Below are 144,179 nucleotides of genomic sequence, written 5' to 3' on the forward strand. Positions count from 1 at the left end.
TCCATGGGATTCTACAGCCAAGAACACTGGAGTGGGTTGCCATTGCTTTCTCCAGGGCATCTTTCTGACCCAGAGATTGAATCCGGGTCTCCCGCAGTGCAGGCTGACTCTTTACCGTCTGAGCCACCAGGGAAGGTTTTTAAAGAAAGTGTTAGTTGCTCAGTCATGTCCGACTCTGTGCAATCCCAGGGACTGTATTTTGCCAGGCTCCTCTGTCCGTGGGATTTCCCAGGCAAGAATACTGCTGTTTCCTTCTCCAGGGGATCTTCCTGATCCAGGGATCGAACCCAGGTCTCCTGCACTGTGGGCAGATTCTTTACTGTCTGAGCCACCAGAGTGAGCATGGGTGTTGGGGGCCCTTACCCTACACCTTGGCACCTAGCGGTGCAAAGAAATGGGGTCAGTCTTGATGGGAAAACAAGTTTCCAACAAAGACAGACAGGGTGTTTTAGGTCTTCCCAGAAGCTGAGATGAATGGTTAACAAGAAAAGAAAAGAGCCATGTTTCTCCCTAAAATTGGACAGTCAAAGGTTTTCATGCAAAGGAGCCATTAAGTGTGAGCTATGAGTATTTGATGAAAACTAATATCACAAGCCCCATGCTTTTCACATTGTCTGGGTGCCTGCAGCGCACACAGCCCTCCCCCAAAGACTGGCTCAGGGCTCAGGGCTCATTGAAAGAGCTCACAGGGCAGACCTGAGCTCCTGCAGCTCTTTCACTGCAACTAACATAGTTTTCTTTTATTTGGGATAAAAAAAAAAATCTGCTAAAAAATAAAGTGGAATAGAAAGATTACCAAATAACTAAAGATCCCCAACCTGAGTCTTTAAATCCTGGTGAAAAACTAACTCTTCCAACATAAGAATAACACTAAGAACATGTGACATAAACCTCTCTCTGCTCCCCAACCTTCTTTGTAGAAGATGATGTGCAAACTCTGTGTGTGTGTGTGTGTGTGTGTGTCTGTGTGTGTGTGTGTGTCTGTGTACATGGGCATGTGTTCATGCTGAGTCATGCCCGACTCTGCAGCCCCATGGACTGTAGCCCCCTTAAGCTCCTCTGTCCTTGGGATTTTCCAGGCAAGAACACTGGAGTGGGTAGCCATTTCCTTCTCCATGCACGTGGGCACTTGTCATGACTTCTTTTAGTTTGTTGGACTCTGCCTTCATTTCAAATTGCTATAAAATGCACTTAATGAAATATAAGCCTATTCTGTTCAGTGTAGTGAGTGTGTGTGTGTAGCCACCCACCAGCACACCAACCAAGTTTTCACACTCATAAGTCCTGGTCTTTCTCACAGCAGGAAGGAAGCAGAGCTTTCTAGTTCAGTTTATATTTTAAGGAGGGAAACCAAGCCCCTAAGAGTTTACTAACCTGTCCAGGGTCATGCGTGGAGCATTGCTAACCCCTCATCCCGTACCATGGCTCCATGCATCAGCCTCTGCTCAAAGAGTGGTTCAAACCTGGGAATTGGGCCCAGTGAGCTGCCTATGGAGCCAGACAGGCTTTCGAACAGCTGTCTCAAATGCTACACCATTTTAGTCAAGACACTTGAAACAGTGATTGTACCCTTTAGACTTATTTTCTAGAAATCAGATATCTCCTTGAGATGGCATTTGTTACAAAGGGGTTGTTTTCACTCTATAGCCTACTCATAATTGTTTCATAGACTTCCGCTAATTTTTACATGAGGCTTTCCAGGTGACACAGGGGTGAAGAAGGTGGCAGTGGTAAGGAACCTGCCTGCCAATGCAGGGTTCAATCCTTGGGTCAACAGATCCCCTGGAGTAGGAAAAGGCAACCCACTCCAGTATTCTAGCCTAGGAAATCCCATGCACAGAAGAGCCTGGCAGGCCTGAGTCCATGGGGTCGCAAACAGTTGGACACAGCTCAGCACGCACACACACAATTTTAAATAACGATATTCTCTTCGTCATTTCCAACTAGAGTCCTGCTTCGAGTCTTCCACACCCTATCAACATAGTATAACCTTTCTGTCATTATTTCCTTAAAATAAGAAAACCAATAAGCTGTTTGTGATTCCTCTAATCAAGACCACATGCCTATAGTGTAGAAATTCAGCATTTTTCAGAAACAGTAAATCTATTCTGTCAGATATGATGATGTGGGAATTGTTAGGAAAAAGATAATGATTTTATTACAGGCATACACATTCCTGTACACAGACACACACACACACAGACACAGCAGTTAAAACTGACGTTTCCAGAAAGAAGACACTCAGTGTGTTCTATGGCTGTTGCGGGCACCTGCTGGAGGCTGTGGGCAGCTCAACATTGATGCTGAGCTTGTATTGCTGAGTGTGAGTTAATCTGCACAGGAAGGCTGACCTAGTGGCCTTGGATGTGGCAGGAAGAGGACTGAGTTAGTAGTCAGGAAACCACACAGGCCTGGTTCCTACCTTGCAATCACAATCATCAGTGTGACCACGTGTGTGGGCACACCAGGTGGCCCCCACATGTGTATTTCCAAGAGCACCAACAGCTCCAATTTCATCAGAAGCAAATCTAAGCTCAGAGGAGGGGTCCAAGGTTCCCCAGCTGGATCAGCTGGGTTCCAGGCCCGTCCCCACCCCTTGCCACCCTCGATGTTCATAGGCCTTCAGGAAATCTTCCAGCATCTCTGACCCCTGGCTCCTCCGTGTATAAAATGGGAGGGGTGGACAATATCGGCATTAGAAGTCTTTTCCAGCTAAGAAAGGTGATGTGTGTTTCAGATCACAGCATCACCACCTGAAATGATCCCATTGCGATTGCTCTGAACTCTAGTGCACCTCTGTGGGCAGGGTCTGGGAAAGCTCGGCTCACAGGACCCCACAGGCTGTGCTGGGCTGTCGTCGATGGAGCACAAAAATGGCCCCGATGACTGCCTTCCCCGTATCCATGACCTTTGCCTTGTGACTTCGCAATTCCTTCTGGTGGGACCCCGGCAGAAGGAAGTGTGTCTTAGCTCCTAGTGAAGGCCTTGAAAGGTCCTGACTGCTTTGGCTTTTACAGGGAATGCTGCCAGGTCAGCATTTTACAGGTGTTTTACAGAACACCTGCCTGGGATAGCTGGCTGGAGAAGAGAGAGGACGCATGGAGGAGAGTTTGCCCCACCCCACACAGTCTCCTCTAATTATATATTAGCATGCAACCAACCATCCCAAGTTTTGCAGCCTAAAACAGCAATTTGTTACTGCCTCTGTCAGGCCCATGTGTTTCCCATAAGCTTATAAACAGAAGACAGCTGGGCTTGAAATCATCTGAAGGCTCAACTGGGTTGACTGTCCACCATGGCTTCTCTATTTTTGGCTGAGCCTTTTTGACTTTTTAGGCAAATTGAAGAATTGATGCTTTTGAACCATGGGCCTGGAGAAGACTCCTGAGAGTCCCTTGGACAGCAAGGAGAGAAAACCAGTCAATCTTAAAAAAATTAAACCCTGAATACTCATTGGAAGGGCTGGTGATGATGCTGAAGCTCCAATACTTTGGCCACCTGATTCGAAGAGCTGACTCATTGCAAAAGACCCTGATGCTGGGCAAGATTGAGGGCAGAAGGAGAAGAGGGCAACAGAGGATAAGATGATTGGATGGCATCACCGACTCCATGGACATGAACTTGGGCACACTCTGGAAGATGGTGAGGGACAGAGAAGCCTGGTGTGCTGCTGTCCATGGGGTCACAAAGAGTCAGACACGACTTGGGGACTGAACAACCACGAAGTGCTGGGTCTTCATTGCTGCAGAATGTTTTATCTCATTGTGGCAAGCAGGGGCTGCCCTCTCACTGTGGAGCACAGGCTTGTCTCTGCAGCGGCTTCTCTTGCTGCTGCATGCAGGCTCTAGGTGCACGGGCTGCAGCAGTTGCAGTTCCAGGGCTCTAGAGCACAGGCTCAGTAGTTATGGCACCTGGGCTTAGCTGCTCCACAGCACGTGGGATCTTCCCAGATCAGGGACCAAACTCACATCCCCTGCTTTGGCAGGCAGATTCTTTACCACTGAGCCACCAGGGAAGCCCCCACCGTGGCTTCTTGGTTTGTGTGTCTGGAGTGTCACCAGGATGGCTTGAACAGCTAGGGACTGGTTAGACATCTCTGTCTTCTTTCTCCCTCTCCCTCTCTGTTTTCCATCTTCCTCCTCTCCATGTGGCCAGCTCAGGATTCCTCACAGCATGTTTTATCTCCTAGAATAAGGACGGTGGCTCCTTCACCTCTGTCTGCCCCACCCGAGCCCAGCTCAGGCCAGATGCTGCATATCTACCAGGCTATCACGTGGCTCTGACTTTGGGCTTTGCTTCCAGACTAGCCTCAGTGGTGCTCCTTGGATCCTTCCTCTGGCCTCTGGGGTGACTCACAAGAGGGAGAAGATGATTTGGGCTTCATCTGAAGAGCTCCTCAAACTGTCCTTACACAGAGGACCTGCAGTCTCATCACCAGGCTGGCTTCTCACTGCCCTCCTGGAGGTCTAGCGACTTCTAAAATGAGGCACCTGGAGCTGAGTGCACCTCTCAGGAGACGTCAGACTTAACTCATTACTGCCCTCATTCAAACAATCATGCTTCTGTTCATCAGACTTAACCCATCGCCTTCCTCACTCATAGAATCATACCTCTGTTCATGCAGCAAAACTGCATTGGTGCAAAAGCTGCCTTGTCCTTCTGGACCTCTATACCAGTCAACAGTATTCCGCATTCAACACCACCAGGGTCCAAGAAAATGCTGCTTATTGTACTTCTGCCCTTCCCTTATCTTTCCCCCCCCCCCAAGAAGTCTTTTATTCCTAGACCTGATATCAGAAACTTGCCTCCATCCTTGTTAAAGAGACAATAGCAGCATTTCACAGGATAAGCACCAACTCAGAAGGGTGTCAAGGTTCCTCAGTGCCTGTGCTGCAAAGGATGGGAGGGTACCTTCTTATCCCCACTGAGCCTCTATCTTACAATCTAGAAAGTAAGGTCAACTGTGCCCACTCTCGTAGCAGGTCCAGGGAAGCTTTTAGTGCCTTGCACAGTGTCTGACACACAGGGCTCTGAATGAACTGAAGATGCTATTACCAGTTATGAAAATGATACCAATTCCATCACAGCATAGCTCATGGTCTCAGAATTCAGATGAATGGGGACCCATTAGATGCTCATCACACCAGCCAATGTATTTGTAACCCAGCTTCTCATCCTTCACAGATGTGGTAACACTGTCGATGTTTTTAACTGGCTTATTAAGGGAACCTTGGAATCAGACAGGGAAGATGATGAAGCTGTCAGGCCTCTATTGCTTCTACTAACCAGCATCTGTCATGAATAGTTTTTTAAATCATTTTTTTTTAAATCTCCCTAATGTTACCATCACCGTGCCCATATTTCTCTATCACGGCTGCATAATTAAAAATCAAAGTAAAATATTTTGCTCTTAAATTCTTTTAAGGCTGTCATTTTATTTTCTTCTCCCTCTATCCCTGGAGCATCCTTCATCTTCGTTTCCAGCTCCCCCACCAGCAACTTCAAAAGCGTGCAATCTTTCCATTACCTCCTCCTCCCCAAATCGCAACTTGACACCCTCTGCCTGGCCTGCCCTCTGTGTTGGAATATGTTCAAGTCCCATGGTCTAGAAGATAGGGTATTTTTTAAAAAGTTGCTTTGTTAATAATAAGCCTCAGTTTAAAAAGTTTGCTCAGCAGCGTGTGTCTCTTAATATGTGTCAACTTCTGTTTGGATCAGTTGACGTGGGATGCTATATTAATTATTCATTTTTACAGAATGGAAATTAATTATTGTGCATGAGATTCTAAACACATATGGCAACAGTGCCAGCTGGACTGGCCCCCCTGCCAGGATTTCGGAGACTCAGATTCAGAGGTAATATGTTGTTTTGTAAAGCCAAGACCTCCTAAGGGTTCCAAGATAGAAGAATTGAAAAGCTGACATGTTTCTGTATGTGGGCCAACTCCTGGTCCTCCTTGAATGCCCCCTTGACTTCTCTGCTATCTTTTCCAGAAACCGTGCTGGTAAGGGGGTCTATCTGAGTCTATCACTTCGGCTGCAACCACCTAAAACCTTGAGCCTTTGTCCTCGTCTCCAAATCTGTCTTTCTGCAGCAGGTGGTACCACTAACCTCCCTCCCCAAATCCTTCAGAAGGAGTCCTCCTGGAGGGAGTGACAGGTCTGGAGTGCTCCCTTGGCACTCCATCTTACCTTTGTCCTCTTGTTTATCACGTTGTGTGAGATCATTTGTCTGTGCAACCATCACAGCCACAATTTGGTGTGTTTTTATGGGTAAAAACAACGTCTCATACTTTCCCATATCCCTTCACTCCCACTGAAGATGGATGGCTTGTTAAACTGAGTTGACCTGTTAGTTTCTTGGAGAGAAGTAGCTCACAGAAGTGTCTATTCCCTTTGAAGAACATGAAAAAGGAAGTCAATTGTTGGTAGAAGAGAAGGCGTGGTACACATCTTTATTTAGAAAGAAGTTACTGGGCATTCTGAATTCCCAGGAGACATGGGTCCAGACCTTTGGCATTGAAGGGGCGAACTATTTCAAGAAAAGCAATGTAGCCAATGTCTAATATCCCAGCTCTTTTATCTTCATCTTCTCACTTTTTTTTTTCGCTTTTTTTATTTTTAATTGAACTATAGATGATTTACAATGTTATATTAGAGAGGTTCATAACAGCAATTCAGTATTTTTCCAGACTATACTCCATTAAAAATTATTACCAGATAATGGCTCTAATTTCCTGTGCTATACAATATATCTTTTTTTATTTTTTAATTGGAGTATAATTGCTTTACAATGTTGTTGGTTTCTGCTGTACAACAACACGGATCAGCTATATGTATACATATATCCCCTCCCTCTTGGAAATCCCTCCCACCCACCCCTCATTCCACCCCTCTGGGTCATCCCAGAGCATGGAGCTGAGCTCCCTATGCCACACAGCAGCTTCCCACTAGCAATCTGTCTTACACATGGGAGTGTATATGTGTCAGTCCTAATCTCTCAATTTGCTCCACCCTCTCCTTCCCCTGCTGTGTCTAGAAGTCCATCCTCTACATCTGCATCTCTGTTCCTTCCTGTCTCCTCATCCCTCATTAGATGTAGCCGAATGCTCAGCTGAAAATAGCAGCTCAATAAACACTTGCTAAATGAATCAAGACTTGAAAGAATGAACAAAATTAGGATGGTTTTGATTGCAAGTGGCCACAAAACTTTTAAATAAAATAAAATAAAATAAAAACCACCCTAAATAGCCAATGCTGAAAAGAAACACCTTGGTCCCTGTCATTGAAGAGCACAGGTGGATGGCTGATATAAATGCAGGTACTAAGTGACATCACTAGGAACCAGATTCACCCCTCAATCCTGCTTCCCATAAATTAGACCTATTCTCAGGAAGAATCTCACCTCTCAGTAGAAAGTTGGCTCCAGCAGCTCCATAGTTTACTTCTTCTCAAGTTCAGGTTTACACAGGAAAGAAAGAGAACCAACTGCTCTTTTCATGATTAGAACTGAGCTGATTAGACTAGGCACAAAAAAGATGGGGGCAACCTAGAGACAGCAGGAGGTGAAGCACCTTAGTCAGTATTAGTCACTCAGTCCTGTCTGACTCTTTGCGATCACAGGGACTGTAGCCTGCCAGGCTTCTCTGTCCATGGAATTCTCCAGGCAAGAATACCTGGAGTGGATAGTCATCCCCTTCTTCAGGTTATCTTCCCAACCCAGGGAACCCAAGTCTCCTGCATTGCAGGCAGATTTTTTACTGTCTGAGCCACCAGGGAAGCCTGGTAGACATCTCATAAATAAATCTGCAACAAGTATAAATCTACTCAGGGCTCAGGGCTCTTCCCTCTCCTACAAAAAATGTCCTACATCTCCCCATGGATCCCAGACATCTTCCTGTCTCCTGTTCCCCGACTTCACCCTTCAGGATCCTGAGATGACCAGTCTAACCTGGTCTTCTAGTCCTTACAGGTATTTTTCTAAACAGGTATTTTCTTAATACCTTAAAGGTATTTCCACAAAAGCCACCTTTCCATCCTTCTCAATGCCCCTTGTCATTTCTTCATTTTCCTAAAATTTCCGCAGTAACACAGGGTAAAATGATATCTTTCCATCTGAAGAGATACATGCATCCATGTTGCTGCAAATGGCATTATTTCATTCTTCAAAAGGTGTTTTTAAATGAGTTCTTTTATTTTGGACTACTTTTATTTATTTTTTTTTTTAATTTTAATTAATTTTATTTTATTTTCAAACTCCACATAATTGTATTAGCTTTGCCAAACATCAAAATGAATCCACCACAGGTATACATGGACTACTTTTAAACATATAGCAATTTTTCAAAGATAGTACAGAGAATCCCCATGTACACGTCACCCAGTTTCTGCCATTATGAACATCTTGCCCTGTCTTGGTATATATGTCAAAACTAAGAAACCAACATCAGTATGTTAATAGTTACTAAGCTCCACACTTTACCTGGATTTCACCAGTTTTTCCATTAAATTTCTCCGAGGAATTCAAGGGGCTTGCATTGCATTGACTTTCCCTCTGCCCCAGTCTCCTCTGGGCTGCTACAGTTTCTCAGTTTTTCCCTGTTTTGATGACCCTGACATTCTTGAAGAGTAATAACCAGGCACCCTGTAGAATGTTCCCTAATCTGGCTTTGCCTAGTGTTTTTCTCATGATTGGATTAGGATGTTGGGCTTTTGGAAATAATGCCACAGAACTAGAGTGACTGGCTTTCTTATCATGTCTTATCAGGGGCTCACAATACCCGTATGAAATGATGTTATTACAAAAGCAGAGACAGTTTATCATTTATTTTATGCTTTTAGTTTTTAAATGAATGTCCAATGGCCTATGGAAGTTGATGTATTTTTTAAAATTATAAAAACATGGATTTAAGGATCAATGCCTAGCAGCTTATCATGGTACCATTACTAACAGTAAGGCCTTTTTACTAAAGTTTAAGGGCACTCTTTGTCCAGAAAACTAAATCTCTGGGTTTTAGCTCATTTAGAGTCTGCTTTTTAGGATGTTATGCATGCTTATTTTTGTTGATGATAAGATTGGGTGTATGTAGACTTCTGTTGCAGTACTTGACTGTATCAGCCTACAACCAGGATTGAAGGTGAAATTCCTAAACATACAGGTTGTCCTCTTATTGTTGTATAAAGTAAAAGCTGAAGAATCCCCAAAGTTGTTGATTACATTGTCACTGAAGCTAATGAAACACCTTAGGCCAAGGAAGTTGAGTATCTCTGAAAGCACTGTGACTCGTAGCTTTAGAATTTCATTTATTAATGGTTGCTCTACTGTTCCTAAAGATAGAAGATGAAGTTTTTGTTAGTAAAGGCTAAACTTTTGCAAACTTTGTTAATAAGAAATATATGCCCTGTTACTGGAGAGATAGGTTAGATCTCTCCTTACCAGAAACAAACAAGCAAAAACAAAAATTATCCACTACCATGACAGCCTACCTTTCCAGCTGCAAAAAGGCTTCAATTGCATCTTGAGAATAAGCAAAAAATGACCAACAGTTACTTACTGCCAGATTCTTGGGGAAAAGAAGGTTGGAGGTATTTAAAGTTCTCAGGCTTGATTTCTGTCCCTGTCCCATCTTTACACAATTGTGTTGTTGGCAAGTAACAGAAACATCCTTGAAAATACTCTCAAAATTACCCAGCCAAAAATGATTCACTACCATGATCAATTTAGGTATATCATTGTGGGTAAAACAATGAAGCTTTTTTTCTAAACTCCAGAAGATCCTTTTGTGTGACCAGATGACAGCTTTATGAACATCACAATTATCTTCAAGCCGTGTCCATTTTGACCTGTCTTGATGTTTCTTCTCTAAATCAAAGACTTATTTTGGCAATCATTGATAGCCTGTTTGAATCTATGTGGGCTTCCCTGGTAGCTCAGTTGTTAAAGAATTCGCCTGCAATGCAGGAGACCCCATTCGATTCCTGGGCTGGCAAGATCTGCTGGAGAAGGGATAGGCTACCCACTCCAATATTCTTGGCTTCCCTGATAGTTCAGCTGGTAAAGAATTCACCTGCAATACGGGAGACCTGGATTCAATCCCTGGGTTGAGGAGATTCCCTGGAGAAGGAAAAGGCTACCCACTCCAGTATTCTGGCCTGGAGAATTCCATGGACTGTACAGTTCATGGAGTCACAAAGAGTCGGACACAACTGAGTGACTTTCCCTTTCTCTTTTGAATCTCTCCAAGGCATTTCCTCTTTGAGTGGTGTGAGAAAACAATTTATGCTTTTATTAAATGCAAGTTTCTCTTTAAATAATCAAAATTCACTTTTTGCTTTATTTCTGTTTTATCAGATGTGTCCCAAAATTGAATCTGATCAATCTTTGACAGCCAACTAATAATCCTTCAGACTTTCTCTTATTAATTCTATTAAACCACAACACCCTCATCCAATCTTTTTGTCCCTATTTGGGGGATTTGCTCTGTTCATTTTTAATATATACAGAAATGTATCTCTGGTTAGTTAATTTTCACCTTGTTGAGTCCACCAGAATGCTCTAGTTTATATCTTTCTGGATTTCATCAGCTAGCATTTTAATATTCTCACCAAGCCCAGTACCCTACCCGAATTATGCCCTGTTCTTATTCACATAGGTGAGAAGTTACTGTACAAGGCAAAGATGAGGGCTGAGTCCCAGACTCACATCTTTGATCTTCGACTGCAGCACACCAGGCCTCCCTGTCCAGCATCAACTCCTGGAGTTTACTCAAACTCATATCCATTGAGTAGGTGATGTTATCTAACCATCTCATCCTCTGCTGTTCCCATCTCCTCCTGCCCTCAATCTTTCCCAGCGTCAGGGACTTTTCCAATGAGTCAGTTCTTTGCATCAGGTGGCCAAAGTATTAGAGCTTCAGCTTCACCAGCAGTCCTTCCAATGAATTTTCAGTTATGAAGTAAAATATAGAGAAAAAGGGTTGCATTGAGCCTGGCATTGACTTGTATCCTGAGTGTTACAGTGTCATTGGTCGGAGTGTGGAATGATTCCATTGGGGAATCACTGAGAAAATGTTAAGTTCCTGGAAATAGGTATGTCTTGACAGGTTTAGAGCAATGGGCTTGCAGAGCTTAAAGACCATGGTCAAGGCTATTAGTCAGTTGACTGGACTCAGAGGTTCTCACTGGGGAGAGGTGGAGAGAAAGACAGTGGAGGGAAACACAAGGGATTCTGACAGTATCACCTGGGGGAAATTTTTTCAAATGCTGGCAAACATAACTTTTTGAAAGGAAGATGATGGATATACAGAAGATTAATAATAGCTGTGATTGATATAGAGGGGCTTCAGCCTGCTGACATTGAGCTCACTGTTTCGGAGACATTCTCTCCTCTCTCCATAAAAACATTATACGCTATTTTCCCTCATTTAAAGATGCAAGGACAGAAACTTAGAGAGATTAAATAACTTTCCCAAGGTCACACAGTTAATAAACAGTGTTAAAATTACAATTGGATACAAGCCTATGAAATTTCTGCTGACCATTGTGAGTTAGCCAGCTACCCACCCCCCGCCAAGTGATATGAAAAGTGTCCTGGTTCACAGGAAACATGTGTACACACACACTTTAAACTTCCAAGATGTTTATGATTGAAAATGTAGTAATACCATCAAAATTATTTCTTAAAAATAAGGGTGAGAGCTTACCACCAAGGTACCAAAGAAATTTATAAGTGTGTGCCTGCCCAGTCACGTCCAATTCTTTGCTACCCTATGGACCAGGGTCCTCTGTCCATGGGATTTCCCAGTCAAGAATACTGGAGTGAGTTGCCATGACCTCCTCCAGGGGATCTTTCTGACCCCGGGATTGAACCTGCATCTCCTGTGTGTCCTGCATTTGCAGGCAGATTCTTTACCACTGAGCCACCTGGGAAGCCAGAAGAAATGTACACGTGAGGTACCTAACTGGGAGGGAGAAGAGGCAGCAGCAAGGTCCAAGATGCAAGAAGGCATAGGGAACAAGACTGAGAAACAGAAAGACAACTCTAATGAAACATCGATTGCTTTCAACCCAATAATGAGGCTAATTTATATAACTAAAAATACAGGACTAAATTCCTGGGAAACAGCAGAGTAGAGTAGCCCTTCCTCATGTGACAATGTTACCTTCCCGAATAGCCTCCTGGTAGACTCAAAGTTGAGATTTTGAAGATTTTATAGGAAATCAACAGTCAGCAGGCTCAAAAACCAGCCATGAGCTGTGGAAAACCATATATGTAATTTTATGTGTCCTGAAATAAAATGCATTTTACAAGTGATGAAGACAATACATCCAATAGAGGAAATAGCAATGAATTTTTCATCACTGAAAGTGGTAACAATTAATACTTTCTTTGTCATTTTGATACCATGGTGCCCATGAAGGCAGCAGGGAGTTGGTCTTGTCCACACCTGTGTTCCAGATCCTGTGTCCAAAGTCAGTGCTGAAGACATATTTGTGAATTAATTGGAAGGATTGATAATGAAACTGAAACTTCAATAGTTTAGCCATCTGATGTGAAGAGCAGATTCATTGGAAAAGACTCTGATGCTGGAAAGATTGAGAGCAGGAGGAGAAGGGGGTGATAGAGGATGAAATGGTTAAATAGCATCACTGACTCAATGGACATGAATTTGAGCAAACTCTGGAAGACAGCGGAGGATGGGGGATCCTGGCGTGCTGCAGTCCATGGGGTTGCAAAGAGTCAGACATGACTGAGCAATTGAACGACAATAATACATATAGTATGTATTAACTTCAAATTCTCCCAAGGAGACACATGGATGTCCTAGAGCTAGTGAATGTGTGGGCACCGGCATTGACTCACTAACTCAAATAAATTAGTAATTCCATTTAAATTGATTCATCGGGCAAGAAAAGTCATTCAGGTGCCAAGGCAGGAGCTGACTCATATAGTTCCTCCATTGAAGAACAGAAGAATATTTCTGTGTTTTCTGTCTGACACACACTGAAGAGCCATCCATCTTTCTTCTGCTGCTTTTTTCTACATGAATACCTGTTGACGTCTGGGCGATCAGAACAGTGTCCACATGCAAAACAGAAAGGCCTGAGGACCAGCCGGGTGGATGCTTTAATCTGTGAATCTGTCTCAACGCATTGCCTGATGCTTTCACCAAACATGCCCTGGCCGTCCTGCCCAGGACACTGGGTACCTCCAATGGGGCAGGTCAGGAGCAGCTTCATAGGGCTGTGTGTCACACGTGAGGCTAAACCGGGCCCTGTGCTTAAAAGGGATTAAGGGCCCTCCATGCTTGATTAACCTTCTTACTTTCTGAACAAGAGGTCCCAGATTTTCATATAGGGCTGAGCCTTGCAAATCGTGGGTCAGGCCATGTGCCCATCACTGTCCTTAAGGTTATTTCCGAAAAGATAGAGCAAGCACAGTGTCTTCCCTCCAAGACCACACAGTCCAGTTGACAGTTCAGACGGGTGAAGAACGAGTGCAGAGGCTAGCATAAATCTCTCACCTCCTCTGTTCCCTTCCATCCGTCCTGCAGAAACCCTACTTCTTGGGGTCTGCATTCAGCCCCTCCTGCGGCCACCACCTCAGGTCAAACCCTCCCCATGGCCAGAAGGCCTTGCTTCGCTTTCTAAGCTGGTGATCTCCTATCCTCACAGCCCAGCCCACCCGTTTACAGTTTCTCCCATCATGCCCATAGTCCTGTCTTTCCTGGCCTCATACATGCTGTGCCTTCTGCTCAGATTAACCTTCCACCCCCTATAGTCACACACTCTCACTCTCTCCAACCAGCTGCCCTTTTAGACCTTTAGGAGCTACTTCAAGGGCCACCTCTTCCAGGATATCTTCCCTGACTCCCACAGTCAGGCGAAACCATCCTTTTCTGTTCTCCCAACATCCCTCTGTGTTGCAGCCCCATCACGTCCGGCACTCAAGCTCAGCACACATGCCTGTTTTTCCTAATGGATTCTGAACTCTTTGCTTCCAGCAACTGTGGCTTTTCTTGTTTGAACCGTAGCGTGTGATAGGAGCACTGGCATAAGGCATATGGTGAGAGCATTGGTTGTGGGTTAAGGAGTGAGCCAGACTCTTTGGCAGGACTGACATATGTGCCCCAACAGGAGAAACAACCACCCAGGGATGCACTCTGCTTTGATGCCCAAGTTGAGATCTGGTCCCGAGCTGCCCTCTACTTGCCCCAGAAGGGAAGCCATCTTCGCACCTCCTGCGTCCCCAGCACCGGTGACTTCCCGGCCAGGACCCCATTCTGGATTCCCGCGTCTCACCACCCTTCCCACTTCTGGATACAAGCCCCAACTCCTCACAGCCATCTCGGCCACACACAGGCTCTTTTGCCTTGTTTTTCCCCAAGAGAAAGCTGACTCCCAAAACAGGGATCTCCTCTATCTTCCGTCTAACCCAATGTACACTTTGAAAGCTCTCAGAAATGCCATTAATTATAATAATAGTGACACTTTGTACTTTTATAGCCTCTTTCATCAGAAGATCTCTGAGTACTTAAAAAATATTATCTCATTAATCCTCACAACACCCTCGTGAGACAGCTGGCAGGTAAACCTATCCCAGTTTATCAGGAGAGGGAATAAGGGCAGAGCGATGACGTCTAGAGAGGGCCCTGTGTGCGCGTGCATGCTAAGTCACTTCAGTCGTGTCCAACTCTTTGTGACCCCATGGACTGTGGCTTACCAGGGTCCTCTGTCCATAGGGATTCTCCAGACGAGAATACTGGAGTGGGTTGCCATGCCCTCCTCCAGATGATCTTCCTGACCCGGGGATAAAAGCCTCTTAATGTCTTCTGCATTGGCAGGTGGTCTTTACCACTAGCACCACCTGGAAGCAAACAGAGAGATGGAAGGACTCTGTATCAAGATTCTGAGCCAGCAGGTTGGGAAGACCAATCAGTGGACAAGTCCCAAGCATATATTCTATTAAAACAATTCTGTTTCAGATTCGTCACCCATGTAGGCTATTAGAGGATATTGAGTAGAATTCCCTGTACTCTACAATAGGTCCTTGTTGGTTTTCTATTTTATGTATAGTAGTGTATATAGCTCCTAATTTATTAATGTGTATAACTGACTCACTTTGCTGTACATCTGAAACTAACACAACACTATAAACCAACTATACACCAGTAAGAAAAATTAAAAACTAAATTAAATAAATTTAGGTGTCTTAAAAGGTTAAAACCTGTAGTTCCTAATTTTTTAAACCTCAGTTTTGCAAGCCTTAAATAAGGTTCCCTCCCTCTCCCCAAAAAAACCTATCTGGACCTCATAGGTGAATGAATAATAGATATGCGTGATATTTAATTGGTGTTTAGAAAATGATACCAAATCATTGACCTTTCCGAAGAGTCACCTTCTTATTTTTCGGCAAATACTTTCTGAGCATCTGCTCATGACCTGCTCTCACTGATGACACAGCTGAACTCAGCTTATCAATAAATGCTGGTGAATCCTCCCCACCCCCCAGCCCCAAGAGCTAACGAAGCTTCCAACAAAGAGGAAAGAGTATAATCATTTATGAATCCCAAGGCCCTTTCAACATCAGTAACACAAAACAGCACCTGAGAAAAAGTATTAATTATGTCTTTTACCGAGGCATTGGCACTCTCATCTCCCTGAGCCATGGTTGACATTCCTAACATGGAGCAGAGCAGGATTTTGAAAGTGTCTGGTTCCACATCTCATTTTGCCAATGGAGAGAAGTAGCCCCGCAGAGAGACTGGGGTGGGGGGTGGGGTCTCTATAGGGTCGAAGGATGTGCGGAGGCTGGGGGAACGTATATGGGCTTTGCTTGGCTCCGGTTTTTCCAGAGCAATCATCTTTCTTAACACCGAACACCTGAATCATATGTTTGGGAACATTAGAGAAAGTTCTGGTAAACACCAGCCCTTTCATTTTTACTTCCAAAGAGAGCTGTGGGTGTTGGATGGGGGAGGCGTGGGTGGGGAGCAGGGCAGGAGGGCAGGGGAGGAGGCTTCATGTCAGGACAAGCCCTAGGGCTCAGCGAGGGGTGGCAGCCTTGCACCCAGACGGGCTCCCCCGCTGGAGTGAAACAAGCCCTTGAGCCTCTAATGTGTGCAGGATAGAAAATAGATACCTGTCTGATATAATTAATTGTATTTTTCCTAAATTTAACATTGCCCGAAGGGGAAAATCATTTTGCTTCGTAAAATCCCTCCTGCCACACAGCGTCTACCAGCCGGCCAGATTTAATTGCTGCGATGAAAACCACAAGAAAGACCAGGTTCCCACTCAATCTATAACCACATCTACTGAAGAATAGCTTTAATCACCTTTGAAAGGGTGACCACAGGATAATTAAAGAGGAAGGGCGCTCATTGGGAATTATCCAGAAATATCAAATCTCAGCTTATCATGGAGTCCGACTTAAAATGTCTTGGCACTGGCTCCACTCCGACAGCCCCCGCTCCATTTGAAGCTAAGCCCTCGGATTTCCATTACCTCGAGATAGAGAAAACAGGCCTGTTTCACAAGTCAGCATCCACCCGTGGGTTGAGAGGTTGAAGGGGACAGTTGTAGTTGACACGAGAAAAACATAGGGTCGGATCAGACTCGAATCCTCTCTCCTCTATCACCTGCCTGTGACCTTGGCAGGTGACCTAACCTCTCTGAGTCCTCCTGCCCACAGTGAGGGTTAAGAGAGTCACTATGCAGGATTATTCAGGCCAAAGGCTCCATTCACCTGCCTTTCTTTCCTTCTGCAGAGCACCCACCCCTTTCCAGAAAGCAGACAAAAATGAATCAGGGCTTGAGATTCGTGGAGGGGACTTGGAGTCACCAGGAAGGAGCGGAGATTCAGAGTTGGAGGCCAGGCTGTGACCGCGGAGGGTGGGGGCTGTCTCGAGCTTGTTTATTTTCTCCCTTTATTGATACTCTTCCACTTTGCCCAGGGCAGGGCGCTGAGGGGCAGCGGGGAACCAGTGGAGCGACATTCTTGGCAGCCTGTTCGCACCCAAAGCAGGCAGGCTTTGTTCCAGACCCACATTCCCAGGCCTCTTGCTGTCTGGCCTCCACTCTCTGGGGAGGTTGCCTAGGATGTGACTGTCTCCCTGCTCCCTCCCCTCCATCCAGAGACCTCTCCCACCAGCTCCAAGCACAGGCTCAGGGTCCTTTTCGAAGACCCAAGGAACAGAAGCATCACCAACCCCTCAAATCCTAGGCTCTCCTCACTGAGAGGTGGAGAGGGGAACAGGGGCCAGCTTGCACATCCTCGCAGCCGGAAAGAAGGATGAGTCTGGAGGGATTCATTCATTTCTCCATCCATCATAACTAGGTGTCCACTGGGCGTCTCCCCCAACACCTTCACTTAAAGTCCTGGTGGTCAAACTTGACCCAGGCTTTCAACAGCCACAGCCCCGGACCTGTGACCTCTTCTTGCTTCTGCGTCTCACTCCCTGCCTCCCTCTGGCTCTGAGCTCTGACATCCAAGCACCATACCTCACCTCTGCCCTCACCCTCAGACCCAACAGCCAGAGGAGAAGTCCAGCTGCCCCCTAACCCTCAAATAATCCACTCATATCTCCTGTGGCAGGCTGAATAATGTCCTTCCTGAAGATAATCCATATCTTAACCCCTAGAACCTGGGTACATCACCTTATGTGCAAAAGAGATTTTTGGAGATATGGTCAAAGGTCATGCAATTCAGAGGTGATCCTGATTTATCTGGTTGGACTCAATGTCATCATAAAGGTCCTTGTATGTTGTGTGTGGGAGGAATCAGTCTTACTGTAGGAGGTGGGATCACAAGACAGGAGGAGGGGGCAATGTGAGGTGGAGGGGAATGCAGGCAGTTTCTAGAAGGTGGAAAAAACAAGGGAAAGCTTTCTCCCCTGAAGCCTCCAGAAAGGATTTGCCCTGCAGACATCTTGATGTTAGACCTGTTCCCTGAACTGTGAGACAAGAGTTGTGTCTAAGCCACTAAGTCCATGGTAATTTGTTATTATGGCACTGGGACACTAACTCACGTCCAGATCTCGGGAGCTATATGAAGTGCCACATCCTGGTGTACGTGACCTTCTACAAACAGCTCAACAGGATTTTTCCCAAGGGCATGACTCAAAAGTGTTTTCAGTGGCAGGTAATGCAGTATCAGACAGGTGATACCTTGTCTTGCCCAGAGTGTGGCGGTCAGTGCATTGTGGAATTCTTGACTCTTCCTTCAAGGTGCCAGGAAGGCTGCTTTGACTCTACAAATCGTAGTCACATCCACTCCTAGAAGAAGGGATGGATGTGATGCCAGATGAGTTAGTGCTTTTATCATAAAGTGAGCTTTTTTCCCAGAAGCCGCCAAAGCTGTCTTACCTTTTGGTCTCATTGTCCAGAACATGGGGGTCCCATGACCACCTTTCATCTTCCCAGGAGGCTGAAAACCAATGGGACAGGATTGCAGGAGTTCACTTAACCCAAATATGATCCATTGCCTTGACACCCTGCTGTTGCAAACAAAACCAGGCTACATTAACCAGGAGCAAAAGGGTTGGATGGGCTAGTGCCCCTGTAGAAGCCACTCTGTCCTCAGCAACCATCAGCCTAAGTTCTACCCATCAGAACTCGTACTCCTTTGCCCGAGGAGGGAGAGGAGCTGGAGGAACTTGGACTACCACCCATCCCCCACAGTACTCCACCAATGATGGATGAAAGATGGTGGGAAACCCCCCAGCTTCTTCATCCCCCAGATGAGAAAACCCTGTGAGTGCTGGACACTGTCTCCCATAGCCGCCTCTGCAGTTAGGCTCCAATTGCAGTGTTAATCTGCTCAGTAGTGAGCTCTGTGTTGGCCATCTCCACAGCCTGCTTCATCTCCCTGCTCCTCCAGCATATCTGCCTGGATCACTTTCCGAATAATTCACTTGCACACAATTCCCTGTCTCAGGGTCTGCTTCCGAGGCAACCCAGATGACAACAGCCAGGGAAAGGAATGTCGTCTCCCGTTGCATTTTCATTCAGGAACAGGAAGCATCAGTGCCCACTCCAAAATGTCCTTTCCAAAGCACTCCTGCTAAGTCGCTTCAGTCATGTCCGACCCTTTGCAACCCCATGGACTGTAACCATCCAGGCTCCTCTGTCCATGGGATTCTCCAGGCAAGGATACTGAAGTGATTGCCATTTCCTCCTTCAAGGGATCTTCCTGACCCAGGAATTGAACCCAGGTCTCCTGCACTGCAGACAGATTCTTTACCATCTGAGCCGCAACTTCTCAGCAAAAGCTGAATGTTGTTCCTCGGACTCTTCCACGAAGTGCTTGAAAGTTGGAGCTTTCTCTGGACCATCACACGTGCATCCATTTATCCAGGAACTGCTGAAGCTGGACTCTGGCTTGTCTGCTGGGTTTCCTAAGGTGAATTAGAATCACCAATCAGCAATCCCTGACTACCAGGAGCAGCCAAAGCAGAAGGAGGAGAGATGAAAAGGCCAGGCAGCCCAAGAAAGGAAGGCGTCAATCTTACCAGGAGGGAGATCTCACATGGGAACTGATCTGAAAAGATGAGAAGAAAGGGTTATTTAAGCCAGGGGTGCAGCACAAGAAGAAGGAACAGAGTTATAGCAGAGAGACCGCATCTGGGGGCTCGTGGGTCCCGTGTAAGGCTGGGTGGTGGGGAGGGATGTTTGGGGAAACAGAAGATGAGCTGGAGAAGTAGGCAGAACTGGAGAAAGAATGCCTGTTTGGAGACATAGCACCCACCTCTTAGGTGTCTTCTCTGCTGAGTTCTCAGTCCTAGTGTTTGTGAAACCGGCCCACCTCTCCCTCCAAGGTGGCTATTACTAAACTCTTTCCTTTACACAACCATTCACGAGGTGTTGTAACATAGATTCACATTAAATCTTCACCACAAATGTTTCCTCCCATTTCTCAATTAGAAGGTCAGTTTCTACACGATATAGGGTCTTTTCTAAAGCCACACAGATAACAGGGGGAACATCCAAGATTTGAATTGAAGTCATCCTCTTCCATAGGGATTCTAACCACCCTCTTTTCAACTAAGAAAATAGACAAGGAGTCCATTTGCCTAATACACCTGGTTTCATTAATGGAAAGGCGCCATCATTATGAAAAATTATCTTCTTGTCAGATGCATCAAATTCTGCTGTCTGATAAAAATATAAGGCAAGCCTTTCACATTTCCTAATATCTAATATTTCCATTTAAATTTTCTAGTATCACACTTTTAAAAGATTCAAAGGAAGCAAGTACAATTAATGTTAATGACATAATTTATCTAACCCAGTACATCCCAAATATTATCCTGTCAACATGTAATCAACGTTTAAAAATCACTCATTATTATGAGACATTTACATTCTTTGGTTTGTACCAAGTCTTCACAATGTGGGTATACTTATGCTTACAGCACATACAGTTTGAATCAGCCACGTTTCAAGCGCTCAAAAGTCTCATACAGTAGTAACATCACACTGTCCAGGACAGCTGTAAATTTACATGGCACAGGGCTTAGAGCCCTGACTTGGAGTAGTCCTGGATTTTTCTCTCCATCTCCATTTCAAGTTGCATTGCCAGCCTTTACCAATTCTGATCAGTGGGGGAAAAAAGGGGACCATTGAGCAAAGCCGAGCCATGTGAACTCATGAACCGACCGGTAGGCAAGAAGCCAGGGGTGTGGCACAAGTGTCGGCAACCGCAAGCCTCTCACAGGCCAAAATCAGCCCCAGTGGGTTTTAATGTAGCAGGTGAACTATGAATGGTCTTTCCATTTGCAAAGTGTGGTGTAAATAAATAAGCAAACAAATAAATAAGAATATGAAACAGCAGTGCTACATGGCTAGAACAGCCTAAAATATTTACTATCTGACCCTTCACAGAAAACATACTGACCTCTGGTCTAGTTAGTTCTATATGTATTTTTTTCTTTACATCAATAGGATTTATAGCATTTAAATTCTATTCTGTCACCATAATTCTGTACTTTTTTTCCTATTAATTCAATATTTCTCTAATTTCAATAGTCAACAATTTTTTTCCGTAGTATTTTCATTCTTAAGTTCTTCATTTGACTCAGTGCTTAATTAGCTGAATTTGCAGTCAACGATTTATTTTGTTTTCAAGAAAATCACTTCTATGGTCTGTTATCTGGGATGCTACTATTTGACCAATGGTCCAGGTTTTGTTTGGTCGTGTCCTTATACTTAAGGAGGAAAATTCAGCTCAGCCCCTGCCCTTATGGGAGTCGTATTCCTTTCCCTGGACTTTATATGTCACCACTTTGTCTTTGGACATTGGAGGCTGCACAAGTGTTCTCACCATCATCTTCCACTCATCTTTTGATCAGCTCGACCTTGAAACAGAGGGCCATTTTTCATCAAGGTTTCCCAGAACTACACTGCCTAACTTCTTTCATATTTCAGAACACAAGGCTATTGCATTTATACCTGAAATACAATTTTCCTGGGTGTAAGATTCTTGATTCATACCTCATATCATTTAGAATGCCATAACCATGGCTCCTTCTTGGAGTGAAAAATCTAAAGCTTGATTCTTCTTTGTTCCAGGAGACTTGTATTTTCTGCTCGTATGTCTGAAGAAGTCCATTTACCTTTGATGGTCAGTAAATTAAACAGGATATGTCTTGGTATCAGATATTCTTTATCTACTTATTTTCTAAAACGCAGTGTGGCCTTTTAACTTGAATAAGCTTCCTCTTTCTTTGGCGGGAAATTTTCCTTCAGTTATGTCAATGGTTTGCTGGCTTTGGTGTTTCAGGCCACAGATTAATCTCATCAGATACTATCTATCAGACTGCACACTAATACCTTTCCTCTAATTGATGTAATCTCTTTACTTCCTCCTCTGCATTCATCTCAAGCACTTCCTTAATATCAGTAATTCAGCACTGCAACCGTATCACCCTGTTCTTTGTTTTGTGATTTATGTAGTGATTCAGGCATGCCGTTGCTTCAGTTTTCAGGTTGTTTACTTAAGCCCATAACATCGCTTGTCTTCTTATCACATGATTTTCATCTCTAAGTTTCTCTTTTGCTAAACTCATGGCCATATTATATTCTTCTATGAAAGTGAAAGTGCTAGACACTCAGTTATGCCTGATTCTTTGTGACGCCGTGGACTGTAGCCTTCCAGGCTCCTCTGTCCATAGAATTCTCTAGGCAAGAATACTGGAGTGTGTTGCCATTCCCTTCTCCAGGGGTTCTTCCCAATCCAGGGACTGAACCTGTGTCTCCAGCAATCACAGGCAAATTCTTTATCATCTGAGCCACCAGGGAAGCCCATATTCTTCTGTAGCACAAAGCAGTTGCTAGGAATCCTCTTTAGTTCCTTGGGTTATATTTTCTCCAGGACTAGGTTCTTCATTTGTGCTTTATACACAGTGTTCTTTGTTATTTTTTTACACTTAGCCTTTGACATATTTGCATAGTGGCCAAATTATATCTTTTCATCCAACTCATCTTAAACAAGGGCATTTCTGTCCAGACCTTCTATTTTCTCTGATTAAGAAGAAAAAAACCTTTCTGTAAAAATTGGAATCAGATCCCTCCTCCTGGACAAATGTCCTGGACCACTGGTCACTCCCCCTGCAGCAGCTGCTTTCCTTTCCAGGAGCAAGGCCATCAGGCAACCACATGTCTTATAACTCCATAAAGAAATAACTTCTGCTCCAACCCTATCCTGTTTCTATCTTGACTGATTAAGGCTGATGCTGTATAAGGATGACTCAGTGAATTTTCCTTGGCTTTTCCCAAGGGTTCCTATTCATCCCCTTGGTCTGCCTTTTTCAAAATTAGGAAAGGGGACTATTGACCAAAAAAATATATTTGAGAATTTGGTCAACTCACTCTCTCATTCCTGTAGTAGTTGGGAGTATGGCCTTCCCTGGTGGCTCAGTGGTAAAGAACCCACCTGCCAATGCAGGAGATGCAGGTTCCCTCCATGGGTTGGGAAGACCCCCTGGAGAAGAAAATGACAACCCACTCCAATATTCTTGCCTGGAGAAGTCCGTGTACGGAGAAGCTTGGAGAGCTGTAGTCCATGGGGTCACCAAAGAGTCGGACGTGACTGAGAGTCTATAAACAACAATTACTTGGGAGTATTAAGATGATAGCAATGGCACCCACTCCAGCACTCTTGCCTGGAAAAATCCATGGACAGAGGAGCCTGGTAGGCTGCAGTCCATGGGGTTGCTAGGAGTCGGACACAACTGAACGACTTCACTTTCACTTTTCTCTTTCATGCATTGGAGAAGGAAATGGCAACCCACTCCAGTGTTCTTGCCTGGAGAATCCCAGGGATGGGGGAGCCTTGTGGGCTGCCGTCTAAGGGGTTGCACAGAGTCGGACATGACTGAAGCGACTTAGCATTAGCATTCAGATGATATGCAAACAGTCATTTCAGAATCTTTTATTTCTCCTTTTAATGCTCCTACAATTGCATGTGAATAGCATGAGATGGTGTTTTATTCATTACTTTACTGAATCTTTTTATTGTTGACTTGTTCTTATCTATTTTTATCCATTTTATTAGGTGTTACAGAAGGAAGATTCTGTGGACCATCTTTATCTCAACACATGTGTTCAGAAGTCCCCTCCCTTTCGTAATCCCAAACTTCAGTAAACTGGCATCTAAGCCTTCCTCCTCTCTACGCATTTTCCCATGGAAGTCCTCTTGTCAGCAATCCCCTTCCTCCTTATTTTCAAACACCCAAGTCCTAATCATCCTTTAACACCCAGATCAAATGACACTCCTCCGTGAAGTCTTCCTTATCCACTCCTCGAAACATGACCTCTTCATTCCCTTGACCCTCCCACTCACCTTTCCATTCTCACGCTGTCCACCACTTCCCACTTGGCTCTAAATCTTCTTGTGACCGTGGCGGTCCCTCTGGCTGCGTGGTGGTGTCCATGATGGAAAGGTCTGTATGCCCTTTATGCCTGTGTCCTTTATATGTAGTGAGATAAAGAACCGAGTACAAGCTCAGTTAACATTTCAGTTAACTGTCGAGCCTGTACTCTTAACACCTAGGAGCTACAACTCCTGAAGTTCGTGAGCCCTAGAGCCTATGTTCCAGAACAAGGGGAGCCAGCACAGCAAGAATACCAAGCACGGGAACTAGAGAGTGGCCCTGTTTGCCGAAACTAGAGAAAAAGTCCGCACAGCAGTGACGACTCAGCACAGCCAAAAATAAATAGACAAAATTATTTTTTTAAGCATTATTTACAATCCTTTTAATGCATACATAGAATCATGTCTCTTTTCTTGTCTGGTTCTCAAAGTGCCTTTCCACCCGGTTCAGAGTCATGGCCAAGATTCTTGAACCGTAGCGCGTACCATCGCGAGGGCAGAACCGCTACTGCTGCCCTGACACACCCGCCCCCAGCTCCCTGTGCCTTCTTTGCACCACGGGGCCCATGCCAGACTCCTCGCTTTGCCTTGGACTCTCCAAATATCTCAGGTCTCTGCTCTTACCTTTCCACCCTCCTGGAATGCCCTCCCCTGAGATGCTCGGGAGACGAGCTTCCTGGGGCCCAGCTCCTGCATCCGTTCATAGCGGGCCTGAATATTGAATGAGGAAAGATAAGAGTGGCAAGGTGCCTGGCACTTGGCTCTGCCTAGGACTGCTGCTGTCATAAGGATCATTAAGCCATGGGACGTGAGGAACGGTGAGGGGCTGGTGGTCCCAACCTCTTCCTTCTTTCCCTCTGGAGCAATGGAAGACTTAGAGTTTGGGGTGTGATATGCTGGCAAGAGGTCAGGGGAGAACAAAGTCAGCATCTGAACCCCTTTTGTGCTGCTTGGAGCCCACCAGCCCTTCCTCACTTGTAGCCTCATAAAAAGATAGCCTTCTGGGTAGATTTCCTTTATTCTGCATTGGCTGTCCCATCTCCTCCACTTCTATAGGGTTTTCTTTTCTTCTCTCTATTTGACCATTCCTAACTTCTCAAAAAGATGTTTGTGGCCAGGCCCCCCTGTCCCATCAAGATGTGAACTTCTATGGCTGAGATCCCATCTTTACCTTCTGAACTGTGGTACCCCGTACAGGACCTGGCACGAAAGAGACAGAGAAAGTAAGTGTTTGCTAATGCATGCCTGAATGACTGCATGAATGAACAAGGCAGTGTTTATTCTTCCAGCAGAGTGGTGCTATGGCTTGAAAGAGCAGATATATTTCCCCAGATTCTCAAACTAAGATCTGAAAGAGTAGAAACATTTCCCCAGATTGTTAAACTGAGGCCAAGGAAGCAGATTCCTTTTCTGTTAAAAATCGAGATTCATCCCAGCCCTGTGGACACCATCCCTCTTATTCCTTTATTGCCCTTTCCCTCTCCAAGACTCCCACTCTTTATTCTTAAACCCTCTCCCAACCCCTCCCTCAGTTACCCCTTCCCACGGGTGTCTCAGGAAGCCTAACAGCTTCTCTGCAACTCAGTTTCATAAATTCTTCTTCTCTGTCCCGTGTCCCAAGCAATGCAGCTCACTCAGGGTCTCCTGCTGACCTGGGTGTCCTAATGGCTGGATCCACATATTCATAGCATTTTTAGAAAAGTCATGCACATCTAATTACGTGGAGACACTAGCACATTCATTTCCTGGTTTTCACTCACACAGATGGTAGGAAAAAATTTGAGAAATTTAACCCTAAAAGACTATACAACACATTGCCCACATCTGGAGCTGGATCAGATATGGGACCAGCGGAAAGGAAAAATGTTTCTTTTTTTTCCTTTAATTCCTCTGGGGCCAAGGAAGACCACACTCCTTCTCCTTGACTTCACAATGATTCTGGACTCCTCATGGAAATTTCTGTTCAAATTCCACCACTAGGAGGGCCAAGGAGTATCAGAAATCCCTCATATTTCTCAGAATTGTGTCTGTTTTGGAATTTGCTTACAGAAACTGGACAAAGTCATTTACAAAATTGAGCTTTGAACTTGGGGACATGTTTTTCTAACAAATGAGTTATAAATGCCTACTGTGCGCTAGGCACAGAGTAGGTATTTGGGAAAGGAGAACTTAGGAAAACATGATGCCTGCCATTAGCTCCCCCACCAGACTTCCTATGAACTAAAAGAGGAAGAGAGAGCTTCTTCTAAGTAGATGTGGCCTTGCACCAGGACACACCGCTTGGTAAGAGGAGCATGGGCTGGATTTCCCTTCTCACTCGGCCTCTTACCCGGGTGCTCTAGTGTAGTCAGCAGCCAATGTACATACCCAATGTACAGAGCAGCCCTGCCTGTCACCAATGAGCCCTGGTAGGTATCGATTACAGAGCATCTCAGATGTCGCAGGACAGGCAGACAGACTTGATCTGCTGTTGGCTCTGCTGTGGCTCAGATGGTCAAGAATCTGCCTGCCAATGCGGAGACCCAGGTTCAAGCCCTGGCTTGGGAAGATCCCCTAGAGAAGGAAATGGCACCCTACTCCAGTATTCTTGCCTGGGAAACCCCATGGACAGAGGAGCCTGGTGGGCTACCATCAGTGGGGTTGCAAAGAGTTGAACACAACTGAGCGACTAACAGACACACTTGGCTGTGCTGCTCACAAACTGTGTGAGCTGGGATTAGGTTCTCAGCATCTCTACTCCTCGTTTTCCTCATCTGTAACTTTGGACGAAGACTGACTTCCCCAGATTGTCCTGAGGATGAGATGGCAGGGGAAGTATGATAACCAAGGAATGATTGTAAATATGGTCATCAATCCATAGTACTGTTATCACCTGTGTTATCATGGAGATCATGTTATGAACAAATGGCTATCTGGTGCAGCTAGAAGTCTGTCACTTAAAGCACTTCACTTTGACATCATTCATCACAACAGGATCCATTGTGGATCTTAAATCTTCTATTTGAGCTCTACTTCACATCCCTTTATGCTTGCTCTGTATACACATCTACATAAGGCAAGTTACAGGTGGATTCTTTACCACTGAGCTACCAGTTTTTACACTTAAAAACTGTCTTAAAGGGCTATTTTGACGGCTGTGTTGCTAATAAACTTGGGACAGGGAAGTAAGAATGAGGCAGTAGCAGAGAACAGCTAGAGGTATTGGCAAAGTAGCAGTATCACCATGCAGAGCAGAGTAGGTAACCTTAGAGCAGGACGATGTTATATTAATAACAGCCCCTGCTTAGCCCCATGCTGGATGTCCTGCCTGGGTCTCCATCTTCTGCAGCATGGTCTCATTTTGAGTCATGTGTGTTGACTGAATAAATGAATCACTACTCACATATTTCTAGGCCTAACTGGGAGACCAGCAAGGCAACAACTGAGATGCTGTGAGGCAGGTATTACAGTAAAGAGTTACATCCCGTGTCCCAGAGGAAAGGGAAGCTGACTTTTTCTGGTGCAGTAAGTGGGATGTGAGGAAAGTCCTCACAAGAGCAGTGATGTTGAAATGGGCATTAAAGGGTACAGAGTTTTCCAGTCATATGGGGAGAACAGAAACACACAATGGAAAGGTCGACATTAACAAGTGCTCAGAGATAACAAGTATGTAGAATGTTCATAAACCCACGGGAATGTCTGCACCTGGAACATAGTAGGTGTTCAGTAAATCTTCGCTGCATGAATGAATGATTGCTGTAGGAGTGGTTGAATCCAAGTCTGGGGTTCAAGTGGGCTTTTCCAGTGAGGAGGTACTGAAGTAGTTACTGGTGTGAATATTCTGTGACCTTTAAATAAATCCCTGGAGAATAAGAATTGTGTGATTATCATCTCTGAATTCAAAATGCAGAGCCAGGGCTTGAGACCAAGTAAGATATATTGACTAATAACTGTACTTTTCTATACCAGCCTCTCTCCCTGAGTCCAGGCTCCTTTATTCTAGTTCACTGACACCCTTGAACACTTAGGATCTAGCGTGTATAAGACAAAACTTGACACCTCCTGTCCCAGCCATGCTTCTCCGCATGCAGCAGTGGACACTGTTAGGATTCACGTCTATCTTGTCCACCTCCCTTTCTTATTACCCAGTTTGTCTCCCCTTTTCAGGCCTATGCAGTGAGGCAGGTCTACACTGAGGGCAGAAGCGTTGTGTACACTTCTTGCTTGGGACCTCTGAACCCTGCCTTGCTCTGATCAGGAGACCACAAGCTTCACAAGGTACAGCTATAAGTGGCTTTGTGCCCATCTGCACTGGATACCTATCATGAACAAAAATAAACTTTAACATACTGAGATTTGGTATGTGGGTGGTATTTGTTACCAAGCATAACTCATCTCACACTGACTAATACACCCAATCTCTCCAATCTTAATAATACTGCTCATTTACCCAGGACAAAAACACACAACATCTTTCTTTTTCTCACACCCTGATAACATCTAACCCACTTCTAAGTCCTGTCAGATCCACATCTAAAATATTTCTGCAATTGATGGTTTATTACCATTTCCATTCTGTCCACTCTGTTTTAAATTTCCCTGGGAGGTTGTAGCAGCTGTCTAATTGATCTCTCTAGTTCCATTCTTGTCTTCTCCCCACAGAAGTGAGAGGGACAATTTAAAACATTTTCCATTTCTATTATTTCGTTGCTTACATAGACCCGCTGTCTAGAGATTAAGTCCAAATTCCATGTTGTGGTTTACAAAGTCCTGAGGGATTGGCTTCATGTTATTTCTCCAGACTCTTCTGAGACAGTCAATTCCACCCTTCTCCAGTTCTACCCCAGGAACCCTGGATTCCCAAAGGGCCCCCACCCCAGAGCCTTTGCACAAGATGCTCTTGTTATCTGCAGTGATCTTTCCCCCCTGCTCTTCCCAAATGTGGCAATTACTCATTATCGTTTCTCAGATAATCCGTCACCTCCTCAAAGAAGCCTTCCCTGATTCCCCTCTTTTAAGCCAACCCTCCTCTCTTCAGTGACCCTATATCACATCGCTTCATTTTGCTACCGTCACAAAACTTAACTCCAAATTAAAGTCTTTTTGTGTGTTTGCTTATTTTTTTAGCTATCTTTTCCCACCAGAATGTTGTGTCCATTGGATTTCTAACATCTAGAAAAAGTCTCAGCATGGAGTAATCCTTCCATATACGGTCATGACTGACTGAATGGATGAATGAGTCACCAGCATCATTGTTACCCTTGATAGAATCAAATGAGATCACAGCCCACAACTTTGAGGATGATGACGTCTTGGGCCCAGCAGTGTGTTACAATTCTTTCTTAATCCAAAATAAAGAAGGAAAAGGAAATTGCAAAAGGAGACAGAACAGGAGAGACTGGAAAAGCATTGTTCACTACCCAGCTCAGGGGGCCTCTCATGCCTGACAAATAATGAATTAGAGAGAGATCAGAACATCCAAGACCAAAATAGTCATTAACCGCCACTCTCCCCAGACCCCCTCCCTCAACACGCCGGCTGCCAGAAGCCAGCCCAGACAGTCCAGTCAGGAAACAAAAAGATGGAACAGAAAGGCCCCTTTGAGCAGCCCGGTTATTAAGAGCTCTAGACGGTGGGGGGAGAGAGTGTGCACAGCTTAACTCAAACATTCGTGCAGAAATGTAAAAAACAATTATGACATTCAATTATTCCATTAAGTGAAATTAACCATTCTTCTCGTTCTTTGAAAAGACCAAAGAAAGCAGAGATCTGAATAATTAGGTCAGTGAAGAATTGTGAAGAAAGGATGTCTAGACTTTTATTTTCATTAAAAGTAGGAGGGGGTTTTGCATTTGCTGTGCTCTGTGTGCGTGTGTGTGTGTGTGTGTGTGTGTGTCCGCTTGCTCTAAGAGCGCCTTTGAATTCCCGGGGTGGTCACATCCGAGGCTCTGCCCTGGCAGGTACGGCCAAGTCCGGATCAAGGAGTGGCATTCCCACTTTGATGTTGGCTGTCATGCTCTGTTGCTTGACGATCTCTTTGGCTGCCTGCAAGTCTGTTGTCCTGGGCGACCAGGTAAACCCAGCCAGGAGCACAGACCCTGTCTCCCATCCTCCCTGGCACCACGAGCAGAGGAGAAAGGGAGAGATGTGCAGGTAGAGATGTCCCCCAGCACTCCTTGAGTTCCCAGGAGGGGTTTGGCTCTTGATCATCATCTACTGAAGCTGTTACCTGGTGATGGCTCAGTGGACGACACACGTGCATATACCTGCATGATTACACGTGTGAATAAACACACTCACCCACACGGCTCAACTGTGACATAAGAGAGAGAAGGGGAAGTGGAAAAACAGGGTCACTCCCTGAGCCCTTGGGTGTATTGTTTATTCTCTCACGCCCATGTGTGTCGCTACAAATGAGAATAAAGACAAGAAAAGACCCTGATGCTGGGAAAGATTCAAGGCAAAAGGAGAAGGGGGTGGCAGAGGATGAGATGGTTAGTTAGCATCACCGACTCAATGGACATGAATTGGCTCGAAATCTGGGAGATAATGGAGAACAGGGGAGCCTGGCATGCGGCAGTTCACGATGTCACAAACTCTCAGACATGACTTAGTGACTGGCCAGCAACAACTGCTACCACCTGAGCAGGAAGCTGTTGGTAGCAAGCACGCTGCCGTGTCTCAGCATCTCAACTCAGTGTCGGACTTCCCTTGTCCAACATGACACAATTTTGCCAACAAACTATTCCTGTATGTGATTCAGTAGTCTGAAAATATGGAGTATCAATACTACCTGGGTTTTTGTTGTTGTTTTGGTTTTTTGTTTTGCTTTATATATTTTTTTTTAATTATGTGTCAAGTGGTCCGTTTCTCCAAGGATGCTTGGAACATCAAACATGCTTCTTTGTGATAAGGGTCTCTGTTGTTTAAAAGTTTATCCCATGACAAGTCCAAAAGCATGTAACATTAAACTACGGCCTGGACATTGCTTTAAAATGGCTTTCTAAATTTTGTAAACTTTTAAACTTGATGAAATACATATAACATAATATTCACGTCTTAACCATTTTTAAGTGTACAGTTTGTTGGCATTAAATGCATTCACCCTGTTTGGCAACCACCACCATCCAGGTACACAGGACTGTTTTCATCCTGCAAAACTAAAACTCTGCCCCTGTTAAATACTAACTCCACAGTCCCCCCTCCACTCCACCCCTGGAAGTCATCATGCAACTGTCTGTCTCTATAAATTTGGCTCCTCCAAATACCTCATAAAAGCAGAATCATACAGTAGTAGGTCTTTTGGGGTCTAGTTTATTTCTCTTAGCATAAATATCCTCAAGGTTCATTCATGTTGCATGTGCCAGAATTGCCATCCTTTTTACGTGACAGAGTAATATTCCATTGTATGTATAGACTACAGTTTGTTTTCCCATTGATCCTTTAATGGATAACTGGGTTGCTTCCACCTTGGGACTATTGTAAATTATGCTGCTATGAAAATGGGTGTACAAATGTCCCTCCTAGTTACTGCTTTCAATTCTTTTGGGTTTTAAGGTTAAGTATTAAAGGAGAAAAAATAAAATATCATTTTCTATTCCTGGAAAGGGAGATTCTGTTCTATGTATAGAGTTATCATAACATTATAGAAAGTATACAATACATTCTTGGCATTCAAGTAGAATTAAAATTTTGGTTGTAACACTTAAAAGCATCATCAATTTTTAAAAGTAAAAAATTTAAAGAGCATAGTCAATTTAGATAAACTAACTTCTCCAAGATTCACTTTATTGACAAGCAAAAAAAAAAAAAATAGTTCTTTCCAATCTAGAAAGGTGACTGTGAGAATTGAATTGATGAAGATCAGTCCCAGGAAGGCAGGGAAGAAATCAGCCTCACTCACACCACGTCCCAAAGTCTTCTATGATGCCTGGCCCAGAGAGCGCTTAGCAAAAAGCAGTCCATGGGTCAAGTGTAAATGACTATGTACGGTTCACCTTACACATTGTGGGGTACATAGGAGGCACCTGGTAACTGGGGAGTGGTGTTACTCTCACGGTCATCTTGGTGATCTCAACATATTCAGTTGGAATCACCACTGTTCAGAGGCTTGGCCCCTCCCTTAACAAGGAAGACTGGTAAGCACGGTATGGAAGGAACTTGGCAAGGTCAAGCAGATTAGAGCAGAATCAGAGTTAAACTCTGCCTCCTAAGTCCCAGTCTAGGGCTCCATCTCATCCATTTCTTGTTCCAACAAAATAGATTAGTCAAAGCTCAACAAAAGCCTGATACACAGTCTCCCATATGTCACCAGGAACATTCCTTTACAAACCTCCATCTCCTGGGTGTGTCACATTCTAGCAGTCATCTCAACTCAGAGCTCTGGACTACTTTCCAAAAGCTGCTGCAACAAATCAGAGGCTGCCTGCAGTCCTTGGCTCATGACCCCATCCATACATCATTCCAGCCTTGTGCTTCAGTCATCACCTCTCCTCCTCCTTCCTCTATGGCCAAATCTCCTTGTCCCCCTCTGTAAGGACACTCCTGATTATATTTGTGGTCCACACAGACAATCCAGGATCATCTCTTCATCTCAAGGGTCTTGACTTAATCACATCATCAGCAAAGTATGATTTGCCATGTAAGGTAACATTCACAGGTTTAGGGAAGTAAGACTTGGATACCTTTGAAGGGTCATTATTTATCCACCACATACCTCCAAGGGGATGCAAGACTGATGATATATTCTCAATCTAGTCTCACCTATGTTCTCAATAAGTGAGTCCAAGAAATACGAAAAGTAATGACAGCTGAAGAGCTGATAGCATCTTGATCAAGGATCTGCTTCCAGCTTGCCTCGTTCTTCTTTCTTCTCCTGCAGCCTGGCACTGACCCCACCTTCACAAGGTATACTCATGGGACCTCTCTTTCTCCTCCTACACCTGCTCCAGGCCAAGCTCTCACACTCCTCTGCAATCAATATTCTTCTTACCTTCCATCTCAGCAGCCAGGAGCTAAAGGCCCACTGGGGTATCCACTCCAACTTGGGATAATCCCAATCACTGTCCAAAGTCCTTTTAGTTGATCAGAACCCTGAGTGCCTGTAGCTTCTACCCATTTGTGATCCGAAGCTCTACATCTTGAGGTCCCAGAGATGAAGTCCATTGTCCCTCCAGTGTAGACAAAGAACCAAAGGAGAGGGACTGGGGAGGTCCTTAGAGGGTAAATGGTCAGAATCCAAAGCTAGCGAAGGAGTGTCTGCAAGGACCTTCTAAGTTTGATGAGGAAATAGAATCTGAGTCCCTGTGTGTTGATTGGGCAGGATTAAAGCAAAGAAGAAATTGGTAGGAAGCAGAAGAAGCACAAGCTGGAATCAAGATTGCCAGGAGAAATATCAATAACCTCAGATATGCAGATGACACCACCCTTATGGCAGAAAGTGAAGAGGAACTAAAAAGCCTCTTGATGAAAGTGAAAGTGGAGAGTGAAAAAGTTGGCTTAAAGCTCAACATTCAGAAAACGAAGATCATGGCATCTGGTCCCATCACTTCATGGGAAATAGATGGGGAAACAGTGTCAGACTTTATTTTTCTGGGCCTCAAAATCACTGCAGATGGTGACTGCAGCCATGAAATTAAAAGACGCTTACTCCTTGGAAGAAAAGTTATGACCAACCTAGATAGTATATTCAAAAGCAGAGACATTACTTTGCCAACAAAGGTCCGTCTAGTCAAGGCTATGGTTTTTCCAATGGTCATGTATGGATGTGAGAGTTGGACTGTGAAGAAAGCTGAGTGCTGAAGAATTGATGCTTTTGAACTGTGGTGTTGGAGAAGACTCTTGAGAGTCCCTTGGACTGCAAGGAGATCCAACCAGTCCATTCTGAAGGAGATCAACCCTGGGATTTCTTTGGAAGGAATGATGCTAAAGCTGAAACTCCAGTACTTTGGCCACCTCATGCGAAGAGTTGACTCATTGGAAAAGACTCTGATGCTGGGAGGGATTGGGGGCAGGAGGAGAAGGGGATGACAGAGGATGAGATGGCTGGATGGCATCACTGACTCGATGGATGTGAGTCTGGGTGAGCTCCGGGAGTTGGTGATGGACAGGGAGGCCTGGCATGCTGTGATTCATGGGGTCGCAAAGAGTCAGACACGACTGAGCAACTGAACTGAACTGAACTGATTGTGTTCTCTATTTAATATTTAACTGTGACTCAGCTGAGTGTCCAGACTATTAGAGAAAATGTCCCAAATACTCAACACAGAGAAGATATACACCCAGGTAATCAGAAGAGACATAGGCTATAGGGCTGAAGCAAGGTGCCAGAGATACCCTGGAGGGCTAGCCCCTGACCGTTTGTTACCTAGATGGTAGGTCCCAGGGAGGAAGCTGAGATGGACCAGACAGCACTCAGGAACCTCAGAGAGAGGCTGTTTACCAATTTGTTTTATTGAGAAGTACTTTTGTATTTCAGCATCCAGTAAAGAGGTGGCTTTGCCCAAGCAGCAAGTATCAGCTCTATTTTTATGGGATAGGTGTCAGGTGTATCCTTGGGTGACAATGGTGAAAAAGCAGTGAAATCCTCTGAGACCTTCTGCTTCCTCCCTTATGGGGATTGCCTTGACCAGATAATTGGGGGCATCCCCATAATTCAGGGTCAGCAGTAAACCAAGGTAGCCTCAGAGCCTTCACTTGGCCCCCAAACCCAACCAGGCTCTAAGCTAGCCCAGAAGCTTCCAGGAAGCCCCATGTTGAGCTTCTGGAGCCCAGCTGTCCTTGTGGCATCAAATCTTGAAGTTCAAAACTATAGGGAGGTAGCCCAAGCCAGCACAGTCTAGCAGGCTCTGAGATGGAAAGGCAACATCAGTCCACTTCCTGGGCCAGAGTCCATCCAGGGAAAAGTCAGTAGATGTCAGAGGATCCCCAAGGACTGCACAGCCATAAACGATCTCTTAGTATGCAGCATTGTGATGACTAGAGCATAGATGAATCAGACACATACCACCCACACCTCCCCTAGAAGACGCATGAGCACAAGCAGACACACACACGCGCGCACACACACACACATTCGTTCATACACACTCCACACATATCCTCACACTCACACATACTCGCTCACTCACATATAGGTGATTTTCCCCCCATTGCTGTTGTAACAAATTGCCACAAACTTGGTGACTTAAACCAGCACAGATTTATTTTCTGGAAGTTCTGGAGGACAGAAGTCCCCAGGCGTCTCACTAGGCCAGCATCACATCTGGAAACTTTGTGGAAACTCCTCCTTTGTGGAAACTTTGTGGAAACTCCAGAAGACTCTTTTCTTGTCTTTTTCAGCTTCTGGAGGTGCCCACGGTCCTTCTTCTATCTTCACACCTGCAATGGCAGGACAGGGGCTTCCTCATCACAGCACCCTGCCCTCCGCCCCCGCCGCCTGCTCTTACTGGTGAGGACCCTCGGGATGACATCGGGCCACCAGGGGAACCTCTGATGGCAAGGTCAGCTCTTAAAAACCTCTACCCCACCTGCAGTCCTAAATCCTGCTCACCACATAACATTTAACATATTTGCGAGTTCTGGGGATTAGGACATGGACATCTTTGAGGGGCCGTTATTCAGCCTACGACATACACACACACACACACTTTCTCTTTTTATTTTGCTTTGTCTTTTTTTTAATCAAAACATACATATTTTATTGGAGGACAGTTGCTTCACAATGTTGTGTTAGTTTCTGTTGCACAACAAAGTGAATCAGCTATATGCATACATATATCCCCTCTTTTGGGGATTTCCTTCCCACTTAGGTCACCACAGAGTATTGAGTAGAGTTCCTTGTGCTAAACAGTAGGTTCTCATTAGCTATCTATTTTGTACACAGTAGTGCATATATGGGAGAAGGCAATGGCACCCCACTCCAGTACTCTTGCCTGCAAAATCCCATGGACAGAGGAGCCTGGTAGGCTGCAGTCCGTGGGGTCGCTAGAGTTGGACACCACTGAGTGACTTCACTTTCACTTTTCACTTTCATGTATTGGAGAAGAAAATGGCAGCCCACTCCAGTGTTCTTGCCTGGAGAACCCCAGGGACTGGGGAGCCTGGTGGGCTGCCGTCTATGGTTGCACAGAGTCGGACATGACTGAAGTGACTCAGCAGCAGCAGCAGTGCATATATCGGCTTCCCTGATAGTTCAGTTGGTAAAGAATCCACCTGCAATGCAGGAGAGCCCGGTTTGATTCCTGGCTCAGGAAGATCTGCTGGAGAAGGGATAGGCTACCCATTCGAGTATTCTTGGGCTTCCGCTGTGGCTTAGCTGGTAAAGAATCCACCTGCAATGCAGGAGGCTTGGGTTCGATCCCTGGGTTGGGAAGATCCCCTGGAGAAGGGAAAGGCTACCCACTCCAGTGTTCTGTACAGTCCACGGGATTGCAAAGAGTTGGACAAGACTGAGCAACTTTCACTTTCAGTGCATATGTGTCATGTTGCTGCAAATGGCATTATTTCATTCTTTTTTATGGCTGAGTATTATTCCATTGTTTTAATATCTATATACCACACCTTCATTATCCATTCATCTGTCAATGAATATCTAGGCTGTTTCCATTCTCAGCTATTGTAAATAGTGTTGCAATGAACACTGGGGTGCAGACACTGCCCTTTCTCTTCTTCAACAGAGCCACCGCTCCAGATACTGCCCGGGATTCCGAGTTAGCTAAGCCGCACCCATCCCTCCCATCATGCCTGTTCTCATCCCCATCAGTTCACTCACCACACCATATTAGAGGCAGACATTTCCTCATCAGGACCATCTACAAAAACAAGAGTTTCTTAAGGTTGGGACTCCATGGCACTTATGCAGTAGGCTCAGCACCACATGTTCTCTGGAATGCAGGATATTCACTTATGATTTGTGAGCACATAAATGAATGGATGAGAGTGAATGCATGTATTACTCTAGCAATCAGTTCAGTTCAGTCGCTCAGTCGTGTCTGACTCTTTGCAATCCCGTGAATCGCAGCACGCCAGGCCTCCCTTTCCATCACCAACTCTCGGAGTTCACCCAGACTCACGTCCATCGAGTTGGTGACGCCATCCAGCCATCTCATCCTCTGTCGTCCCCTTCTCCTCCTGCCCCCAATCCCTCCCAGCATCAGAGTCCTTTCCAATGAGTCAACTCTTCGCATGAGGTGGCCAAAGTACTGGAGTTTCAGCTTTAGCATCATTCCTTCCAAAGAAATCCCAGGGCTGATCCCCTTCAGAATGGACTGGTTGGATCTCCTTGCAGTCAAGGGACTCTCAAGAGTCTTCTCCAACACCACAGTTCAAAAGCATCAATTCTTCAGCACTCAGCTTTCTTCACAGTCCAACTCTCACATCCATACATGACCACAGGAAAAACCATAGCCTTGACTAGACGAACCTTTGTTGGCAAAGTAATGTCTCTACTTTTGAATATGCTATCTAGGTTGGTCATAACTTTCCTTCCAAAGAGTAAGTGTCTTTTAATTTCATGGCTGCAGTCACCATCTGCAGTGATTTTGGAGCCCAAAAAAATAAAGTCTGACACTGTTTCCACTGTTTCCCCATCTATTTCCCATGAAGTGATGGGACCAGATGCCATGATCTTCGTTTTCTGAATGTTGAGCTTTAAGCCAACTTTTTCACTCTCCTCTTTCACCTTCATCAAGAGGCTTTTTAGTTCCTCTTCACTTTCTGCCATAAGGGTGGTGTCATCTGCATATCTGAGGTTATTGATATTTCTCCCAGCAATCTTGATTCCAGCTTGTGTTTCTTCCAGTCCAGCATTTCTCATCATGTACTCTGCATAGAAGTTCAATAAGCAGGGTGACAATATACAGCCTTGACGTACTCCTTTTCCTATTTGGAACCAGTGCGTTGTTCCATGTCCAGTTCTAACTGTTGCTTCCTGACCTGTATACAGATTTCTCAATAGGCAGATCAGGTGTTCTGGTATTCCCATCTCCTTCAGAATTTTCCAGTTTATTGTGATCCACACAGTCAAAGGCTTTGGCATAGTCAATAAAGCAGAAATAGATGTTTTTCTGGAACTCTCTTGCTTTTTCCATGATACAGCGGATGTTGGCAATTTGATCTCTGGTTCCTCTGCCTTTTCTAAAACCAGCTTGAACATCTGGAAGTTCACGGTTCACATATTGCTGAAGCCTGGCTTGGAGAATTTTGAGCATTACTTTACTAGCATGTGAGATGAGTGCCATTGTGCAGTAGTTTGAGCATTCTTTGGCATTGCCTTTCTTTGGGATTGGAATGAAAACTGACCTTTTCCAGTCCTGTGGCCACTGCTGAGTTTTCCAAATTTGCTGGCATATTGAGTGCAGCACTTTCACAGCATCATCTTTCAGGATTTGGAACAACTCAACTGGAATTCTATCACCTCCACTAGCTTTGTTCGTAGTGATGCTTTCTAAGGCCCACTTGACTTCACATTCCAGGATGTCTGGCTCTAGGTGAGTGATCACACCATCGTGATTATCTGGGTTGTGAAGATCTTTTTTGTACAGTTCTTCTGTGTATTCTTGCCATCTCTTCTTAATATCTTCTGCTTCTGTTAGGTCCATGCATTTCTGTCCTTTATCGAGCCCATCTTTGCATGAAATATTCCCTTGGTATCTCTAATTTTCTTGACGAGATCTCTAGTCTTTCCCAGTCTGTTGTTTTCCTCTATTTCTTTGCATTGATCGCTGAAGAAGGCTTTCTTATCTCTTCTTGCTATTCTTTGGAACTGTGCATTCAGATGCTTATATCTTTCCTTTGCTCCTTTGCTTTTCGCTTCTCTTCTTTTCACATTTTTTTTGTAAGGCCTCCCCAGACAGCCATTTTGCTTTTTTGCATTTCTTTTCCAGGGGGATGGTCTTGATCCCTGTCTCCTGTACAATGTCTCATTGGAAAGCAGGATGCAGTGCTCTGGGCTTCACATCTATCTGGCCATTTAGCTCTCAGGACAATTCAATGAGAGGAGCTCTGCTGTTATTGTCCATTTACAAAAGAAAATAGAAAAGATGATATATCAAGAAAGTTAATCAGCTCACTCACTCAAAGATGGAGTCACAATTTGAATGGATTAAAGGAATCATGAGTGCCGACTCACTGGTCCTGCTTTATTCTCCAGCTTTGATTCTGAGTTTTAGAGACACCATGTGCCCCAAGCCCTGAGCTCCCCATGTGGGGCTCCCACAAGAAATTACCTTTTTTTTTTAATTCAATCCAAAATGGTGCTTAAGAATGTGAGTTTGGAGTGACACAGATCTAAACGATCAACCTGGTCCTTCCACTTGCTGGGGAAAATCAGCCTTTTGAGGAGTCAGTCTCCTCCTCTGTCAAATGGTGATGAGTGTGGATTAGAAGCCAATACACACACAAAGCCCTTAGCACATGGACATAGGCAACACGTGGTCAAGTTAACCATCAGCGGACATGGGCTCGGGGCTCTCAGGAGCTTGTGCATTGGCCGGTCATTCCCACGAGTCGAATCAAGAAGACAGGGCCAACAGAGACATGTGGTGGGAAGGAGAGGACCGAGATCAGGCAGGAGGACTGATCCCCAATGGTTTTCGAGCCTGGGATGCAAGACACAAGAATCCAGTTCCAAGGTTTGGTGTAGACAGGGCTGGAGAGAAAGTCAGATGGGAGAGCCTGAGCAGAGAAGACACCATGGATTCCAGAGACAAGAGGTCATGCCCAAGGCTGGGCTTTTTCCTTTTCTTTCTTTTGCTATTTCTTTTTCTTTTCTGAGCTCCAACACATGAGTGCATGGGTGGGCTGGTCCCACTTAGAGAGGCCTGTGACAGAAAGGACCATTTTCCCACAGCTGGAGACTCTTGGCATGCTGGAATTCAATCCTGCCTTGAATGGGTGGTCTGCCGGGCCCTCTACCCCCTCCCCACCTCTCTCCCTATTCTGGAATATGTCTTTGCAACTCTGGATCTAGCCAACACACAACATTTTCCTTGCTGCTTAAATTAGCACATGAGAAATAACTCAAGATAGAAATCACAGTTCACTTAACACTAATTATTTCCCTGGAAATGAAGATTAATATTGAACTTGTTACTTGCAGGGAGAAGAGTAAACACACACAGGCACACACCCTCCAAGTAAATGTGCAGATCTAATCCTTCAATTACTTCAGATCCACACACCAAGCAGCCCTGGTGGCCAAGTGTTTCCTACTTGGTTGCTATGATCAAATCCAGGAATTGGGGAAAGTTCATAGCTGGCCCAAGGGGTAGAAACACACCACAGAGCAGATAGGAGTTTCAGGGTAACTGGGCAAGTTCTGGGGTTCTAATGCTCCCCAAAGAGATGACAGGTGTCCAGCCTTGCCTGCCCTGTGTCCCCAGCAACTGCATAAGAGGCTCTGGTTATAGATGTTCAGAACACAGAGCAGTGAGTGGATGGGTGAATGGGTGAGTGACCTCATGGGTAATGAGTGTCAATGAAGCAGCTTACCCAGGATGAAGAGTCAGAGATCCTGATGCCTAATCCAAATCTTGGTCCATCCCTTTGTGAACAGCAGCAACCCAGGCAGGCGTCACAGAGGAAGCAGCCTTGGAAACTAAGCAGCAGGCTTCCCCGGCAGCTCAGCAGTAAAGAACCCGCCTGAAAATGCAGGCGACACCAGTTCGATCCCTTGTCCAAGAAGACCCCACATGCCGTGGAGCAACTAAGCCCGTGTGTCACAGCTACTAAGGCCGGTGCTCCCCAAAGCCTGTGCTCCCCAACAAGAGAAACCATGACGATGAGAAGACCATGCAGCGCAACTAGAGTGGGCCGCCACGCTCTGCAACCAGGGAAAAACCCACACAGGAATGAGATCCAGCACAGCCAAAATCAAATAATTAAAAAAAAAAAAAGAAAGCTAAGTAGCATTTAAGGAGTGAATGTTATTCCAGGAGAAGAGTCGGTAGGAACCAAAATCTGAAACCAGGAAAGCTGGAGGCGTAAAGGTGAAACAATGAGAGGTGTATGTGTGTATGTGCGTGTGTGTGTGTGTGTGTGTATTTTCTCTCTGGTGTGTGTATGTGTGTATTTTCTCTCTGGCAGGAGCAAAAAGGACTGATAAGTATAATACTAACCACATTTGTGTGGTAAGCTCAGGTTTACAAAGCACTTTATAGTCATCGTGGGGAGTTCTCATGGCGGTTCTATGTGGTGGGTATTTGCCCCATCAAGGAATCTGACAAGCAGGAGGTGATATAAATTGCCCAGAGCCACAGAGATGGAGAGTCACCAAGCAGGAATGTGAACTTCAGCCTCCTGGGTCCAAACCGAGAGCTCTCCCTACGCCCAGGTGCCTTAGAGAGGGGAGAGGCTTTAAGCGCCTGTCCAAGAAGTGAGCAGTCCAGACTGGCAGCCTCTCCATCATCAGCAAGTCCCATCAAGACCCCAGGGATAACAAGGAAAACTCAGCTGCTGGGCACTGCTCAGCTTGCAGAAACATCTCCAGCCATTCAGCGTCCAGGGTAGGAAGACAGGAGACAGAGACCGGATGTTTAATCATCAATTGCACATTTAGCATCTCAACCTCAGAGCAGCCGTGCCATGCTTCCCAAACTTTGTACATCTGTGTGCCCCAAAGTTATTATTCCCAACTGCCAAACTATGGTGTCCCTGGGACACTGATTCAAGTCTAGGTGCAGACTGAAGGTGGTCAGCCACCTTACCTTTCTTCCCCTGCCCAACGAAGCCACTGCAGCCCCAAACGTACTCCTCCTAACTCCTCCCTGCCCCGTGACTTGGGTTGGTCTCCTGACGTTACTGATCCAAGAAAAGTTGAAGAAAAAATAAGGCTACTCCTCATCACCTCCATGTGAGCCCAGTGGGGTGTATGCAGAAAATTTGGAGCAAGGGACTCACTTCTGCTAGTTCAGTCCTGCCAGCCCAGAGATGACAGGACAGAATTCAGAGCTACACAGCGGCGGGTTTAAATCTCAGCTCCACCGGGACGCACTGGGGTGGCTCTGGACCAATTCCTTAACCTGTCAGCCTCAGCCATTTCATCTGTCATAGGGTGGTCATTCCATCAAGCAGAGGTGTCTTGAGGATGGGTAAGTCACTTGTAAAATGTCTGGACGCTGCACATCCCTGGTAAACATAAATTTCCTCTTTGGTGTGTGTATGTGTGCTCGTGTTAAGCGTTTTCAGTTGTGTCCGACTCTGCAATTCTGTGGACTATAGTCTGCCAGGCTCCTTTGTCCATGGGATTCTCCAGGCAAGAGTACTAGAGTGGGTTGCCATGCCCTCCTCCAGGGGATCTTCCCAACACAGGAATCGAGCCTGAGTCTCCTATATTGCAAGCGGATGCTTTACCATCTGAGCCACCAGGCAAGCCCCTCCTTCTCTGGTGGTGGTGGTTTAATTCCTAAGTTGTCTCTGACTCTTGACAACTCCATGGACTATAGCCAGTCTGGCCTCTCTGTCCAGGGGAGTTTCCAGGCAAGAATACTGGAGTGGGTTGCCATGCCCTTCTCTAGGGGACCTTCCCCACCCAGGGACTGAACCTGGGTCTCCTGCATTGTAGGTAGATTCTTTATCATCTGAGCCACCAGGGAATACTTCCTTATTTGGAGAGACTGTTTACTAGTCTTAGAGGCACTGAGTAACTTAGGTAGGGCTTCCACTTGGTAGGAATGCAACTTACATAAGTGCTTCTGGTTTGGAGGACTGGGTTCAACGTGCCCTGTTCTAAAGGATGGCCATCTATAAATTACATTGGGGGACTTTCATTTCTTTCCAGGCTCTGCCTGTGGCATCCTTGGCATATAGGAGAATGAATGTGATTTCCTCCTTGGGGAGGTGGGGCAAGACTGCAAGCGTGCAGCCTCAGTGCGAGTTTCTCGAGGAGGGGATGGTGGCTAAGGCTTCATGAGCCCCGAGGAACGCAGTGGCCAGCAGGGCACAGACCAAGACCTGCCCCAACCCTCCATCTGCTCCTAGAGGTACCTTGATGTTCCTGTCCAGGAGTCACGTATCCTCCATGTACACACTCGGTTGTTAAGTTCTCCCTGTCCTTCAGGGGGTCCAATCCACCCTTGGACAGTGGTTATTAGAAAGCTGGCACTTAGTTAGGAAAAACAGGAGTAAATGCTTGAGACTGAATGGTAAGCAAATAAAAATGGTCCATTAAAAGTAATGTTCATTAGTATACATATAGCATACATACACAGCAAAGTGACTACAATGATATACTAAAATGGTAAGCTTTTAATCAATGGGTGGCAGGATGAGAGGTGATTGTAAGCTTCTCAATCTTTGCCGTATTTTCCATAATGAATATCTATTTACTCTTCTAATCAAGAAAAAATTAGGCATTAATCAAAGGAAGTGATTCCTTACATCAAGCATATATATATATACATACATACATATATATATAAATCCAGGTTTCTTGATTGCCAGCCCCACATCTTACCAATAAAAGGAATAATGCAGATGGAAATATTTGTGAGCTACTTATGTTCTACTAGGATGACTCATAATGTAATTAGCAAGTAAGCTCCAGCACATAATGGAAGGGTGACCCTTTGCAAAATAAAGGGATTCTTTACTTTGGATAAGGAATTGCTAGAGGTACTTTAAGCTGACACTCGCACGCAATTAGTCACAGATCGACTGTAAGAGAGACCTAGGGCTCAGTGGCCCTGGAACAGTGTTAACGTGGGTGGGATTCATGGCCGGTCACTTCATAGATCTTTCAGGGCCTCAGTTACCCTGGGTAAAGACAAGTTGGACTAGACTATTTTTACAGGAACTACGAACTCTTCAGGAGTGATCAGAGAAAACAAACCAATTTAATTAGCAACCGGACATTGAAACAGTGAAAGCTGTTGATGATTGGAACCCAAGTCCTAAAAATCTCCATCTCTAGAGATTCAAAAGAAGGCTTCCCTGGTGGTTCAGAGGTAAAGAAGCTGCTTGCCAGAAAAGGAGACGTGGGTTCGATCCCTGGGTCAGGAAAATCCCTGGAGAAGGAAATGGCAACCCACTCCAGTGTTCTTGTCGGGGAAATCCCATGGACAGAGGAGCCTGGCGGGCTGCATACAATCCATGGGGTTGCAAAAGAGTCTGACAGGACTTAGCGACTAAACAACAAAGAGACTCAAAAGATCCTGGCTCCATATAACTGAAACAAACAAAAAAACTAATAGAGGTGAAAATTGAAACTCGTAAACATAATACCAGCATTTAAGAACCATTGCCCCTAGAAGATCAGATAAGAATAAAGACAAAACAGCTCTGAGATGCTAATATGAGCCAGCAGAAAAGCAGACTTTAGCTGTAAAAACCACACACACACACATGCACTCAGATATGACACAGGAAGCTTCACCTATTGATGCAAACCATCTAATTATTTTTAAATAGAGAATCATAGAAGGGTCTTCAGAGATTATCCAGCCACCGCTTTTCTGTGTTTCTTTTAATCCACAAAAATCTTTCTTCAGATGAAATCTTACATGGAACAGGTACAAGCAGAGCCGCTCTGATTGAAGGTGTGCAGAGATACCTGCAGACACAGAGGACACCCACATCCCGCCACAGGATTCTGGGGGCTCACCAGAGCACAGGTGAAAAGCCACTGGTCTCATGGGGGCCCAGAGAGGACACGTGACTTGCTGAATGTCACACAGCAAGCTGGTATCAGATTGAAAGTGAAAGTGTTAGTCACTCAGGCATGTCAGATTGAGGACTGGCCAAGCTTCTCTAATAGCTCAGTTGGTAAAGAATGAGCCAGGAGACCCTGGTTCAATCCCTGGGTCGGGAAGGGAAGTTCAGCTGGAGAAGGGATAGGCTACTCACTCCGGTATTCTTGGGCTTCCCATGGGGCTCAGCTGGTAAAGAATCCGCCTGAAATATGGGGGACCTGGGTTTGATCCCTGGGTTGGGAGGAGCCCCTGGAGAAGGGAAAGGCTACCCACTCCAGGATTCTGGCCTATACAGTCCATGGGGTCGCAAAGAGTCGGACATGGCTGAGCAATTTTCACTTTCAATCTAGTATCAAACTGAAGACTGGCCAAGGATCCGGCATCACTGTCTCCAAACCCAGGGGCAGGCAACCAGCTCACCAGCCTGTTCCACATCAAACACCCTGCTTATCTCTCACCCTAGCAGAGATGTCCCTGGACCAGGTACGCTTGGACATCATCCTGTTCCCTGCTCTCTCCCCTATACCTCACGTCTCATTGTTCAACTTGTCCTTCTGATTCTACCTCCTTAATATTATCTCTACAGTGAAGCCAAGATTTAAGCTCAGACCTCAAGACTGCTCAGCTTCTGGTCTGTCTACCCCCAGGGCTGATCCAAGATCACCTCATAAAAAGCATCAGAGACTCTTGGTGGCCTTCAAAAGACCCAGCCATGTGACCGCCCATGAGTTTCGGCAAGCACAGATCCTTCTCCAAAATCCTCAGCAGAGTCGGTTCCTCTGTGAAGTACTCACAGTGGCCATAACTTGCTTGAAAATAACGTCATTTCTCTTTTAATACTTTTTTTTAAAAAATTGTCATGATGTTTTGTTTTTTGTTAAAGGATGAACGATAGCTCTTGGTGAAACTGGTAACCCCGGGACTTGTCTCCGTATCTTAGCAATCTGTTCCAAAGTCCATCAAAGAGATGGTGAGGCAGTAATGATGCTTTTATTAGCAACCTTTACACTTCGTCAAAATTAAAATGAAAATGCAACATTCATATGTAAATCCAGTTACCTTCGAGGTTCCCTGTATCCTTTATCCCTTTCATGAAATTACAGATTATTAAGAAATGTTTGAAGAGTGGGGAGACAGGCTTCAGGGGAGTGTGAAAGAGGCAGAGAGAGACAAAGGGGTAGCGAGCACGAGGTGCTTTGACCTTGACCTTCTCTTTCATACTCACAAGCATTTTGGTCTGTAGTTTCAGAGCTCATCCATTGTCCAAGACAGACTACCCCGCTGCCAAGCCTGACTTACACATCCAGTTTCATAGAGACCCAAAATCTGAGAAAGGAGAATAGGAAGGCTTGGCAGGGTCAGGAACCCCTGTTTACAAATATATCTCCTTGATAATGAACTATTTATGGCAGATAACCACAAACACTGATTGACAAAGGACTTTATTTAAAATTGTGCAGACAAATGTGAGATATGAGAATTGGAAGAAAAAAAAAAGTAATCCAAAGGGGGAAAACTCTCCAAACTGTTTCCAAGTGTCTTCTTCAGATGCGAGCTGAGACCGGACAATTCCCAATGCTTTGTGAAACCCGGAAGGTTCACATTGTCATGTGAAACACATTGCCATGGAAACCTGGAAGAGTGGACAGCTAGGCCTTCCCAGGATCATCTGGGAAGGCTTCAGGGAGGAGGTGACTTTTTAGCAGGATTGTAGCAAACAGACTCTTAAAGTGGCCCATACAGTGCCTACCTACTGCTGCCCACACACTGTATATGATCTCCTCCCCTGGGTGTTTCTGGGACCATGGCTGCTTCTGGTCAATAGAATATGGCAAAGCTTATGAGAAGTAAGGATGCTGTGATTTCCTGATTAAGTTATGTAAGACTACAGCAGTCTCTTTGCTGGAGTCTCTCTCCCTCTCCGGCTGACTGTAAGGAAGCAAACAGCCATGCTGGGAAACCCCATGGACAAAGAACTACAGGCAGACTCTGAAAACCAAAGACAGACTTCATCGGATGCTCAGCAAGGAACTGAAGCTCCCAGTCCCCCAGTGGTGAGGAACTAGGTGCTGCATTAACACAGGAATGGAAAAACATCCTCCCCAGTTCAGCCTGCAGATAAGCCCCCAGCCCTGAGTGACATCTTGATAGAAGCCTTCGGGGACCCTCAGCAGATGACCAGCTAAGCCATACCCAGTCCCTTGACTCACAAAACCAGTACAGTGTCTTGTAACCAGCTGCATATCTCCAGCTGTTTTTTCTTTCAGAGTGATAGAAAACTCATACAGGTAAGCTGAGGAAAGAGTAAGAATTTGCAAACTGTAGGATGTAAAGGAAATTCCAGACCAAGGGAACAGCAGGTACAAAAGCATAGTAACAAGAAAGTGTCTATCTTGCTCCAAGAAAGGTATGAATTTAAACATCCCTAGGGTAAGAAAGTGGGTAGGAGGTAGAAGATAAAAGATGAACTCAAAAGAGTTAAAAGATTAACCTCAAGGCCAGCGTCTCTTTGACGTGGCCTCACTTCTGATCCTCCTGGAGAACTTTGTGTTCATCCAAGGCCCTGCTGCCACCCACAGAGATTCTTCTCCACAGTGCGTGGACTGGGGCTGAGAAATGACGGGTCTAGTAAATGCCCCCAGGTAATCCTGAAGCCGCCAGTCCGGAGAACAGGATCGGGGCCCATGTCTGCACCAAAAGGCATCCAGCGAGAGACATCTCTCAATACTGGAGAGACATAAAATGTTAACTTTCAGGAGGTATAACCCAGAAGTAGTCCGGAGGATGGTCTGGTGGGGAAGACGGGCTGGAGACTATGGTCCAGGGTCCCCTAGGAGGTCACAGCAACAATGGCAATCTGAACCAGGGAATGGCCAGGCATTGGAGAGAACTGGGCACAAGGAGAGGTATGGATGGCCCTCGGCAGGATCTGGTATGTAGTCAGATGTAAGCAGTTGAGAAAACAGAGATGTGGGGGAAATCTGACAGAGAAAGACGGGAGGAGGAGAGGTGGAGGAGGTCTGGGTGGATGATGAGGAGCTCTGTTTTCACGAGCTGCATCTTGCAGGCTCCGTATTCACTGACCCACGGACCTGCTAACTGGGCCTCAGGAGCTTTTGCATGTTGATTTTGGCTCTGTCTCTACTGGAATCGTCCAGACTCCAAATTTCCAGGCAGTGCAATCCTCTCCACACGGAGGCCATTTACACAGAAAACTGCTAAACCCCGATAATCCCTGCTGGTGGGACAGTGGCTGTTTGGCCATTTCATTCCTGTAATTGCCTCCAAGTTCAACTGCAGAGGTGGTGGAGCCAGGAATGCTTCAAGGAATGCTGCATGGGGTGGCCCTACTCCCGTGAGCCCTGAGTCTAAATGACTAATTCCTGGACCCAGCCTCAGTGGGCTGATGTCACTGCAAAGCTTGGAGTTCAGAAGTGTGTTCATTCGGTCAGCATTTGCTGAGAGTGCCCAACACGGCTCCAGGCTTGGGGGGAACTGTCCTGAACAAGACAGGGGTGCCCGCACTTGATGGCACACCCTACCTTTTTCCTCCTGTGAGAACCCTCAGGGATCACAAGGTTTAGAGTCTCCAGGGGCAGCAGAGGCTCTAGGAGGTGGCACCTTCCTCATCCTCACACATGAATACTCATCCTCACCTCAAGAATCCTCGGTTCTTCCCACGCTGACTTTCCTGCCAGGGCTGTGTTTTGCTGGGGGTTCTGTGGAACCCTGTTTCTCGGGGGCAGTATGGATAAACATTAGCCTTCAGGAAGAAGGTTCGGTGACAATAGATAACATATATGTAGCCTTCACTGCCTGCCAAGCATGTTCTAAGCACGTTGTGATATTAACTCACAGGATCCCACCAACCAGCAAGATTCTTGTTTTGTTTTGTTTTTCTTCTGGGGAGGCTGAAGCATGGAGGGTTAAGTTGCTGTTAAAGCTCACAGGGCTTTCAGTGATGGAGCTGTTACTCACACCCAGGGATCAAGACCAAGAATCTGAGCCTTCACCCTACACAACACCAGTGATGTAATGGTTAAACAAGCCAGGAATACCCTGGTTTTAAGAAATAAAGAGTCACATATATCCCTGATAAACTTTTTTTATGAGCTTTTGGCCATTCAATAACTTTTCGTGAAATACTGGTTCAAGTATTTTGGACATTTTATTGAGTTATTTGTCTTTTTCTTATTGATTTCTGGAGGATCTTTATATAGGGTGGCAACCAGTTCTTTGCAGATATTATATTAATATGTTTTCCAAGTATTTTTTCCCAGTTGGCAGCTTGCCTGTTCATTTTCTTGACAAGCAGAGGTGTTTCATTTTGAGGAAGATTAGTTTGTCAGTGTTTCCTTTTATATTTAACTTTTGGGCTATGTCCTGTTAAAAAATATGTTTCCCTGACCCAAGATCATATCTTTGACATTTAATCCTATCTTGAGTTAATTTCCCAAATGGTGTAAGGTGAGGGTCAAGCAACTTTGTTTTCCATGCGGATATCCAGTTGCTTCCACGCCTTTTTTGAAAGGACTTTTCTCTGTTGACTTGTTTTGTCATCCATGGCACATCAATTGACCATGTAAGTGTTCATCTATGTCTAGGTTCCCTATTCTGTTCCAACAGTGTAGGTGTCTATCTTTACACCAACATTGCTTTGACTACAGTGGCTTTTATTATGCATCAAGGAAATGAAAATGAAAATTATAATGAGATACAAACATGGAAGGGCTGAAGTTAAAGGACTGACAGGAACAAAAGCTAGAAAGGATTTCAAGTAACCAAAACTCGTATTTGTTGCTGGTGGGAATGTAAAATGGCCCAACCACTTTGGAAAACCATTTGGCAGTTTCCTCTGAGATTGAAGCTACAGTCACACCATGGTTCTGAAATGCTGCTCTTAGATGTAGAAATTAAAATGTCAGTTTGCATATAAACACTCACATGTGAATGGTCATAGCTGCTTTACTTGTAATAGTCAAATCTGGAGACAATCCAAGTGTCCCTGAACAGGTGAATGGATAAACAAACTCTGGGATGTCCATACAACAGAAATCCAGCAACAAAAAAGAGCAAACTGGATAAATGCAACAACATGTAAAATGCAAAGACATTACACTCGGTGAAAATAACAGGCTCAAAAGCATACTTACTACATAATTCCAATCAGAAGAAGTTTTGGAATGGGCCAAGGTAATCTACAATAAAGGAAACTTTACCAGCTCTGGTTGTTTCCTAGGAGAAATGACTGGGAGGAGACACAAAGATCTCTATGAGACGATGAAATTTCTCCATCTTTGTGAAATATGGATCATGCAGGTTTTTGCATACCTGTAAAAAAAATTACCACACTCTGCATTTAATCTCAGTAAAAAAATTAGAATTAAATGAAAAATAATTTAAATGTAAGGGAAAATGTATAAAACAGGCTTCTTCCTACATGGCATTTAGGTAAGCTAAAAGAAGCTGGAAATCTCTAAAAGAGGACTAAAGTTTGCAGGGACTTTTTTTTTAATTGATGGATAATTGCTTTACAATGTTGTGTTGGTTTCTGCCATACAAAAATGCAAATCAACCATAACTATATAAATATATATGTAATATATAGTATATATGTATATATTACATATATATATGTATACACCTACCTACCCTCTTGAGACTCCCACCCCTCTGGGTCATTACAGAGCACCAGGATGGGCTCCCTGTGTTATATAGCAACTTCCCATTAGCTATTTCACACATGGTCGTGTATATATGTCAATGTCCCTGTCTCAGTTCATCCCACCCTCCCGTTCCCCTACTATGGCCACAAGTCCATTCTCTATGTCTGTCTCTAGTCCTGCCCTAGAAACAGGTTCATCAGCACCATTTTTCTAGATTCTGCATATATGCATTCATACACAATATTTGCTTTTCTCTTTCTGACTTACTTCACTCTGTATAAGAAGCTCTAGGTACATTCACCTCACTACAACTGATTCATATTCATTCCTTGTTAGGGCTGTGTAGCATTCCATCGTATGTACGTGCCACAACTTCTCTATCCATTCCTCTGTTCATGGACATCTAGATTGCTTAGTTTTATTTTGATCATTGAGAAGGGTTGAATTGTGTTATATATTGAAATTGTAACCCCCTAGAACCTCAAAATGTGACCTTGTATGAAAATAAGTGAAAGTGAAGTCGTTCAGTCGTGACTGACTCTTTGCGACCCCATGGACTGTAGCCTACCAGGATCCTCAGTCCATGGGATTTTCCAGGCAAGAATACTGGAGTGGATTGTCATTTCCTTCTCCAGGGGATCTTCCTGACCCAGGGATTGAAACCGGATGTCCTGCATCTTAGGCAGATGCTTTACCATCTGAGCCACCAGCGAAGCCTGTATGAAAATAAGGTCATTGCAAATGTAATCAGTTAAGATGAGGTTGTCCTAGAGTAGAATGAACCCCTTCTCCAATGTGACTGATGTTCTTATAACAGGGGAAATTCGGACACAGACTCAAGCATGGGAGAAGGCCATGCAAAGAGAGGAGTTATGTCACCACAAGCCAAGAACCTGGCAGAAGCTGGGAGAGGCCTTAAGCAGGTCCTTGCTGAGAACCTTCAGAGGGAACACAGCCCTGCCAACAGTGTGATCTCAGGTTCTGGCCTCCAGACTGTGAGGCAATAAATTTCTGTTGTTTAAGCTACTTCAGTTCAGTTCAATTCTGTTCAGTTGCTCAGTCATGTCCGACTCTCTGCAACTCCATGAACTGCAGCACGCCAGGCCTCCCTGTCTATCACCAACTCCCAGAGTTCACTCAAACTCACGTCCATCAAGACGGTGATGCCATCCAGCCATCTCATCCTCTGTCACCCCCTTCTCCTCCTGCCCCCAATCCCTCCCAGCATCAGAGCCTTTTCCAATGAGTCAACTCTGCACATGAGGTGGCCAAAGTACTGGAGTTTCAGCTTTAGTGACATTCGTTTCAAAGAACACCCAGGACTGACCTCCTTTATAATGGACTGGTTGGATCTTCTTGCACTCCAAGGGACTCTCAAGAGTCTTCTCCAACACCACAGTTCAAAAGCATAAATTCTTTGGCACTCAGCCTTCTTCACAGTCCAACTCTCACATCCATACATGACTACTGGAAAAACCATAGCCTTGACTAGATGGACCTTTGTTGGCAAAGTAATGTCTCTGCTTTTCAACGTGCTATCTAGGTTGGTCATAACTTTCCTTCCAAGGAGTAAGTGTCTTTTAATTTCATGGCTGCAGTCACCATCTGCAGTGATTTGGGAGCCCCCCCCCAAAAAACAGTCTGACACTGTTTCCACTGTTTCCCCATCTATTTGCCATGAAGTGATGGGACCAGATGCCATGATCTTAGTTTTCTGAATGTTGAGCTTTAAGCCAACTTTTTCACTCTCCTCTTTCACTTTCATCAAGAGGCTTTTTAGTTCCTCTTCACTTTCTGCCATAAGGGTGGTGTCATCTGCATATCTGAGGTTATTGATATTTCTCCCAGCAATTTTGATTCCAGCTTGTGTTTTTCCAGCCCAGCGTTTCTCATGATGTACTCTGCATAGAAGTTAAATAAGCAGGGTGACAATATACAGCCTTGACCTACTCCTTTTCCTATTTGGAACCAGTCTGTTGTTCCATGTCCAGTTCTAACTGTTGCTTCCTGACCTGCATATAGGTTTCTCAAGAGGCAGATCAGATGGTCTGGTATTCCCATCTCTTTCAGAATTTTCCACAGTTTATTGTGATCCACACAGTCAAAGGCTTTGGCATAGTCAATAAAGCAGAAATAGATGTTTTTCTGGAATTCTTTTCAGCCCAAGCCAAATATACAGCCATAGATTCCTTTGTTTGTTTTTTTTTTTTTTTTGCCCCTTGGTGTGTCTTTGTTAACAGACTCTAGATAATGTCCCTTGTTCTAAGAAGTAGCTCACTTACTTAAGTTTTCTGTTTTCCCCAAAGAAATAAGAGCATCTATTGTGACCAGGGCTATTGCATCCACATAAATGAAGAATTTTTAAAAATAATAATGTCCAATGACCCATCTTCATCATTTGCAAACCGTGTTCCAAAGAGCTTTCTCATTTTGTCTCCAAAGTCTAGAAGGAGAAATCATTGCTTCCATTTTGCAGATGAGGTGAATAAGGTTCCCATCAGACAGCAGTTTGTTGTTTGGTGTCTCTCGGTCATGTCCAACTCTTTAAGACCCTATGGACTTAAAGACACCAGGCTTCCCTGTCCTTCACTGTCTCCATTGAGTCAGTAATGCCATCCAACCATCCTCTGTCACCCCCTTCTCTTTTCTGCCTTCAGTCTTTCCCAGCATCAAGATCTTTTCCAATGAGTCAGCTTTTCACATCAGGTGGCCAAAGTATTGAAGCTTCTGCTTCAGCACTGGTCCTTCCAATGAGTACTTAAAGTTGATTTCCTTTAGGATTGGCTGGTTTGATCTCCTTGCTCCCCACTCAAGAGTCTTCTCCAGCACCACAGTTCAGAAGCATTTGTGGCGCTAGTGGTAAACAATCTGTCTGCCTGCCAGACAGCAGTTACTCTGAACAAAAGCAGCTTTTGCTCCATACCCAGATGTTAGAGCATCTCCCTCTAGGTTTCCCCAAGGCCACTGCTGGCTGCAAGGTGGGCTTCCTCTAGACGGGAAGGAGCAAGGATGGAGAGCATCCTGAGCACCTGGCTGGCCCCCTTCCCTGTTCCAGGAGCCAGCAGGAGGCAGGCACCACATGGGAATTCTACTCACTATCACTGGCGACCACAGACACATCTCCTCTCCCTGACCCTCCATTTCTTTCCCTGCAAATCAACATATGCTAGTAGCTACTAGCTCCAGTAAAGCCCAGGTAACAAGACCTTCCGTTGTGGCTTGGGACAAACTATAGCAGCTGCTCTTCACTCTTTACAACAGCCTGGACATAGAAACAACCTATATATCCAATGACAGATGAGTGGATACAGAAGATGTAATACACACATACAATGAAATAGCACACAGCCACCGAAAGGAACAAAATAAGATCATTTATAGAGACGTGGATGGACCTAAAGTCTGTCATCACACAGAATGAAGTAAGTCAGAAAGCAAAAAAGTAAATGTTGTCTATTAACGCATCTATGTGGGATCTAGGAAAGTGGTACGGATGAACCTGTTTCCAGAGCAGGAATCGAGATGCAGATGAAGAGAAGGAACATGTGGACATGGTAGGGGGTGCAGAGGAGGACGGGACCAGCTGGGAGAACAGGACTGACGTATATGCACGACCACATGGCAAATAGATAGCTGGCAGGATGCTGCTGCCGAGCACCGGGAGTTCAGCTTGGTGCTGCGTAATGACGTGGATGGGTGGGATGGGAGGTGGGTAGGAGGGAGGTCCAAGAGGAAGGGGATATATGTGTACATATAGGGATTCACTTTGTACAGCAGAAGCTGACACAGCATTGTAAAGTAATTATACTCCAATTTTTAAAAAGCAAATATGGCTGCTACTGCTTCAGTTCTGGCTCCTGAAGTCTCCCCCCAACACCCTGTCCAGTCTCCCCACAGGTTCACCCAGCTGATCATACTGGGGTGGCCTGGAGCCGGATTTGGAAAATGAAAGTCCATTTCATAATCTTTTCCAAAATGGGTTAAACAGGAGGATCTCTCCTTGCCCACTGATGGAAATGGGAAACACAGAATAATGGGCAATGACTAGTTTCAGCCATTTCTGATGTTTTGTATGGCTCCTTTTTAACCGAAATAATAACAGAGAAGTACGCCTTCGTGAGGTTTAGTAAAGCTGCCCAGATTGATACCATAGCGAGATGACTTTTGAAGCAGAGCTTCTATTCAAGTCGCTGCCAAAAGTCACTTTATCTTCCCTCCGATGCATCTCAGATTTTATCTACCCTTTTATTCTTTTTGTCCTTAATTTTAAATCCTTTTTATTATTATCTTTTCCCATGTAAGCACCAAGGGGGTTGTTTGGTACTCATTCTTTTGGAAGCAATTATCCACAAGAGAGGCGTTCACTTCATTTGGGTTGCATTTTATATCCAAACCAGGATAAAAATGCACAAAATTGACTTTGCCTATGCAGCTCAGACCCCGAAAAGTTCTTCCGTGTGGATTTGAATTCAGCTGCCTGTGGACCGAGCCCTCTTTGGAAGACCAGGTGAGTGGTGATCATTTCTTGTAGCCCCAACATTATCTCCTTGTTGCCTAATCGGGCAAATAAAAAATTTCATTTAATTGACCACTACACTAATTCAGACCCTTTAGACCCCAAGCTTTCTGTGAATTTGGAAAGACAGTATTCTCACTTGATCTAAAAAAGAATGTCTCTCACCTAGATGGTTGCAAAATCCTCTTAATTCGAAGTCTTTATGGTTTTTCATAAATGAATTCCTTGTATCTAGGAAACAAGTGGGGCAGGGGTGGTTTGGTGCCCAGCCCCACATAATCCATTACAAGCATAAAATTTCTGTGTGAAGTCTCACAGATCTTAAAATGTTGCATGAATATTGCATTCTACTCTGTAACATGTCTGCATTTCATTTTAATATACTAACGATGTTTTAAATTAATTACTATCAGTAACCAAAAAAATAATAAGTTTCCTATCTGTCTTATAGTTATTAAGCAAGAGACAATTGACTCAATGTTCATCAGTTTTACAAAACATGGCTGACCAAAAGGGAATTTACATCAAACAGAGCATCACTACTGGCATGGAGGCCACTTCTCTTTTCTCTGCTTCCATCTCACAATTGTTAAAAGCCACGACCATGCACAGAGGTGAACAGAACACCATCACCTCTTTTTCTGCTTCATGAACTCTTTCCAGGCACTGGTCAAGGGGCATGAAAGGAATATGTCCCCAAAGTGGCAGGGCTCATTCTGCAGGTGATGTAGTGATGGTCATGCTAGTTTCATGCCGGCTAGTTAAGGTACCCGTATCCAATCCCCTGATCCACCAAGCAAAATGTTTACTGCCGCACAAAGACGTTTGCTGAGTGCTCAGTCCTTCAGTCAGGTCCGCCTCTTTGGAAACCCACGGACTATAGCTCGCCAGGCTCCTTCCTCCCAGGAAGTCCATGGGATTTCCCAAGCAAGAATACTGAAGCAGGTTAACATTTGCTCCTCCAGGGGATCTTCCCAACCCAGGAAAGGAACCCAGGTCTCCCGCATCTCCTGCATTGGCAGACGTATTCTTTACCATTGCACCACCTGTCCCCAACCCCCCGCCCCCGCCACTGCCGCCACCAGGAAACCCCAAACACCTCTGATTTATTTTCCCATTCCTGCTATAATTTCATCCCACGTAAATGAGCTCATCTGGGCAACTCAACTGCACCCCTTCCTCTCTCTCCACTGGCCCTGGAATGTCAGCTGTGAGACCCTTTCAATGTGAAAGGAAATGGATCCTCATGATGAGGGCTAAGAATCTTCAGACAGGGTGAAAAGCTAGCTTCTAAACAAATGAACTCCTCTGGCTTTATCTGCCACTGGTGGAAACAACTCCTTGCTCACTTTATTTGAGTTTTACCTTTTGCCCTGTAGGCTTTGCTTTTTTCGTGCTCCAGGAATTAAAAATCATCATGCATCCCCCTGACCACACCTTCTGTACTGGAAGGCAGCCGGAACTGGGGGAGGCAGCAAGTCTGGGGAGGTGTTTTCCATCTTATCCTAAGCAGAAAAATGAATACTCAGGGGGGACTTCCCTGGTGGTTCAGTGTCTCTGCACTTCCACTACAGAGGGCACTGGTTCAATCCCTGGTCAGGGAACTAAAACCCTGAATGGAATAGAGTGTGGCCAAATAAACAAATAAAAAGTTTTTAAAAAGAAAAGAAAAATAGGTACTCAGGTCTCCATGGTTCACTAAAGAGTATTGTGCCTACCTCCATGGCTGCCTCTTCGGGGGGTGACTGTGAAGGGGTCTTGGCCTCTAGAGAGGAATGGGTAGAGACCGATGCCCTGGACTTCATGCCAGGCTGGAATCTGACCCCTCTGCCTTCTAAACTGACATTGCTTGGGGACCTCCACCCTGTTTCTCCCTTCCTCCAGAATACCCTTCAACCCCCACCCCTACTGAGCCAAAAGTATCCGCCCACTAGGCCAAAAAAGAGCCAATCAGTCCATCCTAAAGGAGATCAGTCCTGATTATTCATTGGAAGGACTGATGTTGAAGCTGAAACTCCAAAACTATGACCACCTGATGTGAAGAACTGACTCATTTGAAAAGACCCTGATGCTGGAAAAGATTGAAGGCAGGAGGAGAAGGGGACAACAGAGGATGAGATGGTTGGATGGTGTCAGCGACTCGATGGACATGAGTTTGAGCAAGCTCTGGGAGTTGGTGATGGATGGGATGCCTGGCATGCTGCGGTCCATGGGGTCACAAAGAGTCGGACACGACTGAGCGACTGAACTGAACTGAGGCCAAAAAGTGGGGAGGGGGGTCCTGATCCCCTCCCACCTTAAATCATCTTAAATTACCACCAATAGACAGTGACCCCCATGAGGCCAGGCTTGTGACCTTATGTTCTGTGCAAGTGGGTGTGTGTACATGCATGCCTGTGGGCTCACCCTCAGCCCAAGTCTGGCTTATGCCCATCAAATGGAGAGGTGGACAGAGGCACAGGTGTTCAACCACCAGTTATTCCACTGCAGTCCTGGACTCATCTCTGGGCACTAGCATTTCCACTTTTACACAGCCTGTGCCTTTCTTCTCTGTGAAGAATCATGCTACTTGAACACGTGGCTGGATTTCTAAACCTTTGCTAAATAAGCTCCACCCTTGACCTAAACCCAGGGCCTCCTCAGTGCATCCCTAGGGCATGTCGGGGGGTTCCCACTATATCCCAGTGTTGGTCAGTTGTTCCTATTTATTTCCTTGCATCACGCTACTCCATCTGGGGAGGCAGGGCTAGGATGCTGTCCTGGGTCCCCTGCCTGCTTCTCAGCTAAGGAAAAGGGTGCATGTAATTGTCAGACCCTCTGATAATTCCCTAGTAGCTCAGCTGGTAAAGAAATCACCTGCAATGTGGGAGACCTGGGTTTGATCCCTGGGTTGGGAAGAGTCCCTGGAGAAGGGAACAGCTACCCACTACAATATTCTGGCCTGGAGAATTTCATAGACAGTGTAGTTGATGGGGTCAACTATACTGTCAGACAGGACTGAGTGACTTTTCACTGATAACACACACAGCAGTGTCTTCCCTCTAGAAGCCAGCAGGCTGGCACCCAAAGAAACTGGAGATTAGTGACAAATTTCCTGGACAAGAGGGTGAGGCAAAGCCTCAGAGTCATGGGCATTTGAGCTGTGTTTACAATTCCGACCTTCCCTCACTGTTGAGAGGAAGTTGCCTTCTCCTCTATCCATACAACCTTCCCATCAAAAACAAGATCATCTCTCGCTGTGAAATATTGCAGGTGAACAGATGCTGTTTCCTTAAATCAGGACATGTGTCAAAGAGCTTTGACAAGTCCTTGTCAATAAAGACAAAAAACTCAAAGTGTGTGGCCATCCTGTGTTAGGGGGGGAAAAAGTGACATGTGTTGTTCTTTCCACTCAACATTTCGCCCTTGAAGTGAAATATTTTTTCCTTAATACTCAAAATGTATGTGGTTCCCCAGTGTTTAATCTTCTGTTTCAACCTTGATCTAGAACCAAGCTTCCTTTAAGCAATATACCCAAGTCAGAAAGGATCCAAAGCAAAAGCACAAACCATTAGATTCCTTTTTAAAAAAATATTTGCTTATTTATCTGGTTGTGCTGGGCCTTAGTCAAGGCAAGCAGGATCTTCGTTGTCATTGCAGCAAGCGGGATCTTTTGGTGTGACATGTGGGGGTCTATTTCCCTAACCAGGGATCGAACCTGGCCCCCTGCCTTGGGAGCATGGAGTTTTAGCCATTGACCCACCAGGGAAGTCCCAAAACGTTGCATTCTTAATGTGGTGGAAAAGCTTTGCTGCCAGATGTCACTGGTTTCCAAACCCAGGTCCATCGTTTACTACTGGATGGACCACGCTGGGCAATCAGTGTAAGCCTCAGTTTCCTTATCTGTAAAGCGGGAGTGAGAAGAGCATTTGTATTACCGGGAATATTGTGAAGATTCAATGTGGTGATGCTTAACCATCATTATTCATCATCCCTGCCTCCAAGGCACTGAATAAACTGCCATTAATTGAGTGAATGCTGCATATCAGGAGCTTTGTATATAATGTGTGAATGCTCAGTGGCTCAGTCATGTCTGACTCTCTATGACCTCATGGACTGTATCCTGCCGGGCTCCTCTGTCCATGGAATTTTCCAGGCAAGAATATTGGAGTGGGTTGCCATTTCCTTCTTCAGGGGATCCTCCTGACCCAGAGATCACCCCACGTCTCTTTCATCTTCTGTTTTGGCAGGCAGATTATTTAGTGCTGTGCCATCCTGGAAGCCCTTTGTATATATTTCTGTGCTTTATAAGGACTTCAAAAGCATGTGTAATCCCCATTGTATGGATGAGCAAACTGAGGTTCAGAGAAATAATGTCACTTTTCAAAGTTTCTGAAGCTGGCGAGCTTTTCCAGGACCACTGGCTTCCTGCGCAACTGAAAGTCGCATCAGTTACTGTGAGGTTCCCAGGGATGCACCACCTATGTGCCCCAGGAGTCGGAGGTATGGCTTCCCACAGCCAGGTAGGGCCTGGAGGGGTGGATCCCAGGTTGGTCACCGATGTGCCATGAAACGGTTAACACAATCATTTTCTCCATGTGTGAAGACATTTTAACGATTGGAAAGCATGGAGTCTCAGAGCTGAGAAAATCCCAAAAGGTGAAACGGGGCTGAATTATTTAGAGGCTCCAGCTCATTGAGTCATCAACATCCTTCCCCTCTCCTCCCAGCTCATCGGCGGCTTCTTGGAGACCATCCCCCACCCAGCCTCACCTTTTCAAAGAAGCAAAGGTCCAGGCAACCCATGCCTGTTTGCCCGGCGACCTGCTTCCTCGGAGATTAGAGTACTCATATCTCAACTTGGGAAATGAAAGAGACCAGGCGAAGGGAGAAGGTTATCCGGGTGGGAGAAGGCGAAAAAATTTCAATATCACTGTCTCGTTCCTTATTCGGGAAAAATGAAAAGTCCTCATTATTAAATCACAAAGCAATTAAAAAATTAAAAATTTCATAAGACCCTACATAAAAGAAATACAAGTGTTTAATGATGGTTTAGAAAGTGAAAGTAGGGGGAGAGAAAAAGTAAAAGCCCGCTGGTCTCAGGGGTTTCCCTCTCCACCGCGGCAAGAGTGGTTTCTGCCCGCGCCCTCCTGCCAGCCGCAAGAACTAATAAATTCCGGGCTCCCCTGCCTAGAAGCCAAGGCCGATTAATATCTGCCTACCTTGTTACCTAATTCATTATGGAATAGCAGTTAATTTGATTTGATATTATTTTAATAAAATTCTGTAATATATTAGATTGTTTCAGGCTATCAAAATAATTTTCCAATTATTACGGTTACTCAAGCAAGTCTTTTTTTTTTCCCCCTTCACGAGCGGCAGTTGGTCTGACTCAGAATATATTAGCTCCTACAGCTTCATCCTGGCCAGGGGAACAGGGGAGCCATGCATGGTTACCCAGAAGGGCTCCTGCCAAGAACAGGTGCCCGCGATTCACAGCACAATGGTCCCGGCCACAGTCCAATGCGGGGTTCCGGCCACGAGTTCCCAGCCCCATGACTCTCTGACCACAAGGCTGGCCCCTCTACAACCACTGCTAAGTTTTAAGAAATAAAATTTCTATTCAGTAAAGACCCACGGACACACAGTGACTGGAAGCGTGCATGCTAAGTCACTTCAGTTTTGTCTGACTCTTTGTAACCCCATGGACTGCAGCCTGCCAAGCTCCTCTGTCCATGGGATTCTCCAGGCAAGAATACTGGAGTGGGTGGCTCTGCCCTCCTCCAGGAGATCTTCCAGAACCAGGGATCAAACCCATATCTCCTGTGTCTCCTGCATTGGCAGGCAGGCTCTTTATCACTATAGACACCTGGGAAGCCCTGGGTGGAAGATTGATAATTCCTGGTAGAGACAGCATGTGTTTTAAAAGTTCAAGTTCAAGTGCTCTCTCTATTGGCACCTGACCTCCCTGAACCTCCAGCTCTTGGGGGACAGAACAAAGACTCACCTGATTGGAAGCACGGCATGAGATTTCAAAGGTGATCACTTTTGCAAGAGTGGTGAATACCAATGTATAACTGACATCAAGAAATCTATTTCACTTTGGACAGTGATGAATATTAACTAGGCTTGTGGTGATCATTTCAAAATATATACAGATAAAGACTCAGTGTGCTGTACACCCAAAACCAATAGAATTCATCTCAATTACATCTCAAAAAAAATAAATAAAAATAAATCAATTCCCAAAAATAAATAAAAAGAAATCAATTCCCTCTCTCCCTTGTCAATCCCCTTGGGAGGTGAGGGTGGAAGCAGACCAAAACTTTGGGGGAAGATGTGGGGGAAAGATGCTGGGCTTGGGGCAAGAAACCTGGTTTGGGTTCTTGAAGTGTGTAGCTCCCTGAGTGATGGTAGGTGATACCAGCCTGCAGTGTCTGGACCAGAATTGGAGACTCGGGTCTCCATCAGTGGGCCTCTGATGGGGCCTCCCCAGCATACTGAGACAGTTGAGGAGCTCAGTCATTCATTTAGTCATTCAGCAAACATTTACTGAGCTCCGAGGGTGTGCCTGGCACTATGGTGAGCAAGGCCAGCAGAGTCCTCGCCCACATGAGCTTGCAGGGCCCCTCTGTGCAGCCTCTGCAGCCAGCATCGTCACCAGCACTGAGTAGGCATCCAATAAACGTGGATGGATATTCAGTTGGTCATGGGGGCACCAGATGCTAACCCAATAATCACGGAAGCAAATTACCAGCAAAAAAAAAAAAAAAAAAATTCCAAGGACTTTAATTAGGATCTACAAAGGACAAGCACAGAGGACTGTGAGAGCTGAATACAAGGGGACTTTCATATTTAGGGACCCAGCGGGTAAGTGGAGATTCGCCATGAGAAGGGGAAGGGAAGGGTGCTCCCAGCAGGGCAGACGGCATAAGCAAAGGCCCAGAGGCAGGATTGGCTATGGGTTTCCAGAGACAGAAAGAAGGCCATCCTCAGGGAGTGGAGGGTGGGTGGTGGGTGGAGGCTGTATCGCAGACACTGGAGGCCCATGGACACGATAAGGCAGATGGTCTTGCCCTGTGGATGGGAAGCAGTGAGCTCATAGGCCAGCGAGCAGCGTGCTCAGGTCTTATGATTGTCCAAGCTTGCTCCATGCAGTGTGGAGAATGGCCGTGAAGAGGAAGTGGCAGGTGCCCCAGGAAAGGTGACATCGGCCTGGAACTGGGCTGGTCTCAGAGTCAGACCCTGCAAGCCCCAGGGGTCACTCACATGGTGTGTCAGGCTGCAAGCGATTCTCCAAATGAGACCGCTCAATCTGAAGACCAGCCGCCTAGTGTCATGGCCATGCCCAGCCCTCCTCCACTTCACCCTGGAATGGTGGGCATGTGCAGCCCTTGGCTTCTGGCCCTGTGGATAACTCTGCATGCCAGGCTGCCCTCCACCCTGCCCATCACTCAGTTCGCAGCTGGCCAGCCCTAGTCTGAGCTGATGCTGCACCATCAAGACCCAGACGCCACCTTGCAGTTACTAACTCTGTTCTACCCAGCCAGGCACAGGAGAAATTCCAACTTCCCTCCCAAGGACCCCACTGTGTATGGGCTCAGGGGCTGTGTCTCCAGCTGCCTCACTGTCTGTCCATCTCCATCTCTCTGCCTTTGAGTATGGCTCCCAATTACGATGAAAGAATTATAACCAAGTCTCAATGGTCCATTATGGGAAATTAGGGTGACTTTTGGAGGTGGAAAGAGGGATGCTAAAAGGGGAAGTTGGTGAATAGACCCAGTCACCAAGGATTGGGGATGGGAGTGGGGGTGGGGATGAGGAAGGCCGAAGCCCACATGGAACAGCCTGGCAGGTGGGTGGGCTTCACGACCCTTGGGATCCTGCCTTTCAGTCCAGATCTGAGACATGGCCAAGACTGGAATCACCAGGGTACCACTGTTCATTAGGCAGGGCAGGGGGCAGGGAGGGGGAGGTGCAGGGAGCCAGAAATATACAGAGACTCTGAGGGGCTGCAGGCTGCAGTGTCCCTGAGACCCTGTGCAAACGTCCATCCACTTTCCTCCAGCCTTTGTAAATCCATCTGGAAACCGAGGAGCTGTGCTGAAGATCAGATGGGTGTCCTTGGCTACATCTGGGCCTGAGTGTTGGGGGAACCTGAAGAGGAATGGGGATCTGCAGGTTCAGCCCTGTTCCAGGGTCCACAAGGAGGCTCTTGTATTCACCGAGTGAACACTAGCTGGACAACTGCTATGCACCAAGTCCCGGCCACAAGAGGGGCTGGAATGAGCCACATAAGACCTCAGATCACAGGAGGCTCACTCCTGGCTTTCTGGGAGTGGAGCAGCCTGTTATCCAAAAGGGGTTGCCGTGGGGTCTGGCAGGACCCCAAGAAAGCTTCCCAGGAGACGGGTCTGAATGGTAGATACCAAAGGATGGGGACACTGCAGCTCTGAAGGGGCAGCTCCAAGTTCAGCTGGGAGGTGATGGGGTGGGGATGGAGCCACGGGGAACAGAAGTAGGGACACAGCAACAGACAGGATGTGGAAAGATCACAGGCACTCCTAGAGAGACTAGATCACAGGGAATTACAGGACGGGTCAGAGAGGGAGGCTGGAACCATGGGGACTTTCAGGGAAAGCCTGGCCCAGGGCCCTGATATGTGGCTAAGCAGAAGCACATTAGAAGCCAAGCGAGGAGTCTGGTGAGCCAGGCACCGTGAGCAATACAGATGGGCTGGAAGCTCTGGGATTCTGGATGAAGGAAAGGGTACCACCCAACCCCATCTGATGGAGACCAAGGGAGGACCAAGATCGGAAAGCCATGAGGAGGTCTGGAGCATTCATCAAGTGAACACTCGCTGGACAACTGCTGTGCACCAAGTCCCAGCCACAAGAGGGGCTGGAATGAGCCCCTGCCCAGTGGGACCCGGGCAGGGGTAACCAGGTTGCTTTAAATATGTGAGCAACTCGTTGGAAAAGACTGATGCTGGAGAAGATTGAAGGCAAAAGGAGAAGGGCACAGCAGAGGGTGAGATGGTGGGATGGCATCACCAACTCAGTGGACATGAGTTTGAGCAAACTCCAGGAAACAGTGAAGGACAGGGAAGCCTGACGTGCTGCAGTCCCCAGGGTCACAAAGAGTCTGAGAGACTGAACAACAACAAGAATGTGTCACCTTCAGAAAAGCAGCTGTGCCATTTTTTGTAAGCACTAGGTTTGGAGAGCCTCACGTGTGCCCAACACGGCAACCGTGCCAAACAGGCTGCTCCCTCATGGACCTGCAGGAACAAGAGGGTGACAGGCTCCGGATTTCCAACCCCACCTCTGTCCTGCATCCCGGAATCCTGGGGTCCCCCAACCCCAGGTTGCTAGCCCATGAGCTTCAGTTGCCTGGCTTCTTCAAGAAACCCCAGCAGAGACCAAGATGGCTCAGAACATATGTCTTCAGTCTCAGAGCCACGAGCCAGGCTTGATTTCCACGCTGGTGCCTTGCTTTGTTCTTTTCTCCACTCGACTGGGAATCGGGTAAAGGTCTGAGAGCCCCAGAGAGCCAGGCTGCTCCTGTTCCAAGGTGATGAGAAGAAGGAAAGAAAGTGCTTTCAGAGCAACAAGATGCTATCAAACTCTGGAGGAGGGGGCAATTTTGTCTGGGCATTAATATAACTTTTGTTAAATTCCCACCCTGGTGGGCGTCCTGCCTAACAGAAAGCTCTGCAGTGAGACAAACAAAAAGCAAGATGAGTGCCTCCTGCCAGCATGTGTCCCCTCAAAGTAACATAACAGGTCGGCTCAGAAGGCCAGCCTGCAGAGGGAAGCCACCTAAGCTCATGACCAAAGAGAGGTCTCCACCTTCACCTTCCACAGGCACCTAGTGTAGTGGTGGAATGCTGGCTCCTCGGGAGATGTGTCCACAGGGAACCTGTGAACGTGGTCTAATTTGAACGAAGAGACTTTTGCAATGATGTGAAATTAAGGATCTTGATATCCATCAGACATCCTTGATTATATGGAGTCAATTCACTGACAAGTGTCTTTAAAGGAGGAAGGCAGAGGGCTCCTTGAGATGCTATGAAAATGGAGACAGATCAGAGTTGTGCTGCCACAAGCCAAGGAACACCTGGAGCTCCCCAAAACTGGGAGAAGCCAGGAACTGAGGCTCCCTGAGAGCCTTCGGTGGGACCACAACCCTGTACCTTGACATTGGACTTCTGGCCTCTAAACTGCAAAGGAGCAAAGTTCCGTTGATACAAGCTTCTTAGTTTGTTGTCATATGTGTGGCAGCCTAGGAACTAACCCACCTGGGTGGTATGAAATGTCATTTTTAGATCAGAGAGCAGAACAAAATGAGGGTGTTTTTGTTTGTTTGTTTGTTTTTGCTTTTAACACAAAACATATTTTGTATTGGGGTAGAGCCGGTTAACAATGCTGTGATAGGTTCAGGTGGATGGTGAGGGACTCATTCTGGATGGGAAGGGGGTGGGGGAGAATGGATATATGTATATGTATGGCTGAGTCCCTTCAAAATGAGGGTTTTTAATAAAATTATCCAAGCTCAACATCAACCTCACCAAGGCTCTGCAGTTCATCAATTTTTAATGCAGTTCACACTAACATTAAAACTATTATTCAAAAACCAGAACTTGTGACTCTTATTGGTAGATGTGATATTCTCACAAAGAACAGATTTAGAGAGAGATTTCTGGGAAATTGGCAATGACCATGTGATTTTTAATAATCTTGAATGTTATCAGATAACACTATTTCCTTACCCTCAAGACAAATAAAACCATGCAAATGCAAAAAAACAAAAGCAAAGAAACCTAAATAGACCCATTCCCAGGAGAAAAGCTTGAGCATTATATACAACTGATATGTGATGACTTTATTGAACAATATTAAATGAAGCTAACATTAACAAAATTCCTCTGTCCATAGAATTCTCCAGGCAAGAGTAATGGAGTAGCCATTCCCTTCTCCAGGGGATCTTCCCAAGCCAGGGACTGAACCCAGGTCTACTAAATTACAGACAGGTTCTCTACCATCTGAGCCACCAGGGAAGCTGAATGCTAACAAAAAATCTGAGTCAGCCTATGTAATGGAGTTATGACATCCAGCCACTACTTAGAACAATGTTGTCCACTTTTAACCTGTGGAAGCTGATTCCCAGAAAGTCACATTGACGTTTCTAAACCCCATAGCTCAGGAGCAGCAAATTCACAGTCGAATCCCAAACCTTCAACAGCTTCGGACCATGGTATCAGAGCATCTCCCCATCAGCATGATTTTACAGTGGTTGTAAATAGCTTACATTTCTATTCTGAATTTCTAAAAGATATTGTGTCTGAGAGAAGGAATGTCTATTCTAAGGAATTTGATCTAGTCAACCAATGTAAACGTGCCCCACTCCTGAGAAAATCCAGTTTCCAAGCCCAGTCTTGAAACCCAGAAGCTCTGCGGTCGCCTTTCTGTCTTGTCCATATGAGACCAAAGGTTAGCGCTTCTTTCCAAGATTTCATTCTTGCAGAATCAGCTAAAATGACGGCAGAGCTTCAGAATTGCTCCAAGATGGTTCTGAAGGTTCTGGGTGGACAACTTTTCCATTCCGTGGTGAAACTGGAAGGCTTTATCACTCTTTTATAACTTTCCATATAATTTTTTTGAAACCAAGCAGCCGGCATCAAAGCCTGTGGGCTGAAACCGTGCCTGTGATCGCAACCAAGGGGCAGAATCCAGTCCTGAGGATGGGATGGCTCACATCTGGCTTGTTCATGGCCTCTCCAGATGACCTGGCCAGAGAACACAGCCCAGGCACAGGCAGACGCAGCAGGAGGTTCAGACTTAACGATCACACTCGCTTACCGCACACAGCCATGAAGACGGAGCAACTGAGATGGGCACTCTGCGTTCTTGCTCACTTCACAGCTGTGGACCAGGAGGTATCATGTGAGAGAAACAAAACCTGGAGACAGATCGACACCAAGCATCACCCAGGAGATCGACACCAAGCATCACCCGGGAGGTCCACCACCTCATTGAGCAGCTACAGGTGCTGAGTCCCTGATGGACTCCCAGTGCTCTGTACATACTACCTCAAGATTGCAGGAAAGAGTGCAATATGAAGATGGATCAGGCAAGGTCCAAACCCACCCTTGGCCTCTTATCAGCTGTGGGACCATGGGTGAGACATTTCCCCTTTTCAGCTTCAGTGACCAACTGCACAAGGGTGAAGTTACCACCACCATACAGGGTTGACTCTAAGGTTAGGAAAGAGGTGTGTCAATTACCAGATACCATAAATGGTGGCTATTATTATTGGGAACATGAAATTAGGGGAAATACCTGTTTGTTTGATAAGTAAAGAACATGGGTTTTGAGGTCAGAGTCATTGGATTGAGTTCTGGCTCTATCACTGTTAAGTCGAGGACAATTTATTTTGCTTTTCTCAGTCTCAGGCAACTCATCTGCCAAGTGGAGTCTCAGGCAACTCATCTGCCAAGTGGGAGTGTGTATCAGTACTTACCTATAGTGAGCTGAACAGCACCTTGTTCCCAGAAGATAGTCTGTGAGTTGAACTTATTGGGAGAAAATATCTTTGCAGATGCTCTCAAGTGAAGGATCTCGAAATGAGATCCTCCTGGCTTATCTGGGGTGGGTCGGCGTGGGACAAGTCCAGTGACAAGCATCCTTGTCGGAGAAAAGGTAGAGGGGGTTACACACCAACACAGAGGGCCATCCCGTGTGCAGATGGGGCAGAACCCGGAGCAGTGAGTCTGCCATCCAAGGAACAAGGGTGGTCCGCAGCCATAAGAAGCTGGAAAGCAGGCATGGACCAGACCCACAGCACTGACCTTTCTGCACCCCTTCTTGTCCCTGGGAGGGTGCAGGCAGCCTCTCCTGTCTCTGTAATAACCCAGCAGGAGAGGCGAGCACCGCATTGCCCCACACAGAGCTCATCATCTATGGGAATGAGAGCTGAGAGTGAGACCCAGGCGGCCTGGGGTGCCCATGGCTGGCTGGGTAAAGTGGGCTTGTCACTATCATCCCAGCCATTGTGGTTAAGATGCCACGCACCTCCAGGGCATCTGGTCCCTTCTGCTGTGCACCGTGGGGAGCTTTGGCCCAGCAACTCTGGGCACCAGGTAGGTTCTGATCCAAGGCCCCCTGTGCCACTCCTCTTTCTCATTTGCTGAATGATGAAGATAAGGACCCTGGGCTGGCCTCCTCTGTCCTTCTTACCCCACCGCCACCTGTCATTCCCATCAGGAATCTGGCGGAGCATCCTGGCCTGCCTGCTGTGTGATTTTTAGCCCAGACCCAACCCCCGGCTGAGTTTCCTGATCCACCAAGCTTTCATTTCTTTCATCCTCTTCCAGAAAGTTCCTTCCTCCTCCACCTTCTCCTCCCAAACACCACCTCCTCCCCTCCCTGGAGGGGATTTGGGACCAGTTATTGCACAATGAATCCCTGCAAAGAAAGGCAGAGCCCAGTCCGCTCTGGGGGCCAGTGCCTGCCGCTGTGGGAGCAGGTACCACCCATAAAGGCCGGAGGGCTGAAGACCAGCAAGTTTTCCAGGAAAACATGGAAGCCCAGGGGCGCCCAAGCAGAGCAATGAGGATGTCAAACCATGGCACATCCGCTTACCACACCTGTTTTGGTGACCGCTGGCCTCCTGTGCCCTGAAGACCCATCTGGGTGCCCGCAGGCCTGGGCAGGCTCAACCCAGCAGTGTGTCAGGTGTGCAGCAACACACACCAATGGGTACCCCCCATCCACCTGCCCCCAGCTCCTCCCGCCTTGCCCAGAGTCTCCATGGGATGTCCCTGCTGGCTCACACAGGACTCGCAGAGGGAGAATGTCCTTCCTTGGTCTCAAAAGCACTTCGCTCCGGCTGCTTTATAAACTTCTGGTGTCCCAGCCCCTGGCTCTTTCACTTCTGTACTCTCTTAGTCACCTCTGACTGCTTTAACAAAATAGCATCGCCTGAGTGCTTACACTACAGGCATTTAGTTCTCATGGTTCTGGAGACTGGCAGTCCAAGATCCAAGTACCAGCAGCTCGAGTCTAGCAAGCTCTCCTCCTGGTTTGCAGACAGCAGTCTGAGTAGTAAGGAAAAGGGGAAAGCTCTCAGCTCTCTCCTGATTGCAGCACTAATCCCCTCATGAGGACTCCACCCGGTGACCTCATCTAATCCTAGTTACCTCCCAAAGGCCCAGCTCCACACATCCCCACACTGGGGATTAGGGTTCAACCTAGGACCTTTGCAAGGATGCAAGCGTTCACCTCCATAGAACTCACTCACCTTGACTGTGTCCTGCCTCTGCCTGGGTACTTTCGCTCTTTGCCCCTTTGGTGGTGGTGGTGGTGGGTTAGTCACTCAGTCATATCTGACTCTTTGCTACCCCATGGACTACAGCCCACCAGGCTCCTCTGTCCGTGGAATTTCCCAGGCAAAAATATTGGAGTGGGTTGCCCTTTCCTTCTCCAGGGGATCTTCCAGACCCAGGGATCAAACCCAGGTCTCTTCCATTGCAGGTGGACTCTTTACCACTGAGCCTTTGTCCCTTTACTTCAGCCTTTTTTAAAGAACCATCTTGCATATTGTCACCAGGAAAGACATATGTCCTCTAAGAGTCTCTTGTTGGAAGAAATTCCAGACACCATGTTATCCAGGGTTAGAGGGAACCAGTGAAAGCAGACAGAAATCACAACAAGACCTCACTGGGTTTATGTCTCAGCGATTATTTTCTCCTCCTCAAACACTGCCCGAGGGCTGAGCGGGTTCAAGGCCCTGTGTGGGTCCCCAGGACCCAGAGGTGAACAAGGTGAATGAGACCCAGGCCTTGACCACAGGGAGCTCAGATGTGGTGGGACAAACCCAGCAACCAAGCACAATGGCCCAGGGTGAGAGATGGTGGGATGGAAACTTGGCCAGGTATCCCCTAGGCCTGGGCAGCAGGCCCTGCTCCAGGAGTACACCTGATCTAGTCTTTGATGGTGGAGGATGTTTACCCACGAGACACAGCATTTCAATCAGACCCAGACGGCAGATATACTGCATTCTGCCCAGAGTGTAAAAATTTTCAGATGTCATAGAAGGCAAACTTAAGGTTACCAAGCGTGGGAGACATAAGGTAGGACTTTGGGATTAACAAATGCTGCTGCTGCTGCTGCTAAGTCACTACAGTTGTGTCCAACTCTGTGCAACCCCATAGACGGCAGCCCACCAGGCTCCTCTGTCCACAGGATTCTCTAGGCAAGAATCCTGGAGTGGGTTGCCATTTCCTTCTCCCCAGCAAATACTACTATAAAAATAGATAAATAACAAGGACCTACTGTATAGCTGTTATTGTTCACTCATTCAGTCGTGTTAGACTCTTTGCAGCCACATGAACTGTAGCCCACCAGGCTCCTCTTTCCATGGGATTTCCCAGGCAAGAATACTGGAGAGGGTTGCCAGTCCCTTCTCCAGGGGATCTTTCTGACCCAGGAATCAAACCCACATCTCCTCTTTGGCAGGCATATTCTTTACTGCTGAGCCAGGAAACAATATTCAGTGTCTTGTAATAACCTATAATGGAAAAGAATCTGAAAAAGAATGCACACACACACACATGTATAACTGAATCACTTTACTGTGCACCTAAAACTATTCCAACATTGTAAATCAACTATACTTGAAAAAAATTCAGATGTCATTTGAGAAAAATCAGATTTCACGTAAGATCTGACAGCATAGGATCTTCCGAACTGCATATCCTCAATCAACTGGAACTAAACACTAGCCACTCCACTTAGACAGGACATGTTCCCTCCAATTTGGCAGGGTCCCCACCCCACCCTATCCAGTTAGCTTATTCCTCTCTCCTGGATCCTGCAGACATTTGAGTTGGCAGCCTCTGGAATCACAGATTTCAGTTACACCACTAACCAACTTCTGTTTGTTTTATTAACCATGTTGCTATGTGAGTGTTCGGCAGGAAATCACCCCAGAAACCCCAGAACCCACTCTCCTGATACAGAAGGAAACACAGAGATTGGGCCTGCTTTCCATGTTCACTTCGCATTTTACTGGACAGCACAGCAATTCATCAAAGCAGAGGCTTGTCTCAGGTCACAACAGTCAAAGGCACAGTTTGGAGGATTCAGAAGACTTGCCCAAGGTCATCAGCCCGTAGAAGTTGGAGCTTGGACAGGACCCAGGAGTTCTGATGCCCATGATCCAAGGATGTCCCGAACTATGGAAGGCCCGATGTCACCCAGCTGTCCCCAGCAGAGCAGTTAGCTAATGTTCAGATGATTTTCATCTGTGCCACAAATATATCCCTGAAAATCCAAAAGTTTAAAGTACAGGATGTAACAGAAACTTCTCTCTTTCGCATAACACACACACACACACATACACACACAATTTGCTTGTTAAAATACACTCAAGCATCACCAGCCCCTCCTGCCCAGAGATGGCCCGACAAGCATCAGCACCAGGCTGCCAAAGGGACTTTTGTTTCATATTAAGCCAATTTGGTCTAGATCAGCGATAAGACTGGGATAATGTCTCCAAATGAAAAAGCACAATCTTTGACTAGAATCTCCTAATCAACAGTCATCAGGGGCCAGGGCCTGGGGGTCTGAGGTCAAGGCATGTACAGGCATCCTGTCACAGCAGGAAGAAGAGATGTCAGAGGGGGAAATGATGACCCTTTGTGATGACTTCACATTTGGAGAACATTTCTCTTTTCCAGGAGACCAGGGTTCAATCCCTGGGTCAGGAAGATCCCCTGGAGAAGGGAATGGTTACCGACTCCAGTATTCTTGCCTGAGAGAATTTCATGGACAAAGGGGCCTGGCGTGCTGCAATCCGTGGGCTCACAAAAAATCGGACATGACTGAGTGACAAACTCTTTCACTTTCACTTTCTCTTCTCCAGAACAATCACAGAATAGGTGATTTTTTTTCAGAGTTCTTAATTTTTTATTGCTTACTATAACTTTTTTAAAATTTATTTTAATTGGAAGCTAATTACTTTACAATATTGTAGTGGTTTTTGCCATACACTGACATGAATCAAATAGGAAAAGGAGTACGTCAAGGCTGTATATTGTCACCCTGTTTATTTAACTTATATGCAGAGTAGATCATGAGAAATGCTGGGCTGGAAGAAGCATGACTTGAATCAAGATTACTGGGAAGAATATCAATAACCTCAGATATGCAGATGACACCATCCTTATGGCAGAAAGTGAAGAGGAACTAAAGAGCCTCTTGATGAAAGTGAAAGAGGAGAGTGAAAAAGTTAGCTTAAAGCTCAACATTCAGAAAACTAAGATTATGACATACAGTCCCATCACTTCATGGCAAATAAATGGGGAAACAGTGGAAACAGTGGCTGATTTTATTTTGGGGGGCTCCCAAATCACTGCAGATGGTGATTGCAGCCATGAAATTAAAAGACACTCACTCCTTGGAAGGCAAGTTATGACCAACCTAGGCCGCATATTAAAAAGCAGAGACATTACTTTGTCAACAAAGGTCCATCTAGTCAAGGCTATGGTTTTTACAGTGGTCATGTATGGATGTGAGAGTTAGACTATAAAGAAACTGAGCACCCAAGAATTGATGCTTTTGAACTGTGGTGTTGGAGAAGACTCTTAAGAGTCCCTTGGACTGCAAGGAGATCCAACCAGTCCATCCTAAAGGAGATCAGTCCTGGGTGTTCATTGGAAGGACTGATGTTGAAACTGAAACTCCAATACTTTGGCCACCTCATGCAAAGAGCTGACTCACTTGAAAAGACCCTGACGCTGGGAAAGATTGAGGGCAGGAGGAGAAGTGGACAACAGAGGATGAGATGATTGGATGGCATCACCAACTCGATGGACATGAGTTTGAGTGAACTCCAGGAGTTGGTGATGGACAGAGAGGCCTGGCGTGCTGTGGTTCATGGGGTCCCAAAGAGTCAGACACGACTGAGTGACTGAACTGAACTGAACTGACATGAATCAGCCATAGGTGTTCAAGTGTCCCCCATCCTGAAACCCCCTCCCACCTCCCTTACCATCCCCTCCCTCAGGGTTGTCCCAGTGCACCGGCTTTGAATGCCCTGTTTCATGCATTGAACTTGGACTGGTGATCTATTCCACATATGGTAATATACATGTTTCTTTTCTATTCTCTCAAATCATCCCACCCTCGCCTTCTCCCACAGAGTCCAAAAGTCTGTTCTTTATATCAGTGTTTCTTTTGCTGTCTCACATATAGGGTCATCATTACCATATTTCTAAATTCCATATATATGCATTAATATACTGTACTGGTGTATTTCTTTCTGACTTACTTCACTATAAATGGCCCAATCAAAAAATGGGCCAAAGAACTAAACATTTCTCCAAAGAAGAATAGGCTCCAGTTTCATCCACCTCATTAGAACTGAATCAAATGTATTCTTTATAATGGCTGAGTAATACTCCATTGTGTATATGTACCACAGCTTTCTTATCCATTCATCTGCCAATGGACATCCTGGTTGCTTCCATGTCCTGGCTATTGTAAACAGTGCTGAGATGAGCATTGGGGTACACCTATCTCTTTCAATTCTAGTTTCCTCAGTGTGTATGCCCAGCAGTGGGATTGCTGGGGCATATGGCAGTTCTGTTTCCAGTTTTTTAAGGAATTTCTACACTGTTCTCCATAGTGGCTGTACTTGTTTTCATTCCCACCAACACTGTAAGAGGATTCCCTTATCTCCATACCCTCTCCAGCATTTATTGTTTGTACACTTTTTGATAGCAGCCATTCTGACCGGCATGAGATGGTACCTCATTGTGGTTTGGATTTGCATTTCTCTGATAATGAGTGATGTTGAGCATCTTTTCATGTGTTTGTTAGCCATCTGTATGTCTTCTTTGGAGAAATGTTTGTTTAGTTCTTTGGCCCATTTTTTGATTGGGTTGTTTATTTTTCTGGTTTTGAGCTGCATGAGCTGCTTGTATATTTTTGAGATTAATTCTTTGTCAGTTGCTTTGTCTATTATTTTCTCCCATTCTGAAGGCTGTCTTTTCACCTTGCTTATAGTTTCCTTTGTTGTGCAAAAGCTTTTAAGTTTAATTAGGTCCCATTTGTTTATTTTTGCTTTTATTTCCATTACTCTGGGAGGTGGGTCATAGAGGATCTTGCTCTGATTTATGTCAGAGAGTGTTTTGCCTATGTTTTCCTCTAGGAGTTTTATAGTTTCTGGTCTTATATTTAGATCTTTAATCCATTTTGAGTTTATTTTTGTGTATGGCGTTAGAAAGTGCTCTAGTTTCATTCTCTTACAAGTGGTTGACCAGTTTTCCCAGCACCACTTGTTAAAGGATTGTCTTTAATCCATTGTATATTCTTGCCTCCTTTGTCAAAGATAAGGTGTCCCTAGGTGCATGGATTTATCTCTGGGCCTTCTATTTTGTTCCATTTATCTATATTTCTGTCTTTGTGCCAGTACAATACTGCCTTGATGACTGTAGCTTTGTAGTATAGTCTAAAGTTAGGCAGGTTGATTCCTCCAGTTCCCTTCTTCTTTCTCAAGATTTCTTTGGCTATTCGAGGTTTTTTGTATTTCCATACAAATTGTGAAATTATTTGTTCTAGTTCTGTGAAAAATGCTGTTGGTAGCTTGATAGGGATTGCATTGAATCTATAGATTGTTTTGAGTAGTATACTCATTTTCACTATATTGATTCTTCTGATCTGTGAATGTGATCTATTTCTCCATCTATTTGTGTCATCTTTGATTTCTTTGATCAGTGTTTTATAGTTTTCTATATATAGGTCTTTTGTTTCTTTAGGTAGACTTATTCCTAAGTATTTTATTCTTTTCTTCACAATGGTGAATGGAATTGTTTCCTTAATTTCTCTTTCTGTTTTCTCATTGTTAGTGTATAGGAATGCAAGGGATTTCTGTGTTAATTTTATATCCTGCAACTTTACTATATTCATTGATTAGCTCTAGTAATTTTCTGGTGGTGTCTTTAGGGTTGTCTAGGTAGAGGATCATGTCATCTGCAAACTTCTTCTTTTCCAAACTGGATTCTTTTCATTTCTTTTTCTTCTATGATTGCTGTGGCTAAAACTTCCAAAACTATGTTGAATAGTAGTGGTGAGAGTGGCCACCCTTGTCTTATTCCTGACTTTAAGGGGAACATTTTCAATTTTTCTCCATTGAGGATAATGTTTGCTGTGGGTTTATCATATATGGCTTTTATTATGTTGAGGTATGTTCCTTCTATGCCTGCTTTCTGGAGGGTTTTATCACAAATGAATGTTGGATTTTGTCAAAGGCTTTCTCTGCATCTATTGAGATAATCATATGGTTTTTATCTTTCAATTTGTCAATGTGGTATATCACATTGATTGATTTGCAAATATTAAAGAATCCTTGTATCCCTGGGATAAAGCCCACTTGGTCATGATTTATGATAGTTTTAATATGTTGTTGGATTCTGCTTGCTAGAATTTTGTTGAGGATTTTTATATCTATGTTCATCAGTGATTTTGGCCTGTAGTTGTCTTTTTTTGTGGCATCTTTGTCTGGTTTTGGTATTAGGGTGATGGTGGCCTTATAGAATGAGTTTGGCAGTTTACCTTCCTCTGCAATTTCCTGGAAGAGATTGAGTAGGATATGTGTTATCTCTTTAAATTTTTGGTAGAATTCTCCTGCGAAGCCATCTGGCCCTGGGCTTTCCTTTGTTGGAAGATTTTTTATTACAGTTTTGATTTCTGTGCCTGTGATGGGTCTGTTAAGATTTTCTATTTCTTCCTGGTTCAGTTTAGGAAGGTTATACTTTTCTAAGAATTCATCCATTTCTTCCAAGTTGTCCATTTTATTGGCATATAGTCACAGCTATGGTTTTTCCAGTAGTCATGTGTGGATGTGAGAGTTGGACTATAAAGAAAGCTGAGCACCCAAGAATTGATGCTTTTGAACTGTGGTGTTAGAGAAGACTCTTAAGAGTCCCTTGGACTGCAAGGAGATCCAACCAGCCCATCCTAAAAGAGATCAGTCCTGGGTGTTCATTGGAAGGACTGATGTTGAAACTGAAACTCCAATACTTTGGCCACCTCATGCGAAGAGCTGACTCATTTGAAAGACCTGATGCTGGGAAAGATTGAGGGCAGGAGGAGAAGGGGACAACAGAGGATGAGATGATTGGATGGCATCACCTACTCAATGGACATGAGTTTGGGTGAATTCTGGGAGCTGGTGATGGACAGGGAGGCTTGGCGTGCTGCAGTTCATAGGGTCGAAGAGTCGGACAGGACTGAGAGACTAAACTGAACTGCTGATAGTAGTCTCTTATGATTCTTTGTATTTCTGTGTTGTCTGTTGTGATTTCTCCATTTTCATTTCTAATTCTGTTGACTTGGTTCTTTTCCCTTTTTTTCTTGATGAGCCTGGCTAATGGTTTGTCTATTTTATTTATCTTCTCAATGAACCAGCTTTTAGTTTTGTTGATTTTTGCTACAGTCTTCTTTGTTTCTTTTTTATTTACTTCTGCCCTAATTTTTATGAATTGTTTCCTTCTACTAACCCCGGGAGGTTCTTCATTTCTTCTTTTTCTAGTTGTGTTAGGTGTAAAGGTAGATTATTTGATTTTTCTCTTGTTTCTTAAGGTAAGCTTGTATTGCTATGAACCTTTCCCTTGGCACCACTTTTTATTGAATCCCACAGGTTTTGGGTTGTAATATTTTCATTTTCATTTATTTTTATGCATATTTTGATTTTGTATTTCTTCTGTGATTTGTTGGTTATTCAGAAGTATGTTGTTTAGCCTCCATATGCTTATATTTTTAAGTTTCTTTTTTCCTTGTAGCTGACATCTAATCTTACCACACTGCGATCAGAAAAGATGCTTGAAATGATTTCAATTTTTTTGAACTTACCAAGGCTAGATTTATGGCCCAGGATGTGATCTATCCTGGAGAATGTTCTGTGTGCACTTGAGAAAATGGTGAAATTCATTGTTTCAGGGTGAAATGTTCTATAGATATCAATTAGGTCAGAATAGCTGATTCACTTGTTCAGCCCTCAGCCCAGTTCAGAGTGTGCAAGATGACAAAGGCTTAGCCCCTTCCTGCAGGAAGTCCTGGTCTTGTGGGGAGAGAAAGACAGAAACGAGGGATGACTAAAGACTACTCCTCCCAAATGTGTCCCCCCTCTGTACCTTTAAATAGCCACCATTAGGAATGCAAGTTGGTACAGACACTGTAGAAACAGTATGGAGGTTCATGAAAAACTAAGAATAGAACTACCATATGATTCAGCAATCCCACTCCTGGGCACTTATCTGGAGAAAAACATGATTTGAAAAGATGCATGCCCTAATGTTCATTGCAGCATTGTTAATAATAGCCAAGACATGGAAGCAACCTAAATACCCCTTGACAGAGGAATGGACAAAGAAGATGTGGTACATGTATGCAATGGAATATTACCCAGCCATAAAAAACAATGAAATAATGCTATTTGTCACAACATGTATGGACCTAGAGATTATTATACTAAGTGAAGTAAATCACAGAGAAAGACAAGTACCATATGATCTCTCTTATATATGGAATCTTAAAATGATACAAATCAACTTATTTACAAAAGAGAAATAGATTCTCAGACATAGAAAATAAACTTATGGTTATCAAAGGGGAAAGTGAGTAGGGAGGGATAAATTCAGAGTTTGGAATTAGCATACATCCAGTATTCTTACCTGGGAAATCCCATGGACAGAGGAGCTTGGCAGGCTGCAGTTCATGGGGTTGCAAAGAATCAGACATGACTGAGTGACTCACACAACAATAGCAACAACATATAAAATAAATAAACAAGGTCCTACTATATAGCACAGGGAATTATATTCAACATGTTATATTAATAATAACCTGTAATAATTAATAATAACTTATAACCTATAATTGGCACCCCACTCCAGTACTCTTGCCTGGAAAATCCCATGGACGGAGGAGCCTGGTGGGCTGTAGTCCATGGGGTCGCTAAGAGTCAGGCACGACTGAGCGACTTCACTTTCACTTTTCACTTTCATGCATTGGAGAAGGAAATGGCAACCCACTCCAGTATTCTTGCCTGGAGAATCCCAGGGACAGAGGAGCCTAGTGGGCTGCCATCTATGGGGTCGCACAGAGTCGGACACAACTGAAGCGACTTAGCAGCAGCAGCAGCATAACCTATAATAGTTATTTTATTATAACAACCTATAAAAGAATCTGAAAAGATTAATGTATATGTGAATAGTTTCTATGAATTACTTTGCCTTACACCAGCAAAGCACAGTTATAAATGTGGATTTACAACTCCACATTGTAAATCAACTAGGCTTCAATCTAAAACGATAAATATATAAATAAACAGCCAGAATCCACCCAAATGGCACATCCAGCACCTGTATCACATCCGAATCATCTGTCTCCAGCACTGTCCACTTCCAAGCCATAGGGTCATCATCCAGCCAACCCCTGACACCAATTTCTACTCCCGCTGCCTCACACCTTCATCCAGGCCACGGTCTTCTCTCACCTGTGCTTCCTGCTCCCTTCCTCCACACCAGCCTCCAAGAAATCTATCTGAGTCTGAAGTGAGACCCCCTCCAGCCTCTGACACTTCAGTGACTTCCCAACACTCATGGAATAACATGGAAATCCCTCCTGCACAGGTGATCAGCCCCTGCACCCCCCAATCCAACTCACAGTGCCCCATGCTCACAAGGCTCAGTCATCCACATCCCTCAACTGTGCTGGGTCCTCTCATCCATAGCCAACACAGGTGCTTTTCTCACCCAGCCTGGGGGCTTTTCCTGGGCTCTCCAGCCTGCCTGACTTTTGATCTCTCCAACATTCATCAATGGGTTGCTTCTCGGAGAAGCCTCCCCTGCCCACCCTCCATTAAGAAAATATTTATCCTTACCCTAGCATCTTTTTCATGCCATTGTGATCCTTATCACACTTTGAGGGGGAAGTTCATTTATGTGTTTGTATGTGTGTGCATCTTCCCCACTAGACTAGAAGCTCCTTAAAGATAGGAACAAGGTCTGATTTTATAGTCCAGGGGTGTTTACAAGGGTACTGATGACAGAGTCTTGGAACTGAGAGGGACTCACCTATTCCAGGATCCCATGAGCTACCTGAATCCTCTTGGCATTCCTTAGAGGCAGCTGGACATGACCTTCCTGGTTGCCTCCCATGATGAAGAACTCATGCACTCTCAAGACAGCCAAACTTATCCTTGAATGACTTCAATTAATAAGAAAGTCTTCCCCATCTGGAGCCAAAATTTATCACCCCAAACTTTCTGCTCCTTGGTACTCAGCCTGTCCCTTAGCTTCTCTACCCTCTTCAGCAGCACTCCAGGTGTTTGAAGACAGTGGCCTAGTTCCTCTTGTTTTCTCAAAGGGAATATCTTAAGATATTCCCTCTGACTTTTCCTAATATAGCTTCTTTTGGAATTCTTGAACCACCTTGACCATATTCCCCTGGACCTGCTTATTTTCCCTTAAAATGTTCTAATCGACATCTTCACTGAACAAAGTCAGCAGTCCAGTCATGGTCTGAGTAGCCTAAAGTAGAGTTTTCATGAGAAGATTCTTGAGAGTCCCTTGGATTGCAAGGAGATTAAACCAGTCAATCCTAAAGGAAATCGACCCTGAATATTCAGTGGAAGGACTAATGCTAAAGCTGAAGCTCCAATACTTTGGCCACCTGATGTGAAGAGCTCGTTTATTGGACAAGACTCTGATGTTGGGAAGATTGAAGGTGTTGGGGACTTTTTTTCTGGGACTTGGAAGCAACGAACCTGAAAGAAGGACACTTGGACAGTCTCTTGTAAGGACTGACAAGTTTATTTTTGTAGTCAAGTCTTTTTATAGAAGTAGGAACAAAGAGCTTAGAGTATACAGCCAGCAGAGCATGTATGGGGTTAACACCTAATCAGTAAAAATATTTTAAGGACAGCACGCTCTAAGTGACCCATGTGCTTATCCCATAACCTGTTTTTTCAAGCAACATCTTTAATATTTATTATTAAATCTTGGCGCGGGGCATAACCAAAGGCAGGAGATGTTTTTCTGCCCGAGCACACCAAGTCGGGGTATTTCTGGCCCTTCGCCATTTTCTCAAGGACTTCTTCCAACCGGCTATTTTGTACTTGGCTTCCCAACAGAGGGCAAGAGGAGAAGTGGGTGACAGAGGAGGAGATGGCTGGATGGCATCATTGATTCAATGAGCATAAGTTTTAGGGAAAGTAAGGGAGAAGATTAATGCCTGGCATTCTGCAGTCCATGTGGTCACAAAGAGTCAGACATTACTGAGTGACTGACAAACAGCAGTGATCCAAAAGTCAGACATCCAGGACAGAAGCCCACACAGCACCAGAACACACCAAAAAAAAAAACATGAGGAATCATTAAAGGCTTTAAAGGGCCAGCATGATCTGTAAGGTAAAGATGATATTCACCCCAACAGGAAGCATAGCATAGGTACCAGAGACCACTAGATGTGGTGGGAACTTTCTCCCAAGGCAGGATGCTGCTGAGTCACTTCAGTCGTGTCCGATTCTGTGTGACCCCATAGGTGGCAGCCCACCAGGCTCCCCCGTCCCTGGGATTCTCCAGGCAAGAACACTGGAGTGGGTTGCCATTTCCTTCTCCAATGCATGAAAGTGAAAAGTGAAAGTGAAGTCTCTCAGTCATGTCCAACCCTCAGTGACCCCATGGACTGCAGCTTACCAGGCTCCTCCATCCATGGGATTTTCCAGGAAAGAGTACTGGAGTGGGGTGCCATTACCTTCTGGAAATCCTGTGGAAATTTCAACAGTGATGCCAACTAGCTGCATAGGACATAGGCAGTCTCTTTGCCATCTCTCTGACATGATTTTTCCATCCATAAAGTGAGGATAATATTAATAGTGCCTACAGGGTTGTCCTGAGGATTGGATGAGACAAAAGCTTTGTGAAAGATGCTGTAAAGACCCTGAAATGCTCTGGGCACACAGCAGGCAGTGATAACTGTAACTAACATTTCCTACTTCTACTTGAGTCATAGGCACTCAAACTCTGATTTTAAATTTTCTTTCCTGAGGCCCAGTTTTTTAGTCCCCTTAATAATTGGTTTAGAATTCATATAAAAGAAAGGAAACAAGTGGATAAATTTAGACCCCCCAAAAAAGATTGTTTAACCCTGGATTACAATCATGAAATTGTCAAACAAATCCTATGTCATACAGTCTGACAGACTCCATGTTAATTTTTAAGGTCAGTGTCGAAAACAACAACTTTCTAATGAAGCTAAAAACATGTAATAATTCTCCAGGCAATTAAATGAATATCATCTTCTTTATCTCACCCTAAATTTGTCATCTTCAACATTTTTTCTAAAGGGTAGAATATCTCTGTTGGATCCAGTGATATTTTCCCCAAGTTGGATGTTATCTTAGAAGTCATAGGACTATAGAATCTCAGTGGGGACAGAAGATGTCATTCCTGTCTGAATCTCTTCTTTCAGGATGGAGCATCTCAGATGCAGAGAGGCAGGGAACCACCAATGGCCACAGTGGCAGAACCAAGGGTAGAGCATACACATAAGGATGTATGTAGATCTTTAAAACTTGAAAAGATGGGGACCTGGGTAAGCACAGGGTTTAAAACTCCTTTGAGGCAATTCAACAGCTCTCTGGGCAAGGTTGTGCCTTCACCTGTGAATCAGAAGGAAGATGATGCCAAAGCAACCATTAAGGGGATGGAAATCAGAATCCTGAAATAAATCCTTTCATTTATGGACAATTGATTCTTTACAGTCAAATTGAGGGGAAAAAATAGCCTTTTTCAACAAATAAGGCTAGAGACGACTGTATATCAAAGTGCTAAAGAGTGAAGTTGGACTCCCGCCTCACACATATACAAAAATCAAACTCCAAATGGATCAAAAGTCTAAACATAAGGACTAAAATTATAAACTCTTTAGAAGGAAATGTTAGAGTAAACCTCTGAGCTCAGGTTAAACGATGTTTTCTTAGATTTGACAATAAAAATACAAGCAACAAAAGAAAAAAATAAACTTCATCCGAATTTGAAGATTTTATGCCTTATAGGATATGATGAAGAAATTGGACAGGCAACCTGCAGAATGAGAAACACTATTTAGAGGTTGTATATTTGATAAGGGATTTGTATCCAGAATAAACCACTCACTCTTACAACTCTATAATAAAAACGTGCATAACCTAATTTAAAAATGAACAAAGAATCTAAAGAGACAGTTCGCCAAATAAATATACAAATTGCCAATAAGAACATGAAAAGATACTGAACATAGTCATCAGGGAATACAAATCAACCCCACAATACATACAACTTCACACCCACTAGGAAGACTGGGATCAAAAGGATGGACAATAGCAACTGTTGATGAGGGTACAGTGATGGAGATGTAACACAGAGCAGCCCCTTCAGAAAAAAGTCTGAAGCTGCCTCAGATTATTAAACATAGACTTACTGTAGGATGCAGTAATTCTACACCAGGTACATACCCAAGGGAAATGAAAATGTACATCCTCACAAAGCTTGTACATGAGTGTTCACAGTAAAACTAATCACTGTCCATACAGTAAGTCCCCTACATATGAATGAGTTCCATTCCAAGAGCACATTCGTAAGTCCAATTTGTTTGTCAGTCCAACAAAGTTAGCCTAGGTACCCAGCTAATACAATCGGCTATACCGTACTATGCTGTCATCAGCTTATAATATGTTTCACACAAGTGATATACAACAAACACAAAAATAAAACATTTTTAATCTCACAGCACAGTGTCTTGACAAGTACAGTAGTTCAGTACAACAATTGGCATACATGGGCTGGCACTGAGTGAACGGCAAGAAGAGTTACTGTCTGGGGGAGGGAGAGGAAGTGGGAGATGATAGAGCTGAAGGATTGTCAGTAATGGAAGATGGGAGGCAAGTTGCAATTTCACTCACACCTGGCATTGATGGAAGGCACATTAGAACCTTGGAAAGTTCACAACTTGAAGGTTCGTATGTAGAGGACTTACTATATTTCAAAAGTGAAAACAACTCAAAGGTCCATCGCCTGATGAATTGGTGAATAAAATGTGGGATAGCCACAAAATGAAATATTATTTAGCAATAAAATGGAATGAAGCTCTGACACATGCTGCAAGATGGATGAACTTTGAAAATATTATGCTAAGTGAAAGAAACCCATCACATAAGGCCTTTTATTGTATGATTCCACTTTCTGAAATGACCAAAACAGGTTAATCCATGGAGACAAAGTAGGTTAATAGTCACCTTAGGATTAGTGATAAGAGATGAGAGCTGTTAGAGATAGGGTTTCTTTTTGGAGCAGTAAAAATGCTCTAAATTGATAATGCAACGATGGTTGTACAACTTTTCAAATATACTGAAAATCAATCAACTGTACACTTCAAGTAAGTGAATTTTATGCTTGCAAATTATTCAAAATTGCTTCCCTGGTAGCTCAGCTGGTAAAGAATCCACCTGCAATACAGGAGATTCCAGTTCGATTCCTGGTTTGCAAAGACCCCCCGGAGAAGGGATAGGCTACCCACTCCAGTGTTCTTTGGCTTCCCTGGTGGCTCAGATGGTAAAGAATTTGCCTGCAATGTGGGAGATCTGGGTTCAATCCCTGGTTTGGGAAGATTCCCTGAAGGAGGGCATGGTAACCCACTCCAGTATTCTTGCCTGGAGAATCCCATGGACAGAGGAGCCTGTTTAGCTACAGTCCATGGTGTTGCAAAGAGTTGGACACGACTAAAAGACTAAGCACAACTACTCAAATGCTCTTTTTAAAAGGAAAGGGAAAAATTTAAGCATTCATTTATTCATGATTCCACATTCATTGAATGAGTCCTAGGTCCTAGGTCCTAAGGATGCAATAAGGAATCTACCTTATGATAGATTTGTGGGTCAAATCCTGCCCACTGTCTGTTTCTGCAAATAAAGTTTTATTGACACACAGCCATGTTCATCCATGTATTGTCTGTGTGGGTTTTCCCAACACAGTGGCAGGGATGAGTAGTTGGAACAGAAACTATATAGCCCACAAAACTGAAGATTTTTTTCAGGCACACCTCCCTTTGATGCACTTCACAGATACTGCATTTGTTGAAAATTGAAGGCTTATGGCCACCCTGTATCTAGCAAGTCTATTGCTGCCATTTTTCCAACAGCATTTGCTCATTTCATGTCTCTGGGTTGTGTTTCAGTAATTCTTCCCATATGTCAAACTTTTTCATTATTATTACATTTGTTGTGGTGATCTGTGATCAGTGATCTTTGATGTTACTATTGTAACTGCAGATGTGGTAGAAATAGCAAGAGAACTAGAATTAGAAATGGAGCCTGAAGATGTGGCTGAATTCCTGCAATCCCATGATAAAGCTTTAACAGATGAGGAGTTGCTTCTTAGGGATGAGCAATGAAAGTGGTTTCTTGAGACAGAAACTACTCCTGGTGAAGATGTTGTGAAGATTGTTGAAATGACAACAAAGGATTTAGAATCTTACGTAAACTTAGTTGGTAGAGCAAAGAAAGCGTTTGAAAGGATTGACTCCAGTCTTGAAAGAAGTTCTACTGCAGGTAAAATGCTATTAAACAGCCTTGCATGCTACAGAGAAATCCTTCATAAAAGCAAAAGCCAATCAATGCAGCAAACTTTATCCTTGCCTTGCTTTAAGAAATTTCCACAGCCACCCTTGCATTCGAAACCACCATCCTGATCACTCAGCAACCATCAATGTGGAGGCCAGACCCTCCACCAGGAAAAAGATCATAACTCTCTAAAGGCTCAGATGATGCTCAGCATTTCTTTTTTAGCAGAAGGTATTTTAATGAAGGCATATATATTGTTTTTTTAGACATAGTGCTATTGCACACTTGACAGTATAATGTAAACATACCTTTTAAGCACACTAAGAAACAAACCTATTCGTGTGATTTGCTTTATTGCAATATTTACATTGTTGTGGTCATCTGGAGCCAAACCTTCAGTATCTCTGAGGTCTGCCTGAACTGTCTGTCCTGAAAAGTCCAGGACCTGAAGTTCGCCAACTCTAGTAGTTAGAGCATCAGGTGCAGATACATGTTACAAAACAGTATAAATAATCAGAAGTGGCAAGAGCTGCTCTTTTAGGTGGGTAAAGAGAGAGGTCTTTCTGAGAAGGTGGCACTGGAGACTGTAACGAGGGGATACAGTAAATTATGTGCCCTTTTAATGAAAAATGTTCCAGGAAGAGGGAACAGGGAGTGAAATTGTTGGGGGCCAGCATGGCAAGACAAAGGCTTTAAAATGTTACATTCACTTAGTTGATAAAGCAGAGAAGGGGCTGGAAAGGGTTGACTCCAATTTTGAAAGACGTTCTACAGAAGCCAAATGAGCTAAGGGTGAGTTATAGCCAAAAGCTAGCTTCCCCACATGGTTGAGCCCAGGACCCCACCCAAACCAGGAGATGGCAAAGGCAGAGATTATCTCAAAAACCCTTAGGAAAGCAGACACCAGAACCCACTTTACTTGGAGATGGGAGAGACTCTGAACCAAAGAATCGCCAAAAGTCATTAATGAGAAGGCTGTTGCATACATCTATGCTTTAAAAAAGAAATGCCAATATATCCAAGAAAAAGCCACAGTCTGAAAGGATAAATACACCCAATGTTCATTGCATTTCTATTTACATTATCCAAAACAGAGACCTAAATGTTCACTGGCAGAGGAATGGATAAAGATGTGGTGTATATATACAATGTAATATTACTCAGCCATGAAAAAGCAGGGAATAATGCCACCTGCTGCCAAATGGATGGACCTAGAGATCATCATATGAGTAAAGTAAATTAGAAAAATGTAAGTATCATGTGATATCACTCATATGTGGAATCTAAATTAAAAAAAAAAAAATTAATGTATACAAAACAGAAATAGATTTACAGGTATTGAAAACAAACTTATTGTTACCAAAGGGGAAATGGGGGGTGAGGGAAGGATGAACCAGGAGCTTGGGATGAACATACTCAACAAGGACCTACTGCATAGCACAGGGAACTCTACTCAATATTCTGTGATAACCTATATAAAAAAAGAATCTAAAAAAGAATGAATATATGTATATACATAACTAAATCATTTTTCCATACGCCTGAAACAAACACAACATTGTAAATCACCTGTGCTTCAATAAAAATTTTTAAAGTATTTAAAATATTTTTGTTAAAAAGCAGATAAAAACATCTGTGACTATGGAAAAACAGAAAAGAAATGCCAAGATCGATCAAGATCAATTCCCACTATGTCAGGACCGTGGAAGTTGCTGTAGGCCCTGCAAAGAGTGCTGGGGGTGAGGTTTGTCAGTGGCCGTGGGGGTGCCTAAGGGTTTCCCAGGTGGTACCAGTGGCAAAGAATCTGCCTGCAATGCAGAAAGTACAAGAGAGTCAGATTTGATCCCTGGCGGGCCACAGTCCATGTGGTCACAAAGAGCTGGACATGACTGAGCATGTACACATATGGGGGACTCAAGGCAGAAACTTTATCACTTACTGTCTGTGTGATGGAGGAATGATTTTATTTATATATGTTCTTATAACAAGGACTTACTTTCTATCTCAGGTAAAGCACTTTCCCTTTCTGAGTCCCTACTTCCTCCAATAAGAATGATAATATCCACTTCCCAATATATAAAATTGCCTATCTCAAAACTCAGCACAAGTGGCTCCTCTGTCTGTGCTGTTGAAGCTGAAAAGGACTCATCAGCATCTGGATAGCTGACAGTTTACACTCTTGAAGGTCAACTCCTCATGAGTCCCACAATTCTCTGAAGTCAACTGACAAACAAACGCCCTAAGTAGACTCATGGACGTGCTTTACTGCCTAATCTAGGATAAGAAAAACACAAATGTCACCACTTCACATCTGCAAGCCTCAAAAAATAAATTAACACTTTGTAGGATGCACTTAAAACCCCAATAGCCTTTGTTTACAAGGTTGTTTTGGAGACAACCTCCAGATTGTTTTGGAAACACATCAGGATCTTTATGTCATTTCAGGGTATGGCTGTGCACTCCTTCCTGTTCATCTGATACAGATTTAGAATGAGGAAGCCACCTTGCAGGCATTGCACACACCTGGGCAGACCTGCTGGCATTACAGCATGTGAGATCTGCAGGGGGGCACTTGTATTGGTGAGTGGGCAAAGCGTTCACCTCCTGTTGGGCAATTGGTATCTCAGAGAAGCACACCCTGCAGTTATTTTAACAGCAATGGAGACCATAGCTGCTTGGATGAAGAAGCTAGAGGGAATTGCTATATCCACTTTAACCTTGAAGGACTCTTTGGGGCCAAGGTCCCCAGAGGTTAACCCAACCCCTTTCAGAGAAGTCCAACCTGACTCTGAGGGACTCCTTCCTGCTCTAACAGAGCACAGCTACATTCATCATTGCAAATTCTCCCCCACCTAGAGGATGGTTTCTGCTCCTTCTAACTTGCCTTCCACAAATCTATGACCCACCAGGAATCACGAAAGCCAGGACTGATCCAGCTCATTCTTGTCCCCAAGCCCAAAACATTTTCTAAAATGAGGGAATTCTTTATCCAAAGGAAACCTTGAGCAGAATGTATCTGACCTGGGGATACAAAACAGAGAAAATGGAGATGCTCTGGATAAACTGGTGGGTGTGGGGTTTCAGCCCTGCCCCACAAGTATGTGTTCCTACCACTTCACTCCAGGGTTCTGTTGAGCTCACCTCCCACCCTCAAGGGATCCAGAAAGCACAATTTGAAAATTACAGTCAAATCTAATTCTTTCATTTTACAGATCAAAAACTGAGACCTAGAAAACCAAAATGTCTTGCTCAAAGGCCATGGCAATACCTGGTCCAGGTCTTGGCTCCATATTTTGAGAAGTTGGCAAATTTTTTCTGTAAAGGGACAGGTGGTAAATATTTTCAGCTTTGGGGGCGTGCAGTCTCCACCACTGTAGCACCAAAGAAGTCATCAGCAATATATAAACCAATAAGCATTGATGAGTTACAATCAAATACTATTTACAAAGACAATGACATTGTCTATACCCAAATTTATAGTGGCATTATTCACAACAGCCAAACATGGATGAGTCCCTAGGAGAATAGATGGATAAAGAAGGTGTGGTCTGTTCATAAAAGAGAATATTATTCAGCCTTGAAAGGAAAGAAATTCTGAGATAAGCTACATGATGGATGAACTTTGAGAACATTGCTGTTAAGTCGCTTCAGTCATGGCCGACTCTGTGCGACCCTATAGACGGCAGCCCACCAGGCTCCCCTGTCCCTGGGATTCTCCAGGCAAGAACACTGGAGTGGGTTGCCATTTCCTTCTCCAATGCATGAAAGTGAAAAGTGAAAGTGAAGTAGCTTCAGTCGTGTCCAACTCTGTGCGACCCCATAGACGGCAGCCCACCAGGCTCCTCTGTCCATGGGATTTTCCAGGCAAGAGTACTGGAGTGGGGTTCCATTGCCTTCTTCTTGAGAACATTAGGCCAAGAGAAATAAACCAGACACAAAAGGGCAAATACTGTAGGATTCCACTTATAGGAGGCGCCTATAGCAGCAAATTCACAGAAACAAAAAGTAGAATGGTGGATGCCCAGGACTGAGGAGGTGAGGGTTTAGAGTTTAATGCGTACAGAGTTTCAGTCTGGAAAGATGAAAACATCTGGAGGTGGATGGTGGTGACAGTAGTGAAACTGTTAGTCACTCAGCCATGTCCAACTCTTCGCAACCCCAGGGACTGTAGCCCACCAGCCTCCTCTGTCTATGGAATTTTCCAGGCAAGAGAGTACTGGAGCGGGTAGCCATTCCCTTCTCCAGGGGATCTTCCTGACCCAGGGATTGAACCCAGGTCTCCTGCATTGCAGGCAGATTCTTTCCCATCTGAGCCACTGGGGACGCTAGCACAATGTAAAGGCAACTAATACCACTGAATCATACACTTGAATACAGTAAACATGGTAAATCTTAAGTGTATTTTATCTCAATAGAAAAATAGCAATTTTTAAAAAGTGATGAGCCAGATTTCAGTTCAGGCTACTGTCTCAGGACAGAAAGATGATTAGACGGCAGATAACACTGAGTGATCATGGCTGTTCCAGGAGAGTGGGGTGGGTAGCTGGTGATCTCTAAAGTAGCTGCCATCCATTGAAATGAAAAGTCAACTGTGGGTCCAATAAAGTTAGACAGTAACTGGAATCATCCACTTTCCACCTACTCTGGCCACAGTGAGACTAAAGCCAGCAGTTTTCATGGTATGGTGAAGTAACCAGAACTCAGACTTCACATTAGGTGAAGTGAGATTTGCATTTTGCATCCAAAAATCATCATTCAATGGCAGCATGCATTTGGGCAACGATCTAGCACTCTGAGCCTCAGTCTCCCTCTATAAAATGACTTTCTTACGGTTGTTACTGTTCAGTCACTAAGTCGTGTCTGATTCTTTGTGACCCCATAGACTGTAGAATGTCAGGCTCCCTTGTCCTTCACTATCTCCCAGAGTTTGCTCAAATCCATGTCCACTGAGTCTGTAGTGCTATCTAACTATCTCATTCTATCCTGCCCTTTTCTCATTTTGCCTTCAATCTTTCCCAGCATCAGGGTCTTTTCCAATGAGTCAGCTCTTTGCATCATGTGGCCAAAGTATTGGTGCTTCAGCTTCAGAAACAGTTGCTCCATGAGTATTCAGAGTTGATTTCCTTTAGAACTAACTGGTTTGATCTTGGTGTCCAGGGACCCTCAAGAGTCTTCTCCAACAGCACAACTCAAAAGCATCAGTTCTTCCTGGCACTCATCTACCTTTATGGTCCCAGCTCTCACATCCATACATGACTACTGAAATAACATAGCTCATACGATCTCTTAAATTAGATAGTAAATCTACTGTGCCAGGTTATGCTAACATTTATTTTATTAAAAAATACATGCAAAGAAACTACTGTATGACAAAAGCTCAATAAGTGTTATCTAATTTCCTTCTGTTTCTGGTCCTTAAATTATCAATAACTAAGGCATAAAGGTGGAGAAGGCAATGGCACCCCACTCCAGTACTCTTGCCTGGAAAATCCCATGGATGGAGGAGCCTGGTAGGCTGCAGTCCATGGGGTTGCTAAGAGTCGGACACAACTGAGCAACTTCATTTTCACTTTTCATTTTCATGCATTGGAGAAGGAAATGGCAACCCACTCCAGTGTTCTTGCCTGGAGAATCCCGGGGATGGGGGAGCCTGGTGGGCCGCCGTCTATGGGGTTGCACAGAGTCGGACACAACTGAAGCAACTTAGCAAGGCATAAAGGACTCCCAGAAGGGAAAAGAAAAAAGGAAGGAGAATCACCAAAGATCTACCATGATTGCTGAAATGGAGCCATTTTTAGGCATATAGCCGAAGATAGTCAACCTTGAGTGTCATGCAAAGATGCTGATTGTTATTATCAGCAAAAGTACATGAAAAGTTCTCCCTGAGAACAAAAATACTTTTTTCAGCTCACAAAAGGTGTTCAGTCAAAGAGGAGAGAAGTTCAAGTATTTGCCTGCTTCCTTTTTATTTTGAACTAAATGTTTGTGTTTCCCTAAATTTATACATCGAAGCCCTAATGCTCAGTATGCTGGTACTTGGAGGTGGGGCTTTGGGGAAGTGACTAGGATTAGATGAGGTCATGAAGGTGAGATCTTCATGATAAGATTAATGGCTTTATAGGAAAAGGAGAAAGCAAAGAGAAACGAAAGAGCCTCTTGATGAGTGTGTAGGAGGAGAGGGAAAGAGCCAGCTTAAGACTAAATATTAAAAAAACTAAGATCACGGCATCCAGCCCCATTACTACACAGCAAATAGAAAGGGAAACAGTGGAAACAGTGACAGACTTCCTCCTCTTGGGCTCCAAAATCACTGTGGACAGTGACTGTAGCCATGAAATCAGAAGACAATTGCTTCTTGGCAGGAAAGCTATGACAAACCTAGACAGTTTGCTGAAAAGCAGAGACGTTACTTTGCCAACAAAGGTCTATATTGCCAAAGCTATGGTCTTCCCAGTGGTCACCTATGGCTGTGAAAGCTGAATTGTAAAGAAGGCAAAATGCCAAAAACTAGATGCCTTCGAACTGTGGTGCTGGAGAAGACTCCTGAAAGCCCCCTGGGCAGCAAGGAGATCAAACCAGTCAATCTTAAGGGAGATCAACCCTAAATATTCACTGGAAGGGCTGATGCTGAAGCCGAAGCTCCAGTATTTTGGTCATGTGATGCAAAGAGCTGACTCATTGGAAAAGACCCTGATGCTGGGAAAGATTGAGGACAGAAGGAGAAGAAGGAGTCAGAGGATGAGATGGCTGGATGGCATCACCGATGCAATGAACATGAACTTGGGCAAACTCCGGAAGATGGTGAGAGACAGGGAGGCCTGGCCTGCTGCAGTCCATGGGGTCGCAAAGAGTCAGACAGGACTGGATGACTAAAAAAACAACAACAAGGAAAAGGAAGGCTTCCCAGGTGGCACAAGTGGTAAAGAACCTGCCTGCCAATGTAGGAGGCACAAGAGACGTGGGTTCAATCCCTGGGTCTGGAAGATCCCCTGAAGAAGGGCATGGCAACCCATTCCAGTGCTCTTGCCTAGAAACTTCCTTGGACAGAGGAGCCTGGTGGGCTATTGTCCATAGGGTTGCAAAAAGTTGGACATGACTGAGCACACACATACAATAGGAAAAGCAGAAGGGAGCTCTCTCCAACCTATAAGGACCCAGTGAGAAACCAGATGTCTGCAAACCAGGAAGAGACACCTCACCAACACCAAACCATGCTGGGGCACCCTAATCTCAGATGCTCTGCCTTCAGAAATGTGAGAAAATAAATTTCTGTTAAGCTACCTGATCTATGGCATTTTAGGTCTGTCTGAGCAGACTAAGACACTTTTCCTGCCCAGAGGTTAAAAAAAATTTCAACAGTCAATTCCAGGGCACTGAGTTTATTTCAATTCTTCCTCAGCTATAGAGACTTAGGACAAACCTAGACAGTGTGTTAAAAAGCAGAGACATTACTTTGCCGACAAAGATCAGTATAGTCAAAGCTATGGTTTTCCAAGTCATGTATGGATGTGAGAATTGGACCATAAAGAAGGCTGAGTGCCAAAGAACTGATGCTTTCAAACCTTGTACTGGAGAAGACTCTTGAGAGTCCCTTGGACTGTAAGGAGATAAAACCAGTCAATCCTAATGGATATCAACCCTGAATATCCATTGGAAGGACTGTGGCTGAAGCTGAAGCTCCAATACTTTGACCACCTATGCCAAAAGCCGCCTTATTGCAAAAGATCCTGATGCTGGGAAAGATTGAAGGCAAAAGGAGAGAGGGCGACAGATGATGAGATGATTAGATAGCATCACTGACTCAATGGACGTGAACCTGAGGAAACTTCGGGAGAGAGTGGAGGACAGAGGAGCCTGGCATGCTTCAGGCCATGGGGTGACAAAGAGTCAGATATGACTTCATCATTGAATAATGATAAAATAGAGACTTAGAGGTAACATACAAGCAAATATGGAATTTAGGACCTTTCAGCAGTTATTAGGTCACTTCAACTGTTACTTGCAGAACCAAACTATTCATCTGGGACCTGGGAGTCACCTTGGACTTGTGCTCATCTCTCTGCCCAAACCCCATGTCCAACCTGCTCCAGAACTTGCTTATTCAATCTCCTTCCTTTTCCATTCACTGCCCTCCTCCACCCTCATGGGCCTTGCTGCTGCTGCTGCTAAGTCACTTCAGTCGTGTCCGACTCTGTGTGACCCCATAGACAGCAGCCCACCAAGCTCCCCTGTCCCTGGGATTCTCCAGGCAAGAACACTGGAGTGGGTTGCCATTTCCTTCTCCAATGCACGAAAGTGAAAAGTGAAAGTGAAGTTGCTCAGTTGTGTCCTATCCTCAGCGATTCTTGGACTGCAGCCTACCAGGCTCCTCCATCCATGGGATTTTCCAGGCAGGAGTACTGAATCGGGGTGCCATTGCCTTCTCCGTCATGGGCCTTAATCAGGTCCTAATCTCCTGACTCTCATCTTCCCTATCCCAGCTCTGTGATGACCAGAGAGAATTTTCAAAACCATACAAGTTATCTGTTGTCCCCTGGCCTCACAGTCTGATGGGGATGCTGGGCGACATCCCATAGCCCTCCCAACTGACCCCAGCCCACCTCTCTAGCTCTTCTCCCACCCCTGGTTCTAGCCCCACTCACCTGCACATAGCCCCATCCCCAACTCTTTCACACCTCCACACTGTTGGATTGCACTGTCCTCTCCATCTGGATTTTCTTGCCTCTTCTTCCCTCCTCTCTCCACCCCTGAGTGGCCAGCTCAAACATTGCCTCCTCCAGGCAGCCCCTCTGGGTTCCTACAATCTCTGTGCCATGTCCAGCATTGCACTTGGGAAATCACGCTGTGATGGGTCTGGAGGATTCCGGGGCTCCCCTGGGTCAGCACAGGAATCCAGCCTTCTGAATCCCAGCCTTTGGTCCAAGGCTTGACCCAGAGCACCAGCCCTATCTTGGTGTCTGCAAAATACTCTGTCCCTATATCCTAACATTTTTCTTCCCCATCCTTGCCGAGGGTGGGGGCAAAACCAGTCTCTTTCTACCAGGACAAAAACTAGAGACACAAGTTCGCTGGCCACCTCTTTGAGTCTCTTGTGGTATTCTGAAAGGAAATGATTCTGTCCCTAGCTAGATGTGAGACTCAGAAACTTTGCTGAGTCCCAGGAACCTCCAGAACTGGCCTGACCAAAGCAGAGCCAGCTCTGAGCACGTCCAGCCAAGGGCCAGTCTTGTGGGCATGGGGGCTGGCTGTGGGGAGGCTCAGGCGGGCCAGCCTGCCACACCTGCACACCACAGAGGCACCCGCAGGCTGCAGGGCCTGCTGTAAACAGGCAGGTGTCAGGGCGACGGCCACAGCGGAAGCCATGGTGCCTGCTCTGGGGCTCTGCTCCCAACCAGCAAGCTACCTGCACGTCCCTGTGTAGACTCTCCAGACAGCAGACCCTCTCTCCCCGAGCCCTGGGCTAGGGGGATGGACATACCAGGAACAGGGTCCCATCCCTTTCTGCCCCCCTCCCTCCTTCCCTTCCTTTTCCTTCCTTTCTTCCTTCAAAAGATGTAAATATTAAGTCAGCCCAGCTCTAGCAGGCAGGCCCTGAGACACACAGCAAAATATTATGGTCCCGTCAAAAACTTCTTCTCACTGTACTTTGATAACATGAACACAGCCTTACTGGGGATGTACTGCTGAGCAGGACAGACACACTCTGTGTTCTCCTGGAGCTTGGGATGTGAGTGACGAGCAGGGTCAGACAGTAGACAAGTAATCCCACAACTAAACATGGAACTACAGCCCTGGTAATGTGCTTAGAAGGAGGAGGGATTCAGGGACCGAAATACAACAACAGTAATCGTAACAAGCGTAAGTGTACAGCCCTTACCCTGTGCTGGGCACGCTCCAAGAGCTTGATCACTATTTCTTCACAACCACGCTAAGAGCTAGGCATGTCTACCAACCCCATGGTAAAAGAGAAGCGCAGAAAGAATAAGAAAATTTCCACCCTGAAGGGGTGGGGCAGGGGGTTCATCAGACCCAGAAAGGCTCTCTGAGGATGGACATTTGAGCAGAGCCTGGAAAAATGAGCGGTCCCCTGGTGAAAATCAGGAACATTCTGGACAGAGGAGAACCCAGATGAAGACCCTGGAAAGTGAAAGTCACTTAGTCGTGTCCGACTCTTTGAGACCCCATGGACTATACAGTCCATGGAATTCTCCAGGCCAGAATACTGGAGTGGGTAGCCTTTCCCTTCTCTAGGGGATCCTCCCAACCCAGGGATCAAAACCAGGTCTCCCACATTGCAGGCGGATTCTTCACCAGCTGAGCCACTTGCGAAGCATAAGGCCCTGGATCAGGCACCAATACAGGAGGAAAGTACCATGAAGATCTAAGAACTGACTCAGTTCAGTTCAGTTCAGTTGCTCAGTTGTGTCCGACTCTTTGCCACTCCATGAATTGCAGCATGCCAGGCCTCCCTGTCCATCACCAACTCCCGGAGTCTACCCAAACCCATGTCCATCAACTTGGTGATGCCATCCAGCCATCTCATCCTCTGTCATCCCCTTCTCCTCCTGCCCCCAATACTTCCCAGCATTAGGTTTTTTTCCAACGAGTCAACTCTTCACATGAGGTGGCCAAAGTATTGGAGTTTCAGCTTCAGCATCAGTTCTTCCAATGAACACCCAGGACTGATCTTCTTTAGGATGGACTGGTTGGATCTTCTTGCAGTCCAAGGGGACTCTCAAGAGTCTTCTCCAACACCACAGTTCAAAAGCATCAATTCTTCAGCGCTCAGCCTTCTTCACAGTTCAACTCTCACATCCATACATGACTACTGGAAAAACCATAACCTTGACTAGACGGACCTTTGTTGGCAAAGTAATGTCTCTGCTTTTGAATATGCTATCTAGGTTGGTCATAACTTTCCTTCCAAGGAGTAAGTGTCTTTTAATTTCATGGCTGCAGTCACCATCTGCAGTGATTTTGGAGCCCAGAAAAATAAAGTCTGACACTGTTTCCACTGTTTCCCCATCTATTTCCCATGAAGTGATGGGACCAGATGCCATGATCTTCATTTTCTGAATGTTGAGCTTTAAGCCAACTTTTTCACTCTCCTCTTTCACTTTCATCAAGAGGCTTTTTAGTTCCTCTTCACTTTCTGCCATAAGAGTGGTGTCATCTGCATATCTGAGGTTATTGATATTTCTCCCAGCAATCTTGATTCCAGCTTGTGTTTCTTCCAGCCCAGCGTTTCTCAGGATATACTCTGCATAAAAGTTAAATAAGCAGGGTAACAATAAACAGCCTTGACGTACTCCTTTTCCTATTTGGAACCAGCCTGTTGTTCCATGTCCAGTTCTAACTGTTGCTTCGACCTGCATACAGGTTTCTCAAGAGGCAGGTCAGATGGTCTGATATTCCCATCTCTTGAAGAATTTTCCACAGTTTATTGTGATCCACACAGTCAAGAGCTTTGGCATAGTTAATAAAGCAGAAATAGATGTTTTTCTGGAGCTCTCTTACTTTTTCAATGATCCAGCAGATGTTGGCAATTTGATCTCTGACTAATGACCCAATTAAACTGAGTGGTTGGGTTGCATCTCTTGAATCTACATCACCAGTAACTGTGGGTCACACTGGCTCTCCCGTCATTGCACTGAGATACCTTGGGTTTGTCCGTCTGCCTCTCCCACAATGGCCAGGCTCCTTATGTGTCTGTGGGGGAGGGTGCAGAGAAGACCCTCCTGTTTCACTTTGGATTTCCAGAGCCTAGCACATGCCTGACAGATGGTTAGTGCATGAGAAAGGTTTGTTGGAGTTGTGCATGGTTGCACACATGGCCTCTGACTTCTGGTGGATGGAGCAGGTGCAAAGATGGGGTAGAGAATACAGCTCCATCACTTCCCCCACTTCCCCTTCAAGGAGCTCACGGTAGAGGAGAGACAGAGATTTATGAGACTGAATGCTGTGTGGAGCCTTAGACTAGGTCCTGGAACACAAAAGGGACATTAACAGAAAAACTAAAACATTCAAATGAAGTCTGCCATTTAGTTCATGGGAAGTCAGTTTTCTTAGTTGTGACAAATGCACCATGCGGATGGGCGATGATACCTTTACAGGGAATTGAAACTGCATAAGCAGTTTATAAGATTTCCTATAAATCCAAAGTATTCCAAAATAAAAAGTGTATTTCACAAAACTGGGAGACAATTAGGAAAATTTGCACATTGAGTAGCTGTTGCTATTAAGGAATCCTTGTTTCTTTTTAGGCCTGAAGACTCTGCTAAGGCTTTGCTTCTCATTAAGCTCTTATCTGTTCAAGAGACACATGGAAGAATTTACTGATGCAATTATTTTGCCTCAAAACTCCCAAGTGGGTTAAGGTGAGGCAGACCAGGACAGGGGTTCTACAAATGACTTAAGGTTGGCCACAAGCTATTAATTATTGAAGCAGAATAAAAAATATTTGTATGTTAACTTTATTAGATAAATACACACCTGGAAGTGGAATTACTGGATCATAGAGTAGTAATTCATGAAATCAGTCTCAAAGAGATACTCACACTCCAATGCTCATGCCAGCATGACTCATTGTAGCCAAGATGTGGAAACAACCTGAATGTCCATCGACAGACATTGATATAGAGAATGTGGTCCATACACTCAATGCAATATTATTCAGTCTCAAAAAGGAAGGAAATCCTGCCATGTGTAACAACAGCAATGAGCCTTGAGGACATGATGTCAGCCACAAAGGGAAAATACTCCAAGATCCCACTTATATGAGATCTCTAAAATAATGACTCTTGTAGAAGCAAAGAATAGAATGGTGGTTGCCAGGGACTGGGGGAAGGGGAAAAGGGAAAGGGAGAGAGGCTAACCAACGGGTATAAAACCATAGTTATGCAAGATGGGTAAGTTCTAGAAATCGGCCATATGACACTGTGTCTGTAGATAATAATACTTCACTGTACACTTACACATCTGTGGAGAGGGTAGATCTCATGTGAAATATTCATAATATAAGTGCTAAACCCAGGTTGCATGGGTTCGAAGTCTGTTGTTCAGTTGCTAAGTCATGTCTGACTCTTTGTGACCCCACGGACTGCAGCACGCCAGGCTCCACCATTCCCAGAGTTTGCTCAAATTCATGTCCATTAAGTCAATGATACTGTCTAAACATCTCATCCTCTGTCACCCCTTTTTCCTCCTGCCCTCAATCTTTCCCAGCATCAGGGTCTTTTCCAAGGAGTCAGTTCTTTGCATCAGGTGGCCAAAATATTGGAGTTTCAGCTCCAACATCAGCACTGATTTCCTCTAGGATGGACTGGTTGGATCTCCTTGCAGTCCAAGGGACTCTTCAAGAGTCTTCTCCAGCACCACAATTTGAAAGCATCAATTCTTCAGCGCTCAGCCTTCTTTATAGTCCAACTTTCACATCCATTCATGACCTGGAAAAACCATAGCTTTGACTAGACGGACCTACCTCACAGTTATGATATTTAACCGTTCTGAGGCCCAGCTTCCCAGTCTGCAGAAAGGCCTCATTAAAACACTACCCCAACAGGGCACCATGCAAATTAAGTCAGGGAACACAAGCCAAGCCCTGGGAACACACACAGCCTGGAGAGTGCCCAGAACTCCACATATATTAGCCATTGTTCCTGAAGTGAGTGCAGGAGTCCGTTTTTCTGTCATTTCAGTGTGCTCATCTGAGCAGCCTATATTCCAAGACAGCAATTGCCCTGGGGAAAGGCTGGCTGAGGGCGGGGGTAGGGGTGGGGAGAAGCTCTCTAAACCCAGGTCAGTGTCAGGGCAGCGAAGACAGACCGCGTGGCGGGAAGTTCTGACTGGCTGGCAGAGAAACAAGTGAGGACTAGACTCTGGGGTCTCCCGGAGCAGAGGAGGGAGTTGAAGAACAGGATGGGGCAGGTCTGGGTAGGGAAGAAGCGGGCAGAGGACAAACGTGGGTGGGCCTTTGTCCCCTGAGGGGCCTGGTGGATGGTGAGAGGACAGAGCTCCATCGGAGAGGAAAGCAGGACTGAAGATGCTGGGAGACGACCAGTCGGCCAGTGGGACAGAGACGGCCAGACAGAGGAATGCTCCAGAAGGGCAAAGGGGCTGGCAGGAGGGGACAGCAGGCTGTCCTCTGAAAGGGCACTTTCAGGGAGCAATGCAGGCAGGCAGCTGGCCTCCTCACCCAGCGTGTGGAGCAGGTGAGGCAGGCATCAGGGGTAAGACGGCAAATGGAGGGCAAGCAAGGTCCACTGCTGTGGGGTCTCAGTGGCCGAGTTCACTGCTGCAAGAGGTTTACTGCCAGGAGAGCCCACAAGCCTACAGGAGAAAGAAAGGAGAAGGCAAGTTTCAGAACTTCCTGCATGTATGGCAACTCCCCAGTATCACCTGCCATCCTTCCTGGGCTAGAGGTGGGGGCCCTTGGGGGCAGGGTCCTCCCCCACCTACCCCATCCTGACCATCCCAGACTCCCTCTGACTCCCAGTCCTCACAGCTTTAATTGCCACCTGCAAGCTGATGATTTTCCTGTCCCTATTTCCAGCATCTCAGCCCAGAAACCCAAGCTCATCCATTCAGCCGCCTTGCCCACTGGTCCCCAGTCTGCACAGCCGGACACCTTGGTCCCAGCAACTTTCAGCTGCTTCTTTGCAAGTGGTAGTGAGGGGGCTGGTAGTGGGAGGGTCGGGGGGAGGTGGGCACTGGGCTTTTCAAGGTTGCAGGCTCATTGGGCAGGTGATGGCCCCAGGGACAGGATACCAGAGAGGATGAGCTGAGAAGAGGGGAGGTGGGGTCAGAGAGGACACTTGAACCAAGATTTTGCAAGTGATGGAACTGTTGCTCAGTCGTGTCCGACTGCTTGAGACCCCATGGACTGTAGCCTGCCAGACACCTCTGTCACTGGGGATTCTCCAGGCAAGAATACTGGATTGGGTTGCCATGCCCTCCTCCAGGGGATCTTCCCAATCCAGGGATTGAACCCAGGTCTCCCCCACTACAGGCAGATTCTTTACCAGCTGAGCTACCAGGGGAGCTACCAGGGAGGAAGGTGTAGGAGGGTGGTAATCTGCTCTAATGTGGGATGCCCTGAAGTGGGGAAGGCAGAGAAACTTTGGATGCTAAGTCATCAACCCTGTGTCCAAAATATGTCCCAAACCTCAGTGTTATCCTCCTGTCTTCACCACCATAGTGCAAGCTGCCACAACCTCTGACCTCCTACCTGGCCCCCTGCTTTCTCTTCTGCCCTTGCCCATATTGTGTTCTTTGTACATTAGGCAGATTTACCTTTTAAACTATAAGCTAGATCCTATCGCTGCCCTGTTAAGAGCCCTCTGGGGCTCCATCACCTATAAAACAAGATCTCAACCTCTTACCCTTGTGACAACACTCTGTATTCTCAAGCCCATCTGGAGAATACTCCCATCACTGAAACGTTGCCTAAAGACCCCAAATTCCTCCACCCTGGGAAGCCCACCACTACAAGTGTGATTGTGCTGCTCTCCCATGTGGCAGTGGAAACTGAAATCTGGCCAGGTCCCATGACAGTTAAGCTAAACGGGAGTGACAGGGGTCCTGGAGAAGAGCGTGCTAGCAGAGGGGCTGCAGACCTCCCTGACCTAAGGTGGGAACCGGAAGGCCTGTGTAAGTACAGGGAGCAATGGGAGAGGATGTTGGGATGGTGCTTCAGCCAGCTTCGCTGTGTAACAAATTGGCCTCCAGTCTCGTGGCTTAAACCCACAAAGGTCTAACTTTTCCTCCTGCTCCCGTGGGTTGGCTGGGCCATTCCTCTGCTGGTGTCACCTGCTAATGCCCCCATGGTCACCTTCTGCTGAAGAACTGGCTTGGCCAGACTCCAGAGGGGGTCACTCAGGCAGTCAGCACTGTGTCCACCAGGGCCTCATTTCTTTCTGCAAGGCTGAACCTCAGCACCAACAAACCTTGATTCACCTGCCACCTTCCCTTCACCTTCTCCTCGACCTGAAGTTGGTTCCAGGGGAGGCCTGAAGGAAACATATCATTGTTAGGGAATTTCAGGAGTGCGGAGACAGCTGTACAAACGCAATCCCTCTGACCACTTGGTCCCTTTGGCTCACATCTGTGCCCCCCAGAACACAGCTCCACAAGTGTGACACCACAGCTAGGCTGTCACTGAGTCTTGACCCCAGAGGGCAGGAGGAGCTGAGAACTTCCTTTTCTGGAGCAGGATTGCTGACCAAAGGAAGAAGGTTCCGGAGGGCACCATGCATGGCAGCCCTCAGCCATCGTGGCCTTGAGCCTGGTGCTACTCACGGCAGTTTAGATGCCAGGAGACGGGCCCACAGTAAGCTATGGAGTAGCATGGAAGTCGTGAAGGGGTGTGGGGTAACATGCACAACAGCACAAAAGTTTCCACTTAGCATCCGTCACGGGACCTCTCTGACCCTCAGGCTTCTCTTCTATGAAATGAGAGGATGAAGGAGGTGAGCACATTTGTACAGTGTTAAGCATCCTTCATGCTGGGCCTGGGAAGAGAGGATTGTCCACAATACTTTGCTGATTGGGAAATCTTATGTCTATGGATACAGACACCACAGTCAGACCCATGTCACTCTGTGACATGAATACTTAAGTCAGAGCCACACGAGAAAGAAAAGTCACGAGTCTGAGAAACAAGAGTCCATAGCATCCCATTCTGGACACTCAGGTGCTTGTGTTTTTAAGAAAAGAAATGGGAATCTCTCCTCTGCTCCTCCTTAGAAAAGCCCGCAGGGAAACCTCCCCAAGCCACCAGCTCTGGAATTTCATTGAGGCATTCAGCGGAACACTTCAGTTGCAAACTAACAACTTCCATTGTTCCGAGTTGCCACGATTCCTCTTTTATGGATGTCATAAAGCAGGTATTTATGAGATGAGGCTATTAAGATCAATAGAATAAATGGAACGCCTAATTCTGTCTTTTTCAGAAGGGCACAAAGCGATCTCCTGGCGCCATCCCAACGAATAAAGGGACCGGGGCGCTGTCACTGAGGCCTAATCCCAAAGCAAAGAGCTCACCCTTATTAATGGTGACTCACTTTTTAACATGCTTCTTCGAGTCAAAAATTCTCTTGGCTGTAAGTAGCCTTTATTGAAGAAGAAGAAGGGGGTGGGGGGGGGGGGGGAATGAACAGTACAGATTGGAATCATTGTGTAACTGGATTTACCACATTTATGACCCGATTGGCCACACTGGTTTTCATTTCAATGGGAGCAGGAAAAAAAAAAAAAAAAAACAGAGAGAGGAAAGAGCCTTCTGTTTTTAAAGTCATTTAGAGGCATGGAAATGGTTTACCTAATACCACGTTCAAGGAAAAATGGTCTAACGCAGGAAGAGTTTGATCCTATCTTGAACACTAGGGCTCAGGGAAACCATGCTCTCTGCTGAGACCCTCGGCCACTAAGAAGCTAAGGTTGAGACACACCCCAGCTAAGGCCCTCTCCTTTCCCCCAGGGAAGGAAGAACCCAGTGCATTGTTGATATGTTTCTGCACCAGAATGAATGCTTCCGAGGGAAATTATCAAGTGTTTATATACAGATGAGCCCAGCCCATCCTGAGATAATGGCACAGACTCGTATTTACCAAGCATGTTTACCGAGGAAGAAAGCAATCCAGCAACGCATGCTTGGAATATTTGTTCAGATTAAAGCAACCAGGTCAATAGGAAGCAGAGTGACCGTGCTTCCTCTAGAGACTTCTGGAACTCAATCTGGTTCTGACCCACAGAGTGGTGACTCTGGTCAGGTACAGCCTGGAAGAACCAGGAACACAGCCCCAAGCCACCACCGGTGTATGCATTCCACAGCCGTGGTGGGAGCCCCTCTGGGGAGACCTGTCTTTGTCTTAGGAGCTCCCGTGGCCTGCAAGACTATCCATGGTCAGGCCTACCTTTCCAGGCTTTTCTCCTGCTCTTGCTCCCCGAGTTTCTTACCAGAAGGTCAAAGTAATCAGCCCAGGATTTTCTTTTCATCCTCGAAGTTTCCACCTTTTGGCCTTAACCATTTCCTTCCCCTTTCCTCCCCTACACACACACACACACACACACACACACACACGTGCTGGTATACTGTCCCGGATTCACCGCACCAGTGAAGGGGTCAGCACAGAACATGACGCCAAGCTCTGCATGGGTTCTCCCAGGGCGCTGGGATCATAGCGGGGTGAAGGAATCTCCCCATGAGGCTCATGGACGGCCAAGGCCACTCAGACCCCAGGGTCTCCCTGAACACAAGAGGAGGACAGATGCAGGCAGATGGAGAGGACAGACAGCAGGAAATCACCAGGTGCGTGGGATTTCAGGACAAGAAGAGGACGTGTCCAGCTACCCAACCCTGCTGGGATTTCTACATCTGTGACCTCAGCAGCTTCCTCCACCAGGAAGGGAGGCAGAGGACACCAGTGCTCATCCTGCCTTGGAACTGAGGAAACCGAGGCTCAGTGACTGTCAATAAACCAAGAAAGTAGAAGAGGGTTTGGGGTTCTCATTTTTCTGATCCTTGGTCCAGCACTCTTTTTACCACACCCTGGGAAGCCTATGGTGCTCTTAGCTGGACCAGTTTGGGAATCCATCTTGTTGTTGCTATTGTCTAGTCACTCAGTCAAGTCCACCTCTTTTGTGACCCCATGCACTGTAGCCCACCAGGCTCTTCTATCCGTGGGACTTCCCAGGCAAGAATACTGGAGTGGGTTGCCATTTCCTTCTCCAGGGGATCTTCTGGACCCAGGGATCGAAGTTGCATCTCCTGCATTGGCAGAGCAGCCATCAGGAAAGTCCAGGGAATTCATCTACCAGGGTGCAAATCCCGAGTCATGAGACCTGGGGCAAGCGTCTCATTCATCTCTCTATGCCTCCGTTTGCTCATCTGGCAAAGATGATAATAATGATCAAAAGGATTGTCTGAAGGTTAATATGAGATAATGCAGGGAAGCACTTAGCATGGGACTTAGACATATGGAACATCCAGTAAATGATAACTTACATTATTAGACTTCATTTTTCAAGTAAAAATTTTTTATCAATGAGAAAATGTGGCCCAGTGGGGTTTGGTGACTCAGCCAAGATCACACAGCAAGAGACAGTCAGGGTGGTGATCACAGACACTGAGATGGGCAAAGACCTTTGAGAGTGACTGCTCCTGTCCTAATGTGATAAAGAAAATGATATCCAGGGCCCTGTACAGGAAGTTCATGAATGGTGGTCTGGGGTGAGCCTCTGGTCTGTCAATTGCTAGCACTTTGCTCTTTCTTCCCTCATCCATCAGTCCTAACTCCAAGGAGGGCAGGGCTCTCCTGAGTCATCAGGTGCCGTGGACCAGGCAGGGGAGCCCACATGGTGAAGTGCGGGCATCAGCCTCCCTGACAGCCCCTCTGGTTGGCCCAGGAATGGTGCCTGCTCATTTCCATCAAAAGGGCTCCCTGGCAGCACAACTGGGCCTTTAAAATCTTCCTTTCTAGGGAAGTATTAATTTTCGATGGGAGAGACCCCCTGCATCCTGACAGTAGGAGATTCGTCCTGTGCACAAGGCAGAAATGCCACTAGATCCCGTGTCCTAGAAGTGAGGCCCCCTTGGGAGTCAGAAACACAGGCTTTATACAGACATCAGGGATGTGAGCCCAGCAAGGGCATTTTAGGAGTAAAGGGCCCAACTGCCTGGAATGACGAGTTAGTTCCCATGGTGGGTGCTCTGAGTTCCTCTAGAAGCCAAGGATCAGAGGGCAAAGTTGTCCGCATCTGGGAGAAGCATGGGCAGCCACACCTTTGTACCTGCTTATTTTGCAGGTGGAAACACAGAGCCCAGAAGCGAAGCAACTCACTTCAACCTCAGGGCTAACTACCGCAGAGTTTGATTGTTCACCCAACTTTTATGGAGCACGTCCTTACTGGATCCCCTTCCTAGACACTGAGGATTCACAGGTAAATAATAAGACTCAAGCCCAACCCCAAAGAACTCCCCATCCAGTGGAGAAAAAATGGCCCCCAGGGGATGGGAATAATTGACCATCAAATACTGAAAGAGGTGGAAGAAGTGAGAGAAGCAGGCCTTTTGTATACCCTCTTGACATTGTATCAGTCAGGATAAGATAGGTTGTGCTGTGTAACAAACAGCCCAATGGCCGTATACTCTCACTACGTGCCTTCCTTATTTGCTCAGCTTTGGAGGGTGGCTCAGGCAGACTCTGATGCCCTCACCTTGCAGCTGCACATTTTTAATCACTGTAAGTGGGGAAATGTGCTGGAGCAGGGTGGGTCCAATGGATCCTATATAGAGCATACTTCACCTGCACTCACCGCCCTCACCAATTCATTAGCATCCCACCCACCAGCTCCTACTAAGAGTTTGGCCACACCTAACATAGCGGTTAGGCCACTGTAATCCTCCAGTGAGTCCAGAAGGAAAGGCAGAGAGTACAGATGAGCCCTAGAGCCCCCCACACACGGATCTACTTCACCCAGAAAATGCTCGGAGATACGTTTCCCTTCCCTCAAAAAAATGGGGTGGGGAGATTGTTCCTCTGTCTTTTTTAAAACGCTGCTTTGTTAGCCTCTTATTTTCCCACTTTGGATAGAGACTTAAGCACAAGAAATCTTTATCCCCCTTAACTCTTCCATAAGTGGCAACCAGAATTCAGCCTCAGTGTGGCACTACAATAGGGATGAGTGGAGACTGGGGTCTAAAGGACACAGCTGCTTCCTCTCAGCCATATCAAAGCCAGGATGGACTGAATACAGCCCCAGTGGTGACAAGCCTTTGTATTTGGTTTCAGAGTAGACCCTCAAATCTGTTTTTGGTTTGTTTGTTTGTTTGTTTGTTTTTCCAGTAAAACCATCAATGTTTAAACAGCAATAATTCAACTTTCCTTTATAAACAGTGCTGACTACACAGGCCTACCTTGGAGATATGGCAGTTCAGTTATTTGTGGTTCAAAGCACCATAATAAAGGAAATCTTGCAATAAAGTGAGTCACACAAATTTTTTGGTTCCCTGCTGCATATTAAAGCTATGTTTACATTGTACTCTGGTCTACTGAGGGTGCAATAGCATTAAGTCTTTAAAATTGTACATTCTTTAAAAGTACTTTATTGCTAAAAAATGCTTACCATCATCTGTGCCTTCAGCAAATCATAATCTTATGGCTGGTAGGTTTGAAATATTGGGAGAATTACCCAAATGTACACAGAGATACGAAGTGAACAGACACTGTTGGGGAAATGGCGCCGATGACTCGCTCCATGAAGGATTGTCACAAATCTACCTTTCATAAAAACACAATCTCTGTGAAGCACTTTGGTGGTGATGGTGGTTTGGTCTTTAAGTCATGCCTGGCTCTTGCAACCCCATGGACTGTAGCCCACCAGGCTCTTCTGTCCATGGGATTTCCCAGGCAAGAATACTGGAGTGGGTTGCCATTTCCTTCTCCAGAGGATCTCCCTGACTTAGAGATCAGACCTGAGTCTCCTGTGTCCCCCTGCATTGCTGGCAGATTCTTTACCACTGAGCCACCAAGGAAGCCGACACACAGCAGAGTAAAGCCTGATAAAAGGAATCTGCCAGTACTGTGGACACGAGAAAAGAAGCTAGACCACCAGTTCAAGACCTCTGATCCCATCAACACTTCCCCTTCCCCTTCTTCTCAGAATGAAGAGCCAAGCTCCAAGAGAAGCAGGAACATGCCTGAGGTTGGCAGCACCAGGGGGACAGGGATGCACGCCATGAACGGGTCTTGCCTCCATCCGAGTCCCTGTGCGTGGCCTTCTTTGAGACCCTCCCACAAAAACCAGCCAAGACAGTTCAGCATGTTCCAGGCCTCTTTCTGGATCCAGTCTCTGCTCAGATTTGGGGATTTGGGGCTCAGCCAAATGACAATGCTAAGTGTCCAGCCCCACAAGCTGATCACATCTCCTCCAACAGTGCAGGCTGGCCCAGCATTCTGCAGAGGGCTGGCCAGCATCAGCTTCCCAAGGACCCTCACCCACCTCATCTGCAACAGACTGGTGGCAGAGCTGGGTCCTCCTAACCCTTAGCTAACGAATGGCCCTAGCTCTGGGAACCCTTATTAAGCGTGCTATGAACTTCCACCCACACTTGAACCCTCCATTCGAGTAACCTGTTCCTTTTCATGGAAGCATCTCCTGCAGCCTTGGGATTGAGAATAGTAACCTCTTAGCAACACAGTTCCAATACTTTGGGCACCCAATGTGAGGAGCTAACTCATTGGAAAAGACCCTGATGCTGGAAAAGATTGATGGCAAAAGGAGAAGAGGGTGGCAGGGGATGAGATGGTTAGATAGCATTGCTAAGTCAATTAACATGAATTTGAACAAACTCTGTGAACCGTGAACTTCCAGATGTTAAAGCTGGTTTTAGAAAAGGCAGAGGAACCAGAGATCAAATTGCTAACATCCGCTGGATCATTGAAAAAGCAAGAGAGTTCCAGAAAAACACCTATTTCTGCTTTATTGACTATGCCAAAGCCTTTGACTATGTGGATCACAGTAAACTGTGGAAAATTCTGAAAGAGATGGGAATACCAGACCATCTGATCTGCCTCTTGAGAAACCCATATGCAGGTCAGGAAGCAACAGTTAGAACTGGACATGGAACAACAGGCTGGTTCCAAATAGGAAAAGGAGTACGTCAAGGATGTATATTGTCACCCTGCTTATTTAACTTCTATGCAGAGTACATCATGAGAAACGCTGGGCTGGAGGAAGCACAAGCTGGAATCAAAATTGCCGGGAGAAACATCAATAACCTCAGATATGCAGATGACACCACCCTTATGGCAGAAAGTGAAGAGGAACTAAAAAGCCTCTTGATGAAAGTGAAAGTGGAGAGTGAAAAAGTTGGCTTAAAGCCCAACATTCAGAAAACGAAGATCATGGCATCTGGTCCCATCACTTCATGGGAAATAGATGGGGGAAACAATGGAAACAGTGGCTGACTTTATTTTTCTGGGCTCCCAAATCACTGCAGATGGTGATTGCAGCCGTGAAATTAAAAGACGCTTACTCCTTGGAAGGAAAGTTATGACCAACCTAGATAGCACGTTGAAAAACAGAGACATTACTTTGCCAACAAAGGTCTGTCTAGTCAAGGCTATGGTTTTTCCAGTGGTCATGCATGGATGTGAGAGTTGGATGGTGAAGAAAGCTGAGTGCCAAAGAATTGATGCTTTTGAACTGTGGTGTTGGAGAAGACTCTTGAGAGTCCCTTGGACTGCAAGGAGATCCAACCAGTCCATTCTAAAGGAGATCAGTCCTTGGTGTTCTTTGGAAGGAATGATGCTAAAACTGAAACTCCAGTACTTTGGCCACCTCATGCGAAGAGTTGACTCATTGGAAAAGACTCTGATGCTGGGAGGGATTGGGGGCAGAAGGAGAAGGGGACGACAGAGGATGAGATTGCTAGATGGCATCACTGACTTGATGGACGTGAGTTTGAGTGAACTCCGGGAGTTGGTGATGGACAGGGAGGCCTGAAGTGCTGCAGTTCATGGGGTCGCAGAGAGTCGGACATGACTGAGTGACTGAACTGAACTGAGCAAACTCTGGGAGATAGTGAAGGACAAGGGAGCCTGGCGTGCTGCAGTCCATAGTGTCGCAAAGAGACACAACTTAACAAGTGAGAAGCAGCACAGGTGCTTCAGAGCTGGTCTCCACTGGACCTTGCAAAGTCCCAATATGTGAGGTCATCACCCAAGAGCCCTTGTTTGCCAGAAAGATCCAGATGGAAAAGACAGCATGACTGGTAAGCAGCAGAGCTTGCTGGGCATCCACTCTCTGACCTTGAATTCCAATATTCATCTGTTGTCCAAACTTCCAAAACAAAGTCATGAACAGAAAACGAGGATTCGTGTCAGCTGGAAAAGAAGAAGTGTGTGGTATCGTGACCCCTACCTTCATCTGTCCCCCTGAGAAAGAAAACTCCTGTGCTTAACACATGCCAGGCACTCTATATGTTTTACATGTAAACCAAAAAAAAAAAGCAAAGATTCTGAAGTGTTACAATTCCCAGTTTACAGAAGAGGGAGCAGAGGCTACAGGTGACTGTGTGTGGAAGCTGAGATCCACCCAGATGTCACACAGCACTTGATCCAGGCCCAGATCAACACTTGAAGTTTACCGACACCTCAAGTCCACAGGCAGGAAAAAGGAGTTGACAGCCGCTCTGCGGTCAGGTACACCAGGTACAATGCCAAGCGCTGATTCTTCTAAACAACTCCATTTAAATGCCATAGAGTCCACACATGTAACATGTGCGATCCAACAATATTCAGTAAATTTTCATCGTGGCACAGCTGTCACCACCATCCAATTTTAGAACATGTGCATTACCCTGAAAAAATCCCTCAGGCCCATTTGTAATCACTGCTCCGTCCCCTTAGTGCCTGGTAACCATTAATCTACTTTCTCTCTAGATTTGCTGTTTCTGGATGTTTCATGAAAAGGGAATCCTACCATACGTGGTCTTCTGTGGTTGGCTTCTTTCAGTTAGCCTCATGTTTTTGAAGTCTGCTTTTCATAGCACATTTCAGTAATTCATTCTGTTTCTTTGCTAAATAATATTCCATTGGTGGGCACAACGTGTCTTGTTCATCAGTTTAACCAGTGGCTTAATCAGCTGATGGACAGGTTGTTCTCACTTTGGAGATACTATATATCACATTGCTATGAACATTTGTGCTTGCATCTTTGTGTAGATGTATGCTGTTTTATTTTTTTCTCCTGAATAGACATCAAGCAGTGAAATTGCTGGCTTATATGATACATTTATGTTTAAAAAAACACCAAGGTATTTTCCAAAATGCCTACATCATTTTATATTTCTACCAGTAATGGACGATGATTCAAGTTTCTCAGCACCTTTATGGGTACTTAATGTTGCCCGTCATTTTTAATATAGCCACATGATTTGCTTTTATAAGTTAACTTGTGGAGTCTTGACAGATACCCCAGAGACAGGGGCTGGCATTATTCTTCCTTGACATTTGGGAAGAAAAAGTTGCTCAGGAAAAGTGAAGCAACTTGCCCAAGGTCACAAGGGTTGGGGAGCAGGGTTAGGGCTCGACTAAGATCTGCTTCTCACCAGGTCTGATCTGCCCCAGCCACTCCCCTGTCCTGCCTCCGAAGGTGCTGCACTGGCTTTTCCACACCATCCGTCCACTAACCCACACCTACAACGCTCAGCACAGACAGGGCATCTACAAGCTCACACCACTTCCACAACATCATGCTTTCACTCGCTTAAGCCCCAAGACTCTTTTTTTTTCTTTTTTTTTACTGAGAGAGCTGAGGTTCAGGAGAAGTGATCATATATTTGTCCAAAGGTCAGCAAATTGTTTCTGGAAAGGGTCAGATAGGAAATAGTTTAGGCTTTACAGGCCAGAGAGTCGCTGGCTCAAATGCTCAACTCTGCCATCATAGTGCATGCGGGCATGCTCAGTTGTGTCTGACTCTGACCCCATGGACTGCAGCCCACCAGGCTCCTCTGCCTATGGGATTTTCCAGCCAAAAATACTGGAGTGGGTTGCCATTTCCTTCTCCAGGGGATCTTCCCGATCCAGAGATTGAACTCATGTCTCTTACACTACGGGCCAATTCTTTAGTGCAGAAACACCAAAGATGTGCAGAAGCCTGCCATCATAGTGCAGAAACACCAGAGATGATAGTTTCTGCACTCTCATGATAATGAGAGTCACCTGGAATGGTCCAGATGATGATCCCACCTGTCAGGGCTTTGCAAGGGTCCAATGGGGGGCTAACTCAAACCCCTGTGTGCTGGACAGACTCTGCACAAAAAAACAGCAGCTGGCCAGGGGTGGCCCACAGGCTGTAGATGGCCCTTCCCCAGTCTCGTCCATCGCGACACAGCTAGTGGGCGACTGAGGGCAAGCCAGAGGCCCGTCAGCCTGACATTCTGGAGGGAGTGCTCCCTCCCGCCTCCCACGCTCCTCGCCGCCTGGTGCACATCTACCTCCCGTGTTGACTTCAGGACATACTTTCCATCAGGGCGTGTGACTCCCTGACTCCTTCTGCTCCATCACTGCTCCTGATTCACCGAGGCCGTTCGGTCTTGTGTTTAGTATGCTCAACCACCAGCCAATTCTTCACGCCTCAGGCTCATACGTTACAGCAGGAACACAAGCCCTGGGACCAAATACCGGCCTCCAGTTCCAGCTCTACCCTGACTGGCGGTGGACCTTCTCACCTCGCTGTTCTCATCTGTAAAGTGGGGTGGTAGTCGTCCTGCATCCTAGGTGGGTAGCGAGAACAGAGTTGATACAGGAATATCACTTTCAAATAGGGCCTAGTACAAAGCAGGCTCTCAGTTAATGACAGCTATTGCTAGGCAGCCCCCACTCACAAGGAAACGGAATCAGTTTCATTCCTATCTTCTGCACATGATTTAATATCTCACTGGAAAGAGTGTAGAATGCACAGCAGTTAAAAGTTCCTATATAATTATTGCTGGCTGCACAGGGTGGTGCCACATAGTTCTGCAGAAAGCAGAACAGCCCGGAGGACAAAACTGTAATGTGGTCATAGTAATAATAGTGATATAATAATAATAATAGTTCTCGTTTATTGGGCATTTAGGAAAGTAACACGCTAAGTGTCATCATAACAGTAGCATCTGGACAGTGCTCTTGAGCTGACAATGCATTTTCCCGAGTTGTATCTCACCTGTGCCTGCCATCGACCTGTGAGGGTGGCCCTCACATCCTCTCTAGTTTACGGATGTGGAAACCAAGGTGTCTTACCCACGTTGCCCTCTAGAAAGTGGCCAGGCTGGACTCTCACCCAGGACATCAAGTTCCAGCACTGGGTCCCTTCTTCCAACCACCGCCTGGCGCTCTGCCTGGCCCAGGACCGGGCTCCCTCCCAGTGTTTCCGTTAAGCCTCTGCCCTTGGCTGCACAGGCAGCACCTATTAGCATTGCTGCTATTAACCCTCGAGGCACTTATCTCTCCCAGAAATAGGGCTGCTTTAAAAGACCATAGGGAGAGTCTTCCCTGGAAGTCCAGTGGTTGACTAGATGCTCTCACTGCAGGGGACACGGGTTCAATCCCTGGAGGGGAACTAAGATCATTCATGCTGCATGGTGCAGCCAAAAAGAAAAAAATGACCACCAGGATCATCAATGCTTAACCTGCAAGGATGCCCCCAGGATGTAGGTGCTCCTGTGTCTGGACCACAGTCAGGGAGCCCCTCTGGATGCTAGAGGACCCTCCCCGAGGCTCCAGTGTTCAGCCAGCCTGTGGCCATCAGCTCTGTAGATCTCCGCATGGGGCAAGTGGAATCCAAGTGAGGAACTTTCAAGGGGGGAGAAGCTGAGGAATCCCTCCAGGCAACCGCCCCACAGTGCTAGAATGTTCTCATCATGTTGCTGTCTGGGGAAACCCCATTAAGGACAGGAGACAATTTCTGACTCTCTGAGTAGCTCCTCCCTGGGTTGCAGACATCTGTCCTTGTATCGTCCCCTCAACTTGCCAAACCAGCCTGCTTTTCTCTGCCCCAGGAAAAGTAATGGCCATCTCCACTGTCTCCCTCTCTGGGCATCTCTGCAGCCCCGAGTCCCCCAGCTGTCCCCGGTGTGTTTCCCGTGTCCTTCCCGAACTGTCTCAGTCTTCCTCACATATGGCTGTTGGTCTCTGGTTTTGAAGGATGAAGAGCATCTTCGGCCACGTGCAGTCTCTGAGGGATGACTCTCTCACTTATAAAATGGGATTAATGATACACTGTGGCTGTATCACTTAGAGGCAGTACATGTAAGGGGTGTCTAGACTGTGATGTGTCACTTGTCTAAGAGTGGAAGTTAAGGTTGGTTCAGTAGCAAAGCAGGGACCCATTAGACCAAGCACCATGGCCAGCGGCTGCATTTTCCTCATCCTGCATCTGGGAGGCAAGCCTTGTCCATCGAATGACGCGGGTTTTGATTCAGTGAAATCACCGTGTTGGATTTAGAAGTGCAGCAAGCAATCTTCACGGGAAATACCATGACCTTCAGAATTGTGTTCAGTCTCCAGTTCCATCCTGGTCTCAGCTGTCAGGACTGGGCGGAAGTGGGTGTGTTCCCACAGGACAGAGGGCACGGGAGATGAACAAGGAGAACAGTACCCGAGGCCCACAGAGCCTCCTGTGACCTCCACCCAGGCCAATCATCCCCGACGAAACCCTCCTTTGGCCCCTGCCACTCCCTCGGTCTGGAGGACTCTCTCTTCCATCTTTGTGTCCCAGAACAGCAATTACGGCTTTTCTCTGCTGCTCTCCCTGGCTCTCCCAAGATCCCTCTGCACAGTGTTCCTACCCCTCCCGTGGTGTTTGCTGAACTGTGTCAGTCCGCATGCTTTCCCCTCCACTGGATTGTTATAATGCACACCAGACACTGTGCTGGATAATTTCTACACATCCTCTCCTGTCCTCCCTAAATCTTTGCAACCAGCCTCTTGGTTTGATCTGCAAAGAAGGGAACAGTTTGGTGAGTAGGCACAGATCAGTCCAGTTTCTCAGTCGTGTCCGACTCTTTGCGACCCCATGGGCTGCAGCACGCCAGGTTTCCCTGTCCATCACCAACTCCCAGAGCTTGCTCAAACTCACATCCATAGAGTCAATGATGCCATCCAACCATCTCATCCTCTGTCGTCCCCTTTCTCTTCCTGCCTTCAATCTTTCCCAGAATCAGGGTCTTTTCCGTGAGTCAGTTCTTCACAGCAGGTGGCCAAAGTAGAGAAAAGCTGGGTCCCCAGGGACAGAGGGACTCCAGGAAGGCTTCTCAGAGGTGGTGTCCCTCCTCTTTGTCTTAATGGTCTGTAACTTTCTCAAAGTTACGCATAAGTTAGGGCACAGCTGGGCTTAACTCTGAGGCCCTCAGCTGCATCCATAGTCGGTCTCTCCTCCATCCCCAGCCCCTAGTGTGTCACCTGATACCCAGCCCAAGCCCAGCCTACCTTTGTGAATGAACAAGGGAGGGAGGAAGTGAATAAATGAATGAATGAAACTCTCCAAACCTGAGTTTATCCTATCTTGGTAGAGCATGGGCATGTGCTTCTAACCCAGAGAACCACAGCTATCTCAGGAGGATTGAGATTATCAGCTGTTGTTTCTTAATAATAGGGGCATCCCAGATACTCAGTTATTAGCAGGTCAGATGGCAGCTGCAGCCAGCCACTCCTGGTTCACAGCACCAGAGACAGCGCCCTGCACCACCCCAGGGAAATGGTCTTACCTCCAATTGCATCATCTCACAGTCCATCAGGGGTGTCCTGGATCTCATGACCTCAGCAAAGAGAGAGACTTGGACCAACCCCAGCCTTTGGGCCTCCTCTCCCTCCTCCCTCCACCCATCCCTTGCTCCCATCTTTCCTTCCTTTGTTTCTTTCTTCCCCTTCCCTTTTTGCCTCCTCTCTCCCATCCTGGGACCCTTTCCTCCTCCTTCACTCATTAGCTCTCACCCACCCACCAGGCAGCAGCTGCTCTGCTGTGGGCTTGGTCCAGGAGTCCATGGCCAGAATTGGAAATCTACCTCTACTCTCAGAGTACAAAAGAGCCAGGTGGGCAGGTGACAGCTACCATGTCACATGGGCTGAGAAAGGCTGCAGATGTGTGCACAGGGCTAGAGTAGGCACAAAGGGGAGAAGAACTGGGTCCCCTTGGGGACAGAGGGACTCCAGGAAGGCTTCTCAGAGGAGGTGTCCCTGCTTTTGGTCCTAAGGGCCTGCATTCAGAAGGGCTAACCAGACAAAAAAGACAGAAGCTTGTTCTCACAGCTCCTTGCCCAGAGGTCCTCACACCCCTCCCCACACCCGAATCTGTGTTGCTGCCACCAGGGTTCATCCTGGCCATCTTGACTTGGAAGGCCAAGGTCAGCATGGACCCAGCCCCCTGCTGTGCCCCCAGTGACCTGTCAGGCATCTTCTCTGTTGCATCTTGCTTGCTTAGGTCTGTCCCTTGGGCCTCGGCTCCTCTTCTTAGGGCCAGAACCCCGTGATGCCCTGCCCAGCACCATCAAGGTGCCCGCCTCTGGCTTCCCATGCCCTCCTCATCAAGCCCACCCTCCAGGACACACAGTGGTGGTGTGTCTCCCCAGCGATCCTGGGCTCTGGGCATCCCTAGACCCAGCTGAGGCAGACTCCCTCCCTTGGCCGAGCGGAGCTGCAACCCCAGACCCGGATGTGATCACACACCCAGATCATGTACACAGGCCTCCATCCCTGTCTCCCCCACACAGAGCATCCTCCAAACGGTCCTGGGTGGCTGCACCTCTGCTCCTTTCCTGACACCGCGCTTCCTCCCTGAAGGGCATGGCAGCCACAGTGGTAACAACAGCAGCAGAGAAGCAGCCAGGCACCTTGCATGGGTCCCTCCATCCGACCCCTAAAATCACCCATCTGGAAAGCCATCATTTGACCTTTGCTACAGGGAGGGAAACTGAGGCCCAGAGTCACTCACTGGTAAAAGGGAGGTTCACGGCACGAGTTCAGGGCTTTGTCTCCAAAGCCCAAGCTGAACCACCCACATACCCATTCTCAGCCCCGTGGCCATCTGCCTGACTGTTTTCAATCCTTGAAGAATTAGTCACCTCCTCCTGGAAGCCTTCCCCGACTCCTAGGCTGGAATGTATGCTCTGCCTTGCACAGACAGAGGAACTAGCATTCCCAAGAGTCAGCCCTCACCAAGTCAGCCCCTCCACACCCTCCAAGACTACGCATCCCTGCACTCACCACAACCAGTATGTTGCAGTTGCAGGAAATCCCATGGACCAAAGAAAAGGGTAGAAGTGCCGACGGGCTGAGCAGAAGGTGAAGTCTGATGCAAGAGACTCACGAGAGTTTTGTGGAAGCCCCCTTTGAGCAGGGCTTCCTAAGTTTAGAAAGATTCAAAGAGGACTTAAACAAGGACACCCAGCAGACAGACCTGCCTGATCAGTGAGGGTGCCTGCAGCGTGTCCCCTTTCAGCCTGGCTTAGTTCCCTCAATCCTAAACCCAGAGGTCAGAGACCAAAACCTCAGTTTTATTTGACTAGCACAGCACTTTCAGAAAAATTTTAATCCATTGCCAACATTTAGTCACTGTGAATTCTTTCTCAAAAAACTAAAATATTTGGCCACACTGGACTCCCTGCCTGGTCACAGTCAGCTGATGCTCTGGACTGTTCAGCTGCTGTCCCTGTGGGCGTGATTTCTCCACTTCGCACAGTCCATGGCCTCTTTAATGGTCACTCTCGCCAAGGGGACCCTCCTTCACCATGATGATTGCATTGGCAACGCCATCGTTGAATTGCCCAGCACCATCAGTGACACCTGTCAGGCTCTGAAAGCATTTGGATTCACCCAGCCCCAAACTCTACTTCTGATGGAAATCCTCTATTGGCCTCAGTTGGACTTCCTGCTGCCATGGAGGGTTTAACCTCAAATATGTTATATCTTTGTACACTCTCACCTCCTTTCTCCCCAGACACAGCCGCACTCACCTTCTCTTGGAGGCAGACAGATCCACATTTGAACCCTAACATGTACAGGATGAGATGGCTAGATAGCATCACCAACTCAATGGACATGAGTCTCAGCAAACTCCAGAAGATAGTGAAGGGCAGAGAAATCTGGCATGCTGCAGTCCATGGGGTTGCAAAGAGCTGGACAAGACTTAGCGACTGAACAACAACAAAAAAGCTGTCTCACAGTTAACAGCCCACCTCTGACATGAGTTTGCTGCAGGCAGAGCTTATGACTCTCTTATCAGATCCACCTAGCAGGGCCACAGTCCTCAGGGGTGTTTTGCCTTTCAGTTCTCAGTCTCTTCTTTCTTCCCCAACCCCACCCATACCCACCCGGCTTTACTTCTCCCTCTCCCCCTCTCTCTCACTCACTCTCATATGACTCCCAAACTCAGAAATATTTGATTGCATTGAAACTTGGCACCAGAGTCCTAAGCCTTAAGGCAAACATTTGTCCTAGAATTTGCTGGAAATCAACTGGCTTCTTCTCTTAGCTGGACAATGGCAAAAAACCGAACGGCAGCTTTCTTCCCTGCACCCTGCCACCACCCCACGCCCACTGTGCAGTTTGGCTCATTGGAGGCTCTTGGAATTTCCCTGGGCTACACACCGGAGCCTCTCCAGTCACGAAACTCAGCAAACTCCTGGAAAGCTCCAGGGTCGGTGAGTCATTGGCCAAGGCTGTGGCCAGGCCGGCCTGTGGACAAGGGTGCCCGCTCTTGTTATTCATCGCTTGGCTGGGCCACTGCTTGTCTGCAAAGCTTCCTTGAGTTTCTGGTGGATTTTGCCTGCCATCGTTACAAAGTTTTTCCATGATCAGTGCACATTGACCAAGCCTGCTTCCAGAGGACCCTGACATGTGGCTGAGAAACTAATTAAAGAGACAAATCTTCTATTCACTGGTGCACTCATCAATCCATTCATTTAGTTCTTCTATTTCAGCTTCAATTATTTTACTTGTTTTCTCCACCCGCTCATTCACTTCGACTTATTCTGCAAGCGTTAGTCACTCAGTCATGTCCGACTCTTTGTGAACCTGTGGACTCTAGCCCACCAGGCTCTTCCGTCCATGGAATTCTCCAGGCAAGAGCACTGTTTCCTTCTCCAGGGGCTCTTCCCAACCCAGGGATTGGACTTGGGTCTCCCACATTGCAGGCAGACTCTACTGATTTAGCCACTAAGGAAGACCTTATATTATACTAATTTACCTAGAAGTCTAGATACAGATGAGGATCTAGACTCCCTTGTTTTCTTATTTATTAATTCATCCACCATCCCCTCATCTGCTCATCTATTTTTCCACTCATTTATCATTTAATTTCCCCATTTGGTTATATGCAGGCTCATGTTATTAGTGCATTTACTAATTCTTTCATCCACTCATCTATCTATTCACTTAATCACTTCATTTATTCATTAACTCACACATACATTCACTCATGAACAGCTCCCTTCTTATTGTACAAGGCTTTGTAGGGTAGGCTAAAACTAAGCATCTTAATAAAAGAAAACCATAAAAATAGTAGTCTCAGTAAGACATGAGACCCACCTTCTCACAATCCTGTCTCACGGGGGAAAAGATCCATGAACTCCAGGAAACAAAGTAGGAGGGAGCAAGGGAGCCCAGCACAAGGGAGAAAGGCGAGGTGAGCTTCTCTAGGGCACTGAGCCAGAGGTCAGTCTGTGCTGGGTACCCGGTGCCCTCTCCCTGAGTGGCTGTGTCTTGCAGGAGGGGGCAACCTCACAAGGCAGGGACAGGGTGGGGAGACAGTCACTCAACGTGCAGGTGGGCACCTGGGCCAGGGAGCAGAGTCCCCACCTCGGGGGGAAGTTGCCCAATTCACAAATAAAGGTGGAGGAGGCTGGGAGTCCTGACTAAGGTCAGGGGATCTGGAGCTACAAGACCCCAGACTCAGCTCTAGACCTGCCTCTCAGGAGTGCTGGGAGCTTGACTTACCTGAATAGATGAACCTCTCATACACATAGGGACAAGACCCCCGGAAGAGCCATTCAGGGGACTCCCCTGGGGCTTTGCAGAGTTGGTGTGTGGAGCTTTGTATGCATCCCAGCCCCACAGGTCAGGAAGTCCGCTCGAGGGACAGGACACAGAACTGGGCTGACCTGGTTCCCTGCTGTCCATCTGGAGCCCAGAACAGGGCTAGTGCCTCATGAACACTCATAAGCATTGGCTGAATGAATGAATGAACAAGCTTAAAAGGGCCCTTGGAAATTATCCGGTCCAGCCACTTTCAAACTTTGCTACTTTGAACATGGTACCAGGGCCACCAAAGATGTAGGGTGATATCCCACTTGGCCCTCTGTTTTTAACTGTTTACACATTGGGCTTGTCTTTCAAAGTTTCATTTGACAAGTGGGTTCCCCACCCTCCTCCAAAAAAACTTCTTGAAAAACGATGATTAAATTCTTTTAAAGATTAAAAAATAAATAAATAAAACTAAAACCCAGGGAGAGGAAATAAGGGCCCAAGATCACCCACCAAGTTGATGATGGGGCCAGAGGAGATTCCAGACCTCCAGACGCCCCATCCAGAAGGCCCACACACCATCACAGCACAGGGTTCCCCCTGAACACCCTCCAGGCCCTCCAGGGCCACCTGCCACCGTGTCCCCTCCTCCAGGACTCTGAGATTCCAAATGGAAGTGGCAAGAGCAGTGAAAAGAAAGGAACTGAGCCAAATCCAGGGTGGGGAGGGCTCCCCAGGTATGTAGCGTGTCCTCAGGTGGAGAATCCAGCTGGAAATTCCAAGAGAGAACAGCTAACACCGTATGGCCAGGGTGCTGGGTTTTGAAACCTATCCATTTTTTTAAATCTATAATTATGTGGCACACACCTAATTAAAATGGACTATAATTGTTGAAATATTTTATTGAAGTCTTTTTTTATTTTTTTCCAAACGACAGGTTTAACAGATGATAAAACTTGTCTTGTGGTTAACTTGGGCTGCCAAGAACCCCGGGCAGAGTACGGGGTGGGGCTGGCGGACTGCGGACAGTCAACCCCTTCTGAATGCCAGCATTCTTTGCTAAAGGCTCCTCTTGGGCTCCTCGCCAAGTGCTCAGGACGGAGACAAATAGCCTGGGTGGGTGTTTTGTGCACAAAGATGACTGAGGTTTGCTTTAGCTCAGTGGAGAAATCCTTTGAAATCGGGCTCCCCGGGAGTGAGAGCAGCTAAGAGCAGCGGGAACTGCTGATTCCAGGGCAGTAGGAGAGGAGATTGATCCTTAAGCAACTCACAAGCAGCACCCTCCTCCAAAATCCCAAATGACCACAGAGAAACAGACCCGGGCAGTGCAGGAGCCCCCGGGCAGTGCAGGGGGGGCTGGGTCCTCATTTTCTCATGGAATACAGTAGATGTATTTCTAATTATGCCTCCAACCGCAGCTGCAAGTTAAGGTCTCTCAGGCACTCGGTGTTTTCTATGCTCTATTTCTAACCTTTCCTGACCACTTTAGAGCTGAGGAAACTGAGTCATAAACTAAGTAAGTGGTTCAGGTTTCCCAGCGTGTAAACTGGCCAGGATCTTCACCCCAGTTCTCACTCGGAAAGCAGTGCTTCTCCACTCCTGTTCTGACTCAGACCCTGACTCAAAGCGAGCATCTTCATTATTAAAAAACTGAATCAGTCTGCAGGAGGGAAGGGCAAGAAAACACGCTGCAGGATCTGAGAGTTCCTTCCCTCTTGGTGGTTCGGTGTGTCTGCCCAGCCACCCCCAGGAAGATCTCCTCCACCCACATGGAGGCCAGGTGTGATCCGAGATGGAGCAGAACAAGGGTTGGGCTGGGTGACAGGGAGAAATTCATTTTGCTTCCTGGACAACAAGCGGGGTGGCCATCAGACCCCAGTTTGGATCTCAGAACGAGTGAGCAGAGCCAAGTGGGCCCCAGTGGTGAGCCTGATGTTGCTATTCTCTGGAGATGATCTGCTTTAGCCGGTGTTATTGTCCCAGTCTAGCCAGGAGATGGCTATTGTAACCCCCAGGTTACAGGTGAAGGTGACAAAGAGGTGGATCTCAGGAGCTTAATCAGGTCTGATATGACGTGGTTCAAAGTTGCAAAGTCATGGGAGAAAAGTATGCTCTCAGAGTTTCTTCATTTTTTGTGTGTTTTTTTTTTTAACGTTTTCCTTCTTATTCCTCTTACGACTTTTGTCTGGTTCCCCGCAATTTCATGCCTCATCTTTTTGCATCTCATTTTCACTGAGCACCTCCTATGTAGGAGCCTCTAAGCCAGGAGGGGGCCTTTCATCCAGAACAGAAGCCATGGAAGGACCAGGAATGGAGACTTCAAGGTCAGCTCAGTCCCAGGCAGCCATGGGATTTGAGACATCTCTGCTCCCTGGGTTCAGTTTCTGCCTCTGCCTAAGGGGTTAAAAGCACCCATCTCAGGAGTGCAGCCTGCAAGCGGGGACCAGGTCTGTGTGGGGCCTGGCCCCCACCAGTCACCCTTCCGCCAGTCCCTCTCTGGGCGGTTCCTGCAGGACTCAGGCTGACAGCTGTCCGGGAAGGGGGGTTATTTGTACAAAGCAGCCTGACTGTGTCTAAATCCCTCCCTGGGGCACTGGTTCCAAATGAAAATGTGGCAAGCTTGATCCCTGCCACCCCTCACCCACCCTGGCCATCAGGACTCTCCCTCCCCTCCCCTCCACCCTCCTCCCCCTATGCTGTCCTGCCCACCGGGAGCACCTCCACCTCACCCTCCTCCATCTGCAGCTCCCGCCCTTCCTCCTCCTCTTCTTCCTCCCCACCCCCCTCGCTCCCACTCCACCTGTTGGATCCGTCCTTTGGGTGTGGGGAGGAGAGGGCCGGTGCCCTGAGGCCCTCAAGCCCAGGAGGGCAGCAAGGGGCAATCACATAGGAAGCCATACCAGTCTGGTGTCTCGTCTCATCACCCCTGAGAGGTTGATGTCTCAGGATGCTCATTGAAGAGATGAGGAAATGGCAGGTCAGGTCCAGGAGGTCACAGCTCCAGGTGACACAAGGCTCAGCTAGGGCTGGGATGGAATTCACTCTCGGAGCCTCTCGTCTTATTCTCACTGAGAAGAGCTGCCATTTGCAATGTGTTTCCTGGCCTGTGAACACTGTATTGAAGTGTCAAAATCAGAGTGCGTGGTAGCCACCACTGGCCCACCTTATACATGGGAGCCTGATGTTAGGAGGTGGGGAAATGGGCTGGAGCCCCTGGCAAGGCACTGGGCTGTGAGATGAAGCTGGTGGTTTTGCGACCCCTCACCCCCCGTCCCCCCCCAGCCTTTGGAGAGCAGGTGAGGAGGAAAACTAGGCGGCCTTTGCTTTGTCAGGATGGGCTGCCCCATGCACTCTGGGGTGTTTAGCAGCATCCCCAGCCGATACTCACTAAGTGAAGGAGCTGAACCCTCTACCTCCTGACCAAAACTGTCTGTGTATGTGTCCTGCTGGGGGCAAGATCACCACCCCCAGGTGAGGACCACTGACTTTCAGTTTTCTGTGTTCCTCAAACAAAGGCTGTGCTGTTTGTCTGCAGGGCATTTAGACATTCAAAATAGATAATGTCCCCAAAGTAAGCAGCAGAGAGGAGGTACAACAAACGCAGGCCAGCTGTGATGGCATTATCGTCATTATCATCGCTGCTGCTGCTGCTGGTGTTGCCAGTGCCTTGCCTGTCATAGGTGAGAATAAGCCACTGCGAGCTGGTGATGGAGCCCTAGATGGCGGGCACTGAGAGCTCACAGCTGAGTCCTGTGGTGGACTCACAGGACACTTTGAACACGTCTGACTGCCCTTCAGGAACTCAGTGTTCCCATCTCTATAATGGGAAGTCTGAAGGGTGTGACCTTCAAGGTTCATTTTAAATCTAGTGTTTCCGGATTTTCCAGATTCTGCCTCTGGTTCTGGAACCAGTGTTGTCACAGATTCTGCCTCTTGGAACCAGTATTGTCACATGGTACTGACGTGCATGAGCTCTGGGCTCTAATCATCCGGATTCAGGCCATAGTCTGAGCACTTAGCAGCTGGGTGACCTTAAGCAGGACCCTGAATCTTGCCCTGTGTCTGTCTCTTCATCTGTAGAATTCTGGGGCCACATCTGCTCCTTATGATTGTCACAGCATGAAATGAGATGATCCAAGTAGTAGAACAGTGGAGGCACTGATAACAGTCCCATAAGAACTAATTATTATCATAGGAAACACTCTGGCTGTATTCAAAAACATACGATTCTCATTTCTGATCTCAGGCCCACTGAATCAGATCTTCTAAGGTGAAACTATGTAAGTGTATCTTTTTGAACCTCTCCCAAATGATGCAGAAGTAGTGGGTCCTTGACCTGGCATAAGTTGTGTGAAATTCTCTGACATTAGAAATATTTCTGTAATGTTGAAAGTGTTGCTGTGTGAGATGCCCTGTGTGGCTTGATGTTGCAAAAGATACTCTGGCCTCAAGGAGCCACCATCTCACTGGACAAAGCCAACTCATAAGCCAACTACATAGTTCCAAGTGGGCCTCTGTGGCCAGGACCACAGAAAGTTTGGAACATGTGCTCAGACATGACAGAGGAAAGAAGGTGATCTTCAGGGTTGCCAAGTACGGTTGTGCAGGTTGTTGACTGAACTAAAGAGTCCAAGAAAGGTGATTTTTTTTATAATTCACATAAAAGCCTTGTAGGACAAGTGAAGGCCTGGAAGTTGAAATTCATCCAACAGTGAGAGCTCTGCTGCTCTCTTCTCTGGAAGCTTTCTCCAAGACCCCACAAAAGGAATTAACCATTGTACCATGTTCTGTTAGAGTTTTGCCTTTCCCAGGTTTGGATTGCATGTTTGGCTCCACGCCTCCTCCAAGAGTCCATGAACCCTTTGAGGACATGAACTACGTCTTTTTGTTGTTCAGTCACTCAGCCATGTCCAACTCTTTGCCACCCCATGGACTGCAGCACGTCAGGCTTTCCTATCCTTCACCATCTCCTGGAGATTCTTAAACTCATGTCCATTGAGTCAGTACTGTTATCCAACCATCTCATCCTCTGTCACCCCCTTCTCCTCCTACCTTCAGTCTTTCCCAGCGTCAGGGTCTTTGCTAAAAAATTGGCTCTTCACATCAGGTAACCAAAGTATTGGAACTTCAGCTTCAGCATCAGTCCTCTAATGAAGGATTGATTTCCTTTAGGATTGATTGGTTTGACTTTGCAGTCCAAGGTACTCTCCACCACCATAGCTCAAAAACATCAAAATTAGGTCTTTATCATATTTTTTTTCTTTAATTGGATATTTCTAGCATCAGCATCAAATACAAGATCTGGTACAGAGTAGATGCTGAGCAGGCACTCGTTGGATGAATGAATAATTATATTTAAAAAAAAAAAGAATTCCAGCTAACTAAAAGGGTGTTGGACTGTGAAGAAAGCTGAGTGCCGAAGAATTGATGCTTTTGAACTGTGGTGCTGGAGAAGACTCTTGTGAGTCCCTTGGACTGCAAGGAGATTAAACCGTCCATCCTAAAGACCAGTCCTGGGCGTTCATTGGAAGGACTGATGCTGAGGCTGAAACTCCAATACTTTGGCCACCTCATGCGAAGAGTTGACTCATTGGAAAAGATCCTGATGCTGGGAGGAGAAGGGGATGACAGAGGATGAGATGGCTGGATGGCATTACCAGCTCAATGGACATGAGTTTGAGTGAACTCTGGGAGTTGGTGATGGACAGGGAGGCCTGGTGTGCTGCGATTCATGGGGTCACAAAGAGTTGGACACAGCTGAGTGACTGAACTGAACTGAACTGAAAAGGGTGTTAGTGACCATCATTGGAAAGAAACTATTTCCCCCATCAAGAGAGTTGGGTGCCAGCTGTAATGACTTCTTGGGGGAGGATAAAATGAGTTTTGGGTGTTGGACGTGATTTTGTTGGGTGGAGATGCAGTGCAGAGGAAGCAAAGGGAGCATTCTCCAGCAATCTCACGCACAGAAAATGGGATTTAAAAAGTGGAAGACACAAGGCCTCATTAATGAGGGCTTCAAGGAAAGCATGGTTTGATGGTTTCCGTGGCAGGGTGCTCTTCATTTGGTATGGAATCACGAAGTAAATATTTTCATAGAATAGACAGGAAAATAAGAAGTCACATATTACTGCATCTGGGAAAAGTCTTTGCACTCTGGGGGGCCCCCATCATTGTGCCCACAGCTCCTCCTCAGAGTTGAGACATACCAGAGAGACAAGTGCCTGAGAGACAGGGGAGCCTGGGTGCCAAAGGAGCCCCAAAATGTACTGTCGAGTGTGTGACACCGATGGTGTCCCTCCCCACACTGACAGACTAGACTCAGCCCACTCCTGGCTGTGCAGCCCCGGAAACGCTGGGTTTGCCTCTGGGCCTCAGCTTCCTCATCCATATAATGGGAATACACAGGCCTACCTCTCAGGGCCAACAGTCAAACTAAACGCAATACAACACCGATCTTGTGGGCAGTTAACCTGTGCTGGTTCTCTTTTCTCAAGAGGTTTGGCTCGGCTGAACTGGAATCAGTCGCCAGACCTCAGAGATGTATCTTTAAAACTGATGGAATTTCCTTTGAACTAGTAAGTCCGTCAAGGGGCACTGACTTTTGATGATCCCAAAGGCGAAGATTTATGCCGCACAATTCCCAGTGCAGTGCTGTTTATTAGGAAAATATAAGCTGTGTCAGCCGTGGTGGGGTGCTGAAGAACACAGAGAAGCCTCCCTCATGTAGACCATTCTGCAGGACGGAAACCTCTGAGAGGAGGCAAAAGGGTTTTACTAAATAGGGCAGTGATACTGTAGATGTAACTGGGAAGCTTCAAACACAGTTCATAATCAGTTTTGTCTTTGGGGTTATTTTCTTTACTATGAAGATATTTGTTTTGTTCTGTCTTAAGAGCATCAAGATAGAACACCTTGGGACAAATTGCTCCATCAACCCCAGAGCAGACCCAGCTTCCAAGTGCCCTGTGAACACACTGCCAAGATAGAAGTCCCGGCAGGAGCCCCCATATGCTGCCCCTGACTGAAGCAGGCTACAAGGCACAGCATCCAGCGCCGGGTCCATGGACCTGGCAACCCTAAACAATTTCACACCCAAACTCGTGCAAGGAGCAACAGGGAAGCGGAGCCCACAGCTCTGCAGGAACTCCCACTGCAGTGAGAAAACAGGCCATCACATGTGGAAGCCACCCGTTCTCACATGGAGCGCCGTCTCTGCGTCTTGTACCTCCCCTGCCTGTTTCTTAGTGTCATCCTGTATTCTCAGGCTAAAGGCAGCTCAAAGGTTAAAAGCACAGATGCTGTAGCCAGGCCACCTAAGAGTGAAGCCTCACTCTGCCGGGGCCTGCTGTGCGAGCCTGGGCAAGTGACACAACCTCTCTTTGCCTCGGTTTCCCCATGGAGAAAGGTCATAGGGTGACACCTCATAGGCAGTGTGGTGTGCCTGGGTGGGTAAAGCTCTTAGATCTGGGCATGACCCTTGGCAGTGCTCTATGAGGACTTTCTAGTAACACGAGTTCAGACAAAGCTGAGATAAATACTATAGGACTGCAAATTACACTGTCTTTCCACTCAACCCCCCTTCCAGATGTCCACAAATAACCTGGAAATGAGACCCTCGGAAGGGGTGAAATAGAGAGTTGATCAGGACACAGAGATGCCCAGTCCCTGGTTGGGGCAGTGGGGAGATGAGGGAGAGGCAGGGGTGCTAGAATTTGACATCTGTGGATTCAAATTCCACCTCCACCACCCACTGACAATCTACCCCCCTGTTCGATTCCTCTGCAGCTCTGCACCTCAGTCTCTCTGCCTGAAAGATGGGGCTAGCACCCATCCATTCCAGGAGAAGTTTCTATCAGCAGCAAGCATGCAGCCGATGAAGCTCACGAACTGTGTTCTTACCCCAGCACCGAGCAGCCGGGAAGGGTGGTGGGGAAGGTCATGTAAGAAAATATCCATATGGCTCCTGCCTTGCCCGGTGGGCACAGGCTGAGTCTCTTGCCTGTGAAGGACTCCAGGAGGAACAGGTTAAGACAGCTCCCAGGGGGTGGGGGGTGGCAGGGGGTTTAGAGGGCATTGGGAGAGGACAGGGCTTCAGACAGCCAGGGGAGGGGGGTATGGGGCCCTTCCAAGCAGAAGGAGCAGCTTGGGCAATGACCCAGCATCTCAGAGCATCATCAAATGGACAAGGACAACCAGAACACCTCAGACAGGTCTGGGGTGTAGCAGGTGGTAGGAGAAAAAAAAAAAAAAGAGGGGGAGGGGGGAAGGAAAAGGGAAAGGAAGGAGTGATGGAGAAAAGGAAGGAGGGAGCAAGCCGAGGAGGATGAGTATGTCAACACTTGAGCCCAGCTCTTGCCCCAAAGCCCCATCTGTGGCCAGCCATGGAGAGGCCAACACCACCCACCTCCCTCACCCCTCAGCGCTTGACCCCACACAGAAGACCCTTGTTCCGCAGCCGGCCGGCACGGTCTCTGGGGAGCATGATTACAAACCTCGACACTCCCATTCCGCCCTCTCAAAGGGCACTCTACCCACTCAGGCATCTGCCTCCCTCGCCCCCCCAACCCCCCGGAGACATAATGGGCCCTGCTTGCCCCTGGGAGATTTAGTGTCCCCCCACCACCCTCGAAAAGAAAAATGTGGCTTGAGATTTTGATTCCTATTCATGTTATTTTACAATAGCTTCATTCATTCCTACTGGCAGTATGACTCTTTTTTTTTCTTTTCTAATTTATGGAGTACACGTGTGATGTATGAATTAGAGAAAGGAAATGTTATTAGAAAGGTCCCAGGGAGCGAGCTGTTTCTTGTCAGAGGGCTAAAAAGTAAGGGAAAAGGAAAGAAGGGTGAAGCGCGGGGTGGACAGAGCTGCCTTCTGGCCAGAACTGGCTTCTGCAGTGCTGTGTGACTGTGGACGAGGAACTCAATGTCTCTGAGCCATGTCATCTCTTTCTCAGGGGTGGCATCCCACTCTCATCAAATAGTGTCTCCATTAGCTGTTACAGCAGCCCCATCAGCTAGGAGTGGTCATTGTCATGATTAGTATGGAGAAGCCCCCTTTAGGGGCCCCAAGCCTAGGCCCCAGTCCATCTCATGGGTTCAAGCTGGGAACAGAATAAATCTGAGCCCCACCCCCACCCCACCCCCACCAGCGTGTGGTCCAGTGTCAGCTGCCAGGGTCTCTCACGGCCAGAAGCAGAAGCAAAGAAATCCTGTAAGCCTGGGGAGGCCAACGTGCTGGCCTCCTAAAGCCCTTTTCCTAAACAGCTGGTCACAGCTGCCCAGAGTGAAGTCTTGCGGTAAACTGGCCCAGAGCCCTGAAAACTGAGGGGCTGGGGCATGGGGTTGCCGGGGTGTGCGTGGGAAGGAACAAGAAATGCAAGAGATGCTCCTGGGAGGCTGAAAAGAGCCGGCTCATCCCACCGCCCACTGGCTGTGGGCACAAAACTCCCTCCCCATCACCATAGAGTGATGGCACTGTGCTTGTCAACCAAGGTCAAGGTCTTGTGCAGAGTGGGTCCCCTCCATAGGCCCTCCCCGAATGCCCTTCCCAGCCTCTGCTGTGACCCCGCACCCCACCTCCCCCATGCCAGGCCCCTGGAACGTGCACACCTTTCCCGTCCTCCTGGGACCAGGGATCAAATACCAAATGCCGGTGCCTCTGCAGGGGCTGTGTCTGACCAAAAGCCAGGCTACTGCCAGCTCAGTCAATGTCCCCTGAGACTGCCACTCAGGGAGGGTGGGCAGGGCCGCTTTTCCTGATTCGCTGCAGGTGGGTTTTATTTTTATGTCATTTACCAAAACGGCCCCAAGAGGCTGCAGCAGCAGAAAAAGAACGAGGTGGCCTGTTTCCACATGCTCGAGGGTCAAGTCCTGGTGCAGAGGGGACTGGTAGCCCTTGAGCAGCCTTCCTGCCGACCACAGAAAACTGCCCCTTCCTGATGACTCGGGGTCATCTCATCTAAACCGGCTCCTCTGGATAAGTCCCCAGTCTGATCAGAGATTTCCCCCTTTCCTTCTCTCCAGGAAAGGTGTGAGGAGTTACGAGGTAGAAGAGCAGATCTTTCAGGCTCCAGGGAAGAAACGACCCCATCTACAACCATCCTGGGCACCCTCTGGCCTCCGTTAGATTCCATCTCTGCTCTTGCCGCCGAGTTTCTGAGGGTGATGGCTGCCTTGGTCCCGGGCTCTCTTTCACAAGGTCCTCCTGTCCTAAGTCCAGGCTCCCATGGGTCCCAAGGCCCTCGGTCAGCAGCCCCCCCACCTGTCAGGATCTCTAGTCCTGCCAGAAGCTTCCTGGACAGATGTCACTGTGCAGGCGTGAGGGGCAGTGAGATGGGGAGACCCCTGGCTCAGCTGCCCTTGCTGCCATCAGCATGACCTCGTGCTCACCCTTCCCATTGTCCCAGGACTGCTCTAGATGCTCCCACATTAAGCAGATCGGGGAAGCCCGGGGGGATCCTCTGGGTAGGCATCTACCCAGCTAAAAAGCAGTTTTATAGCACTAAGGAAGAAGGAAGAAAAGTGTGTCTGTCTTGGTGGCGTCAGAAGGGAGATGGTTTCTACTGACTCCATTTCTCTAGAAGACAATCAAGACCCTTCCTGGGGAGACAGCTAATCCAGGCACATATCATCAAGAAGTGGGGGAGTCAGTGAAAGTGAAAGTTGTTCAGTAGCATCCAACTCTTTGCGATCCCATCAACATTAGCCCACCAGGCTCCTCTGTCCATGGGATTCTCCAGGCAAGAATACTGGAGTGGGTTGCCATGCCCTTCTCCAGGGGATCTTCCCAACCCAGGGATCAAACCGTCATCTCTTATGTCTCCTGCATTGGCAGGCAGGTTCTTTACCATCTGAGCCACTAGGGAAGCCAGGCATCCCCTCAAATTCTGTACTTCCTGCAATGGCACATGTCATTGCACCCCCATCCTTATGTCCCCAACACACCCCAAACCATCCCTGTGTATTGGGTGGTGCCCCTGCACTACCAGGGCTTCCCAGGTGGTCCAAAGATAAAGAATCCACTTGTCAGTGCAGGAGATGCAGAATGGATCCCTGGGTTGGGAAGATCCCCTGGAAGAGGAAATGGCAACCCTCTCCAGTATTCTGGCCTGGAGAATTCCACGGACCAAGGAGCCTGGCAGGCTACAGTCCGCAAAGAGTCAGACACAGCTGAGCACCACACAGACGGACAGACCTCCTCTGCCAACACAGGCCCCTGAGAACCCCCTATCACATCAGGGTTGGGGAAAAGTGGCCCCCACATGGAACCACAAACACCCTATGGGCAGAAAATGAGATGCAAAATCCTCTTGGTCCTTCCGACAGTTAAAGTAAAATTTTATGTGAGCAATATACTCTTGCTCTGATTACCATGCAGTATAATTTTATTCTGGTTTTTCTGGGCCCGCTGAACCCCCGGCTCTTTTAAGTGTTCAAATGCTCTGCTTGCCAAGATAAATGATTATAATTGACAGGGCATTGTCAATCTATCGCAAAGCTGATTTCATTAAGCATGCCAAGGGCCAGCTCTGGGGGCAGGTAGCCGAGCGGAGAGGGGTTTTGATCTCACTGTCTCCCTCTGGTACAGTCCACACTGGCACCCGAGGCTGGAGGGCAAGAGAACAAAGAGAGCGTTACGTCTCTGAATTCAAATCTTTCCCTTTGAAATGAGGCGTCCGGAATGGCCAATAAAACTGTGGAAATGGATTTCTGGCTGCATTTGATGTTAAGCCTTTAGTGTCAAGCGCCAGTCTATCGGTTCTGTGTTCATGCCCCCATCCTTTCTTTCTTCCCTTTGCTCCCCTTGTTTCTAGCCCCCCTTCTCTGCATGGTCTTGTGGGGAATTTGTCCTTTCATTAATAATTTCTGAAAGTTGCCGGATAGGCCGTTGCATCCCCTTGCTGCTTTGACGTGAGAAGAGCAAATTAAGTCTTAACAGCATGGCGACTTGCTCTGTGTCAGTAACAGAATTGGTCTCCTGTAGATTGATGAAGACCCGAATTCTCCTGCCTCAGTCTGAAATCCTCCGTGTATTAAGGCGTCTCTGTGTACAGAGTTGCCATCCTTTTGCACTGAGTCATCATAATCCCCAGGACCATCCCTTTTCACCTAGAGAAGACAGTTGCAGAGAAAGCCCGAGGTCTAAAGCCTCCTTCTAGTCATCTGTAACTGGATATCTGTGACGAGGAGCCAAGCTTTCGTCTCAAGCAGTGAGCCGTGAGCCCAGGCCTTGATTGAGAGGGAAGGATGTAGCCCATCCGTGGCACCATGCCTGCTGTCATCCTGAGCTGTTCTCGGGCCGGGGGAGGTGATGCAAAACAGACCTTTGAGTATTCAAACTAGGGTCCGTTTCTGGAATCCCAGAGCGTGACCCCACCCATCCCACTTACATCCTTCAGTGGGACCAAACTAATCGATCCCGTTGACATAGCGGTTTGTGGTTTCTGGTGAGGAAGGACCTGCTAAGAGTGAAAAGAAAAGCAAATCGAATTCAAAAAACCAGTTTCCAACGCCAATGCCGCACCTAACTGGGTGATCTTGGGTTACTTACTTCTCCTCCTGTGGCTCAGACATCTGGCTGTAAAAATGAGGGCAATAATTCTCCCCCTATTCTGAGTTCTAAGTGACACTGGATGTAAAGGAGTTGTTTAAACTCCAAACCATCATACAAGTGCATCTGTGCTCAGTCCTGTCTGACTCTTTGTGATCCCACGGACTGTAGCCCACCTCTACACCACTGCACCACTGTCCGTGGGATTCTCCAGGCAAGAACTGGAATGGGTTGCCATTCCCTTCTCCAGGGGATCTTCCTGACCCAGAGCTGGCATTATTGCCAGAATATCATCTCTGTTAGCATCTTTCAACTTCATGATAGGTTAGAATGGACAGAACGCCTTGTAGCAGTCAGAGAGCCAGCCAGTGGTAGAGTTCCATGCCAGTAATAGAGCCAGCCAGGTAGGCTGGAAACAATGAAGAACTGTAGGTCAAATGTACACAACATCTTAAATGTCTTAAACATCCAGTGAGATAATAAGAAATTAGGTCAAACTGTAAGTAGGACTTAGAGAAAGAAGACCTGTTGCCTTGAGGACATCTGGTAAACCTGGCAAAACAACTGGATCTTGGTCTTTCAGAGCCTTGGAAGAGATACAGAGAGCATGGGATAAAAAAAATCCAGAGCCTACTCAGGATATGGAGTCCAAGAGAAGACTTTCCTTATGAAAAAAAAGCCAGAGTCTCAGGGGTACAAGCGTGAACTAGATGGAGACAGACACACGCACAGCATAGCTTCTTCCCCGCCACCACCAGCACACACACTCAATGTAGTCCTGGTGCTGAGCAGAGAAGCCTTTGGACTGTCAATGGGAGACTTTTAACACAGCCCCAACCCCTTTCTCAAGCCTCAGCTTCCCTTACTTTCTGCTTAACCATCGTCCCCAAGCTGCTATGACACACTTCCTCATCTCTGCTGGCCATTTCCTACACTTCCCCTGCTATACCTTCCATAGGCTTAATGTTCTCTGACTAAAACTTATGCTGGACACCCCTCTCTGAGATTGCTAAGATGAAGGTAAAGTTCTTTTTTAAAATACCATAAACCCACAAGAACTGGGGGTAAAGCATCAGCAGAGAGAGAAGCCAACAAACTTCTATAAGATGGAAGGAGAAAGAGAAGTGACAAAGACTCAGAAGAGAAGAAATCACACTCCAGAACACTCGTGGAAGGGCCTTTGGCAAAGGAGAGAGAAGATGAACTTAGCTTCAAGATGGGCTCAGGATCAGAAACATCATGTAAGAAAAAGCAGGAGTGAGAAGCAGAGTTGAAAACAGAAGATGAATTAAACTCTGCATTTGCCCATCCGCACACACAGAGAAACAAGTGGTTGACAACCACTTTCATTTTTTTTTTTAAACCAGATACACTCTCTTTAAAGAAATTAAGTGGGAAGAACTAGGACTGGTAAGCACCAATGCTAAAGAGCAAAGACCTCTAGACTGGAGAATGGGAACCCCCTCCATTAATATTCAGCACTCTGACCTCTCACCCCAGATGAAAGCCTATCAGCCAGTTTTGTCCAAATACACTGAGTCCCCAGTTGGTTTTCCAGTATTTCTTTTTCTAAACTTATGTGATTAATCAAAGATCATGAGACATTTTAGGGAAATCAAACAAAAAAAGAGAGACTGAAATTTTTTAAAAAAGGAAAAGCTGATTTTGGAGGAAACAAAGATAATTTAGAAAAAATAAACTTGTCTTCTCTGAGATATGCAAGAACATATTCCATCCACAAGAAAAGAACAAGATGCTATGTAAGAGGAACAATCATAGAGCAAGAAAGAGTTCTGAGAAATTAAATATGTGATATAAAAAAAAAAAGAAAATTCAACAAAAATGTTGGGAGGTAGCATTAAGGAAATCTAGAATGCAGAACAGAAAAAGCAATGAAATGGAAATATGAAAGCAAAGTGGAGGAGAGTCATGTGTGTTATGTGCTAAGTCACTTCAATTGTTGAAATTCCTCAAAAGAGTTAGTTGCTAGTCACGTCTAACTCTTTCTGACTGCTTAGATGGTAGTCCATGGCCTGTCCATGGGATTTTCCAAGTAAGTATATTGTAGTGGGTTATCATTTGCCTTTTCCAGGGGAATCTTCCTGACTCAGGGAATCGAACCTGGGTCTCCAGCCTTGCAGGCAAATTCTCTATAATGCAAGAAAACAAAGGACCCCATTAGAAACTTAAAAAAAAAAAAGAAAAGAAGCAGTAATCACAGTCATAACCCTAGTTCTCTCAGCTGTGAGGTCCCAGTAAAGTAAACGTGACTTGCTTCACGGATGTTCCACTTCTGGAATCAACCTAGAGACGAAGTTTGGTAGACTGTAAAACAAAACAAAAAATAAATGTTATCCATCTGAACACTTAAAAGTGAAAGTACGGTTGCTAAAAATGAGAAGCAGAAGAGGGGAAGTGGGAGAGGAGGTGATAAGAAGGGTTGGAGTGTCATACACTCATCTCATAAGACTTGAGTCAAAGGTTACTGTTCACCACTGATGGAATACAAAATGTGTACATGTATGATTTAAACTAATAAAGAGACGAAAAGGTTGTCTGTGTGTGTGTGTGTGTGTGTGTGTGTGTGTGTGTAAAATGAACTGGAGGCAGAGATGTGGGTAATAGTCCAAATGAACCAATTCATTTGTTACGGAAAGGCCCTGATATTCAAATATCTAAACTTGATCAAAAATAACATTACTAACATGTTTAGCACATATGTATATATTATATAGACACAGGAAACAAGCAGAAACAGTTAACAGAATTAAAAGTGATGTACTCAGGAGAAAAGCATTACAGTGACAGAAGAAAGACTAGAACTTTCATTAGAAATACATCTCTAGAAACTGCCCTGCTGGTCCAGTGGTTAAGATTCCATGATGTCAGTGCTGAGGGCATGGGTTCCATCCCTAATCGGGGAGTCAAGATCCCACATGCTGCAAGATACGGCCAGAAGATAAAAGAATAAAATAAAGGTCTGTGAGGTTTTCTTTTAAAAATGTTAGAAAGGAAATATATCTCTACTGTATTATTTTAAGTAGCTATTTGATAAATATCTTCAGGTTTTTTCTCTAATTTTGACTTTAATGTGAGACAGGGATGTACCAATCACATGCACGGTTCTTGAGATGCTGTAAGCTTGTTGTTGCTGCTAATGGCTCTATCATTTCCACCTAGAAATTACTTTAAACTAAAATCCACACTGTCTTATTTATTCACAGATCAAACCTAGAAAGCAAGTTTTACATGAACGAAGCTGCTAAGGATTCATTCATCCATCATTTATTGGTTTATTGTGTGCCTGTGAGAACAATGCTATTTTCAACTCTGCAAAGGCTGCCAAACTCCATTTATATCCTTAAGGTAACATATGGAATATTTTTCCCCAAAAGAAGGCCACAAAGGAAAGTTGCAGAGTCCAGGTGGCTTTCCACACACCTCACCCACACCACACAGCCTCACCCAAACCATAAATAGTGGTTTTAACCTGCTCTTTCAAAGGAACGGACTAAAGTCAGGATGTTGAGAATTTTAGACCCAGATGTTTCATCTTCCCTACTTGTATCACTGAAGCAAGTCACCTCTCCAAGTGGGACCTCTTTCAAATATGAAATAACAAGGTTTGGAATGATTGGACTCTGAAACATCAGACCCTGTTGCCCTGAGCTAACTGGTCAACTCCAACAGCAGGGGACTAGGGAGGGGAGGGCTGTCTGACTCTGGCATCATTAAAAAGGACTGTTTAGGCACCAAAGCACAGCCCGCAGGACGCACCTGAAGAGTCAGGTGGCAGCCTGTGAAGCAATCCCATTTCGTGGAAAGATGGAAGGCCTGGGGGTCTAGAGACCCAGGCGTTCGTTCCAGCTCTGCCAAAACGTTGCTATATGATCCTGAACAAGTCACTACAGCTCTGTGGCCCTGAATGTCCTCACCTGGAAGATTAAAGGGTTCAAGGAGACAATCTCCAAAGTCCCTTCCAGCTCTGACATGCTCGTTCCATGATTGCGTGACCATCAAATTAAATTAAAACCAGACCTTTTGCATCACCCCGTGTGTTGGCGAAGACAGGTAACACGCCCATGTGTACATGAAAAAGCCTCCGACAGTGGGTCGCTCAGCTTCTTGTTGTTGTTGGGATTTTTTTTTTTAATCCTTTCCTGAGCTTATCAGCCCATGATCAAGGGCTCCTTCTCCAATGCAGGTGCTTATCTGCCCGCTGAGGCCAAGGGCACATCTTAGTAACTTGCAGCTTGTGAAGCAACGCGGGCGTTTCTACCACTGTTAAGCCACCACCTCTGGCTACAATAAGGCGTTGCCTGATAAACAGACTTGCTCCATACTCGTCTGCCTGGGAAGGAGAGAACTCGCCTGCCAATCCACTCCTGCCAAGGTCTGCACCCAGCCGTGTGCAGGTAGAGTCTGATATTGGGGTCATCTAAGATGCTATTCAGCTTGGGGGAAAGATGGATGAAAGATATGGCTCTGCTGTGGTAGGCTTCCTAGGCACCTAGACCCAGGGCCTGAAGGGTCCTTGGAGGAATGCCGGAGGTCAGAATAGAGACCTGCAAGCTGGGAGGGGTAGGGGGTCTCCTGGAAAACCAAGACTGGGCTTGGTATCGATGTGTCAGAGAGAAATGGCCTCCAGATCTGGCTATTTCTAAACCCAGGGATGACTCATTCTTTCAAGGAAAATTTCCTAAGATCTGATATCTACTGGGCAAGGAAGAAACACAGAGATGAATGAACACATAGGTCCTTCCCATCAAAGAGTTCCCAGTCTGGTTATGAGAGGAAATAGGCAAATAATTGCAGTGTCTTTAACACCTAACACCATTCTCAGTACCAGAGAAATTTAAGTGAAATATGTCTGATCCCACAAAGCTTAAATCACAAATTTCCTTCTGAAAATCTTCCTGGGGTAAAGACCATAGTTTGCAGAGTGCTTCCTAAGGACCTGGCTTCCTTGGTGGCTCAGACAGTAAAGAATCTGCCTACAATGCAGGAGACCCAGGTTCAATCCCTGGATCAGGAAGATTCCCTAGAGAAAGGAATGGCTACCCACTCCAGTATAATCACCTAGAGAATTCCACGGACAGAGGAGCCTGGTGGGCTACAGTCTGTGTGGTTGCAACGAGTCAGACAAGACTGAATGACTAACACTTTCAACTTGCCTATGGACTAGGCTCCATCCTGGGTGCTCTGCATGTTTTAGCTGGAGTCATTCTAATGGGTCAGTGAGGTGGTGATCACAACTCCTATTTCACATATGAGGAAACCAATGTCAGAAAGCCTGGGAGATTTTGCCTGCAACCTCTCAGATGGCAGGTGCCTGGGACAACAGTGAACCCACATCTGTGAGTGCCCAAAGCCCGACTTCCTTTTACCATAACGTTCTGCCATACCTCAGTCCTTCCCAAATCCAGAAATGTCATCTTCCCCACCCTTCCTCTCAGCCTGCTCCTTTACTTAAGGAAGGGCGTCACCTTTTCAGTTAGTATAGGATAGGTTGTGCTGCAGTAACAACTCTAAATATCCATGATGTCAAGCAAGGATTCACACCTCACTTATGCTCCATGGCAACATAAGTAGGCAGGTAGCTCTGCCTGTTATCATCACTCAGGTCTCCAAATTAATGGAGTTTGCACTCAAGGTGTTTCCCAGGTCACCAGTGCAGAAGTGTCGAGCTGGAGAGTGTCCCGCTATTTAAATACTCCAGCCCAGGAGTGACATATGTCAGATTCGCTCACAACTCATTGGCCAGAACTAGTCACATGGCCACAATTAACCACAGGAAAGAAGACTGGATATTGATAAGCAATGGGGATATCTGCCAATATCATTGTTCATCTAGGTCCCCTGGTATGAAACCCCAGTCTTCAGGACTGCTGAATTGTTTCCTCCCTTAACCACGAAGTAGAGGAAACAGATCTTACTCTGGAATCCCTCGGACTTTCAGAACTTCTGGGAACTTGGCACTTACTTGTGTAGTCTCTGTTGTCTTAACTGTAAAACAGGGGCAATAAGACCTTATCACAGGGCTATGATGAAAACTTACAAGATAGTGCATGTAAAACATGCTCAGTAGCCTTTAGGTTTCCCTTCCTACCCAACCTTTCCATCGTGTTCCCATTTAAATGTTCCATCCTCTATTCTCAGGCCCACATGACTGGCATCTTTCACCAGCACCATTGCAACATTCACTGGCCCCTCTGTCTTGAATTGCATTCCATCCTCCCCCTGTGACCTTCCTGAGGGGGGAAAAAAAAAACCTTACTTTGTACTTTGCCTGCTCCTGATTCTGTTATGCTTCCCTGCAGCACTCAGGACATAGTCACGCCCAAGCCATCTTTCTAGTCTCCCCATGTCCTTCCCATCTTTCATACACACGGGACCACTTTCCACCCCTTGGTGGTCACTGCATGTACTCAGTCGTGTCCAGCTCTTTGTGATCCCAGGGACTGTAGCCCATCAGGCTCCTCTGTCCATGGAATTTTCCAGGCAATTTCATGGAATGGGAGAGGGCTGCCGTTTCCTTCTCCAGTGAATCTTCTTGACCCAGGAATCAAACCCTCGTCTGCTGTGGATTCCTTACCACTCTGCCACCTGGGAAGCTCTCCCATGCCCTGAACCTTCCCCAGCTGACCACAGACTCCTGCCTGGAATGGCTTTTACCCTATCTCATCTGGCAAACTCCTATTCATACTTCAAAACTCAACTCACATGTTACCACCCACATGAACGTTTTCACAGATACTCCCACAGAGTTCATTTTCTTTCACCTGCTGTTAGCCTGAAATTGCACCATCAGCATTCCGCCGAGTCAAGCCTCAAGCCAAAGTTTCTTCACCTAGCTCTCTTTCATAATGGCACAGACAGCAGACCAAGCCCTGACTTTGACTTCAGGGCTTTTCTCAAGCTTTCTTTGTAATCTTAGAAAAGTCAGCTCTCACTTGCAGCTTTCCCCTTGTGGAGGGATTCACGATTTGGTGAGCTGCTATAGAAATATCTCAACCTCTTTATGGCCACTATCTACCTTGGGCCCTTTCCATCTGAAGATCCACCTGTTCCCAAGAAAACAGAGGGAATGACCTCATCCTTCAGGGGGGACCCCCCAGCCCACTCCTTGGGTAACTTTCCCATTATAGATCCACTGTGTCCTGAGACATGTCCTATACAGTCCATGGAATTCTGCAGGCCAGAATACTGGAGTGGGAAGCTGTTCCCTTCTCCAGGAGATCTTCCCAACCCAGGTCTCCTGCATTGCAGGTGGATTCTTTTACCAACTGAGCTACCAGGGAAGCCCCTCCTGAGATGTTACAGAAAGCATTCCTGTGACAACAACTTACACACACAAAGAGCAGTACAAGAAGACATGGAGGGAAGCTATTCCATCCCAAGCAAGCCTCATGATGGACACAAGAGCTTTCATCCTTATACCCTTGGGTGTGTGGACAGCCAAGGCTATGGTAGGACTTCACATTTATCCACACAATTCTTTGGCAAGTTGTCTACAACAGATAAAGTATGTGAGGTATATAGAATCGTAACTTGACTCACATAGGGTCCTCCTGTATTTTCAAGACATGGGCAGAAACAAGCCACAGGAATCCTTCTGGTTTTCAGTTCATTGCTCAGAAATTCATGGAAAAGCAAGCCATGGAGCTTGGTCACAAACCATGAGTGTGTGGACAACTGAGAAGTGACAGGAGAGTGTGAAGCAGTCTGCTCATCCAGGAGGAAAATGAACCTGATCAACGTCAATCAGGATGAACAGATTCCCAAAACACATCAGGAGGGGAAATGAAAATGGGTTCCTGATGGTCTTGTACAATACAATACATGATGAAAAGTGAAAGTGAAGTCGTGTCTGACTCTTTGCGACTCCATGGACTGTAGCCTGCCAGGCTCCTCTGTCCATGTGATTCTCCAGGTGAGAATACTGGAGTGAGTTGCCATTTCCTTCTCCAGTGGATCTCCTGACCCAGGGATCAACCTTCTTGCATTGCAGGCAGATTCTTTACCATCTGAGCTACCAGGAAAACCCATGTATCATGATACTATTATGTAAATATGTAAAAGCTTGATCACAAAAACAATTTGAAATATTGTGTGTGTGTGTATGTGTGTGTATAATCTTTGTGGCTTGACAGGAAGGACATCAAACTTATAATAATAGCTACTTCTGTGGAAAAGGAAATGGACCTGAATAGGAATAATGGTCATGGAAGACAACTAGAGATTTATCTAATCAGTTCTAAAAGTTTTAAAGTGCACTAGTGCACTCATATATTACTGGTAGACTCATTCAACTGTACACATAGAAAAATAAATAAATATGAAAAAAAGCAAACAGTTAATTTGGGGTGTAGGAATATAAAGGACTTCCCCGGCGGCTCAGTGGTAAAGAATCCACCTGCAATGCAGGAGCAACAGGAGACACAGTTTCAATCCATGCATCCAGAAGATCCCCTGGAGGAGGGCATGGCATCCCACTCCAGTATCCTTGCCTGGAGAATCCATGGACAGAGGAGCCTGGCGGCCTATGGTCCATAGGGTTCCAAAGAGTTGGACATGGCTCAAATGACTTAGAACACAGGTATATAAAGTGGAATTTAAAAAATATATACTCTGAAAGAATTCTGAGTTCAGATCCCATCTCTACTGCCAACAAGCTATGAGACTGTCAGTGGTCTCCTTACCCTCTGTGTGCCTCAGTTTCCTCACTGATGCCCACAGGGGATGGGACCAGTCACAAAGGTGTCTCCCCGGCCTCGGCCCTCTGAGCTCTGCACACATATGGGCCATGTTCCTTTCCAGTCAGATTGAAGCTAAACCAAGTTTTATTTCAGTTTTTGGTGATTTTTCACATAGGAAAGATATAAATTGTGCACAGACTAAAAGGCGAGAAAGAAAGAAAGGAAAGAGATGGGGAAGAAAGACCAGTTCCATGGGGTCCTGCCAACACAAGACCGGACTCCACTTCTCTTCTGCTTGTGTGACCATTTGCACACACACACACCCCACATGGCAGGGCTACAGAAGTGACCGCCAGCGAGTTCTGTGTGTCTCCACCCAGAGGCCAGTTCAGCTCACCCACCTCCCCCTAGAGCCCATACAGCCCCAGGACCTCCAGCTCCTCTTCCAGGGTCAAGTGCAGAAAGGGTCACATGGCCTTCTACTGAAGTCTCCACAGTGCAGCCACTCCAGTCTACCTATTCTGATGCCACCTCTCCGCATGGTTGGACTAAATGCCCTCACTTGCACAAAACACTCTGAAACAGCTGTGGTCTGCTTGGATCCCAGTGGCCACCAGCCAAGGAGGAAGAGCAAGGCTGGACTCCTACTCCTGGCTCTAATGAAAAGCAGAACTCTGCCCTGCATGGCTGGCGTGGGGCTGAGCACACCACGTGTCTTTGCTCACTAGTCTCCCATCAGCCCAACATCACAGGCAGAAAAACCACAGCTCAGAGTGGTCTGCCCAATGCACACCCTGCCAGGCCAGCAACCCGGCTCAAGTTCAAAGCCCTTTGCCCTGGACAATGTCCTCACACATCTGCAGTACAGCAAGTTTGGAAGCCACATGAAGCCGGGCTCCAAGTCCTTTTGGTTGCATTCACACCATTTCCATTCACAATGGTCTCAGCTCCCTGAGGCAATGGGCAGCGACCATTCACCCATCAAGATGTTTGTAGGAGGAAGAAAGGCCACCTTGGAGTCATCAGCAGAGCTTTGCAACTCTTGTCTTCTTTTTCAGTTGGCACAAGGATGCCTACCTGGGGGTGTTCCAGGGACGCTCAAGCAAGAGGACAAGTAGGAGGATGCTCAGTAAATTCCCCCCGCTTTGAGCCAGCCTGGTAACAGTCACAGCGGCCCTGACCTGTCCTCTCCTGGTGGCTAAGACAGACTGTGTGTTCCAGTGAGAAGCAACTTGACGACGTGCCCCCGGCTGCCTCGGGTCTAGCTGTGCCTGCAAAGCTGCAGGATGTGGTCAGCTCGACAGCGAGGCACACAGAAAAGAGTTTCCCAGAGGCCTTTGCAGCAAAGCCGCAAGTTGGAGAAATAATTTGTTGCCTTTGCTGTCTTTTCATAAGGCGGCCTCTTAAAGCTACCAAAAAGAAAAAAAAAAAAGTCATTTTCTTCCAAAATGGAATTCCTTCTCATGAAAGGGTAAGCATGGAAATTATTAAGCCTCAGAGACAATCTCCTTTGCCAACTACAAAATCTCACCAGGACATTGGACAGTCCGCACAGAGAGAAGAATCTGAACTCCTTTATGAGAGCACCAGGCAGTCCTTTCATTATTAATGAAACATACCTCATCTGGTCAAGGAGCAAAACCAAGACAGTTTAGAAGGGCTGCTTGGACATCAAACCCATCTAACAAAATGGTGCTTTGATGAGTTCCATGTAAATGAATCTAAAACATGTGATTTAAAGGTCCTCAAAACAGGAGGCTTGGAAAAAGGGCAGCAGCAGACAGTCCTTTAGAAAACCCTGCTAGGGGCTGAACCAAAGCCAAATGCTTCACAGATTTTTAACTGTGGTCTGGCGGCCCAGCCATTAATTCTGCAGCTCAGAGTGGACTCTGGGTGCCTATAGAAGACAATGAAACCCATGGACGAAGCCCTCCTGGCATGACTCACCCATCAACCCAGGTGTCTGGAAAGGGAAGTGACACCAACACCAAGTCTCACACCTTTCTTCTGCGCTCTTGTCATTCCCAAAGCAGCGTGGCTTTGCTGCAAAGGATCCCTAAGTGACAGGAAGGGCGGTCTCCAAGATGTCTTCACCAAGCCTCTTCCTTGCATCACCAAGGTCATGTCTCCTCTTGTCTCCTGTCCTTCCTGAAAGTTGTTGTTGCTCAGTCACTCAATCCTGTCCAACTCTTTGCAGCCCCATGGACTGCAGCACACCAGGCCTCCCTGTCCTTCACTATCTCCTGGAGCTTGCTGAAACTCATGTCCATTGAGTTGGTGATGCCATCCAACCATCTCATCCTCTGTCATCCCCTTTTCCTCCCACCTTCAGTCTTTCCCAGCATCAGGATCTTTTCCAGTGAGTCAGTTCTTTGCATCAGGTGGCCAAACTGATTGGAGTTTCAGCTTCAGCATCAGTCCTTCCAATGAATATTCAGGGTTGATTTCCTTTAGGATTGACCGGTTTGATTTCCTTGCTGTCTAAGGGACTCTCAAGAGTACTTCTCCAGCACCACAGTTAAACAGCATCAATTCTTACAAGACCAGGACTCATTCTGCAGCTGCTCAGGAAGGAGAGGCTGAAGCCTTGGTATTTTGAAAAGTAGCCAAGATAGGTGGTGGGAATGGGCCCAGAAAGAGAGGGGACAGGAGACAAGCACAGAGTCACAGTGTCATTATCAAGGAGTCAGGACGGCGAGCAGTGCCCTTTTGGGGAGTAGAGACCTTGTATCTGGAGACTACGCTGAGAGAAAAGGAGGGAACACAAGCCCAGATCTTGATGTACACATGGTCTGGTTCCCTGGAGAACAGACATCGAGACTCTGAGAGTCATATCCGGGGGTGCTCTTGGGAACACCAGGTCGGGAGGGGTAGAAAAGAAGTTCAGGAAAGCAAGACTGGACAGAGGGAAAATTGAACCAGAAGGCAGTTATAAGGAAAGCAGCTGCTGACACCACAGGAAGCTCTGGGGCTAAGATGGACCTTCAGAAATGGTCTAAATGCAGGCGAAGGGGCTGGACTTTTATGGCTTGACATTATCCAGACACCTACCAGGTTGAGGGTGTTTAAGCTTGGCCAAGGAAGCTTCCTGAGGCTGAGGGTAATGTCCAGAATGGAATGGCATAGCCAACACTCCACGCATCTGGGAAGTTGAGAGCCCCTGTCCTGAAGCAGGATCTCGGCAGCTCGCCACAGCATCCATGACAGTCCGCCTGCTGGAGCCCTGGATGCGCTAGTTTCATGCACTAAGTTCACACCATCTGGGAACAGCTGGTTGGTCTCCTTCTCCTGAGAAAAAATGACAAGGGGAAGGAAGGTTAATGGGACAAACGACAGCCGCTGCTACTGCCCTGGTGTCATGACCGTGTCTCACCTTCCTCACGCCATTCGCTGCTACAGGTCCTGTACGCTGTTCTTACTGACCAGTGTCTCTCTGGGTCCAGGTGACTGACCTAAGATGAACCACTTCACTTCACCAGCAGTAAAAACTAATCTAAGGAAGCAAGGGAGGTGGGACTGGACAGAGGGAGATGCTGAACTCTGAGGAGTCCTGTGTGTGCGTGCCCTTTGCCAGTTACCACCAGGCTGTAGTCTGGTGAACTGTAGCCCACCAGGCTCCTCGGTCCATGGGACTCTCCAGGCAAGAATACTGGAGTAGGTTGTCATTTCTTCCTCCAAGGGATCTTCCCAACCCAGGGATCGAACCCAAGTCTCCAGCATCTCTTGCATTGGCAGGCAGATGCTTTGCCACACTGCGCCACCTGGGTTGCCCTGAGGAGTCCCATCCATCCTAATTAGGGATCTGACCCTGGCATAGTGGATATGAAGGTTTTGAGGATTCAACTTCTTCTGGAACACTCTGCTGCTCTTATAATGAAGACCTAGGCCTGATCCTCAACTTGTCTACCGTCCAGGAGGATAAGTCTCTTTACAGGTTGCCCTCTGGCGTTCACACCAACCTTTAATTGATGCTTAGTCACCCTTAGCCATGCATCGTCTTTCTGTAACTTATTGCCTGCTCCCAGGGACAAGCATCCCATTCCACAATACTTTTAACCACTACCCTTCCCTTCTCACCTGCCAGTGCTCCCTTTTCTCCAATACTCCATCCCATTTCAGCAGCAGCAAAAGGTTTGATCCTCAGAGCCTGGGAATCTATTCCCTTGAATGGCAAAAGTGACTTTGCTGATGTGATTAAGGACACTGAGATGGGGAGGTGGTCCTGGGTGACTTGGGTCCGGTGTCATCACAGAGGTCCTCATGAGACAGGCAGGAAGGTCAGAATCGGAGATTCAAAGCTGCTGGCTTTGAAGACGGGGAGATTCCATACCCCAAGAACCAGCAGCTCCCAGAAAGTGAAAAAGTGAAGGAGATGTTTTCTCCCCTAGAGCCTCCAAAAGGAGTGAAGCCCTGTGACACCCTGTTTTGGCTCAGTGGGACCCGTTTCAGGCCTGTGACTGCTGAGAGAGATGAGGGGTTGCTGGGGAAAGAAAGGGAGCAGGAGATGTGAGAGGCAGCCATGGACTTGGGGCCACCAGTGACCGTGGCGGGTAAGAGTGGGCACTAGCTGGTCGACGCTCATGCAGAGAGGTGAGGAAAGAAGGAAGAAACAGGAGCTGGAGGAGAGGGTGATGTCTGAGGTCAGTGACACTTCCTTTGAGGTCGATGATCCTTAGATCACCTCTGGGATGCTCTGGAGGTCGAAGGAGGGAGGGAGGGGAAAAGGAAGGCCACATGCTATGATTCAGCCTCGTGAAGGTACCAGCATTGGAAAGGCTGGGAGGCAAGGAGACCCGTTTAAGCCTGTGACACGAGCCCTCTGCCCAGTGTCCCCTTGGACAGGGGTCTCCTGTCTGAGCATCTGCAGAATCAGGGAACCAAGTCCCTCAAACAAGGGTGGGTGAGTTGGCTCAGCTGCTCTCAAAGCTCCTCTTTAAGAGGGTAGCATGAATGGAGAGAGTAACATGGAAACTTACATTACCATACGTAAAGTAGATCGCCAATGGGAATTTGCTGTATGACTCAGGGAACTCAAACAGGGGTTCTATATCAACCTAG

This window comes from Bos indicus, chromosome 21, assembly GCF_029378745.1.
Source record: "Bos indicus isolate NIAB-ARS_2022 breed Sahiwal x Tharparkar chromosome 21, NIAB-ARS_B.indTharparkar_mat_pri_1.0, whole genome shotgun sequence".
NCBI classification, from domain to species: Eukaryota; Metazoa; Chordata; class Mammalia; order Artiodactyla; family Bovidae; genus Bos; species Bos indicus.